The sequence below is a fragment of the Ziziphus jujuba genome, chromosome 2 (assembly GCF_031755915.1).
Source record: "Ziziphus jujuba cultivar Dongzao chromosome 2, ASM3175591v1".
Lineage (NCBI taxonomy): Eukaryota > Viridiplantae > Streptophyta > Magnoliopsida > Rosales > Rhamnaceae > Ziziphus > Ziziphus jujuba.
This window is the reverse complement of record NC_083380.1, coordinates 13,901,076-14,044,031: the sequence shown is the minus strand read 5'-3', so window position 1 is coordinate 14,044,031 and position 142,956 is coordinate 13,901,076. Positions and strand designations below refer to the sequence as shown.

Below are 142,956 nucleotides of genomic sequence, written 5' to 3'. Positions count from 1 at the left end.
TGATCCACAAATGCCATGGTGAGTCCCTACTACCTAGTTTGGGTATATTGTTGTATCCTGTAGATACACGATGTGCTTGAATGAAATGGTATTGTATGTGTTGGGGGATTGCACGTGGTTAGGTAAATCTCTACTACCTAGACTGAATTTATGGCCTGCAAAGTGCTAAGTTGAAATTGTATCATGTTTTGGGAGATTTACTGAGAGAATCTCTACTGCCTAGTCTAGTATATTGTTATGTCCTGTCGGTATGCTATATATATTTAGATGAAATGGCATTATGGTTTGGGAGATTCTGTAGTAAGTGAATTTGGATTATATATATGATGATCATTATGCAGTCCAAGTGGGAGAATGTTAGATAAATAAATAATTTGTGGACTTAGCATAATCAATTACTCACTTACAGGACCTATTTATGCCATTAATGGGACTGGCTTAATTTATTATTTTGTAGTAGGGCCCTTGGTCATACATTTTCTATAAGATTTCAGTTGGCCCATTAGACTGGAGGACCAACTTTCTTTAAAAGCCCAATGACTTATCCATATTTTTTCTAGTATTATTATATTATTAAATTATTAGTATTTTGTGTGTGTTAAAATTAATGGGTAAGTGTGACTTGCAGAGACTATAAAAAGTCTAGGTCAAGCAAATAAACATATGCCATACGGTATTTTGATATTAAGGTTTTCAGAGATCTGAGAGTGGTTTGAGAGTAGTGTATCCATAGGCACTACTTTACATTGTTTTCTGTTTTGCAGATAGTAGATTGATAGTTTATCAATGGCTGCCTTCCGAGGTTAGTATTTTACACTTGATTGGAATTTATTATGGGTATTAAGATCCTTAAAATTCTAACACTACACACTAACACTTCAATGTTAGCAATCTATTTATGTATGTGGAAAGGCCAACAAGTTACCATCTAAGATTCAAACAATAAGCACAAATGAAAAATTATAAGAACTGAGTCCTACTTCATCAAGCAGTGCAATAAATAGAAAAATAGAAAAGAAAACACTATAAATAATTCTAAACCAAAATGCTGTCGTTAATATTTATATATATATATATATATATATGGAAATTCTATGGTGAGGACGGTCTGCATGAGGACCGCAGTATTAGTGACGATTTTTCATAGTATTAACGACGGTTTCTTAGAAAATCATCACCAATACTATGAAAAACCGTCACCAATACTATGGTCCGCATAAGGACCATCCGCACCATAGACGAACTATATATATATATATTTGTATATATTTGTGTGTGTGTGTATATATATATATATATGATATGCAAAAATGTATTTAAAATTGGAGATTTGGATAAAATGGAGGAGGTTAAGAAAATATTGTTTTGGTAAAATAAAAAAAGTGGATCCAAGATAATACAATTGAAAAGAAGAAAAAATCTAAAAGAAAATACAGCTGATCATTTATTAAAACTCTCTCATTCTACAAAAAATAGGATCAAATTTTACAACAAACCTAGATATATATGTATATATATATATATGAGAAGAGGCAGTGTAATTTAAATTGAATATCTTTAATCATGTCCATGATAGGATGCTACCTCATCTAAAAAAACTGTAGCAAATAAATATATAAACTAATTAGGCACACTAGTGAGTGACAGTTTTTAAATAAAAGTGGTATTCTATCACTGGTCGCACATGAATAGGGATAGAAAAATGGAAATAAAAGATTGGATCCATGAATTAAATACATATCTAGTTCATGCTTTATGTTTAAGCATAACAAATAAGTGACCTATTTTGGCTGATGATTTAACTACGGAGGAGATTAATATCGCATCAAGTTTCTTAGCATACAAATTAAAGAGCTCATCCATTATATCCTCTCTAAATTGCTGCTTGATTATTCCCTCCATTACAGCTCTCATATTAATTGCCATTTCATATGCACTAAGACCAGTTCCATTTATCAAATGTGGTTGAAATAAGCTTTGGATTCTCTCTATGTTAAATAACCATTTCTTTCTACAACAGCTTCCAATTCTTTGGGAGACATTATGTATATTGGGAGGTTAAAGGAATCCACTTTCTCCTCATTAATCTTTCCCTGTATAAATACAAAGGATATTTATGTGAGAAAACTAATTAAATTCATGTGAGAAAAAACTACTAACTTAAAATGAGATTTATCATTTTGTTACCTTTTTTGCAAGGTCCATGAGGGAAGATCCTAAAAGGTTGAAACTCAAATTTACTGAGGATTGAGAAGGATGAATTCTAATGTAATTGAATTATTGAATACATGAGTGGGCCTATGTTGGGGGACCCGAATTAATTTTTGGCAAATGAGGGTTTGATAGAAGTCCATAACATCTTTCCATCATCTAGAATAACCTAAAGATGCGGAAATAAGCAGAGCCTAAAGAGTTTGCTTGTAAGCATGATCTTGGGTGATTAATAGAAATTGATTGTGTCATTCCTAAAAGGGGGAATGTGGCCCAATACCCACCAAAATAAAGGGTTAAGGATATTTACCCCTTCCTTCTTCTCCAGTATGTTTTTTTCTACTCACTGTTTCCTATTTTATCCTCAATAAAACTAAAAAATTACTTTATTTTTCCTTTTCTCCTTCCCGAAAAGCCTTCAATGCCTGCACTTTTGCTTTTTCTTTTTTCCTTTTTCTTCGAGAAGCATCGCAAATCCATGAAAAAGCATCACCAATCCTATCAGAATTCCACAGAATTGAATTTTTCTAGGAAAAATAAAAATATAGCCATAGTAATCTAACAAACAAAACAAAAAAAAAAAAAAGGAAGAAAGAAAGAGATGATGGGTACCTTAGGGGTGATAAGGTGGCAGCTTCGGCTTGGGGGGTTTGGGGGGAGGTTTATAGTCTTCTGAGCCCACTTGGGGCCTGCCGCTGCCATTGGTGAAGGTTCGTCGGATGTGGTGGTGATGGTGGCAGGAGATCTGAACAGTGATTTCGATAGGCTTTTTTCCAATTAATTTGGGAAATTTGGAACGGAGGGGATATTCAAAACATGGTGCCAAGAAACCAGACAATACCAACAGTTGAAAAAACCAAGTGGAAATCCGTAAATATTTATTTAGGTTGGGTGTGTTGTGTGATTATGCAGCTTGAATAGTTCATGAACATTCATTATTTTGTAAAAAACATCCATTCAAAAGCTCTAGATTATCAAAATGGCAGTCTAACAATACTAATCAATTTTGTTTGTGCGATCTTAGTGCTCTGTTCAGGTTAGGGGAAAAATAGCATACCGTCTCGTTAATTTTTTTTTTTTCCCTTTTCCTTTCCCTTTTCCTTTTCCTTTTCCTTTTCTTTTGATATTTTATAAGGGTAATCTGGAATATTGAAAATTAAAAGTGCAAAACAAAAAAATTTAGAGCAAGGGGTGAATATCCTTAGAGCCCTTCAAAAAAGGATATTGGACCAAATTTCCCTTCCTAAAGTTACAACTTTTGGGGAAAATTGTTGTATCATCCTACATAAGTTGGTATTAAAGCCAGACATCATGTAATTAAGTCCCTGTGTGTGCAGCCTAGGTTCCTCTAGGTGAAAGAGAATTTATATGCTCATTTTTCTAGTGAGGAAAATGATGATAATGCATTATTGAACAAATGGGTCGGCATATATTAGGGGACCCAAATTGGGCTTTACCTAAGAGGGCTCGATAGAAGTCCGTAAGAACTACCCATTATCTAATAGCATTTAACCTGAAAAGATGCAGGCCTCACTAAGGCAGAGCTTGAAAAGTTTGTACCCCTCCTAACAAGTGCAACTATTGAGAGAAATAGATGGGTAGCCCTTTATTAGGGGACCCGAATCGGACTTTGCCAAAGAGAACTCAATGGGAGCCCCTGAGGTCTCCCCATCATCTAATGGCATGTAAGCCGAAGATATGTATTTGACTAAGGCATACCTTGAAGAGTTTGCACACCTTCTAACAATTCAACAAACTTTTGAGAGAAATAGTTGTACCATCCTACATCAAATTCTATTAGGATTGAAAAGAAATATGAGTACCATTACCCCACCAAATACAATCTCATTTGCCTGGCTTGGGGCAATTGCTCCATGTCCTTTTCATATTTAGCTTTATAAGCCCGAATTACATGGTCTCTGTGTTGGATTTATGCTCTTGTATCAAGCTAATTTATGATCAGGAGCCTTGATTAATAATAGATCATGGGATTCCCAAACTAGCTCATCAACTGACAGAGCCCATTTAACTGATTATTAAGATACAAGAAAGAATCCATTAAGTGGACCCAAGGTGTTATGAAACCTTAGGAGGATTAGGGTTACCAATGTATAAATACACTGCTTATTAGCCTCTAGAAAATAGGTTTTATGTATTATTTTCTAGAGATTGAGAATCTCAGTAGAGAATTAAAAACGTCTTGAGAGAAAAAAAGAAACTGTGAGTTTAAGAGTTTTTTCAGATTAACCTTCTTGTTTCTTTTATGATTAGGTGCGTCCATCCACAGATTTGTCACTAGAGAATGGTTTGGAAGGTCCTGCGCATAAAGGTTAGTAAAATTAATGGATAATGACATAATTTATCACATGCTTTATTCAATCTCGATCAGGCTTCCGCTGTATATATAATTCCAACAATTGGTATCAGAGCCGTGATTGAATCAGTGTGTGATAAATCGAATCCAATTTTTTTACAAGTTTTATTTTCATGTATATGTGATGTATATTAGATATATGGCACCTAATATTCTATTATTCATGTTATTTATAATTTTTTGTATTATGAATGAATAATTTGGTTTTGGCCTTAATCCATGGTAGATTTTTGCTTGTATGTTTTTTTTTTTGAGATGTAACAAGGAGGCTAATCATAAGATTAAGGTTTCCTCTTTGATTGATTTATTTATTTATTTTTCCTGCAATTTTATTTGAATTTTTATATGTAAATTCGGATTTATTTGAAAAAAATATGTAAAAGTACCCGAAAAAAACTGCATACTCACTGCTGTTCAATATTTTTTGTGAGGATCGGAGTTGCGCCTTGACAAACCAACACCATAAGAAGTTGAAGGACACGAAGGAGGATCGGTGGGAGGAGAACGATCGCTGGAAACACTGTCACGCACCCATACGCGCCATCCAAAGTGGCTGAGAGTGGGATTCATGTGCCTGAATTCATCAGGTGCATGGGGGCACGTGCATGGTCGGATTTTGATGATTTTTTGTGGGATGGTTCTTTAGATGGTTGTCTACCTCCCTGTAAAATTTCGTAAGGATCCGAGTTTTTTGTGGTGGCCGGCAGTGATTTTGGTGCTTGAGATCAATAGGGGACATGTTAGCGTTTTGTGTTTTTGGGCCAAAAATCCTAGAAACCAATTCTAACTTGGCCCACATTTCATAGACTTGCAAGATCAGAAGAAAAGAAGAAAAATGGGCCAGATATCAAGTTGGGCTTGTAATTTTCTTTTCTAGGAAATCGTGGATTATGACCTATTAATTATTCTATGTTTATAATTGTTTAAATTATATGGATATAACATGTGATATATGCTTAACATGCCATTTAGAATAGGTGGTGCCATATAATTGCATTATTTGATATATAAATGTGCATAATAATATTTTTTTTATCTAGATAATATTATTATGAAAAACCCTAATTAATTAATAAAACATATTAAATGGGTGAAGGTTAAAAATTAATTCAATTAATTTGAAACATGCAGGCTCCATTAAAGGTCCAATAATAATGGTTATGTAATGCCCCAACGGATAAGCATGACCGGATTTTATTGGATTGGATCTAAAATAATTTCAAAATTTTAATAAGGTTGTACGGCCCAACGTCAACAATGCTTAGATATTAAAGATAATTTTGAAATTAAATTAATGGTTATTAGATTCAATTTTAGTGACATTAATAATCCTCCCAACGAGGCTCTGTCAGTGTTATTAAAAGCCCAAAGATTATTGAAATAATGGTTGATTTCTAAAATTAATTTTGAATGATGTGAGTTTGTGTTATTTGAAAAGGCTCTGTCTAAGGAGGTAGGTTTTTAAGGAGTCTTTGACCTACCTCATCTTTCATGGGAGCTGACTTGATAGGACACTATACATATCGGGTTCAAAAAGTTTTAATTTTTTAAATCCATTTTGAGTGGTGTGTGTTGGTGTTATCTAAGAGGGCTCTGTCTAAGGAAGTAGGTTTTTAAGGAGTCTGAGACCCACCTCACCTTTCCTGGGAGCTAACTTAGTAGGACATTAAAATATACCATGTTCAAAGTTTAATTTATTACAAATATCTTGCCCAACGTAAGTATTTATAATGGAAATTAAATTATTGTTACAATAAATATTAATAATAAGTAGTTTAAGGGAGCTACATATTTTGTACGTTTGTTGTGTTGATTACGTGTTAATATGTGTGCATTTTAATTTTCGGAAAATGGCATCCTTTAATCCTCTTGCTACAATTTTGAATCAAAAACCATTGGATGGAAATAATTACGAGCTATGGAAAACCAATCTCTACATTGTCCTTGATTTTGAGAGAATTAAATTATTACAACAACTCTGAAATCCTAGGAGCCCGCTGCTAATGCTTCAGAGGAAACTAAGAAGCAACTTGCAGATTAGCAATGGGCAAATACAACAGCTTGCTGTTATATTCTTGCCAGCGTTGCAGAGCATCTGCAGAAGCAACTTAATAATCTAGAGTGTGTATCAGAAATAATTCTTACTCTAGATGGGATGTTTGCTAAAAGTAGCAGTACTGCTAGATAAGCAGCTATAGGGGCATTGATGAACATTCGTATGAGTGGAGGAAGTGTGCGGGACCATTGTCTAAAGATGATGTCGCATATCAATACTGCAGAAGTGATGGGGGCTAAGCTGTAACAAAAGATGAAGATAGACATGATCTTGGAATCTCTACCAAATAGCTTAGTCAGTTCAAAATGAACTATAATATGAACAAACTGAAGCTTACTCCTGTTGAATTGATGCACGAGCTTAAGAGTGTTGAAAGGTCTCTCGGGAAGCAAGAAAGTGCTTATCATGCTGAAAGTTCTTCAAAACCTAAAGGGAAACCTCAAGGTGGAAAGAAGAACAAGAAGTAGAAGGGAACAGGTCCAGCTATCAAACCAACTGCAGTGAAGAAGCCGAAAGGCAAGTGCTTGAAGTGCGGACAAAAAGGTCACTGGAAGAAGGATTGTCCTAAATCAGGTATGGGTAGTCTAAATGTTGTTGAGGCTTGTCTAGTGGAGAATTACAATGATAAATGGATCATTGATTCAGGAGCCACTAACCATGTTTGTTACTCTTTGCAGTGGTTCAAACAAAGCAGTCTACTTAATAAAGGACAAAGAAGTTTGAAATTGGTAAAAGGGAATATGTTTCCATAATGGCAGTAGGACTGGTGGAGTTATGTTTTAATAATAAAACTTTATATTTATCAGACTGTTTATTTGTTCCAGATTTTAAGAGGAATTTGGTTTCTGTTAGTTGTTTAGTTGAACATGATTTAACGGTGCAGTTTAATTCCTCAGTTTCAATAAAGAGTAATAATACTTTTATTTGTTCCGGATTATTGATGAATGGTCTATATTTTTTAACTCCTTTGTCTTATAGTATAAATGCCATTGAAAATACTGATGAAGAGCAACTTCCCTTATCTAAGAAAAGGAAGGTTTCAAATGAAACCTATCTATGGCATTTGCGATTGGGTCATATTAATTCTAGCAGAATTCATGGTTTGATTAAAAGTGGAATTTTAAATTCCTTAATCTTTGAACCTATACCAATATGTGAATCATGTTTAGAAGGTAAAATGACAAAGAGGCCTTTCAAGGCCAAAGGAAATCGTGCCACCATACAATTAGAATTGGTACATACTGATGTATGTGGAACAATGAGCGTTCAAGTCAGAGGCGGGTATGAGTATTTCATTACATTTACCAATGACTACTCAAGATATGGTTATGTTTACCTAATGCGCCATAAGTCTGAAGCTTTTGATAAATTTCGAGAGTATAAGGCTGAGGCAGAAAAGCAATTGGGTGTCCATATCAAGCAGCTTCGGTTTGACTGAGGCGGTAAATACTTGTCTGAAGAGTTCAAGTCTTACCTGGCTAAAGAGGGGATAGTTTCTCAATTATCATCTCCTGGAACGCCTCAGCAAAATGAAGTCTCTGAAAGGAGAAATAGAACATTTTTAATATGGTGAGGTCAATGGTTAGTTATTCATCATTACCTGAATCGTTCTGGGGATATGCCTTAAAAATAGCTGCATACATACTAAACTTAGTTCCATCTAAATCTATTTCAAAGACACCCATAGAATTATAGAAAGGGTACAAACCTAGTTTAAACCATATTCGGATTTGGGGTGCCCGGGCACATGTCTTAGCATAGAAATCTCAAAAATGGGCATCTCCTATGGAATTATGTATGTCTATTAGCTACCCTAAGGGAACAAGAGGTGGAATATTTTATAATCCAAAAGAAAAGAAGATGATAGTAAGTACTCATGCCATTTTCTTAGAAGAGGATTATATGAAAAATTTTAATCCTAAGAGTAAAGTGGTTTTGGAAGAGCTTGACTCAGTTCGAGATCTAACAGAAACTCCTAGTCTTACACTCCTATTTCCTGTTGATGTTCAAAGAGGGAAAAATATACAAATTGTACCCGAAGGTGAACAAACACAGGAAACAGCTTAGGACCAAATTCAAGAAACTCAAGAACAAGATCATAATGAAGAGGTTAGTGATCCACATGAACCACAAAACTTGGATCCTCCTGTACATGTACAACAACCAGTGCAGCAAACTCGTAGTGGGAGAATGATACGTAAACCTGTAAGGTATGCCTTGTTAGGAGAGAGTTATCAAGTCGTTCTGGATAATCTTGATGACGACCCTACCACATACAAAGAGGCATTGGAGGATGTCAATATGCAAAAGTGGAGAAAGGCCATGGACCGTGAGATGAAATCTATGGATTCTAACTCAGTTTGGTCTCTTGTAGAAGCACGTAAAGGGGTAAAACAAATTGGATGTAAGTGGATTTACAAGAGAAAGACAGGACCAGATGGGAAGGTTGAAACCTTCAAAGCTAGATTGGTGGTAAAAGGTATACCCAGAAAGAGGGTATAGATTATGATGAAACCTTTTCACCAGTAGCCATGCTTAAATCTGTTCGGATTCTCTTAGCTGTAGATTATGAGATTTGGCAAATGGATGTCAAAACAACTTTTCTAAATGGGAAGCTGGAGGAGGACATCTATATGCAGCAACCGGAAGGATTCATAGAAAAAGGTCAAGAACACATGGTTTGCAAGTTGCATAGGTCAATATATGGACTTAAGCAAGCATCCAGGTCATGGAACATCAGGTTTGATCAAGTTATCAAATCATACAGTTTTGAAAAAAGCCTAGATGAACTATGTGTGTATAAAAAGATTCAAGATATAGTGGTAATCTTTCTTGTTCTTTACGTAGATGACATTCTGTTAATTGGAAACAGTGTGAAAATGTTGTCAGACGTAAAGAGTTACTTGAAAAAGCAGTTTGATATGAAGGATTTGGGTGAAGCTAACTATATTCTAGGAATCAAACTTTTACGAGACCGGAAGAATAAGGTGTTAGCTCTATCCCAAGCTTCCTACATTGATAAAATAGTGACCAGGTTCGGTATGGAAAATTCCAAAAGGGGACTTCTACCCTTTAGATATGGAATTCATCTTTCTAAGGAGCAATCACCAAGAACTCCCGAACAGAAAGAACTCATGAGTAAGAAACCTTATGCTTCAGTTGTTGGTAGTCTCATGTATGCCATACTATGTACCAAGCCAGGTATCTGCTATGCAGTAGGAGTAGTAAGTCGCTACCAATCAGATCCTGGAGTAGAACATTGGATTGCAGTGAAGCATATACTCAAGTATCTAAAGAGAATGAGGGATTATATGTTGGTGTATTCTAGTGGGAGTCTTGAAACCCTTGGTGATACAGACTCTGATTTTCAATAGGATATTGATTCTAGTAAGTGAACATCAGGATATGTGTTTACTCTAAATGGAGGAGCCATTTGTTAGAGGAGTGTTAAACAAACTTGTGTTGCTGACTCCACAACTGAAGCTGAATATGTGACTGCATCTGAAGCTGCAAAGGAAGCTGTATGACTTAAGAAATTCCTTTTGGATCTTCATGTAATACCATGTGCAGATCGGCCCATTACCCTTTAGTGTGATAATAGTGGGGCCGTAGCTCAATCCAGAGAACCCAAGTCTCACGAAAAGCAGAAATACATATTAAGAAAGTACCACTTGATCCGTGATTTCATTGAAAGAGGAGATACAGTAATTACTGATATAGCATCTAAGGAGAACCTAGCAGATCCTTTTACTAAGACTCTTCCTGAACGTGTACTTGAGAAGCATGTAAATTGTATGGGTCTTAAGAGGGTGCCAGACTTACTTTAAAGTAAGTGGAAGTTAATTACATTTGTGCTTTTGGAGCAAGACAAGTTGTAGTTTCATTTTCTGATTCAATAATTTTAAGTTATTTTTTGCACACAATATTTTACATATAAGGTCCAGATTAATTATGCAGTATGTGATCATATGGATAAGTCTATAGAAGACATGATCATAGGTTCTCATAATTAATGAATTGTCTCACAGTTGTTAAATAAAACTGGGCACTTTATTTAAACTGCAATATTTTATGAAATAATGTGTCTTGATTATTATAAAATATTGGAATGAATTATAGTCATTCTGAGAGGATCGAAAGAGATTTAATTAAGGATTAATTTCTGTAAAAGGACTTAAATTTCAGGCAATATTGGATATGTTATTTTTCTTAATCCTGAGTATATTATAAATAGGTAATTAAGTGACTATGATTCTTTGAATTATCAATAAGTGATGTCTATTTTGAATGGCCAATATCTTGATGATTTAGGAATCATGGTTTTTTTATTACTAAGTATTCATGAAATATACAGAATAGAATTTGTATGAAGTATCCTCTTGACATGTTTCGGTGTTCGGATAGTGAAAGTCACCGGCCAGTGTATTGGATCCGTTAGAGAAACTGATAAATCAGGAGAATAAATAATTAATTGATTAACAGAAATTATTATCAATTAATTATTGATATTTTACAAAGGAAAAATACATTTAATATAAACATTATTAATCTTGGAGTTTACATTTAGGTTTTTAGTGGAGTAGCACTAGATGAGATCAAAGTCCCAGGCTTGCTCAGAGTAAGTAGGAGATTGTTGGATAAGTAGGAGATTGTTGGATTTATGCTCTTGGAGCAAGCTAATCCATGATCAGGAGCCTTGATTAATAATTGGTCGTGGGATCCCCAAACTAGCTCATTAAATGATAGAACCCATTTAACTAATTATTAAGATACAAAAAAGAGCCCATTAAGTGGGTCCAAGATGTTATGAAACCCTAGGAGGATTAGGGTTACCAGTATATAAATACACTGCTTACTAGCCTCCAGAAAATAGGTTTTACGTATTATTTTCTAGAGATTGAGAATTTCAGTAGAGAATTAAAAACACCTTGAGAGAAAAACAGAAACTGTGAGTTTCAGAGTTTTTTCAGATTAACCTTCTTGTTTCTTTTATGATCAGATGCGTCCACCCGCAGATCTATCACTAGAGAATAGTTTGGAAGTCCTGCGCATAAAGGTTAGTAAAATTAATGGATAATGACATAATTTATCACAAGCTTTATTCAATCTCGATCAAGCTTCCGCTATATATATAATTCCAACACTCTGTAATTTGCATAATGAATATGTCCTTTGTTCCAAGCAGGAGAGTTCTTGTTCACTACCTTTTTTGGTACCCTAGAAAACCATTGAAGAGAAGTAGAAGAATGCACAAAATGAAGTGAAGCCTTGGGAAATACTCAATTGTAGAAAGAGCCAGGAACGCCTGCTGCATATTATTGTTTGGCCTAAGGGAGGGATGTGAAAAGCAAGTTGAAATCATTAGAGATATGGTGATTAAAGAAGATTTGAAATTATGGGATTTTGGAATTTAGGCCTTAGGCTTCCATATTTGGATTTCACAACTTCTATTATGTTTTCGACTGCTGTAAATGTGTTTGGCCCAACAGAGCCGCCTAATAGATCAGGAAGATAAAAGGTTTTTGAAGAAACAAGATTTCCTATCTCAAGTCACTCTGCGATTGACTAATCCCTAAGTTCTTTGGCATCATCTATAATTCCTCTAAGAGAAAACGTAAAATTGGAATGTAATTGCTTCAGCTGTAGCACTTTCAACTTTCAATATTTGAGCGCATCTGTTCTGTTCTTTTAGTTTTGTGCCACCAAATTGCTCATACTCTTGATCAAAAAATAATTTTAAAAAATTGCTCTGCATTTTTTTTTTCTTCCCCTATTTTGCTTTTGTTTAGAATTTTAGAATACTGATTTTCAAAATAATAAACAAAGAGTTAAATGCAATTTTAGTATTCTCTAGTTCGTATGAATAGCACTTTGGCTCATAAGTTGAAAAAGTTTAAAAAGTTGCAATTTAGACTTTCAAGTTTCAATTTGTTGCATTTTACTTCAACAATGTTTGGCAAACAACAATTAATGCAAGGCCTAAATTTGAAAGTATTAAAATGTAAATTATAAAATTAAAGGGCCTAAAATGCAAATTTATGAAACTAGAGAGCTTAAATTGCAATAAAGTAAAATTAAAAATCTAGATTGCAACAAATCCTATCAAATTGCATTTTAATATTTATGAAAAGGGACAGGATCATTAACCGTTACTAGTAAAAATAATAATAACAACAATAATAATAATAATAATAATAAAATTGGACTAAAATGCAGCAAAAATAAAACTTAACTACAACATTTAAATTCAAGAGTCCAACTGCAATTTCCCCGAACTAGAAGAGGTACAAAATTGCAATGAACCGACGAATTGAAAATGAACAGAATTAGCATAAGATAGAATGAAGAGAGCCCAACAAGTTATTGGCTGAAGTTTTGAGCTCAGACAGTTGCTTGAGTAATACATATTCATTCTATGCTGCTGGGTGGGTTTTTATATATAAATATAGACAGAAAAATCATTCAAACTTGTTGAATGGTAACTTTCTGTACTACCTAAAAGTAATTGTGAAAAAGGTTGCAAAGTGAAAAAGAACAGATTTTTTGGTTAACATTTTAAAGAGCAGTAAGTACCTGGATGGCGGGGTTCTTGGCATAGCTATGGAGACCATCTCCACCTTTCATTGGATATACTTCAGATATTTCTGTGCTTTTACTTCCTTTTGGCTCTTATCTTTCTCTATCACTTTAAGCGGTTTACTACAATGTTTCAATTATTCCTCACATAATGTTATATCTAGACACAACACTACATAGAAAATATTATGAATGAAGGAGGGTGAAATGGTAAATTCATATGTCATCGACCATAACATATACACTATATATTAATCAAGGCCCAAGAAAAATATTAAAAAATATTATCAATGGCTCTACAGGACAAGGGTACCCATCACACTTAATTATTCCTTGAAAAAGTAATGGTTTATTTTGCTTGACTTTACACGGCTTTGACAATTAAGTGAATAGTGGAATGGCAGCCTATAAGAGCATAATAAGTGTAAATGATAAAGGTCTTCCTAATCTGTTAGTCTTCAGAAAGTTGATAATTTATTTTTCTGAACAACTTTACACAACTTTGATAATTGAGTGAGTACAAAATAAGCGCGACGATATGACACGCAATTAATATTATATATTAACTTTCATGCTGAGAATTCATTGGGGTATTGGAACATAACAGTGCAAGTAGTTTTAGGGGGGGAAAAAGAGTACAAGATCTCCTTTTATCAGGCTTGGAAAACTCTTTATGCTGAGCAATGTTCATAGGTTGTGATATCGAACTCAAAGTCAAAACTGAACTGTGGAAAGAAAATCACATCGTTTACTTTCTATGAATATTAAACTAATACTTCAAGGGAAAAAATGGCGAAATTATTGGTTTGCGTTTAAGAAGAACAAATAAGTCCATTCTTTTCCCTGATTCAAATACAAAGGGTAGTGTTTCTTCTAGTTTCTTGTGGTACAAGTCAAAGAGCTTGTCTATGATATCATCTTTGAAATGCTGCTTGATTACTCCCCCCATACAAGCTCTAATGTGAGATGCAGCTTGGTGGGCATTCGGAAGAGTTCCCCACGCTTCCCTTAGGATTTCTGTCCTCTCTATGTTAAAACAACCATTTCGTTCAACAGCAGCTTCGAGTTCTTGTGGAGTTGTGAAATAAGCTGGTATGTTAATGGAGTCCACTTTCTCCTCTTGAATAATTTCCTGCACAAATCAAGCATTAAATGGTTTAGCTTTTATGGAAATACTAAAATGTATACAATTATCATGTTATACATCTACAACGAAGTTATCAAAGTCGGATATTAAGACCCATAGCAATGGCTGTAATTTATAGTACTAATGAATATCTAAGGTTTTATTGTTAAGCTACTTGTATGACAATTATCAAAACAAACTGGCTATAATCCTGTACCTTCTGAGCCATGTCCATGAGGCAAGATCCTAAAAGGTCATAAATCATATTTTCAAGGGATTGAGAATGAGAAGCTCCATTGGGGATGCCAGGAATGATTAGCACCATTAGTCCTCCATAGACTATCTCAAGTGCCCGAGCTTGCAGGAACCGCTCCATGTCTTCATCAAATTGTGCTTTATAAGCCTGAATCACTTCAACTCTGGAATTAGAGTAATGAATCCGTCCTTTATTCCAAGCAGGAGATGTTTTGTTCACTACCTCTTTTGGTACTCTAGAAAGCCATTGCAGGGAAGTAGAAGAGTGAAAAAAGTGAATAGAAGCCTCAGGAAATAAGCGACCATAGAAAGAGCCGGGCACCCCTGCTGCATAGTAGGGTTTGTCCTGAGGGAGGGACGTAAAGAGCAAATTGAAATCATTCGTGACATGATCGTTAAAGAAGACTTGAAATTCTGGGATTTCGGAAACGAGGCCTAGGCTTTCATACTTCAATTTCACACCCTCAATTATTTTTTCAACTGCTGCAAATGTATTAGGCCCAACAGAGCAACCCAAATCTGCAATGCAAAATGTGTTTGAACAAACAACAGTTTCTGTCTCTAGCTTCTCTGCAATTTCCTTCATCATAATCACTTTGGCAAGATCTAAAGCCTCTCTCTGCAAAAAATCCGGAATATTGAGACTTTGGCTGTTTCCAGTTTCACAGTTTTTTACTTTCTTTTATTTGGAACTACCATATTGTTTGTGAAATCATTTTTTTTCATTCAGTTGAAGTGTTGTAGAAAGATGTTTTATGATTTTCTTTTACACATAGTTGTAACAGTGTTAAACTCATGTCTTTCTGGGGTAGAAAAATGTTTTAACCAATTTTAGAGGATATGTACTAAAAAACCCAAAATTCTTTGAAAAGAACTGTGATGATTATCCTTAATGTTTTCCCAAATTGTTCATTTTCCTAAATTATCATTAAAAGAAACAAGATTGATCTTGAAAACAGGAGGACATTTGCGATCTGATATGTCCCTTGGGTCCAATAAGTAAATCTACTGACTTTTAGTAATCGACCACTTTTCAGAAAGTGGTACTAGTAACTGATTAAATAAAGTTCAGAAAGCAAAGGCTTATAACTTCACTGAAGATTATAAATATTTTAAGTTCCATGTTGTGTGGAATCTTTTTTAACTAATTAGTGGTAGGAAATTTGATAAAAAGTACCTGAAGAGAGGAATTGTTGGCATAGCTATGGAGACCGTCTCCACCTGCCATCGGATATGCTTCAGACAATTCCCTGCTTTCTTTTGCTGTTTCCTCACGCAATGTAGTTTTATTATACAACTCTCTCTATATATATATATAGTTAGTTTATCTAGCAAGCTACCTAACTTATCTTATAATTTGCTGATCTTATGCTTAGATAGCCAATAATAGATTATTATTATTATTATTATATAATGGAGTGGGGTAAATCTTCTATTTTAATAATGAAAATCAACAATAATTAAAAATAGAGTCAAATGCCCGGCATTAAAACCATTGGTCAACTAATTATTTTCTAAACCAATTATTTCCACTTCAACTAGGTTAATCCTCTTAAGACCAGTTATTTTCATATTCTTTGAATCCCATCACCAACCAATCTAAAAAAACTAATAGGTTTGCCGAAAACTAATTTGACTAGTATTACCTAATTGATAAAAGGTAGAAGGAAGAAGTGAAATGTCTTAATTTTCTCCAAAATTCAATGTATCAAATTATAATAATCATTTGTAGGCTATAGCTATTATATTTTTTAGTTGCAAGTTGCAACCAATCGTTAATGTCATAAATGCAATTTATATTATCCGTAGCTATAGGGGTGCTTAGCTGGTCATCCTCCAACATGATGAACAAAATCAATATACAAAACTCCCCTCAATATGCTAGGAATTCAAATCTCTGGTCTGCTTCTTACATACAAAAATCAGAAAATGTATTCTTCGAAATTGGTCACATATACACAGACACACATATATATATATAAATATATATTTATACGATTATCACAAAACTAGCATTTCAGTGAAACTGAAGGAGTTGTGTTAGAAATTGAGGGGGAAAAATATTTTAGAAATTGCTAGAAATTTTTTTTTTTTTTTCTAACGCATTGCATGGTGACACATAGCTACCTTAGGTGCCAACTAATCACATTTAAATTTCATGCAGGAAAACACCTATTAGATTAGGTGTAAACAGTTTGACAATGTGTTGGCTTGCATGTTAGCTTAAAAGGATGACTAACCTACAAGCTAGTTGTCACGAAACTTGCATCAACACATTAACAAGTTGCTTTGCGTTTAAGCGCAACAAATAACTCCAACCTATTCCCTGATTCATACATACACTGGAACATTTCTTCTAGTTCTTGTAGTACAAGTGAAAAATCTCTTCTATGATATCATCACCAAAATGGTGCTTGATTAGTCCCTCCATACCAGCTCTAATGTGAGAAGAAATTTGATGTGCATCAAGATGAGTTGTATATGCCAACATTCCCCCTTTGGTTTCCATTTTCTCCATGCTAAAACATCCATTTCTTCGATAGCTTCTTTCAGTTCTTGGGGAGATGTGAAATACACCGGTACGTTAAACAAGTCCAGTTTCTGGGTTACTCCTCACAAACAATTCCCAGCATAAAGAAAACAGAAGAAACATTCAAACTGATGCAACAACATTTCTGAAATACGAAACATGCAGTCCACATGAAGCCAGAGATTAAAATGACTAAAGCAGATGTCAATTACTGTATTTAAGATTACTAGAGAAGTTTTTAATTTGAAATACGATGTTCTCATCCCAAATTTTGAAGTTCACAGTCCAGGTGGATCGGGCAAATCTTTACATTGAGAGCATCCCACCATGCCAAACAGAAAAGTGGAAGATATTGAACTTGAATACCTCTGGTATATAGTTAGGTTAGATAATAGGACTATTATTTTTCACTTTTGTTCGATCATAGGTTATTTCACATGGTAACTACCAGAATAAAGTGGCCATATTTTGTAGTTTAATAGTGTACTTAAAACGGTCTATGATTTTATACCTTCTTAGCCATGTCCACAAGGCAAGATCCTAAAATGTCAAAATTCATGTTTTCCAAACATTGAAAATGAGGAATTCCATTGGGGATGCCTGGAAGAATGAGTACCATTAATGCTCCATGGACAACCTTATATGCCCTGACTTGTAAAACTTGCTCTATGTCATTTTCATGTTGAGTTTTATAATCTGGGATTACTTCAGCTGTGGAGTTAAAGTAATGAATCCGTCCCTTATTCTAAGCAGGAGAAGATTTGTTTACCACCTCATTCGGTACTATAGAAAGCCATTGAAGGTGATAGAAGAATGAACAAAGTGAATAGAAGCCTTGGCAAATTAGTGACCGTAGAAAGAGCGTGGCAAGCGCGCAACATAATATTTCTTCTCCCAAGGGAGGGACGTGAAAAGCAAGTTGAAATCATTAGAACCATGATCATCAAAGTAACACTTGAAATTTTGGGATTTGGGAAGTAAGGTCTTTGCTTTGATTTCACAGCTTTAATTATGTTATTCACTGCTGCAAATGTATAAGGTCCAGCTGAGCATCCCAAATCTACAATGCAATAGGTGTTTGAAGAAACAACAATTCCTATGTCAAGCTTTTCAGCAATTTCCTCATTCATAAGTTCTTTGGAAACATCTATAGCTCCTCTCTGCAATTAAACTAGAAAACTGGGTATGTACTAGCTAGAACTTTGATACTTACTAGTTTTGTACCTTTATTTGTTCTGTTTTTGGAACAAACATATTGCTTGTAAAATTCAGCTCTCTTCCCCCCTGTGTATTTGTAAGGAAGGATCTCTTATGACTAAGAAAATATTGTGGACGACTGCTTTTACAATAAGTGATATCATGTATTACGATAACACAAAATGGGAGTAATGTATTAGTTTAATGAAAAGGAAAAAGCAAATGTTTTCGTAGATCAGGCAAATTAAGAAGAAAACATTATAAAACAAAAATAATACATAAACAAGGGTGTCTTCATATATGCGACTTTAAACCATACAACAAGCTCATAAAGTTAAATGCATGTAGTCCATAAAACTAGTGGGTTTAGGGAATGAAAGGTAGGAAATTATAACATTGGTTCAGGGACAGAGTGTCAAAGCCCCCTGTTTCCGACGCAGAGAGCCTGAGCTCTAATAACCTCCCTCAAAAACATAAACTTATTGTAATATATATATATATAACCCTTTTATATATATTGACCTTCTATGGTGCAAACATATATAAGAGTTTCATGCTTTGCGTTTAAGCAAAACAAATATGCTGCCTCCATTGGTTAATGAGTTAATCATGGAGGGGGTTGGTATCTCTTCAAATTTCTCTGCATACAAATCAAAGAGGTCATCCAATATATCATCTCCAAAATTCCTTTTGATCATTTCCTTGAAGACAGCTCTCGATTGAAATTCCAGTTTTTGTGCATGAGGTAAGATTTCCATTCTCTCTATGCTAAAACATCCATTTCTTTGCATAGCAGCTTCGAATTTCATGGGAGTCATTATATATATTGGGAGGTTAAAGGAATCCACTTTCTCCTCATTAACCATTCCCTGAATATATAAAAGTCCTAATGGTTAAATTGATCACAATCAATTAATCCGATGAGACTGGCACGTTTAGGATGCTAGACTGTACTGTACTGAAATGGATTGGACTGAAATGGTCTGGTCTAATCAAGTGCAATCCAGCATCTCAAACAACATAAAGAGTTTGATCATTTTTATACCTTTTTTACAAGGTCCATGAGACAGGATCCTATGAGGTTCAAAATCAAATTTAACAAAGATTGAGAAGGATGAATCCCATTGGGATTGAAAGGAAAGATGAGTATCATCAACCCACCAAACACGATCTCATCTGCCTTGGCTTGCAGGAATCACTCCATATCCATTTGGTATTTAGCTTTAAAAGCTTGGATTACTTCCTCTCTGGAATTTGCATAATGAATCTGGCCTTTGTTCCAACAAGAGAGTTCTTATTATTTACCTCTTTTGGTACTCCAGAAAGCCAATGCAGACAACTAGAAGCATGAAAAATATGAAGAGAAGCCTTAGGAAACACGCGATCATAGAAAAAACTCGGCACAGCTACTGCATAGTATTTTTTGTCATGAGGAAGGGATGTGAAGAGGAAGTTGAAGTCATTTGAGACATTATCATTAAAAAAGGTTTGAAATTATGGGATCTTGGAAGTGATGCCTTGTCTTTGATATTTGGATTTCATAGCTTCAATTATGTTTTCGATCGTTGTAAATGTGTTTGGCCCAACAGAGCAGCCTAAATCTGCAATATAAAAGGCTTTTGAAGAAACAATATTTCTTATCTCAAGATTCTCTGTGACAGAGTTTAGAAATTTTGTTTAGGCTTTGAAGGTTAGTGTTTGGCAAGAAAGAAAGATGAAAGAAAAGCAAGGAAAGGCTGAGAAAAATGAACAAGAAAAACCAAAGAGAATTTCATAAAGAAAAAAAAAATCGATAAAATGATTGCATTAACTAAAAAGTAGTTTTAGAGCAGTTAATATAGCTCATTACAGTCTAACTAACCAAAACCACTTGCAAGAATTGCCACGAGTTTTTACACACGTGGAAAGATTAAAACCAGCTTAATAACAACTAACTAACTGTGTAAAAGAAAGCCACATGCAATTGTATAACAAGCATATGACTGTTAAAACAAACTCTAACATTCCCCCTCAGATGCAACCTCTTCTTCTTTTCTTAGAAACTTCAGTTATTTTGTTGCAAGGACAGAATGCTGTTCTTAATATCTTCCACATGCAATTTGCCCCACAGTAGCTGAAAAAGAAAAGTACTAAGAGGTTTAGTGAAGATATCTGCTACTTAATCAAGTGTTGAAATGTAACGCACTTCTAAGCTCTTCTAAAGGACTTTATCTCTCACAAAATAAAGATCAATCTCAATGTGCTTCACTCTTTGATGTAAAACTAGATTGACAGCAAGAGCAGCAGCTCCTGTATTGTCACTCCATACTATAGGACAATCAATATGATGATCATGTTCGTTTGTTAAATTTTGGAGCCAACAAATTTCTAAGGTTATATATGCTACAGCACGATACTCTGCTTCTGTACTTGACCTTGCAATCACTTGTTGTTTTCTTAAGTTCTAGGATACCAAATTTGTGCCAAAATAAATGCAATATCCATTTACAGATCTTTGATCATCTGTATTTCCTACCTAATCTGAGTCTGCAAAACCTTGAACTTGAAAAACAGGATTTGCAATGACCTTTAAACCATAAGATAAAGTTCCTTTGAGATATCAAATAACAAGTTTGCAAGCTTCCCAGTGCTGAGTTGTAGGAGCTGTTAGGAACTGACATAAAGAGCTTACTATGAAGGATATATTAGGCCAAGTAAGTGAGAGATATTGTAAAGCACCAACAAGGCCTCGATAAGCAGCAAGATCATGGAAATTATCACCAACATATTTAGAAAGCTTTTTACTTGAGCACATAGGAGTTGAGAATGGTTTTACACCATCTAAGTTTGACTTCTTTAAGAAATCAGTGATGTACTTAGCTTAACTTAAGAACATTGAAGAATCAGTTCTAGTCACTTCAATTCCCAAAAAATAATGCAAAGCTCCTAAATCTTTCAGAGAGAAGATATCATGTAATTAATTGATCAACTGAGTAAGAAAGACTGAATTATTTCTAGTAATGAGAATATCATCAACATAAACAAGAAGAAGAATATAAGCTTGAGGTGTCTTGAGAATGAACAATGAAGAATCTGAGACTGAATTCTTAAAACCAAAATGTAGGAGAACTGTTCTTAATTTTTCAAACCAAGCTCAAGGAGCCTGCTTTAGTCCATAAAGAGCTTTTGTAAGCTTGCGAACATAATTGGGTTTCTGCAAGTCTTCAAACCCTTGAGGTTGCTCCATAAAAACAGTTTCAGTTAAGTCACCATTAAGGAAGACATTGTTGAAATCAAATTGCTTTACTTCCCAATGATTTGACAATGCCAATGACAACACAATATGAATTGTAGCTGGTTTAATCACAGGACTAAAGGTTTCTGCATAATCTATCCCAGGTTTGATGAAAGCCCTTTGCTACGAGTCTGGCTTTGAGTCTCTCAACAATGCCATCAGCTTTATATTTAGTTCGAAAGACCCATTTATGTCCAACCAAATGCATGCTAGGATCATAAGGCACCAATGTCCAAGTATTATTTTGAAGAACAGCATTATACTCTTGAGTCATAGCTTGTTTCCAAGCAAGATCAGCTAAAGCCTGTTTAACATTTGAAGGTTCTTGTACGGAAGCAAAAGAAACTGAAGGCAGAGGATACTGTGAGATCCCACATCAGTTGGAAAGGGGAACAAAGCATGCCATATAAGTGGGTGTGGATACCTTTCCCGTATGACGCATTCCCATGAGAAAAAGTAAAACCGCAAAGGGTAGGATTAGGCTCACCATTATGACGCGTGATTAGACCTGAGAAGCCCGTGCCAGTGGAACTGGTAGGTAGGGTTTGTAAGAGCATTCTTCCTAACCATTACGATGCGTTCCTATGAAGGAAAGTAAAGCCGTGAGAGGTAGGATTTGGCTCACCATCTAGCTTCCAAAGCGGACAATATCGTGATTGGGCCTGGAAAGCTTGGGCCAATGGGACTGATAGGTGAAGGGGTGGGACCCCTAACCATTACGACGCTTTTTGACAAAACCATGCGGACTGCACCTAAAGCGGACAATATCGAACACGAGTTGGTCTGGCCTATTACAATTGGTATCAAAGCCAGTATCTGGATCGGTGTGCCAACAAGGATGCTGTAAAGCGGACAATATCGGACACGGGTTGGTCTGGGCTATTACAATTGGTATCAGAGCCAGTATCTGGATCGGTGTGCCAGCGAGGACGCTGGGGCCCAAGAGGGGTGGATTGTGAGATCCCACATCAGTTGGAAAGAGGAACAAAGCATGCCATATAAGTGGGTGTGGATACCTTTCCCGTACGATGCGTTCCCATGAGGGAAAGTAAAACCGTGAGAGATAGGATTGGGCTCACCACATGGCTTCCAAAGTAGACAATATCGTGATTGGGCCTGGAAAGCCCGTGCTAGTGGAACTGGTAGGTAAGGATTGTAAGAGGATTCCTCTTAACCATTACGACGCATTCCCATGAGGAAAAGTAAAACTATGAGAGGTAGGATGGGGCTCACCACCTAGCTTCCAAAGTGGATAATATCGTGATTGAACCTGGAAGGTCCAAGCCAGTGGGCCTGGCAGGTGAAGGGGTAGGACCCCTAACCATTACAATGCGTTTTGACAAAACCGTGCGGGCTGGACCCAAAGCGAACAATATCGGACGCAAGTTGGTCTTGGCTGCTACAGTTGGTATCAAAGCCAGTACCCGGATCGGTGTGCCAACGAGGACGCTGGAACCCAAGGGGGGTGGATTGTGAGATCCTACATCATTTGGAAAGGGGAACGAAGCATACCATATAAGTGGGTGTGGATACATTTCCCATACGATGCATTCCCATAAGAGAAAGTAAAATCATGAGGGGTAGGATTGGGCTTACCATCTAGATTCCAAAGAGGACAATATCGTGATTGGACCTGGGAAGCCCGTGCCAATGGGACTGGTAGGTAAGGGTTGTAAGAGGATTCCCCCTAACCATTACGACGCATTTCCATAAGGGAAAGTAAAACCCTAAGGGGTAGGATTGGGCTTACCATCTAGTTTCCAAAGCGAACAATATCGTGATTGGGCCTGGGAGGCCCGGACCAGTGGGATTGGTAAGTGAAGGGGTGGGACCCCTAACCATTATGACGTGCTTTAACAAAACTGTGCGAGCTGGGCCCAAAGTGGACAATATCGGACACGGGTTGGTCTAGGCTGTTACAATACTTAATAAAGAGAAAACTTTTAGGTTTGAGAGATCTGGTTTTAGATCTAGTAAACATTGGATGAACTGAAGAGGTTGGTAAAAAGAAGAATTATGAGGCAAAGGACGAGAAGAAGTAGAAGGTAGAACAACAGCTGATTGAACAAGTGAAGAATGAGTAGGAGGAGAAGGAGATGTTGGAATGGATTGAGAATCTAATATAAGTGGTAGACTAGGAGGTGTAGAAATAGAAGGTCGATGATAAATGAAAAGAGAAGCAGAAAGAGTATCAATAGTGTTTGAAAATGGTCTAGGCTATTACAATACTTAGTAAAAAGAACTTTTAGGTTTGAGAGATCCGGTTTTAGATCTAGTAATCATTGGATGAACTGAAGAGGTTGGTAAAAAGAAGAATTATGAGGCAAAGGACAAGAAGATGTAGAAGGTAGAACAACAGCTGATTGAACAAGTGAAGAATGAGTAGGAGGAGAAGGAGATGTTGGAATGGATTGAGAATCTGATATAAGTGGTAGACTAGGAGGTGTAGAAATAGAAGGTCGATGATAAATGAAAAGAGGAGCAGAAAGAGTATCAGTAGTGTTTGAAAATGGTCTAGGTTGTTACAATACTTAGTAAAGAGAAAACTTTTAGGTTTGAGAGATCTGGTTTTAGATCTAGTAAACATTGGATGAACTGAAGAGGTTGGTAAAAAGAAGAATTATGAGGCAAAGGACGAGAAGAAGTAGAAGGTAGAACAACAGCTGATTGAACAAGTGAAGAATGAGTAGGAGGAGAAGGAGATGTTGGAATGGATTGAGAATCTAATATAAGTGGTAGACTAGGAGGTGTAAAAATAGAAGGTCGATGATAAATGAAAAGAGGAGCAGAAAGAGTATCAGAGTGTTTGAAAATGGTCTAGGCTGCTACAGTACTTAGTAAAGAGAACTTTTAGGTTTGAGAGATCCGATTTTAGATCTAGTAATCATTGGATGAACTGAAGTGGTTGGTAAAAAGAAGAATTATGAGGCAAAGGACAAGAAGAAGTAGAAGGTAGAACAACAGCTGATTGAACAAGTGAAGAATGAGTAGGAGGAGAAGGAGATGTTGGAATGGATTGAGAATCTGATATAAGTGGTAGACTAGGAGGTGTAGAAATAGAAGGTCGATGATAAATGAAAAGAAGAGCAGAAAGAGTATCAGTAGTGCTTGAAAATGGTCTGGGCTGTTACAATACTTAGTAAAGAGAACTTTTAGGTTTGAGAGATCCGGTTTTAGATCTAGTAATCATTGGATGAACTGAAGAGGTTGGTAAAAAGAAGAATTATGAGGCAAAGGACAAGAAGAAGTAGAAGGTAGAACAACAGCTGATTGAACAAATGAAGAATGAGTAGGAGGAGAAGGAGATGTTGGAATGGATGAGAATCTGATATAAGTGGTAGACTAGGAGGTGTAGAAATAGAAGGTCGATGATAAATGAAAAGAGGAGCAGAAAGAATATCAGTAGTGTTTGAAAATGAAGAGGAAGAAGAAGAGTACATTGAAACAAAATTTAGATCAATAGCAAAAGGAAACTCAAATCATTAAACTTGACACCCTTGGTGATGTAAATTCTACCAGTATGATGAAGATAGCGATACCTTTTATGGTCAGGACTATAGCCAAGAAAAACACATTTTTGGGTATGATACTCAAATTTATGAGCATTATAAGGTCGAAGGAAAGGATAACAAGTGCAACCAAAAACTCTCAAGAAATTAAAATCAGGTGATTCCTTGAACAAAAGTTCGAAAGGGATTTGATTGTGCACAACTTGAGTAGGAAGCCTATTAATGAGATAAACTGAGTAGGAAGCCCATTAATGAGATAAATGGAGCACCTAAAAGCATCCCACCACAGTTTTAAAGGTATACATGCTTCAGCTAATAAACTCAGACCTACTTCAACAACGTGTCTGTGTTTGCGTTCAACTCTCCCATTTTGTGAATGTAAATAAAGACAAGGATGTCGAAAAAGTATGCCTTTGAACTGATTTAATTTTATGACCAAAAAGCAATTCAACCATTTTTTGAAACTTAAGAAAAGTGGGAAGAGCTTCAGATTTAAATTTCAAGGGATAAATCCAAACATATCTAGAAAAGTTATCAAGAAACTGAATATAGTATCTAAAACCCTCTAAGGAAACTACGGGTGAAGGTCCTCATAAGTCTATGTGTATCAATTCCAATGGAACAGTAGCTCGAGAAGAGGAACTGGTAAAGAAGATTAAGTGTTGTTTACTAAGTTGGTAGGCATCATAAAAATGAAAAGGAACTGAATTGGATTTAAAATTGCATAAAGTAAGAACCTTAGTAAGAACATTAGAGGAAGGATGACCAAGTCTTTTGTGAATATATTAACATCTATTGTATTGGTAGCAACAAGAGACAATGAGTTAGATGACAAAGAAGAAAAATTGCTAACTGGTGTGCCTTTATTATTATTAATGACAGAAAAAGTAGGTACAATAGCTGAAGTACAAGACCTAGGAGTACAAACATTGTTATCATGAGTCAAATAGGAATCTAAGCTAGAACATTTACCAGTGGAAACTGAAATACAAGGGGATACTAAAGTAGAAATACAAGAAGGAAATACAGGAGCACTAAAAGTCTGCTTCTGGCACTTAACAGTAGAACTAACTAAATGATCACGAGTTCTTGAAAAAGAATGATGCACCAAAGAATTATAGCTGGAAGAAAAACTTTGTGTATTGGCTGAGTTGAGACTAGTGGCTAAGATGACATTGTGTTTGGAAGCTAGAGAGGAAGGAAGCAACAGCTTATAAAACCCTCCTTCTTTTACTCCTTTGAAAATTGGCTTCCCTTGATGATCCTTTAGCATGCAATGAAAGGAATAAAATTCAACAGACATATTATTGTCATGAGTTAATTTCGAAATACTAAGTAAGTTTTTAGCAATGTAAGGCACAACTAACACATGTAACAATTTGATAGCAGAATGACAGGTGGGAATAAGACTATTACCAATATGTGTAATGCCCATGTGTGCTCCACTTCCAACCGTCAGTTTATTGGGCCCCTTATATTCCACTTGATTAATTAAAAAGGTACCATCAGCTACAACATGATCTGTTGCTCTACTGTCAAGATACTAGGAAGAATCAGCAAGAGTCATAGGAGTGGCCACTTGACAAGCCCCTGCAAACTTTTCAGAAATAGTGACAACAGGTGAAATTGTATTGTATCCTCCTAAATTTTGATAGGCATCATTAGTATAGACCAAGTGTCCTTGAATCTGAGAGTTTGAAGGTTGAGAGTAAGCAAGAAAATCCTTGTTATAACCAGAGGAAGCCACTGGAGAAGGATGGTTGCTACTGTTACTATAGGCCTGGGACCGAGGAGTTGGAATATGTGAAGCAGGTAAAGGAAGAATGGAATTCTGAGATTGAACTTCAAATGGCTGATTGATGGCCTGCTGTGATCTATGAAATTGAGAAGGAACAAACTGCTGAGTATTAAACTGAAAATTGGAGTTATAACCAGAATTAACATTGGGAGTGCCCACATACTGACTATCAAATCTTTTGTAACAGTGAGTAGCAGAATGACCATAAGTTTGACAAATCTGACAAGTTGGCTTGGAATTTCTACCACCACCTCTACCAAAATTCCTACCTCTACCTCTTCCTCGAGCATGTATTTGCTGGACAGCATGAAAAACTTGATTCTCAAATGTTGGTCCTTGAAAACCAAAAGTAAGATATTGATTTGGACTCTGAAAGGCTTAACACTGGTTATGTAAACCACCATTGTTAGGAAAACCACCATAAGATCTAAAGTCATTATCAGATCCACAATTAGCATCAGATGGTGTAACAACACAATTTGTAGAGACCAAACCAAAATCACAAGCAATACGAGCAGCCTTATGTAATACTTCATAGTTAAGAACAATATTTTCCTCCTCAAGTTGAGCTTCAAAAGATAAAAGATGATGTTGAACTTCATCCAAGGTGTACTATTCTGGTCTAACTTGTAAAACCATGGAGATTTTTGCTTAAAATCAAATCCTAATGCCCTAAGGATATATAACACTAGATCTCTCTCAGTGACAGTATCTCCAGCAGCTACTAGTTTATTGGCTAGATTTTTCATTTTCAGTATATAAGCATCTACGGTAAGACCATGTTTTTTGGTACTAGATCAATTGTCGATAATGAAAGATTCGAGTGAGAGATTGAGCAGCATACCTATTAGCAATAGCATTCCAGAGACTAAATGAGGTATCTTTTCCATTGAAATGCCCTAAAACTTCTTTCTCAATTGTGCTTCGTAGCCATCCAACAAGAAATTGGTCCTAAATTTCCCAATCTTCTTTATTCAGTTCAATGGAACTAATTGATGAGCTTGGTGAAACCGCTTATGGTTGAGTGGAATCAGATCTCTGATCTTTCAAATAATCTTCACAAGAAGAGAATTGCAGGAATTTAAGAAATCTATGACCTTTGATAATAGGTGAAATTTGCGATTTCCAAATGAAGAAATTAGAATCATCAAGCTTGATGATATTATTTTGAAAAGGAGAGATAGTTAGGATCGGATTGTGCAATTACACCATGGAATAAGGCTCTGATACCATGACAGAGTTCAAAAATTGTGTTTAGGCTTTGAAGGTTAGTGTTTGGCAAGCAAGAAAGATGAAAGAAAAGCAAGGAAAGGCTAAGAAAAATGAACAAGAAAAACCAGAGAGAATTTCAGAAAAAAAAAAATCGATAAAATGATTGCATTAACTGAAAAGTAGTTTTAGAGCAGTTAATATAGCTCATTACAGTCTAACTAACCAAAACCACTTGCAAGAATTGCTACGAGTTTTTACACACATGGAAAGATTAAAACCAGCTTAATAACAACTAACTAACTGTGTAAAAGAAAGCCATGTGTAATTGTATAACAAGCACGTGACTGTTAAAACAAAACTCTTGACACTCTGCAATTGCCTCAGCCACTTGTACTACGGCAAAATCAGTAGTTATTCTCTGCAAAAACAGAAAATTGGGGGTGTAGATTACTTGAATTTGGCACTTTCTAGCTTCACAATTTATCTGTTTTGTTCTTTTGGAACCACCAAATTTGCTGATAATTATTTTTTTTCTCTTATTTTGGAATTTTAGCATACAGCTTTATAGAATAATGAATTAAAAATGAACAGAAGTTTACAGAGAAGAAGAATGAAAAGCTACATATTAAGGTAGCCTAAAATAAAGCATGAAAAAAGGCCCAACAAGTTATTGGCTTAAATTTTGACTACTTGAATTGACACATAATTTGGATATTGGTAATCTCTACTTGTTACTGAGAACATCAACAAAGCAATTAGCTGAGTTTAATTACTCCAGAAAATAATAATAATAATCGATAAATAAACAAATAAATCACACACACAGAGAGAAGTTGCTTGAGTCATATATAGTCCTCTCACGCTGGATTGGATTTCCATATAAATAAATATACATAAAGCCATGTAAAGTGTAAACTTGTTGAATATTTACCATCTAATTAATTTCATCATGAAGTAATTGAGATAAAAATCGCAGCTTGCAAAGTAAATTAGAGTGGATTTTGGAAACATTTTAAGGAGTAGTAATAATGCAAAAACAAGAACCTGGAAGGTGGAGTTCTTGGCATAGCCATGGGGGCCATCTCCACCTTTCATTGGATATGCTTCAGACATTTCCATTTTTACTTCTTTTTTTTTTTTCCCCCCTTCTTCTTCTTCTTCTTTGGCTTTCTTATCTTTCTCTCTTACGTTGAGCTGTTTATTATCCAACTATATATAGCAATGTCAAATAACTTATGTTGCCTAATTATCTTCCAATTATATGTAATTCATCTAAAAAAAAAGGAGTATACTCATAGCTAATACGAACAAGTTTGGTGTATAGAATGAATATAAGAATGGAATAATTATTCCACAATATTAATTTTTTCTTTATTTAATACATTTTTAAATAAAAAAATAATTATTGTGATGGAATAGATAATCCTTCGTTTGAAAGAATAATTATTACTTCTTAAAAATTCAGAATTGTTATTCTCATATTTTTATCTAGATAAGCTTTAAATATATCAACTTTAAATATCTTTTTACCATATTTGTAACATATTTAAATTAGATGGTTTATCTTATTTTAAAAGTATGTAAATAAATATAAAACAATTTATTTTAAATAAATTTGGTATTTTTAAATGTTAATCTTTGAATCTAATCCTTTATTGTTACTAAACATATAAATAGAAATCACTATTATATCTCTTTTTTTTTTCTTTTTTTCTTTTTTTTTTTTTTTACCATTTTCATGAATAACTACTCCCAATTTTCTCAATTCTCCCGTATGCTCTTAATGAAATTCGAATGTCTTTTCTTTTTGCATATTTACATTTAAATTCATTTACAAACTTTTGAAAGTTATATTATTCATCCCTTTAGTATGTATTACTCTTTCCAAATCAGATTTTGTTTATGAACATAAAAAATAGATAAATAAATAAAAGAGAAAATTAAAAATTTGCGAAGGAAGAATTTTTTTGGCTTCTTAATTTGAAGTAGGAACATTACAGGAAATCAAAACTAAAATACATAATAAAAATACTGTTCATTTTTTTTTTTTTTTTTGGGGGGGACAAATGTGTTACGAAGAACAGGATGGAGCATTGGATATTGCTTCTTATATCTATAAAAAATCATTTCAATATTTAAAAACTAAATAAAAATATTAAAAATGAAAAGTTCACTTATAAAAATAATTATACAATGTCGAATTAGAACATCATATTTGTTGGATAAGGGACTGCAAACCTTTATCAAAGTAGATAATGCATACATATATGTTACCCCTTGAAACTTTTCCGACGAAAAAGTACCAATATTTCCGTAAATTTCAACAAGTTGAAAATATTAAAGAATCTAAACGGTTAATCCAAGATATTATAAGGAAAAAAAAAAATTAACTTATTTAATTTTACTTTTGCATAAGTTTGGAAATTCCAAAAATTAGTCGAGCGACTCGTGTCTAGGAGACTAGCAGAAACCTATCCTACCATGAAATATTTTTGCAGGAAAAGAAATTGATTTCCAAAGAATGTTAATTAATCATAAATACTGCATGTTATAGGGAAGAATAAAATTATAAATGTAAATTTATAATTAAAAGTTTATAAATAAATTAAAAGTAAATATGGGAAAAAAAAATAAAGAATAAGGTAAACTTCAATCTTTTGTACTGTGATGTGTAATTGTGATAGGAAATCCTGATATCCAGATATGATAATTTTTTTTATGTCGATAATGTTGGTAAATATATATATATATATATATTACTTCTGTTTTTTATAAAGAAAAATATATATTAGTTCTTGACACAGGCAAAGAAAATATTATAGACAGAGGCTGACGAAAAGGGTAATGTTTATGTTAAAAAAGACACATTTTCAAAGAGTTTTTTTTTTTTTTTCAATTGCATATATTCCGCTTAAAAATTGCGCGAGTCAAAATTTTAGGTTTATCAATTACTTACTTTAATGTTGACTTTTTTGGGGGACAGAAAAATTAAAATTTTAAGGTTTAAGACTTAATTATTTCAAATAATGTTGACTAAAAATTAAAATTTTAGGTTTATCAATTAATTACTTTAAATACTGTTGACCTTTTTTGGGAACCAAAAATGACCTTTGACTAAAAGAAACAAAATTGCATTCAACAAAAGTATTTTTCCGTAATAATATAATCTTCATCGACGTGTTAGCCATGGGCAAACCAAAATTCCATCTATCCCTTTTTACATTCTTCATATTTTTTTACCATCAAGACACGGAAACAGGTCCAGCATTAAAACAAAACTAACTGTTAATTTCCAATTACTTCTGGGCATAGATAGTATTATATATAAGACAAAGGGTATTGCATCGTACCTTCAATATTCAATTTTCAAGCTTTTACAATTTAAGTTCTTAATTTTCAATTTTCAATTTTCAAGCTTTTACAATTTAAGTTCTTAATTTTTTTTTTTTAGTTCAACGGCTTAAGCCTTTAAACTTTCAATTTATTACAAGTTGAGTCTTGTTTGATTTTATCTATAAGATTTAAGCATAATAATACATGATTGATATTAAATTGTATTAATTTTTAAATTAAAAAATATTAAAATGTAAAATACTAAAATTTTTCACTTTAATATCCTTTATAAAATATAAAATAAAATAAAAAAGAAAAGAAAAGAAGTAGTTAGTACAAGTAACCTGATTAGTATTAAACCGTATCAAACTTTAAATTAGAAGATAATTAAATTGAAATATTTTAAATTAATTTTAAGATTTTATGCTTTAGTATCTTGTAAATCGATATTTTCATACAATTTAACATTAGTTAAGTGAAAAAGTTGTTAAGCCTTATAAAGCAAAAGTCAAAAATTCCCAAATTATAACAAATTGAAAAATCAAAAAACTAATATGCTAAATCAAAATATTAAGAGTCTAATTTGTAAAGCATTAAAAGTTAAGGATATTAAAATGTAATTAACTCTTAGAAGAATAGAATAGTCCCTGCTAATTTTTTAATTCATACATGACATGACATAACATATATGTTTTGTTGCATTAGGCAATTCTTTTTATGATGTATTGGTATTAAACTGTATCAAATTTTAAATTATAAAATATTAAAATGAAAAATATTAAAATTATATTTAAAATTTTTCACTTTAATACCCTTTATTATTATAATAATAATAATAACTTGCATGTTACCATATGTAGTCCCAATTAGCTGCTTGGGTTAGTTCTTTCTATAAATGGATATTTCTATCCATAATATTCTGTGGGCAGATCATGAGTCTGCTTGTTACAAATTCAAATATCTGGTGTGATTTGGTTACTCGTTGTTTTATAGTTTTTGTTTTTTCTTTCCTTTATTATTATATATAATTTACTTATTTTCAAATTCGTGTGGGTATTATCTAATAATTAGAATTAATTTATCAATCATCCAAAATAACTATAAATTAACTAAAAAAAACCGTTTTGAACTGTTTTTTGTTTTATTAATAATAATAATAATAATAATAAAGAAGCTAATCCAGGTTACCTAAGTGATATAAAATTGTATTCTACTTTAAATTAGAAGATACTAAAAATGTAAATTTTTAAAATTAATTTTAAAATTTTGTACTTTAATATCTTTTATATTAATATTTTTATACAGTTTAAAAACAGTTAGACAACTGTTAAGCCTTATCAAACAAAGTTGAAAAAGTTCAAATTGCAACAAATTGAAAAATCAAAGACCTAAATTATTAAATCCAAATGTTAAGAGCCTAAATTTTAAAACACTAAAAATTAAAGGTATCTAAATGTAACTAATCCTAAAAAAATAGAGTAATCCCTTCTAATTTTTTAATTCATACATGATATGACATAACATAAAGGTTATGATGCATTGGCCAATTCTTGTCTTGTCGAAGGAAAATCATCCTTCAATCAATAAATCACGAGCAAATATATAAATACATACATACATATATGTATGTGTATATATATATATATATTATATTATATTAGTAATGTTATATGCACTAAAATGTTTACCAAAAATATTTATTAAATGCCAAGTGTTAATGTAGCATAGTTAGTATATTTATATAACTTAAATATGAAATTATAAATATAAGTAAATTAAAAAAATAAGCGAATAAAAATTATTGTATCATTCACCAAATTATTTAAAAAATAAATTTAGTAAATAGCTTGATTAACTCTAACATTTTTGATATTATATCTATATATATATGTATTGCTTGGTTGGTTCTACCGCCTTCAATATATTTTATTTAATCATTAATTGTTCTTGGCTAGCTTTGCCGCTTTTTCTATTTGCTTCCACTCATACTCTCTGCTCTTACTATCTGTAATTTATTTAACACTCTTCTCTCCCCCTGTTAGTATCAGAGTCATAAGTGTTTCGATCTATATCTTACTACTTTCTTTAGCGCACGTAGAATGTTATATCTGCTTAATTCATTCAGTTTCATATTTACTTTCTTTATCTTTATTTTCTTCGATTTACTTTTGATATATTGCTTCTTTCTAAACCGTTCTGAACTATAAATCCGAGTCTCAACAATAAATCCTAGGAGAGGTTTGAAAGGATGTCAGTCTGAGAGGTTTAGGAACAGGATAGAATGGTATATGTAAAAGTAGATTTAAGTTTATAAAGCTTTAGAAATTAAATTTTGAAAATGGATAGATTATTTAGATCTAATTCTTCTACTAGTTCTAGATTAAGTACTAGTTCTAAATCATCACTAAATGGAAATTAAATACCAGACTTAATCAACGAAGAACATTACAGTTTTTCTTCTAATGAATCAATAAATCACGACTGGAGTATTCCTCCAGTACCATATAGTGACATTTATCATCACAATACTTGGTCTTTATCTTCATTTAAAAGTGAATCACACATTAAAACAGTTGAACAAGTTTACACAATCAACAAAGATCACGAAACCTGCCAACTACTTAGTAAAAATAATATTAAAAAACATATCCAAGATGGTCACCATTTCTTACACATAGGTTTAGTTCAAATTGGAATCAAACCTCTTACAAAATTAGGAATTAATTCATCTATTCTATTATGTCTTAGAGACGTTAGTTTTCAAAACTTTAATGAAGGTGTCTTTGGAGTCATAGAAACAAGTTTATATAATGGTCCTGATCATTTTGACTGTCACCCAGATTTTCCAGTCAGTTTAACAGATCCATGCATATTAAAAGTCTTAACTTTAAATATAAAAACCTCAGATTATAGGTTTGACGAAGGTTGCCAACCATTAGCCCTAATTTACAGAATTCATTATAAAGTCTCAGGAACTAACATGAACTTTAAAGCTAAAAAACATAATGCTAAAGGTCATACCATGTTAATCCAGAATCAATACCAAGATTTAAATATAAAAATCCCTAAAATGATCAAATGGTCCAATGTCAATTTACCCTCTGATTGGGTATTAACTGATGTCCAAGCTCCAACTCCTATCCAAAATATTTTAACCAACACTGAATTCATTTCACAGTCTGAAGATGGATCAGTAAGATTGTGAGATGAATTCAGTGTTGGTTAAAATATTTTGGATAGGGGTTGGGGCTCGGACATCTGTTAATACCCAATCAGAGGGTAAATTGACATCGGACCATTTGATCATTTTAGGGATTTTTATATTTAATTCTTGGTATAGACTCTAGATTAATATGGTATGACCTCTAGCATTATGTTTTTAAGCTTTAAAATTCATGTTAGTTCCTAAGACTTTATAATGAATTCTGTAAATTAAAACTTTTAATATTCATGGATCTGTTAAACTGACTAGAAATCTGGGTAACAGTCAAAATGAACTGGACGATTACATAAACTTGTTTCTATGACTCCAAAACACCTTCATTAAAGTTTTGAAAACTAGCGTCTCTAAGACATAATAGAATAGATGAATTGATTCCTAATTTTGTAAGAGGTTTGAATCCAATTTGAACTAAACCTATGTGTAGGAAATGGTGACCATCATGAATATGTTTTTTAATATTATTTTTACTAAGTAGTTGGCAGGTTTCGTGATCTTTGTTGATTGTGTAAACTTGTTCAACTGTTTTAATGTGTGATTCACTTTTAAATGAAGATAAAGACCAAGTTTTGTAATGATAAATGTCACTATGTGATACTGGAGGAATACTCCAGTCGTGATTTATTGATTCATTAGAAAAAAAAAAAAAACTATCAAGTTCTTTGTTGATTATGTCTGGTATTTGATTTCCATTTAGTGATGATCTAGAATTAGTACTTAATTTAGAACTAGTAGAAGAATTAGATCTAAATAATCTATCCATTTTCAAAATTTAACTTCTAAAGCTTTATAAACTTAAATCTACTTTCACATATACCATTCCATCTTGTTCCTAAACCTCTCAGACTGACATCCTCTCAAACCTCTCCTGGGATTTATAATTCAGACTCGGATTTATAGTTCAGAAAGGTTCAAAAAGAAGCAATATATCAAAAGTAAATCAAAGAAAATAAAGATAAAGAAAGTAAATATGAAACTGAATGAATTAAGCAAATATAACACTCTACGTGCGCTAGCAAGATATAGATCGGAACACTTATGGCTCTGATACCAACAGGGGGAGAGAAGAGTGTTAAATAAATTACAGATAGTAAGAGCAGAAAGTATGAGCGGAAGTAAATAGAAGAGGTGGCAAAGCCAGCCAAAAACAATTAATGATTAAATAAAATAAATTGAAGGATTAAATAAAATATATTGAAGGCGGTAGAACCAGCCAAGCAATATAAAATAAATACTTAAAATAAATGCATAAATGCTTACTTGATTACAGTAGAGTACCAAAGATTAGTATCTCAATTGATTACAATATGCACTCAGTTCACTCAGTATACTAAGCACAAAATATTTTGATTACGAGGTAAATATGAGAAGGGAGAAGAGAAGGAAGAAGAGAAGGAAGAAAATCGAAATCTGCCAAGAAAGAAATTCTCCTTAAGCTCTTGCTAACTCCTCCTTGAATGAGATGGAGAGGCTCCTTTATATAGGCAAAGGAGGGCTAGTTGAATGAGTGTTGGTCCTGTTGATCTCGTAATTCTGAATGATTATGTCTATGAACAGTATCAGTAAACAGTATATACTTTTCGGTGCTTTTTACTGTTCATGAACAGTTATTGTAAACAATGATTCTCGTGATCTGTTTTTCTGAGTAGAACACCGAAAGTAACTCTGCACTGTCATCAATTCCAAATGTGATTATCATTTAGTCAGATTCTAAATCATAGGGATCTTGACTATCTTGATATCTTAAATAAATTAAAAAAGTACTAAAACTTTAGAAAGACAAAATAAACATTATCTAAGTTTATTCAAACCCAAAAAATATTTTTAATCAACCCTTGAAGCAACTGAAAAGCTGTAAACAAGGTCAAAATATTGTGATAAGAGAGTTCTTATATATCATCAATCATTTTAATATTGATGCGACTTAATTGTACATTTACAAAAACAAAACAATTTGATCTGGTGGTAAATCCCTCAAACCCATATTTTTGAATTCACCTATTCTGAGTCGCCTTTCCCTTTCATCTAAATTAGAATACATTGCAATCCTAATAGAAGAAATAATAAAGCTTTTATCAAAAAATAAAAATAAAAATAAAATAAATAATAAAGATTGAGTGGCCGAGATCGAGATCAAACTCATCCAATCTTCTCGTGTTTCACATTGCATACAATATTGGATAAGTTGAGATTTTTAGGGATTAATTCTGTCGGCTAGTAAAGTAACATCCAATTAAATATTTTTTGGTGTGGTGTTTTCTTAATTCTTTGATAAAATATAATAATTATTTTTTTTTTAGTGGATTATTTGTATAATTATATTTATTGCATTCCCTTCAATGCATATGAGATAATGTCATCTTTTATGAAATCTAACCGAAATGGCCAACAGCTGGACGGAGCTACTATAGGGCGTGGGAGGGCCATAACCCCGATAAATATAAAATTGAGTAGAATTTTACATATGGCCCCATTAATTTTTCAATTTCCTTTTTAATGTTCTTATTACTATTGTTATCTTGGTAAATATTCAATATTATCTATTCAATGCAAATTATATATCTTTTTTTTTTAAATGTTAATTATATATCAATTTTTACAATCAAGCTAAACTTAAATACTAAAACAAAAAGTTAAAGCTTTTTCCCTTCTGTTATTATAAGTATATATATATAGTACTATTCTACAAGGTGCAGTAACAAAACAAATATAAATTGAGAAGTTCTTTTCATAATCTTAAATAAACTTTTTAAAGTATCATTATTTATATACTACAATTTAAATATATAGATATAAAATAATTTTATACAATATTTTTAATTTTTAAAATATCCATAATTTATAGTCTTAATTAAATAAATAGAAAAAACATTTTTTTTTCCTACTACAAATCGCTTACAATTCAAATATCATTCTATAAAAATTCTTCACAATACTTTTAGACGAAACTAATAGTTATGGAAATTCCATGAAATTTTTTTCTAGTTAAAACATTTTTGGGTGATGGAAAGATGTATTCGTTGAAATATTCGATGTCAAAATTATAAACGTTTATAAAAATGTTCAATTGTATACTTTAAAGTACATTTAAAATATTCATTCACATATTTCTGAACATAATTGAGATGTTCGTCATTGAAAATATTCAGTCGAAATATTTCTGAATGTATTTGAAATGTTCAATTGCATACTTCTAAATACATCTGAGATATTCATATCTAAAAACATTTGATCGCATATTTTTAAATATACTTTAAGTTCTTCAATCACATATCTCTAAATATATTTAAAATATTCAATTGTATGCTTCTAAACATAAATATGTTTAATTAATAAACATTTTTAATAGTAATTTTGAATGAGATAAAAATATAATTTTTTAATGAAACTGTATAGAATCTGTTTGGTAGTGCAACTAAAACTTCTCATACAAACTAGAGTTGGTTCTCAAATCTCAAGGAGACTAGGTAGCTTTTTGGTTTTTTATCAATTTATAACTCATATATCTAATCATATATGTCTTTAGATGTGTATATATGAATTCTTTCTTTTTTTATTTTTTCTTTTTTTTTTTTTTTTGGTGGTTTCTCCAAGCATTTAGTAAGCATATAGAGATTGGTATGAGTGCTAAAAGGATGGGTAGAAAAGAAAAATATTTGATTTAGTATTGTAAGAGCATCTCCAATGGTTATTTTTATTAGAGTCTATGTGGCATGAGTTTTAGAAAGTGTCCATGCTTATGTGGCATCCTCATCACTTAATAAATAATGTTTCCTAATAATTTCTCTCCAATAGATTCTATATAAAGTATCATAAAATGTTGATGTGTAATTTTTTCATTTTAAAATTATATTTAATTAAAATTAAACCTAATTAAAATACAAAAAATTGAAAACAACGATTGATGAAAGGAAACAATACAAACAGAACCTGTGAACCTGATGAACAGAGAAATGGCAAAACCAAGGCAGATTCATAAAAGCAAAGAAAAAAAAAGGGCTTTTTTTATCCCTATGTTTCTAAAAGTGTGGAGTTTGTCTATGTTTTCTATTATTCTATGATTACTTGCTTCTTTTTGTTTCTTTGTAATGGCTCTGTTGCCATTTTTTTAATAAATTTAGAGAGCGAGAGAGGTGAAGGAGAAGTGGAGGTGGGAAAGATAAAAGAAGATCCAAAAACCAAGGAGTCTATTGAAGAACAATAATATATATAACCTTGAAATTTGACTTACCCCTTTGTGAAAATTTGATCCAAAACAACCATAAACACAAATTCAATCATGCTTTAATCACCCATGGAACAGTGAGAAGGATCCAAAGTTGATGATAATGTTCGAATCTCTTGGATCAATTGGGATTTTGTTGAACAAAATAAAAATAAATGAAAAAACGGAGGAATTAAGCAACAAAGAACAAGATTAAAAAATTAGCATGAAAGGAAAAATAAAAAAACCAAAAGCCTGTGCAAGAGTTATTTTTCTTTCAGCAAAAGTTAATAAAAATAAATAAAATGCCGAGTCAGCCTGTCTAACAGAACTTTCACAAGTAGACAGTGTCCTTCACAACTTCTATTTTTTTTGTTGCCACATCAGTTTGACAGAACTAATCCATAGAACCATTGAAGATTATTTTTTTAAAACCCCATCTATTTATCTGATATGGCAAAGAATTTTTAAATTGACATCGAACTATTGAAGATACTCTAATTTGTGTGTACTTTTTAATTCTAGCCGGTAGTTTATTCACTTAATAATTTAATTTTATATAATTTTTTTTAATTAGAAATTATATATAAATCTTGGCCCCTCCACCTTGACAATCCAGGTTCCATCCCCCGGCCAACAAGACCAGTTCCGGTACTTTCCAATGGATGAGGTAAATGGTTTCCATTCTCTCAATACTAAAAAACCTTTGAAAAAAAAAAATGCTTTTACTATATAACTTTTCTTGCAATCCTAAAAGGTCAAATGTCATATTTATTGAGGATTTGAGAAGGATGAATTCCATCAGGATTGAAAAGAAACATGAGCACTATCAATCCACCAAACACAACGATCTCTTGTGCTCTGGCTTCCAGGAATAGCTTGATGTCCTTTTCATATTGAGCTTTAATTATAAGCCTGAATTACTTCGTCTCCTGAATTTGCATGATGAATCTGTCCTTTGTTCAAAGCAGGAGATTTTTTTTTTTGTTTCGTTACCTCTTTTGGTACTACTCTAGAACGCCAATGAAGAGAAAAGTAGAAGAATGGACAAAGTGAAGTGAAGCCTCGGCAAATGCGCGACCTTAGAAGACCCCTGAACGCCTGCTGCATGGTAGTTTTTGTCATAAGGGAGGGATGAGAAGAGCAAGTTGAAATCATTAGAGACAGGATCATTGAAGAAGGGCTTGAAATTCTGGGGTTTTCTAAATTATATTTTGGCTTTGGCACTTGGACTTCACTGCTTCAATTATGTTGTCCACTGCTGCAATTGTATTTGGACCCAACAGAGCAATCCAAATCCGCAATACAAAAGGTTTTTGAAGAAACAACAGTTCCTATGTCAAGCTTCTCTGCAATTACATCATTCAAAAATTCTTTGGCAACATCTATCATTACTCTTTGCGTATAAAAAAAAAAATGAGCAAGTAATCACTGAACTTTGGCACTTGCAAGTTTCGCAATCTGATCTGTTTCTTTTTTTCTGTTTTTTTTTTTTTTTTTTTTGAACGGACATTCACTAAGGAGCAAAGTGAAAGCTAAATATGAATGATAACACAAATGGTCCAAAGATATAATTCAACAAGTGAATTAGCTTATAGTTTTGACAACTTGAATTTACACACCATTTTGGATTTTGGGAATGAATTCATATCGTACTTGTTTGGGTAATGTAAATATAAATAGGCAGGAAATTCATGCAAACCTGTTGAATAATAACCATGATCTAATTAATTTGTCTATGCTACATATATTCTGTACCACCTAAAGTAATTGAGATAAAGTTGCAATGCAAACCAGAATGGCTTTTTTTTTTTTTTTTTTTTTTTTTTTTGGGATAAACATTTTACAGAGAACTAGTGCAAAAACAAGTACATGGAAAGTGGAATTCTTAGCATAGCTATGGAGTCCATCTCTCTTCTATATCCTTCAGACATTTCCTTTGGCTCTAATCTTTCTCCTTCACACTAATTAAGGTTTATCATCCGCAACTCAGTGTTTCTTTTCTTTTCTTTTTTCTTTTTTTCCTGTTATTCGTAACATAATATTATAATGATAACACAAGATATTGGAAAAGCTCAAATATATTATTGAGACTTGTGAATAGGTATACACTCGCAGTTTCTGAATTTGGAGTATGGGGCGAAAACTATATATATATATATGGAAAAACTACACAAGGATAGGTACTGGCTATTATTTACCATACAAAAAGGATATGGACCACGAATATATAATCTTTGTACAATTTTATTCTCCAACAAATATTATAACTTTACACTAATATATACAAAACATCATACATAGAGGCTGGCAAAACGGAAATAAATTTATATATCATAGACATTTACCAAAAAAACCTACCAAAAAAAATTCATGTGTAATGGACCATAACATATACAAAATATAATGTTGCATGACTATGCATATGATTATAAACCATTGAATTTACGCAGTACATGATTAACAAGAATGGTAAAGGATAATATAGTGCCACCGACTAATGCTTCAGACAATTCCATCCTTACTTTCCTTTGTTGCTATCTCTCTGTGATTTGTGATGTAACTATATAAATATCATTTGTTCTATATGGATAGAAAATAGGATAAATTACACAAAATTCCCATGAACTATTTGATGTTTATAGATAACCCCTTAATATCATATAAAATCCCCTAAAACTACTAAAAACTTACAAAACAAATTAATTACCATTTGTTATATAAACTATATAAATACCATTTGTGCTTGTTTGATCAGTTCAAGCACAACAAATTAATAATCCCATAACACAGATCATGCTTTGCGTTTAAGCATGACAAATAAATTGCCTCCTTTAATTGATGAGTTAAGCGCGCAGGGGATAAATATCTTATCAACTTTCTTAGCATACAAATCAAAGAGCTCGTCGACGATATCATCTCCAAATTGCTGCTTGATCATGTCCTCCATGCCAGCTCTCATGTGAGCTGCGATTTTATGGGCAACAGGACTAGTATTTCCGGTTAGAAACAGAAGAGGTATGTTTTCCATTCTCTCAATGCTAAAACATCCATTTCTTTCCACAGCAGCTTCCAATTCTTTTGGAGACATAAAGTACATTGGCACGTTAAAGGAATCCACTTTCTCCTCGTCAACTTTTCCCTGCATATGAAAAATCCACCACGAATTTAAATGATATTGTATCTCAAATAGAAAATCGTTGAACTTAAAAACTTGAAAGGAGCTTTAAAATTTTATACCTCTTTAACGAGGTCTATGAGGGAAGATCCTATAAGGTCCAACATCATATTTGCTGAAGATTGAGAAGGATGAATTCCATCAGGATTGAAAAGAAACATGAGTACCATCAATCCACCAACCACAATCTCGTGTGCTCTGGCTTCCAGGAATTGATCCATGTCCTTTTCGTATTGAGCTTTATAAGCTCGAATTACTTCGTCTCCAGAATTTGCGTAATGGATCTGTCCCTTGTTCCAAGCAGGAGAGCTTTTGTTCTTTACCTCTTTTGGTACTCCAGAAAGCCATTGCACAGAAAAAGAAGAATGGACAAAGTGAAGAGAAGCCTCAGGAAATATGCGACCATAGAAAGAGCCCGGCACACCTGATGCATAGTATTTTTTGTCCTGAGGGAGGGATGTGAACAGCAAGTTGAAATCATTAGAGACATGATCATTGAAGAAGACTTGAAATTCCGGGATTTTGGAATTTAGGCCTTGGCTTTGGTACTTGGACTTCACAGCTTCAATTATGTTTTCCACTGCGGCAAATGTATTTGGACCAACAGAGCAACCCAAATCTGCAATGCAAAATGCTTTTGAAGAAACAACGGTTCCTATATCAAGCTTTTCTGCAATTACCTCGTTCAAAAATTGTTTGGCAACATCTATTATTCCTCTCTGCAAAAACAGAAAATTTAGCAGTAAACACCAAACTTTGGCACTTTCCAGTTTCAAAATTCGATATATTCTGCTTTTCGGAACCATCAAATTCCTGATAATCAATTTTTTCGCTTTTCTTTGGAAAAGAGGGAAGGATCTCACGGGAGCAGGAAAATATGTACAGGAACAAGGCATATCATGCATAGGCATGAAAATGAAGTACACTGCTTTGAACAAATATTTACTCAAGAGGAGAGCAGTGAAAGCTAAATATGAAAGATAACACAAATGGTAGGAAGATAACCGGAGAAGTTATTGGCTGAAATTTTGACAACTTGAAGAGTCTGTGTATATGGAGAGACACCAACAAAGTTATCACCTCAGGTTTTGCTTCTCCACTAAGAAACAAAGTAATAATAATAATAATAATAATAAAAATAATAAAAATAAAAAAGAGAGACATACACAGTGACAGAGTACTTATTTGAGTAATGCAAATATAAATATAAATAGGCAGGAAAATCATGCAAACTTATTGAATAATTACCATCTGATTAATTTCTCCATGCTATTTCTATACTACCTAAAGTAATTGAGATAAAGTTGCAAAGTCAAAAAGTTGCAAAGTAAAAAAAAAAAAAAATGGCACCTTTTTTTTTTTTTTTTTTTGGAGGGGGGGGTGGGGGAGGGGGGGGGTAAACATTTTAAAGGGCAGTAGCACCAACTTGTAAGGATAGTGAATAAGAAATTACATGGAAATAAGAGTTCTTGGCATAGCTGTGGAGGCCATCTCCACCTTTCATTGGATATGCTTCAGGCATTTCCATGCTTGATCTCTTTTGGCTATTATCTTTCTCTCTCACAAACACACACTAAGCAGTTTAGTATCTGCAAAGTCAATGTTTCTATCACTCATAACATAATCTTACATCTGAACATATCAATATATAGAAAATAATTTATATAAAGGGAGGCAAAATTGTAAATTCACGTTATAGACCTTAACATATACAATATATTATTAATCAAGGTCCCCCATATATATATATATATATATTTAATAAAAATTTATTACTGCCTTTAAAGAAGCACCCCAAACTTAAAATTTATCTTCAAAAAAAAAAAAAAAAATCTATATTTATCTCGTCAATTCTTTATAATTTTTTAGTTACAATCTTCTACTGCGACATTTCTTCTTGAACAAGATTGATTTAATATGAATGAAAGAATTTATTAAATAAAGAAATTCAGGTAAGTCATATTCAGTATATTATACTTTATAAAATAGCCTCGTGGATATATATATATATATATATATATATATATATTTATGCCATATATATATAGATACATCCAGAACTTGTCAAACGCAATGAAAGATACCCGCAAAAGCAGACAAGCGACATCAATATATATATATATATATTTGTATATATAAGAGAGGAAAACAAAGTTGTTACGAGTCTACATCTACCTTTTACTTTGTTAAAATGAAGTTGTTACAAGTCTAATCTACCTTTTACTTTGTTATGATAAAAAATATATATATTTAATAACCTTTTACTATTTGGTCTTCGAATCTTATCCCTTTTTTTTTTTTTTTTTTTAAACTTTTGATACTGTAATCTTATACCAATTTGTCTTATTAATAATGAATAAGACTGTCATTACAAATTAATTATGAGGGTTGTGTTCCTTGACTTTGTAGCACAATAACATATAAAAAATAATAAAAATAAAAATAATATATTTCTTCACGTTTCTCTTTGATTATTTTATTAATATTTTGCTAACAAACCTGTTTCAAGTTCAGCTAAGCATTTTATGTATAATATATATATATATATATAAATAAATAAAAAGAAGTTCAGCTAAGCATTTTCTTCCTTCCGACCATATTATATAAAATATGATAGCCAGTCACGTATCAATTTACTAGAGTGGTTTACCAAAAAAATATATCGTTGGATTAATTATTGTTTGCAACATTTCACAGATACACATTCGCAGAAGCAATACTCTTTTTGTCATTTGAATTGAAACTTTGGTGCATATAATCAAAGAATTATTATTATTTTTTTTTAAATTTAATTACACAAAGTTCGACAAAGAAAAAATATCACAAGTCAAAGCTTTGAAGCGTATCAGCTAACTTTAATTTTGTTAGTTATAAATGATAATGTTGTCAAAATGATTTGTATTTAACTTTCTAAACAAATTAATTCTTTTTAGATGTTAATTTTTCTATAATTAGATAAGGATACTAGTTTTAAAATAATGTTGATTTTATTTTCTTAACAGCATAATAACTAAATACTATAATTATATAATAAGAATAATCCTTTTAACATAACTAATTTTCATATATTTTTATATATATGTAGAATACATGTTTAACCATCAATTTCCTTTAAGCTGATAAAATATAAAATAAAAATAAGATTTCTTCACCAGACCAGCTTTCTTTCAAACCAAACAAAAAGTAAGCAGCAGAACAAAGAAAACTAACCTGATTATCTTTGCACTGATATTGCTTTCCTGAATCCTGATCAGGATTAGGCATTAACCATTATCAAATATAGAAATGTAAAAAATCCCCAAACTTGAGAACCCACTTCTGAAACAATGAGAAATCGAAGAACCCAACTTTTGTTTTCAGTGATTACAGCATGAAAACATGAAATTGAAGAGAACCAAGGTTTGCAAATTCACATGGAAATGGAGGGGAAGAGAAAGAGAAAGAGAAATTGATGAAGAATTGGACCAACCTCTAAAGAAATGAGGCAGAGATAAGAGAGAGAGAGAGAGAGAGAGAGAGAGAGCAAGAGGAAGAGAGTAGGTGTGGGTTCAGTGAGTAATAGCTGTCGGTGGCGCCAGAATAAGCGGAACACAGAAGAGAGAAGGGAGGAAAAGTGTGGGTTTTCAGAGGGTTGTTAGAAAAATAGGATTTTTGTGCGGGTAATTTGGGAAACAAAGTTTCCAAAAGCTATGGTCTTGATGTCATTCCCTCTCTAAGCCAAAACCCCAAAAAAAAAAAATTCCAAAAAATTTGGCTTTCTACACTAAAGGCAAATATGCAGAATTAAAACGTGTTGTTGACTCAAAGTGTGTCTTTTCAAAAATATAAAAGTTGAAATAAATTAAATTTAAATTTAAAAAAGAAAAAGACAAATTACACAATGTTTACCCTTTAATGTGTCATTTCTTTAGTGGTTCTTTTTTTTTTTTTTTGCTTTGACATTTCTTTAGTGGTTCATGACTGTGTTTGTTATACCTAATTTTTTATAGACTATAGATTATTATCAGTGAATCAAAATTAATGTCATAACCCATAACAACCAAAATTTTACTTTAATGAAGATCCATAAGAAGTTTTATCCTTACCACAGTTTTACTAGAAAACCAAACAAACTTCTTCCCATCATGACTTCCTTATACTCAATTCCCTTTTTGCATTTTTTATAATACTCTGTTCTCTTCCATCCATATTGCAAGTCTGAAATTAATGTTTAGAAATATGTTTGTGCTCTTTCAATGTACACTAACCCAATATCTTGTTTTAATATTTATTTTGAAATTAAAGGGTAAAATAGAGTGTTTTCCTTTATTTTGAAATTAATAGGTAAAACAACAAATTGAGTTTTTTTTTTAATTATTATTATTATTATTATTTTCCCTTGAGAGTCCTATGTTAGGAATCTATTTCTCTTCTTCATCAAGAAAGTCGATTAGCTGCTTTTTTACCTTAAAGAAGTAGAGAATTTGTTCGATACACTACCTTAGAGAAATTGAGAGAATTTATTCGGTACACAAAAGGTGCATTTGATTTGGTAGTGTTAGCTCATAACAACTTTCCATGGCATCAAATAACAAATTCTTTTACCATTTGGTAAACAATTACTTCTTCTTTTTCTTTTTTGTCATATTGTAAACAATTACTTTTCGTCAAATATATCTATCTGATAGCTATGCAAAGTTCTAAAATTCGTAATCTTATCTTCAAGCTTATTTTTGGTTTCCTTATTCAACTTTTTTATTTTCTTTTTTGCTTTCCCCTCCATGTTAGATTGGTGGGCCCCGAGATCTTTGGGCTGAAGCTTAATTGTGGACTTCATAGCATAGCCCAAACATAGTCTTCCCTTAGTCGCAACAGCCATAGCATAAATAAGTCTAAAATTTTATTTTATTTTAATTTATGTTTTTAAGATTAGGTTTTCCTTTTCTTTTCTTTTTTGTAATATTTTGCAAGCCATATTATATTTTTCAAAAATATATATCAGGGAACGATCTGGCATAACTGACTAGTTATAGCCCAAAAAAAAAAAAAAAAGAGAAACAAGTAAAATCATTTATTTAATCCTTCTTTTTTTATTTATTAAGTATTGAAATTTTATTTTAAAATTTTAACTTGAAAAAATAATTTTTTTAAATTGGTATTTAAATTGTCAAATAACATATAAATTTTATTGATAATAATAAATAACATTTTTTCATTAATTAGTTTATACATTAATGTTCTCTTCAAATTCAATTATTTTAAACACCCAAATCTTGAACCTTATTCAAGATTGGTCTTACTCTTAGGCTGTTCCTTCGCAACATGCACATAACATACATATATAGATATATATATATATATATATAAAATAACATAATTATAGATTAAAATAATTATTAATATATTATAGGCAATTCACTAAAAGTTCTGCAAGTGGCTGCAGGTTTCCTTCCATTTGGATTCACACTTTTCGCCGCTAGAGTTTGGCCCGAATACTGAGAGTTAACGTGATCGAAAATGTCGGTTATAGTAAAAAGACAAAAAAGAAAAAAGTGAATTATTATTGTTACTATTATTAGTATTATTGTAAACTTGATTGACGATGTCGGTTCCAATTGTGAACCAGCATCCAGTTTCCACGTTGAAAAGACAAACAAAAAGTGAATTATAATTATTTTTTTATTTCTCAATATAAAATTGTGTAATATTGACCAAGTAAGCACAGCTAAGTCAATCTTTAAAATATTTATAGATGTATAAATAATTTGTTTCTTTACATGGGTTTATTATAAAATAAAGTTTTAATATTTATTTTAAAATTTAACAAGGAAATAAAGTTTTCATAAATAGATTCACAGTTAATAGTTAAACACTCCTATTTAAGTTTGAATCATAAAAAATAAATAACTTTTAGATAGTTGTAAAATATATGTAAAATAAATAATTTGTTAAAAAAATAAATAAATAAATTTATCATCAAGCCTAAATGAAGGTGGACCCACGTAAGCCAAAGGGGCACGTGCCCCTCCTCAAATTATTTGCCTTTTTAATATTTTTATTTCTTGATTTATCAGATTACCATTTTATTCTTATACAAACGAAGAGTCCTGTCCTTTTTATCACTTCTACAATTTGATTTTTTTTCTTTTTTCTTTTTCTTTTACATTTGTTTGTATTTTTTTTCCTTCTTTTTTTTTTTTTGTTTTTGTCGTATCCCTTTTTCTTTATCACATCTATATATATATTTTTATTTATCTCTCTTATATATAACCATAATTATGATATTTATCTATAATATATTTAAGAATATAACACTTATTTAACCAATATTTTTATACAAGCATATTGTTGAATAATATTATTAAATTACAAAAAACTATTTATAAAATACTTCTCATTTAATTTTGTTTCAATTTTAAGCCCTTTTTTTTTCTCTCTAATCCAACATATTTTTGGTTTTTTTTTTCCTACTTTTTAATTACTTTAGTTGTTTAAATCCTAACAAAATCAAAATTTTGTTTTTATTTTGCAGTGTGTAATCTACTTATTGTATCAATGTGCACTAAATTCATTATATACTGCCAAAGTACTTGTTTTTTTTTTTCCGGAATTTACAGCCAGAGTACTTAATACCATATTTTTTCCTATATAGAGAAAAATTAAAAACGATTTAACCCTTAGTTTTCTTTAATTAATTGGACTACAAAGTACAAACCAAAATGTTGCATTTTTTAATATATATTTATATTTCTCAACATATAAATTAAAATATAATAATAAAAAAGCATCTAAGTGTTATTTATATAACAGTGATTGGAAATTTTTGTCGAATCTACCACTAACGTGCCTCTCCCCCAAACAATTTCATAGGTCAGTTAAATGATGATTTTTCCAAATCGAAGATTTTCAAACCCTTTTTTTTTTTCAACCTTAAAAAGTAAGTGATAATTCTTTTTTTTTTTTTTTTTTTCCTTTTGGTAAATGTCATTTTTCTAGTGATTCATGTGTCTGTCGTGCCTAATTTTGTATAGGCTATGGATTATTACCAGTGAAGTCATAACCCCATAACAACCCAAAATTTTGCATTTATGAAGATCCATGAGAAGTTCTATTCTTACCACAGTTTTACTAGAAAACCATATAAAGTTCGTCTATCTCATAATAACTTCCTTATACTCGATCCCCTTTATTCATTTTTTTAGTTACTCTGTTCTCTCTTCCATCCGGTTTGCAAGTTTGATTTAATATTTAGATGTTTGGGCTGTTTCAATGGAGACTAACCCTAGGGCTTGTTTGAATATATAACTGCAGAAAGTTTTAAGATCATTAGCTGAATCACTAAGCATTCATGACATCATATTTCATACAAGACATGAAGGTTAATATGCATTGTGCATGGTTTTGTGCTTAAAAACCATCCTCTCATAGATATATCAAACACAAATACACAAACATACATAAATACATATATATAGGAAAAGTTGCGTTTCCAATACCCTTATGCTTTTTTAAGATCCTAAAATTTAGCCAATTTGGAATTTATGTTTGCAAGCTTTAACAAATATACACAATGATGCCAAAAACAGAAAGAGACTTTATGGTTTGCGATTAAGAACGACAAATGAGTTGGTTCCTTTCTTGGATATATTTCGGTTATGGTGGGAAAGAATACTTCTAGTTTCTCGCGGTACAAATCAAAGAGCTCTTACATGGTATCATCTCCACAGTGCTGCTTCAGAATTCCCTCCATGCCAGCCCACGTATGAGATGCTAATTGATACGTACTAATATGAGCTCCTTTTACGGAAGATAATGGAGGTAAGATTTCAATTTTCTCTATGCTAAAATATCCATTTCGTTTCACAGCAGCTTACAATTCTATGGGATACATACAATAAATTGATATGTTAAAGAGGAATCCACTTTCTCTAAGCAAACTTTTTCCTGCATTTAAGGGAAGGAGAATATTTCAAAGTACACATACATTAGTTAACGCAATAATAATTTTTAATTTCAAAAACATATGATGATTTAAAGGTTAAATATTTTTTATATATATTGTCAGCTTAAATTATTATTCAGTTTGTATTCAACTTTCCAAACTATAGAAAGTTTCATATTACCTTTTAAATTATTGTTTTTTGTTACTTTACTTCAATTATGCATTTTCAGTGGGTAAACTAGATAAAATTAACCACATGCATAACTCATATAACTCTTTTGGTAAATTACTTTATTATGTACTATTTCATTTTTTACATGTGTATACAGCTAACTTTGCCGCCGCCGCCGCCGCCCCCCGCCCCGCGGCGGCGGGGCAAAAAAAATAAATAAAAAAACCTTTGATTATAAATTGAAAAGGGAAAATATAAAAGATTTAAGGGTGTTTTAGTAAATTAACTTCAAGTGGCATTACATAAAGTCCTTTTGGAATTGCATAAAGAACTATTAGTTTTTTTTCTTGTCATTAAGTGCAAGCTATTTGGCAGTATATTGGCTCTTTGTTTGGTATTGATTTTGTTAGGAAATCGAAGTATAGAATGGACAATTGCAACTAAAGTTGAGATTATAAAATAAGAAATTTGTGTGTAAAATATTCAAATAAAATACACACAAAATAATTGACAATTGTAGAAGGATTTTATTATAGCAAAAGAATAAAATAATTTCTCTCTAAAATAAGAAGAACACAATTGACAATACCATCTCTCTTATAATAGGAGAAAAACACACACTCTCTCTAACAAAGGAAAGACACAAATATTAAGGAGAAAATCCCGTTATAATTCTCTCTGTAATACTCTCCTCTTTCTCTTTGTTTTCTATGTTTCTCTCACACCTCAAAATGGAACTAATTTTACAAGGAAGGGAAATACATATATATAGATGAACAATGGCGGTAGAAAGAGACGGTAGAGGTTGTAAAATTCAAATTGAGCTCCTTTGCTAGCTGTAGTCGTGCCACCTATATGTGCAAGCTTTGCATTCATTATTTGCCACCTATATGTGCAAGTTGTCAACACAGCTAGAAAACTCTACATCCTTCCATCTCCTTTAACTTAGTCAACATCTTAATTAAGAAGCAATACCCAAAAGTGGCTTTACTTGCCACCACATATTTCCCACTTAAAGTCACTTTTGCTATAACCCTTCTATCCTTTCTACTTGCCATTTCATTTCCATGCTTGCTTATGTTTTTGCTAGGCCAATAGAGGATCTACACCATATAAACTAGTTAGTGCTAATTGGCTTTATCAAAATATCTGATAGATTGTCTCTAGTATGGATTTTCTATAGATCCACACTTCCTTCTTCCACCTTCTCACGAACAAAATGAAATGGAACTCGTAAAACTTTCTGCCTTGCTTGGCTTTTTTATTAGAAGAGCTATAATTTAAAAGTTGATTGATTGCAAATGGGCACTAAGAAGAACTAAATTCATGATCTTATATTGCTTCGCAATCATGGAGCAACTCCCAAGTTTCCTCAAAACTTCAAGTATAATTCCTTTTCACACGAATCTTCCAAATTTTGGATGGATTAAAGTTAATAAAGATGGAATAGATCTTGGTGCTCCTACTGCTGTGGGTAATAGAGGATTGTTTCGATGTTGTAGGGGCCTTGTTCAAGGGTGCTTTATGGTAAGGATTTCATCAGCTTGTGCATTTGAAGCAGAGCTTATTGGTATTATTTATGCTCTAGAGCTGGCAAAGCTCTTTAATGGGACTCTTTGTGACTTGAATATGTTTCAATGTATGTCACTAAATTATTTAGTTCTAATTTTCTTGTGGTTCCTTCGTATTTGAAAGTGAGGTGGTTTAACTGTTTCAGTATTTAATTCGGTGGAAGATATTATTTCAAAGGGAGCTCTTGGTGTCATGAACAATGGATGGCATCCTCATTTGCCTACTAGATATTTAGTAGCTCATCAGAAGGATATTTTGGGTGGAAGAGCTTTTCGTTTATGCAATTAAGACATAGTCCAGTTTGCCCTTTTGCAAGTTCTTGCTCTTTTTATTATATTAATTTCTATGTATGATTGGAGTTTTGTTTATGGTTTTGGTATTTTTAGTGGATGGTTCCTTTGATACTCGTTTTCCTTTTTAAGGTTTTTCCATTGGGATTTTCTTCTTGCAAGTTTTAACGAGGCCAAGGAAGGTTGTAAGCTGGAACTGCCTAGTCCATGATAAACTTATTTCTGTATTTTTTTTTTTTTTTTGTAATTCAATTTAATTTTTTTTATCTGAGTTTTGGATTTTGGAGATACCAATCTAGTTGGGATGTCCTTGTATTTTTTATTTATTTTTATTATTATTATTTTTTTTATCTCTTTCTCTTTTAAGGTAATCCATTCCTATTGACTAATTTAGGCATATATAACCAATTTCAATATTATTCAGTCAATTTTGCAAAAAAGCAAAAAAAACAAAAAAACAAAAAACAAAAAACAAAAAACAAAAACAAAATCAAAAACAAAAACACTTTAAAGTTATTACTTAGTTCAATATAAAATATGGTTTTGCAAAAGTTTAGAGCGGGCAAATGAAACTCAAAGGGATATCTTATAATTTTTTTCTCTTTTCTTTTTCTTTTTTTTTTTTTCCTTTCTCAAAACCTTACACTAAAAATTAGAGAAGTTCAACTCAAGTATACTATAACATTTATTCATGGATTTATACATTCAAGTACAACACGTATTATAAATCCCCATACGAAAGATTAATAAGCTTTACGTTTAAGGACAACAAATAAGTAAACTCCTTGTTCAGCTGATTTAACCATGGCGGGGATTAATATCTCATCGGCTTTCTTAGCATACAAATCAAAGAGCTCGTCTACGATATCCTCTCCAAAATGCCTCTTTATCATCCCCTCCAACCCCGCTCTCATGTGAGTTGTTATTTGATGGCCGTTTGGGCAGTTTCCATTTACAAATTCTGATCTAGGTAATATTTCCATTCTCTCTATGCTGAAACCTCCATTTCTTTCCACAGTAGCTTCAAATTCTTGGAGAGTCGTGGCATATAATAGAAGGCTAAAGGAATCCACTTTTTCCTCAGTAACTATTCCCTGCAAATATTAAACCCGTGATTATTTTTAAAATGATATTGAAAATGTATAAAAGAATAAAAAAAAATTAAAAAAAAAAAACTCATTTCATTTATATTTTTCTCTAAAAAAAAAAAGAATTATTGAATTTTGAATATTTTTTAATTTCTAATTTTAATACTATGTTAAATTATACTAATTTCAAAAACTTTAACTGATAAATAATATACCTTCATTCTATTTATACTTTTCTCTAGCAAAACTTACTTTCCATAAGCTTATATGCGCTCGATGCTGAGGCTCCCACATGAAAGGAGAATGTCAAAGTACAGAAAAAGTTAATTTTCAACGAGTTTTAACATTTAGAAAAAATTATAATATTAGTTCATGAGCCTAATTACAATTTGTTGCAGTGTGGAAGCATAGCTGGCCCATTAACCCACATGTTACTGAATGCAATATGCCCCCAAACCGTTGCCATTACCACTATCATGTTAAAATTACTATTTTTTTAAAAGCTCAAGCTTACATAATAAGCTTTTATATACTTTAATATCTCTTCTCTATATGTAGATCTGAACATGTGAGGCATACAAGTTTAAGCTTATAAGAATTGAGCTTTTATATACTTATAATAAATGACAATTTTTTCTCGAGAAAGACTATTGAAATCAAAGGAATAATGATGTTATGACTATTGAAATCAAAGGAATAATGATCTTATATATCACTTTTTTTGTACCTTTTCTGCAAGGTCCAGGAGGGAATATCCAACGAGGTCCATACTCAAATGTGATGCAGACTGACAAGGAAAAATGAGTAGCATAAGCCCACCAGACACAACCTCATGTTCCCTGGCTTGAAGGAATTTGTCCATATCCTTCTCATATTGAGCTTTATAAGCCTGAATCACTTGGTCACCAGAACTTGCATGGTGAACTTTCCCTTTATTCCAAGTAGGAGAGTCCTTGGTCACTGTCTCTTTCGGTACTCCAGAAAGCCATTGCAGGGCATAAGAATGAACAATGTGAAGAGAAGCCTCGGGAAATACACGATCATAGAAAGAGCCTGGCAAGCCTGCAGCATAGTATTGTTTGTCTTGAGAGAGGGATGTGAAAAGCAAATTGAAATCATTAGAGACATGGTCATTGAAAAAGACTTGGAATTCTGGGATTTTGGAATTTAGGCCTTTGCTTTGGTATTTGGATTTCACAACTTCAATTATGTTTTCCACTGCTGTAAATGTATTTGGACCAACAGAGCAACCCAAATGTTTTTGAAGAATTAAGAACGCCCATGCCAAGCTTTTCTACAATTGCCTCTTTTGCTACTTCTTTGGCAACATCCATGATTCCTCTCTGCAAAAAACACAAAAAAACAAAAAAAAATTAAAATAAAAAAGGGGGGGGCATGTAATTGCTTGAACTTTGGCAGTTTTCTAATTTCACAATTTGATTGGTTCTGTTTTTTTGGAACCATCAAATTTTATTATTATTTCTTTTTTCATGTTTTTGGAAACTTGATTTCATTTGGCTGGAAACTAAACAGGCAAGGGAATATACCAAAAAAAGGACAAAAAAAAATGGTTATGCCTATTTTAGGCTACACTTTAGGCTCAAATCAAAATGGGCAATACAGTGAAACACCCAAGTATATGAGGAGCCCATTCTAGCCCAAAATTGTGAAGTCCCACATCAGTTGGAAAGGATAACGAAGCATGACTTATAAGCGTGTAGATATCTTTCCTTTGCGAGGCATTTTAAAACCTTGAGGGCTGGGTTATCACATACGTGTGGTCTGGGCTGTCACAGATGGTATCAGAGTCGGACCCGGATCAGTGTGCTAGCGAGGAGGCTGGGTCCCAAAGGGGGTGCTAGTGAGGACGCTGGGTCCCAAAGGGGGTGGATTGTTAAGTCCCACATCGGTTGGAAAGGGGAACAAAGCATAGCTTATGAGCGTGTAGATACCTGTCCCTTGCGAGGCCTTTTAAAACCTTGAGGGCTGGGTTGTAAGAGGATTCTCCAGATCCAAAGAGGACAATATCGCATGCGGGGGTCTGGGTTGTCACAAAAATAGCTATCCAGATTAACAAATATCTCAAAAAAAATTTGCAAAAATAAATAAAAGGACAAAAGTACCACCTTGCATGGAGAGCCATATCACTTTGGCGAAAATAAGGCTAAAACAGGATCTTTCATGAGACAGAGAATATTGTTGAAGAACATGATAAAACATTGTTTATGGATACCATATAAACCAAAAAATAATAATAAATTATGTTTGTGAATATTGGGAATCTATTTTACCTTATACAGAGTCATCAAACTTATAATTGCCTCTGTTTTGGGTTTATTTTGGATACAAAGAGTTTATCATCAATAACATGCAGCTAAGTATCAATTTGCTCCACAGAAATAACATATTTCCTTTTGGGTTTTGTTTGGTTTTCAGTCTACTATAGCAATTTGATGGGATAATTATGATATGATTAATTTTTTCTTAATACATTCAACTCAAACCTCATTCTTCTGCAGTTGATGTTACGGATCAACCTCACTCTTCAAGCTAGCATCTTCTGCCGATTGTCAGCCTGTTTAGGTGACCAAAGGATTCCAGTCACCCCTACACACGAATTCCACTCTCCTCTGTCTCACTCAAGTGAATTGGTTTCGAGAGCATTCCACCAGTTTTTGGCGACTTTCACTTTCAACCCGATTCACAGCCTACGTGTCCTTTACACCCAGTCATCCTACTACTTCTGGCATATTGTAGAAGAATTACCTAGAAAGCGGAATTCTTGGCATAGCTATGGAGGCCATCTCCAGTATTCATTGTATATGCTTCAGATATTTCCATGCTTTTATTTTCTTCACTGATCTCTCTGTCTCTCCTTCCCCCTTTTAGGGATGGAAAAATCCAATCCAACCTCTCCAAACTGACCAATCCAACCCATTTTAGCAATTTGAGTTGGATTTTTACATAAATTGGATTGGATTGGATTCAAAATATCATAAATTATTTGGATTTGATCAGTTATTAGGTTGGAAATATAAACATAATCCAACCCATAATTCAATCTAAATAATATATTACATGATTAAAAAATTATATAAATATATATATATATATATTTTCATTTTTATACACTAATTTGTAATAATTTTTTTTAATATATCCCCAGTTCCTAAATGAAATTGGTGAACATGTCAAAATTGATTAACTTATAATTTGCCAAAGTTTTAATGTTAAAAAAAAATTAAGCATTGACTCTTAAGTATTTAAATTTTGATGAATGTATTATTTTACATTATTTGTTCTAACAATTTTGATTTGATTTTGTAGGAGTGAGATAATAACTATTAATGTTTGCTACTTGATAAAGTGTATAATGTGTACCAGTTGCTACTTTTTCTTCTTTATTTTGCATTGAAGAGTTTTTTTTTTTTTTTTTAACATTAATGAGTGTTACTGAATATTATAGATTGCAATCTTATATTTTATTTTATGTTGGATTACTATAATTGTATATTATGTTTGGATAATTACAATTTATTATTTATATTCTATGTTTAGAAGACTTTTGATTTGTATTATGTATTTATAAACTAATAAGTTTCAAACTAATTAATCAATCAAAACCAAAGCGATCATAAACTGTTTGGTTTGGTTTATGTTTAAAGCTTTAATAGTTTGTATTGGATTCTCTATTAGGTAAACTAAAAAATATAGATTGAATTATATTTTGGTCTAAAACTGAACCACCTATTTCATGCCAACCCCTACTCTCTCCAAATGCTTTACTTTGCAATTATGGTTTTTGCAACACCTATACAGCGTGTGTGTATATATATATATATATATTATAATATAAAAATGATATTTGTTATTATTAATGATTATTATATATTAAATAATAATTTAAATATTTATCATTAAAGGATTATTTTTAAAAGTTTAAAATAAAAATAATAGAATTAAATATTTTAATTAAAATTTACTAATAATAAATAGCATGCCCCTTGTGAATGGAAAAAAACTAAAATGTTTAAAATGAGATTTTTTTTTTTTTATACGGTAGCTATACTACTTATTATATATATATATATAAAGTCCTTTTACGGTGCGAACAGTTCACATGCGGATAAACTTAAAGCCAACACTTTTCGGATAAAATCGTTGATTTTACTGTACACTGTTTACATCAAAGCTGACGTTTTCATCGAAAAAGCGTCAGTTTTGAATGCGGTCTGCATACGGACTATTTGCACCATAGAATTTTCTTTTATATATATATATATATATATATCTTAGATGCATGAATATTTTCTTTTGCAATATTTCAGGCTCTTTTTGTCATCTGGCAAAGTTGATAGTTTGATTATACTTGTAGTAAAAAGGAGTTGCAATCAAAGTGTTGATTTAACGAAGCATTTTTAATAGTCTTTTATGCTGATCTTTCATAGTGTTGTACATGAAAGATAATATTTAAGTATTAAAAAAAAATTAGCTATGGCCATAATCCATAAGTGCCAAATATTACTGAGAGACAAAAGATTTCTTAAAACAACAAAGTGCAAATCATTTAATTGTGAATAGCTTATTGAGGGAGGAGTCCAAACAAAAATGACAAATCAATTGCACGACAAAACATAAATCACCAAATAGGCTGTTGAACATGCCTAATTATATAAACATCAACATTAATTCTCACAACACCACCACAACTATTACCAGTGTACCATCATTATATATTGTAGCGCGCACACACATACATATATATATATATATATATACCCAGAAGTGCTATAGCATTGACCAAGTCCTCTCCGTATGGTGCAAACTGGTCCATGCTATAACACTTCTGTATATATATATATATATATATATAAGGACTCATATAAGGACTCATATATGATAAGATACATGAAAATGTAATAGATATCATTATAAATTGAAAAATAGTTCCCAAAAAAACAGTTCAAATATAAAAATATGGATTGTGATTTAGTAAAATGAAAAGTTCAGGACCAATGCCATCTGTATTAGTACTCAACGAAGACAAACTTCAACTTTCTTGGCATAGCGATCAAAAAAAGCGTTCAATGATTTCACTTCCAAAATGATTGCTGGTTAGGATTTCCAAGCCAGCTCTGCACCCTTCAGCACTAGGCAAAGGATCACTACAACCAGGAATTGCTCATCCAATTTAACAACTTAAAAACACCCATTTTTATGTACATGAGCAAGTTGAAGGTGGCAATTTTGTCATGGCTCCTAATCCGTTAAAAGTTTTAATCAATAACATTGCTAATTTAGTTACCAAGTAATTTGATATATAAAATACCAAACAAAAACTAAAGCAAACTATGTATGCATATTTTCATTGGAACTAATATATGTGCATCGCCAAGTTAGTATGCATTAGGCATGCTAGTTTGCTTGGCAGGAAACCATCTTCAAATGAATATATCAAATATAAACACACCCATACTATCTATATAAAAAGGAAAGGTTGTGTTTCCAATACGGTTATATTTTCAGGATCCTCAAATTTAGCCATCATATTATAAATCCATCATATGAAACACTAATTAGCTTTGCGTTTAAGCACAGCAAATAAGGAAACTTGTTGTTCAGCTGATTTAACGATAGCAGGGATTAATATCTCATCGGCTTTCTTAGCATACAAATCAAAGAGTTCATCTATGATATCCTCTCCAAAATGCTTCTTTATTAACCCCTCCATCCCAGCTCTCCAGTGAGTTGCTATTTGATGCCCATCGATTCCATTTATAAATTCTGATCTAGTTAATATTTCCATTCTCTCTATGCTGAAACCTCCATTGCTTTCCACAACAGCTTCAAATTCTTGGGGAGTCGTGAGATATAATGGAATGTTAAAAGAATCCACTTTCTCCTCATTAACTCTTCCCTGCATGTATATAAAACCCATGATTATATTTAAACGATATTAAAAGTGATAATTATATTTAAATGATATCAAAAGTGAACAAAAGAAAACAAAAAACCACTTTCCATAAATTTGTATACGCTTCACGTTGAAGGATCACAATGAATAGAGAGTATTAAAATAAAAATTTGATTTTCTACAAATTTTTAGCTTTAAGAAAAAGTGTAATATCATATTATTAGCCTAATTACAATCTGTTGCACCGAGAAAACACAGCAGGCCAATAACTCTCAATAAACAAAATAGTAGTAAGCTCCAATGCCCATACCATTTCAATTACCATATTAAATCACCACTTTTTGAAGAGCTCAAGCTTATAGGATAGGCTTTTTATATACTTTGATATCCTTTTTTCAATGTTGATCTTAACATGCGAGGCGTATAAGTTTCATAAGAAAGACTATTGAAATTAAAGCAATAATGATGTCATGTATCACTTTTTTCTTTTTTCTTTTTTCTTTTTTTTTCTTTTTTTACCTTTTTTGCAAGGTCCATGAGAGAATATCCAATAAGGTCTAGACTCAAATTTGTTGCAGATTGAGAAGGATGAATTCCACTGGGGTGGAAAGGTAAAATGAGTAGCATTAGCCCGCCATACACAATCTCATGTGCCCTGGCTTGAAGGAATTTCTCCATGTCGCTTTCATATTGAGCTTTATAAGCCTGAATCACCTGGTCACCAGAACTTGCATAGTGAACTTTTCCTTTATTCCAAGCAGGAGAGTCCTTGTCCACTATCTCTTTTGGTACTCCAGAAAGCCAATGCAGAGAGGTGGAAGAATGAACAATATGAAGAGAAGCCTCGGGAAATACACGACCGTAGAAAGAGCCAGGCGAGCCTGCAGCATAGTATTGTTTGTCCTGAGGGAGGGATGCGAAGAGCAAGTTGAAATCATTAGAGACATGGTCATTGAAAAAGACTTGGAATTCCGGGATTTTGGAATTTAGGCCTTGGCTTTGGTATTTGGATTTCACAGCTTCGATTATGTTTTCCACCGCTGCAAATGTATTTGGACCAACAGAGCAACCCAAATCTGCAATCCGAAATGTTTTTGGAGAATTAAGAACACCCACGTCAAGCTTTTCTATAATTGCCTCTTTTGCTACTTCTTTGGCAACATCTATGATTTCTCTCTGCCAAAAAAAAGAAAAAAGGGCATGTAATTGCTTGAACTTTTTGGCACTTTCTAGTTTCACAATTTGAGTTGTTCTGTTTTATTGGAACCATCAAATTGTTACTATTTTTTTTTTTTTTCACGTTTTTGGAAAATGGATTTCATTTTGTTGGAAAGTTATCTAGGCAAGGGGACATATTAAAAAAAAATTTAAAAAAAAATGGTTATACCTATTTTATGCTACACTTTATGCCCAAATTAAAATGGGTAATACAGTGGAACACCCTGGGAAATGAGGACCTCATTCTATCCCAAAATAGACATCCAATATCTCAAAGAAAATCGAAAAAGTAAATATGAATAAATAAAAGGACAAAAGCACCACGTGGCATGGGGAGCGATGTCACTTTGACCAGGTGGGATATCTATCATCTATGAAGGAATAGAAGAAGAAAGGGAAAAAAAAGGTTTGTGTGATACATTTCGCTGTACATATACAAAGCCTTAAAGGGATTGCACTGTAGAAGGTTGTTGTAGCGCCGCACAGTGGGAAGAAAAATAGAGAAAAAAGTTGCTGCAATGTTATACGGTAGAAAGAAAAATAGAGAAAGGAGCTTTAATGGTAGCTGCTGCCGCACGATAGAAAAAAAAAAAATAATTAAAAAAATATAAAAGTTATGGGTTGAAGGAGAGAAGAACGGCAAGGGAATTGAACAAGAAATAAAAATAAAAATAAAAAGGAAGAAGAATGATACAAACTTTTTTTAAACTTTTAATAAGGTGGAATCCAGTTGCTGTTTTGTATCTACATGGAAAACTTATCCGTTAGTGTAAATTAACGGAAAAGAAAATGAACGGATGAAAAAATATGTTGGCAGTCTAAATGAAATATTTATTTTTTATTGATGGGGTAGGATTGGAAACAGGATTTTAGGGACAGAAGATCCTCATCCTTACAGCTAAGCCAAAAAAAAATAATAACAATAATAATAAAAAATCTTGAAAGCTTGGCAAAAATAAGGCTAAATCAGGATCTACCAGGAGACATAGAATATTCTTGAAGAACATGGTAAACCATTGTTTATGGATACTATATAAACCAAAATAAAAAATAAAAAAATAAAACAAAACAAAACAAAAAATCACTGTTTGTGAATATTGGGAATCTATTTTACCTTATACGGAGTCATCAAGCTTATAATTGCCTCTGGTTTGGGTTTATTTTGGATACAAAGAATCTATCATTTATAACATGCTTCTTATCGATTTGGTCCATAGAAATAACATGATTAATTTTTCCTTTATCCTTCCATCTAAGTTATTTGGCATATTGTATAAGAATTACCTGTAACGTGGAGTTCTTGGCATAGCTATGGATGCCATCTCCACCATTCATTGGATATGCTTCAGACATTTCCATGCTTTTATTTTCTTCACTGCTCTCTCTCCAAATGTCTTACCATGGAACTATGGTTTTTGAAATACCTATATTATATAATATATATATATATATATATTTTATAACATTGGGTATGGAAGAAACATGTCCAGAATGAGAATTTTCTTCGAATTGACCATATCAATATGGTAGCTATACCTTAGATGCATGAATATTTTCTTTTGGATTATTCACCAAGCTCCTTTTTCCATCTAGGTTCAAAGCTTAATTAGTCAAAAAGGAGTTGCACAAATCTAACTTTTAGATCTATCAATTGACTTTTATTCGTTTTGTCTGGAAAAAACAAAAAAAGGAAATGGAAAAAAAGGCACATTCAAGAAGGCATTTTTAATAGTCTTCAGTGCTGATCTTTGACAATTTTGAACATGAAAGATAATATTTAACTGAAAAAAAAAAATTAGCTATGACCATAATCCGTAAGTGACAAGCACTACTGAGAGACAACGAACTTATAAGATTTCTTAGAAAGCCAAAGTGCAAATCATTTAGTTGTCAATTACTTATTGACCGACAAATCCAAACAAAATGACAAATCAATTGCACAACAAAACATAAATCACAAAATAAGCTGTTGAATCTGTCTAATTATCTGAACACCACACATTTATATAAAGACTCACATATCATCTTAAGTGAAATTGACCAATATATAGGATCATTATATAAGGAAAAACCATTTTTCCATATAACATCGTCATATTGGGGAAAACCATTTTTCATTTTATATTGAAATACATGACAATGCGATAGGTATCATTATAGATTGAAAAATAGTTTCCAAAAGAACAATTCAAATATAATATCAGGGATTACGTTCTGATAAGATGAAAAATCCATGACCAACACCATTTGTAGCAGTACTTAATGGAGGATGACCATACTTTCTTGACATAGTGATCAAAAAAATTGTTCAATGATTTCACTTCCAAAATGATTGCTGATTAGGATTTCTAACCCAGCTTTGCACCCTTCAGCAATAGGCAAAGGATCACCGCCACCAGGAATTGCTTATCGAATATAACAATTTCAAAACACCCATTTTTCTGTATTAATTTTCTCAGCTCCTCTGATGATGAACTGTACATGAGCAAGTTGAAGGTGTTAATTTTGTCTTGGCTTACTAATCCCTTAAAAGATTTAATCAACAACATTTCTAATTTAGTTACCAAGGAATTTGATATATAAAATTCCAAACAAAAACTAATGCAAAGCTATATACGCATATTTTCATTGAAGCTAATATATGTACATAGGCCAGTAAATATGCATTAGACATGCTTGTTTACTTGGCAGGAAACCATCCTTAAATGAATATATCAAGCATAAACAAACATGTACATACTATCTATATATGAAGGAAAGGTTACGTTTCCAATACAGTTTTTTAGCGTCCTCAAATTTAGCCAACACATTATTAATCCTCCATATATATGAAAGAATAAGAAGCTTTGCGTCTAAGCACAGCAAATAAGGTAACTCCTTGTTCAGCTGATTTAACTATGGCAAGGATTAATATTTCATCAGCTTTCTTAACATACAAATCAAAGAGTTCATATATGATATCCTCTCCAAAATGCTTCTTAATTAGCCCCTCCATCCCAGTCTCAGGTGAGTTGATACTTGACACCCATTTGGGCCAATTCCATTTACAAATTCTAATCAAGGTAATATTTCCATTCTCTCTATGCTAAAACCTCCATTTCTTTCCACAACAGCTTCAAATTCTTGGGAAGTCGTGAAACATAATGGAAGGTTAAAGGAATCCACTTTCTCCTCACTAACTCATATATATATATATATATATATAACCCATGATTGTATTTAAATGATATTAAAAGTTCATACATGAAAGGAGAACATTAAAGTAAGTAAAATGTCTATTTTCTACAAATTTTAGCTTTTAGCAAAAGTGGTAATATCATATCATGAGCCTAATTACAGTTTGTTGCACTGAGAAAACACAGGGGCACATAACTCACATGTTCCTAAATGGTAATAAGCTCCAATGCCATTACCATTTCAATTACCATATTAAATCTCCATTTTTTAAAAGTCCAAATTTGTAGGATAGGCATTTATATACTTTAATATCCCTTTTTTTCCAATAGGAATAATATGCCTTTTTTCCATACGAATCTCAACATATGAGGCATACAAGTTTAAGTTCATAGGAAGTGGACTTTTATGTGCTCTTAATAAATAACAATAATTTCATGAGAAAGACTATAGAAATTAAAGCAATGATGATGTTTTATACATCTCTTCTTTTTTCTTTTTTCTTTTTTCCTTTTTTTCTTTTTTTCTTTTTTTTTTTTTTTTTTTTTTTTTGGGGTACCTTTTCTGCAAGGTCCATGAGAGAATATCCAATAAGGTCTATGCACAAATTTGATGCAGATTGAGAAGGATTCCATTTGGATTGAAAGGAAAAATGAGTAGCATTAACCTGCCATACACAATCTCATGTTCCCTAGCTTGAAGGAATTTCTCCATATCCTTTTCATATTAAGCTTTATAAGCCTAAATCGCTTTGTCACCAAAACTTGCATAGTGAACTTTTCCTTTATTCCAAGCAGGAGAGTTTTTGTTCACTATCTTTTTTAGTACTCAAAAAGCCACTGCAGGGCAGTGGAAAAATGAACAATGTGAAGAGAAGCCTAGGGAAATACACAACCTTAGAAAGGGCCTAGCAAGCCTGCAGCATAGTATTGTTTATAGTTTCCTATTGACCTTTAAATATATGCACAAGTAAGAGGTCTCTTTCTACGTTCTCGATGGTATTGGTGATAAACTCTTTAGTAATCTGTGTCCTAAGAATGAGAGGGTGATAATAGGGACAAATGATAATAGTCAACTATTCTTTTGCATTTAGCAGTTTGTTGTTCACTCAAGATTGCATATCATCTGATATTGTTTAAGTTGTGGATGTATTCTAGTAAATGCTTACGTAGTCCTGATTATGTGTACTATGAATTAGCCATTTTTGTTTTAAGGTTAGCACACCATTACTTTGATGCAGTAGGGTTTAGTGAGATAATTATAATGGTTATACAGATGTTTAAATGTTTAACTCCGAAAATGTTATTTATCATGGCAGTAGAAGCTATTTTATGAATTAGTGTTGGACAAACAATTATAGCTTCGTTAATTGTAGAGGCAGGGTATATGGCGTGTTTTGATACTGTGATATATGCACTACTATTATATGGCGATAATGTTGTTTTGTGGTAATTATGCAGCCATATTATTTTAATGAGAGTCTCATTTTGTTAAGTACAAGCCTGTTACAACATGGTGGCAGACCCACTAACAAAGGCTAACCTATAGATTTGTTTGAGGAACATATATCTCTGTATGAGCGTCTAGCAGTTGAGATTGCCATAGCTCAGTGGGAGTTTTGTAATCTGCAATAATATCCATGTACATAGTATATGATTGAGGAATGCCTTATCAGTAATATATGTATATAAGTGAACCATTATAATGTGATATTTGTTACACATATTATTGCTCCTTATGCTAGCAATTCTGTTTGAGATTTTAGTCTATATATATATGTGTATGTTGATTCATAGGTACCATGGTGAGTCCCTATATTGTCGTACCCTGTCGATATGCAATGCGCTTGAATGAAATGGTATCATATATTAGGGGATTGCACATGGTGAGGTAAATCTCTATTAAATAGACAGAGTTTATGATATGCAATGTGCTCAGTTGAAATTGTGTCTAATTTTTTGTGAGATTTGCTAAGAGAATCTCTACTACCTAGTCTGATATATTATTGTGCCTGTTGATATGCTATATGCTTAGATAAAATGGTATTTTGTTTTAGGAGATTCTATAGTAAGTAAGTTCGTTGTTAATAATTTAATTCAAATATAGTTTTATAATGTGTGAAGATCTTGGGGTTATAGTTTTATAGTTGATGCATATTAAATTGTTTATATTATGGTAGCACTATCACTTCCTTTATTGCAAGCTGGCAAGTTTGAATCCCTTAGCTCCTGGGGTGCCTTTGAAAGCCATTGAAGAGCATAAGAAGAGTAAACAAAACTAAGAGAAGCTTTTGGAAACAATCTTCCATGGAAAGAACCTGGAACTCCAGCTGCAAAATATTTGCCATCTTTTAGAAGATTTGCAGTGAGAATATTGAAATCGTTTGAGACATGGTCACTGAAATAGACTTGGAAATCAGGGATTTGAGATTGGTTTTCGGTTTGGAATTTTTGTGATACTGCTTCAATTATGTTTTGGACTGCAATGAATGTGTTTGGTCCGGTAGAACAGCCTAAATCAGCAGTTGTGAAAATATTTGAAAGGGGACATAGTTCTCTTTCAATGTCAAGGTTTTCAACTATGGCAGAGACCAGCATTTCCCTGGCATTTTCGGCTGCTTCTCTCTGAAGCATTAATCAAAGAAAATATAATTACTACAATTATATATAGCACATTATCAAACTCTCTTTTTTTTTTTTTTTCTTTTTTTCTTTTTTTTTCTTTTTTGGCGATGAAATTTTCATACGCTCCTGGTCAAAATTTGCGTCTATAATTTCCTATTAGGGACAAAACTTTGAAATTTGGTCTCTAAAAAGATGAACGAAAATCTCCCACTAAATTTTCAAGAACAAGTACCACCATCAAAAAAATGTTATGGCTAAAAACGTACATAATATTTAGCCACAATAAGTGGCATTAAAGTGTTAAAAATATTTAGCCACATCCATATCATGTATTTTTTGAAGTTCAAAGCACTTTTAACTACACTAATTTTCGCAGTAAAAATTAATCATTGCTGTTGAAAACTACAACACATTATAAATCCCTATATGAAAGATCAAGCTTTGCGTTTAAGCACAACAAATAAGTTGACTCCTTGTTCAGCTGATTTAACCATGGCGGGGATTAATATCTCATCAGCTTTCTTAGCATACAAATCAAAGAGCTCATCTATGATATCCTCTCCAAAATGCCTCTTTATCATCCCCTCGAACCCCGCTCTCATGTGAGTTGCTATTTGATGGCCATTTGGGCAGTTTCCATTTACAAATTCTGATCTAGGCAATATTTCCATTCGCTCTATGCTGAAACCTCCATTTCTTTCCACAACAGCTTCAAATTCTTGGGGAGTCGTGGCATATAATGGAAGGTTAAAGGAATCCACTTTTTCCTCACTAACTATTCCCTGCATATATAAAACCTGTGATTATATTTAAAATGATATTGTAAATGTATAAAATAATACAAAAAAGCCTACTTTCCATAGCTTCTATGCGCTTCCGTTGAAGCTTGCACATGAAAGGAGAATGTTGAAGTACAGAAAAAGTTAATTTTCTACAAGTTTTAGCTTTTGGTAAAAATGATTATATTAGATTTAGATCACGAGCCTAGTTACAATTTGTTGCACTGTGGAAGCATAGCTGGCTCATTAACCCACATGTTCCTAAATGCAATAAGCTCCAAAACCGTTGCCATTACCATTACCATGTTAAAGTAGTACTTTTCTAAAAGCTCAAGCTTATATGATAGGCTTTTTCTATACTTTAATATCCCCTCTTCATGTGTAGATCTTAACATGTGTGAGGCATACAAGTTTAAGCTTATAAGAATTGAGCTTTCATATACTTCTAATAAATGACAATTTTTTCATGAGAAAGACTATTGAAATTAAAGGAATAATGATGTTATATATCACTTTTTTTGTACCTTTTCTGCAAGGTCCAAGAGGGAATATCCAACAAGGTCCATACTCAAATGTGATGCAGATTGAGAAGGATGAATTCCATTGGGAATGAAAGGAAAAATGAGTAGCATCAGCCCACCACACACAACCTCTTGTGCCCTGGCTTGAAGGAATTTGTTCATATCCGTCTCATATTGAGCTTTATAAGCCTGAATCACTTGGTCACCAGAATTTCCATAGTGAACTTTTCCTTTATTCCAAGCAGGACAGTTTTTGTTCACTATCTCTTTCGGTAATTCAGAAAGCCATTGCAGGGCATAAGAAGAATGAACAATGTGAAGAGAAGCCTTGGGAAATACGCGACCATGGAAAGAACCTGGCGAGCCTGCAGCATAGTATCGTTGGTCCTGAGGGAGGGATGAGAAGAGCAAGTTGAAATCATTAGAGACATGGTCATTGAAAAAGACTTGGAATTCTGGGATTTTGGAATTTAGGCCTTTGCTTTGGTATTTGGATTTCACAGCTTCAATTATGTTTTCCACTGCTGTAAATGTATTTGGACCAACGGAGCAACCCAAATCTGCAATAATAAATGTTTCTGAAGAATCAAGAACACCCATGTCAAGCTTTTCCACAATTGCCTCTTTTGCTACTGCTTTGCAAACATCTATGATTCTTCCCTGCAAAAACAAAACAAAATAAAAGGCATGCAATTGCTTGAACTTTGGCAGTATCTAATTTCACAATTTGATTTGTTCTTTTTTTTTTTTTTTTTTTTCATGTTTTTGGAAACTGCATTTCATATTGCTGGAAACTTAACAGGCAAGGGAATATACCAAAAGGCTATACCTATTTTAGGCCCAAATTAAAATGGGCAATACAGTGGAACACCCAAGTAAATGAGGAGCCCATCTAGCCCAAAACAGCTATCCAAATTAACAAATATCTCAAAGAAAATTGCAAAAATAAATAAACAAAAGGACAAAAGCACCACGTGGCATGGAGACCCATATCACTTTGACCAGCTGGGCCTAGGAGATCTTATCATCTATGAAGGAAAAGAAAGAAGAAAGGCGAAGTCTGGTTTTCACCCACGTATATTTATAACAATAATAATAATAAAAAACTTGAAAGCTTGGCGAAAATAAGGCTAAAACAGGTATCTGCCAGGAGACATAGAATATTGTTGAAGAACATGGTAAACCATTGTTTATGGATACCATATAAACCAAAAAAAAAAAATTGAAAATTCACTGTTTGTGAATATTTGGAATCTATTTTACCTTATACAGAGTCATCAAACTTATAATTGCCTCTGTTTTGGGTTTATTTTGGATAGAAAGAATCTATCATTTATAACATGCATCTAAATATCATTTGCTCCATAGAAATAACATATATATTTCCTTATTGGGTTTTGTTCGGTACTCAAATCTATTATGGGAATTTGGTTGGATACTTCCGATAAGATTAATTATTTCTTTTTCCATTCTGCTAAACCATCCCACTACTTCTATCTAGGTTTTCTGGCATATTGTATAAGAATTACCTGTAAAGTGGAGTTCTTGGCATACCCATGGAGGCCATCTCCACCGTTCATTGGATATGCTTCAGATGTTTCCATGCTTTTAATTTCTTCACTCTTCGCTCTAACTTTCTCTCTCTCTCTCTCTCTCTCTCTATCTATCTCCCTCTCCAAATGCTTTACTTTGCAGTAATGGCTTTTGTAACACCTATATATATTATATATGTTTTTCTTATAGGATGAAAAATACTATTAGTCATTTGTAATTGTTGATGACCACCGATGAAAGTTATTGATCAAATGATAAATTAAACAGTTGTTATTAAACAGATCATTTTTAAAATAAAAAATAATAAAATTAAATATTTTAATTAAAATTTACCGATTATCATTGGTAATAACAAATATCATAATTCTTATAACATTTGAGGTTGGAAGAAACATGTCTGGAATGGGAATTTTCTTTTTTTTTTTTTTTATACGGTAGCTATACTACTTATTATATATATATATATATAATATTTTCTTTTGCAATTTTCCAAGCTCCTTTTGTCATCTAGCTAGAGTCATAGTTTGATTATGCTTTCAGTCAAAAAGGAGTTGCACGAATCAAACTTTTTTGATTTATCAATTGACTTTTATTCGCATGGTCTGGGAAAAAATATTAAAAAAAAAAGGCCCATTCAACGAAGCATTTTAATAGTCTTTAATGCTCATCTTTGATAATTTTGAACATGAGACAATATTTAAGTATTAAAAAAAATTAGACCAGAATCCATAATTGACAAGTACTACTACTGAGAGGCAAAACTTAGAGGATTTCTTAAAAAAGCAAAGTGCAAAAGTCAAAAAGGACTGGCCAATTATTCAATACTGACAAATCAGGATGCTTCTTTTTTTTCCATAGAGTAATGATTCGGAGATGCTTAAGAATGAAGGGACTACAAAAGGCAGCAAAATACTTGGGACTCCCTCTGTTTTTAAGGAAAAAATAAGAACATGGATTTTGAAGATTTAAAAAACAAGCTGGAAATGAGGTTTCAAGGCTGACTCAAACAGGAGAAAATCTTGGATGTATCCGTGATACCAGCTTACTTGATACTATTTCGAATGATTTGCTGACATGTGTTAAAAATAACTACAACATAAATTAAATCATCATTTAAAGCATTAAAAATGGAGAGAGAAATTGTAAATATTGAAATATTAAAAATGGAGAGAGAGAGGATATAAATATTGAAGCATTATAATATTATATTTTAACACATGTCAACAAATCATTCAAAATGGTACCGATGCACCCAAAATTTTCTTATGAAATAGGGAAAGCCACACTAATAAAGCATGCAGCATCTTCAATGTCTGTGTATTCAATGTCTATCTTTCTTATGCTAAAAGGCCGGTGAGAGAATATTGAGAAACTGGCTAGAGCTTTTATGTGGAGGAATGATCCTAATATTTCGACAGGCTTCAGGCTTCATTCCAATGTCTTGGAAAATTATCTGCTAAAATTATCTGCCAATCGAAATTAAATGGTTGTCTTGGCTTTAAGAACCTGTGGAGTTTCAACAAAACCTTAGTTGCAAAGTTAGGGTGGAGCTTGACTACGGAAGAAAACAAAATATAGGTCCAAGCATTGAAGTCCAAATACTTTTCGTTTTCTGCCTTCATGAGATGCAAATAGAAAAATGGATGTCCCTGGCAGTGGAATGGCATTCTTAAAACAAGATTTTTGTTAGCTAAAGGTCTTTGCTATAGAGTTGTGAAGGGAGATTCCATAAACATTTAGGAAGACCCATAGATTCCCAACAATCCAAGGAACCAGCCCCCCTCCATTATGGGCATGCTTAGTTCATTGAAGGAGAGCAATGGCGAATGGAACTGGAATTACATTAACAGCCTCTTTGATTAACAAACGGTGGAAAATATCAATGGAATGTTCTGGACAAAACTTTTTCACAAAGATAAATTATTGTGGATGGGTTCTAAATCAGAGCATTTTTCTGTGAAGTCGGCTTATAAGCTACAAGAAGGAGGAAGCTTGAGAGGTGAAAAGTGGTGGAAGACTTTATGGAGTAGTAAAGTATATGAGAGATCAAAGTTCTTCCTTTGGAAACTTGCCAATCACGCTTTATCGGTGTTATCAAACCTAGAAGCCAAAGGAATTAATGTTGAAAACAATCAGTGTGCTCACGGATGTCAGTGCTGCAAAGATGAAACACATGTTTTTTCCCAATGTGAAATAGCCAAAAGAGTCTGGTTTGCATGCCCGTGGAGTGTGAGGTGGGAAAACACTAGGTGTAATAACCTCAATTCCTATCTCAAATGCCTGGTGGAGCCAGAAGGAATTTTACCAGTTCACTATGAAGATAAGGATAATTTTTTCCACCTTAAGTGCTTTAATTCTAGAGTAGCTGTGGTGGGAGCATAACCAAACTCTTCATAAGGATTTCGTTGCTACTCCAATTTATGGTGAATGCGGTAACTACCAGATACAAAGAACTCCTAGAAGCCTCCAAGACAGATGATGAGACAAGCCCCTTGGATGGGCCAGAGCCAAACATGCACTCTTGGAAGCATCCTCCGACCGAAGTGATTAAAGTTAATACTGATGCAGCAATGACAGAAGGTGGTTGCTTCCTGGTGATGGTAGCGTGAAATGAAAAGGGGGGAACCATACATATCCAAACTTTCAGGTCAGAGATATCTATGCCTGAAGTGGCAGAAGCTGAAGCTATTAGGAGAGCTATCCAAGTCGGCTCGTCCTTCGGGTGAAGAAATATTTGCGTGGAAACAGATGCTTTAATAGTTTGCCATGCCATCAGTAAGAGAGACACAACATGTTTGCACTGGGAAAGTATCGTTGTGAACATTTTATCTTTCACTCCTAATTTTGAATTAATTTCTTTTGTTTGGGCCCCCAGAAAGGCAAACAAATTAGCCCATATTGTGGGAAAATAGGCAGCTAAACAATCTTTTAGTGGCCCAGTTGACCCTTACTGATTACCATCCTCTTGTAGTGTACGTGAGACTCGGGATAGTATACCTTTGGATACTACGAATTTCTTGTATCTTGCTTTTGGTTTCAATGAAATCCCAATATTAGAAAAAATAAAAAATAAAAAATAAAAATGGGATTAGGATACATAGAAGTGCAATAAGTGCCGTTATAGATTGAAAGATAGAAGCGCAATAGTGTCGTTATAAATTGAAAGATAGTTCTTCAAAAAAGGGTTTAAATATAAAATTAGGGATTGTGATTTAGTCAGATGAAAAGTTCAGGACCAGCACCATCTGTAGTAGAACTCAACAGAGGACAACCTGCAACTTTCTGGGATAGCGAACAAAAAAAGTGTTCAATGATTTCACTTCCAAAATGATTGCTGGTTAGGATTTCTAACCCAGCTCTGCACCCTTTATCACTAGAAGGATCACTACCACCAGGAATTGCTCTTCCAATTTAACAGTTTCAAAACACCCTTTTTTTCTGTATTAATTTCCTCAGCTCCTTTGGTGATGGACTGTACATGGGCAAGTTGAAGGTGTCAATTTTGTCTTGGCTTACTAATCCCTTAAAAGTTCTAATCAATAACATTACTAATTTAGTTACCAAGGAATTTGATATATAAAATTTCAAACAGAAACTAAAGCAAAGCTATAATATGCATATTCTGATTGAAACTAATATATATGTACATCGGCAAGTTAATATGCATCAGGCATGCTTTGCTTGGCAGGAAACCATCTTCAAATGAATATAGCAAACATAAACACACATTCTATCTATATATAAAGGAAAGGTTGTGTTTCCAATACGGTTATGTTTACAGGATCCTCAAATTTAGCCAACACATTATAAATCCTTCATATGAAAGACTAATAAGCTTTGCGTTTAAGCACAGCAAATAAGGTAACTCCCTGTTCAGCTGATTTAACCATGGCGGGGATTAATATCTCATCGGCTTTCTTAGCATACAACTCAAAGAGTTCATCTATGATATCACCTCCAAAATGCTTCTTAATTAACCCCTCCATCCCAGCTCTCAGGTAAGTTGCTATTTGATGCCCATTTGGGCCAATTCCATTTACAAAATCTGTTCTAGGCAATATTTCCGTTCTTTCTATGCTGAAACCTTCATTTCTTTCCACAACAGCTTTAAATTCTTGGGGAGTCGTGATATATAATGGAAGGTTAAAGGAATCCACTTTCTCCTCACTAACTCTTCCCTGCATATATATATATATATATATATATAAGCCATGATTATATTTAAATGATATTACAAGTGTATTAAAAAAAAAAAAAAAAAAACAAACAAACAAACAAAACAACAAAAAACCCACTTCCATAGGTTTGTATGCGCTTCACATTGAAGGTCCACACATGAAAGGAGAATATTAAATTAAGTAAAAAGTTTATTTTCTACAAATTCTAGCTTTCAGCAAAAGTGGTAATATCGTATCATGAGCCTAATTACAGTTTGTTGCACTGAGAAATTAAAACACAGTGGCACATAACTCACATGCTCCTAAATAGTACTAAGCTCCAAATTCCGTTACCATTTCAATGACCATATTAAACCTCCATTTTTTAAAAATCCAAGCTTGTAGGATAGGCTTTTTATATACTTTAGTAGCCCTTTTTTTGACATGGATATCAAGTAAGGCATACAAGTTTAAACTTAAAGGAAGTGAATTTTTATATGCTTTTAATAAATGACAATAATTTCATAAAAAAGACTATTGAAATTAAAGCAATAACGATGTCATATATCATTTTTTTTCTTTTTTACCTTTTTTGCAAGGTCCATGAGAGAATATCCAAAAAGGTCTAAACACAAATTTGATGCAGATTGAGAAGGATGAATTCCATTGGGGTTGAAAGGTAAAATGAGTAGCATTAGCCCGTCATGCACAATCTCATGTGCCCTGGCTTGAAGGAATTTCTCCATGTCCTTTTCATATTGAGCTTTATAAGCCTGAATCACTTGGTCACCAGAACTTGCATAGTGAACTTTTCCTTTATTCCAAGCAGGAGAGTCCTTGTCCACTATCTCTTTCGGCACTCTAGAAAGCCATTGCAGGGCAGTGGAAGAATGAACAATGTGAAGAGAAGCCTCGGGAAATAGGCGACCGTAGAAAGAGCCCGGCGAGCCTGCAGCATAGTATTGTTTGTCCTGAGGGAGGGATGCGAAGAGCAAGTTGAAATCATTAGAGACATGGTCATTGAAAAAGACTTGGAATTCTGGGATTTTGGAATTTAGGCCTCGGCTTTGGTATTTGTTTTTCACAGCTTCGATTATGTTTTCCACTGCTGCAAATGTATTTGGACCAACAGAGCAACCCAAATCTGCAATCCCAAATGTTTTTGAAGAATTAAGAACACCAATGTCAAGCTTTTCTAAAATTGCCTCTTTTGCTACTTCTTTGGAAACATCTATGATTCTTCTCTGCCAAATACAAATAAAAAAAAAAATTAAAAAAAAAAAAAAAAAAAAAAAAAAAAAAAAACACATGTGATTGCTCGAACAATAGCACTTTCTGGTTTTACAATTTGATTTGTTCTGTCTTTTGGAACCATCAAATTGTTAGTAATTTTCTTTATCTATTTTTTTTATTTTGTCCATGTTGTTGGAAACTTTGATTTCATTTTGTTGGAAACTTGAAGAGGGAAGGAAATACTGAGAATATTGGGAATATATTTACCTTATACAGAGTCATCAAATTTATAATTGCCTCTGGTTTTTCGTTTATTTTGGATACAAAGAATCTATCATTCAAAACATGCATCTAAATATCAATTTTCTGCATAGAAATAACTATCATTCAAAACATGCATCTAAATATCAATTTTCTGCATAGAAATAACATATTTCCTTTTGGGTTATGTTTGGTTTTCAATCTATTAAGGATTTGGCGTATTCTATAAGAATTACCTGGGGAGTGGAGTTCTTGGCGTAGCTATGGAGGCCATCTCCGCCATTCATTGGATATGCTTCAGAGATTTCCATGCTTTTATTTCCTTCACTATTCTCTCTCTCTCTCTCTCTCTACCCCCAAAATGATCGACTATGCAACTATAGTTACTAGTAAATACTTCTTGATTCACCTATATATATTTATATATTTTATAACAAGGGGTTTGGAAGAAATATGTCCAGATTGAGAATCTTATTTTAATTGACCATATTACAATATGGTAGCTATAGTACTTATCATATCAATATCTTAGATATTTACTTTTTTTTTAATAAATATCTTAGATATTTACTTTTGCAATATTCCAAGCTCCTTTTGACATGAAGGTTCATAGTTAGGTGGTACTTAGTCAAAAAGGGGCTGCACCAATCAAAGTTAGATCTATCAACTTATAATTTTATTGGAAAAAGAAACATTCAACAAAGCATTTTTCTTAATTTTTAATGCTGATCGTTGATAATTTTGAACATGAAAGATAATGTTGAGGTATTAAAAAATTTTAGCTATGACCACAATCCATAAGTGACAACAAGAACTATTGAGATACAGAAAACCTATTTAGATTTCTTAGAAAACCAGAGTGCAAATTATTTATCTGTGAATTACTTACTGATGGAGGAGTCCAAACAAAATGACAAATCAATGGCACAACGAAACATAAAATCACAAAATAAGCAATTTTTTTTTTTTTTTTTTTTTGGGTAAACCACAAAATAAGCAGTTGAATCTGCCCATCGAAACATCAATATCACTTCTCACAACTCCACAACAACTATTACCAATATGTAACATCATTGTTTATTACAGGACACATATATATAGATAACGACTCACATAACATCATAACTGAAATTGACCAATATATCATCATCATATAAGGAAACCATCATTCTTTTTAAAATATGAGACATGGCAATATAATAGGTGTCAAACCATCATTCTTTTGTGCACATTATTAAACCGAAAGATGAACTATAATATCAGAGATTGCGTTTTAATAAGATGAAAAGTCCGGGACCAACACCATCGATAGCAGAATTCAATGGAGGACGACCTTCAACTTTCTTTGCGTAGCGATCAAAAAATTGTTCAATGATTTCACTTCCAAAATGATTGCTGATTAGGGTTTCTAACCCAGCTCTGCACCCTTCAGCACTAGGCAAAGGAACACTGCCTCCAGGTTGCTCATCCAATTTAACGATTTCAAAACATCCATTTTTCTGTATTAATTTCCTCAGCTCCTCTGGTGATGGACTGTACATGGGCAAGTTGAAGGTGTCGATTTTGTCTTTGCTTATTAATCCCTTCAAAGATATAAGCAATAACATTTCTAGTTTTTAAGTTACCAAGGAATTTGATACATAAAATTCCAAAACAATAAACTAATGCAAAGCTATATATATATATATATATATGCATATTTTCATTGAAACTAACACAAAATATATTGGTTTTATTTCATATTTCAAACAAAAATGCCAAGGTGATTTTAGTTGTAATGAGTTCAAAAGTGTTAATTTTCATCTAAAGTTTTACACTGCATGAAATAAAATACAAAGTGCTTAATTTACTAACCTCATTAGCCATATCTACAAGACAAGATTCGAATGGTTCGAAAATCGGGCCAAGTGATGAATTTGCAGGTAATGTAGCATCAGGACGTCCTGGTATGAGAAGCGCCATTAACCCACCTGGAGTTAGCTCTTGTGCTCGAGCATCAAGAAAGCAGAGTAAATCCTCAGAGTACTGACCAAAATAAGCCTGACCAACTTCATCAGCAGCATTAGTATAAAATATCTTTCCTTTATTGAAAGCCGGCAAGTTTGAATCCCTTAGCTCTTGGGGTGCCTTTGAAAGCCACTGAAGAGCATAAGAGGAGTAAACAAAACTAAGAGAAGCTTTTGGAAACAATCTTCCATGGAAAGAACCCGGAACTCCGGCTGCAAAATATTTGCCATCTTTTGGAAGATTTGCAAAGAGAATATTGAAATCGTTTGAGACATGGTCACTGAAATAGACTTGGAAATCAGGGATTTGAGATTGGTTTTTGGTTTGGAATGCTTGTGATACAGCTTCAATTATGTTTTGGACTGCAATGAATGTGTTTGGTCCGGTAGAACAGCCTAAATCGGCAATTGTGAAAGTATTTGAAATGGGACACAGTTCTTTTTCAATGTCAAGGTTTTCAACTATGGCAGAGACCAGCATTTCCCTGGCATTTTCGGCTGCTTCTCTCTGAAGCATTAATCAAAGAAAATATAATTACTGCAAGTATATATAGCATATTATCAAACTCTCTTTTTTCTTTTTTCTTTTTTGGTGGCGACGAAATTTTCATACCCTCCTGGTAAAAATTTGTGTCTATAATCCTATTAGGGACAAAACTTTGAAATTTGGTCTCTAAAAAGATGAACGAAAATTTCCCATCAAATTTTCAAGAATAGGCACAACCAAAAAAATGTTGTGGCTAAAAACGTACATAATATTTAGCCACAATAAGTCTCATTAAAGTATCAAAAATATTTAGCCACATCCATATCATGTATTTTTTTAAGTTAAAAGCATTTTTAACTATAATAATTTTTGCAGTAAAAATTAATCATTGCGGTTGAATACTAATAGCCAAAAGTAATTTTAGCCACAAGAATTCATCGTGCCAAAAACCATGGTTTTTTTTTTTTTTTTTTTTTAACTTTTGTAGCGTGGAGTGGTAAATTAAAGTCAGTTTTTTTTTTTATAGAAAAACCTATTATATTGAAGAAGGTTGTGATTCTTGATTAATTCTTTGCAAGAAATTTTTTTCAAAAACATTACGCAGAAAAGTAACAATTAATTAATAAGCCAATGCATGCACTGAAAAGTAAAAAACTAATTTACAGAAAATATATAAGAGGTGAGAAGCAAACTGCGAATTATAGTTCTGAATAATGTACCTGTAGATTTGAATTTTTAGAATAACTATAAGGGCCATCTCCTCCAATCATGGGAAATGATTCTGCAGCCATTTTTTTTTTTTTTTCTTTTGTTTCTGTTTTTCTCTCTTTTTTTTTTTTTTTTTTTTTTTTGTTTTTTTGTCCTCTTTTTTCAAACCCAGGAAAAGGTTTGTTTTAATCCCAATTTTATATAGTGGTGGAAAAACAAGAAATGTGTAGTAGATTTCCTTTACGTTTATTTCATAGCTGCCTGCTAATTTTCTTTGTATAGTAGCCTCATGAATGTGATCATGATCAACAACAAGAGCTCTGTAACCATTTCCTTAATAACAATTTTTAGTTGATTGATTTTCCTTAATGTATTTTCAACAATATTCCTATAATTTCGTCCAAAAACAAGACATTATTCTAATAAGGCATTGACATAAATTGTGGCCAACCATGTTCTTAGCAAACATGGAAAAACAAAAACGTTTAAAATTCACCTTCTATAATTTGTGAAATTACGTACCCTAATTCTGTTGAAACATAAAGGTGCATAAATAGTATAGCTTTTAACCCTTTTAACTAGGTCCGGTAAATTAGGGTCCGTTTGATAATGATTTCTAAAACAATTTTTTTGAATTAAAAAAAACATAAAAATGGTAAATTGGTTTTGTAAAATGAAAATGGTAAAATCGTGTTTAAAATGAAGAATATTATATATCCATATATATATATATATATATATGAAAAGGTTTAAATCAAAATAATCCAACTTTTTAAAATTCGCATATTAAATTTAATTTTTTTTGAATGTGTCACATATATTAAACATGGTATATATTTGTATAAGATAAACGCTTTTTAATTTAAAATGATAAATATTATCTATAACCTCATAATATGTCTATTTTCAAAATTTTTTACATATATGGTAAATTTGTCTATATCTTAAATCTTATATTTAGATCTAATAAAATCTCACATAACACGATAACAATACACAAACATGTATGATAATTTACATATTTGAGTTGACAATACCATATCAAATCCATAATAATGTCATGCAATAGGATCCAATAAACTAACGAATTTTAACAGATGAAATCCAATAAACTTATTAGAGTTTAATTATGCAAGTTTTATAATATTATAATTACGCCAACAATTGTCAACTCACGTTGGCCGCATTTGTTATTTTGCAGAACCAAAGAAAATGCTTTATTTGTTCGCATAATTAATTTTTTGTGGAAAATGTAAGTTAAATAATTAAATTGTTAGAACTAATCCTTGAACCAAGAACATGACTAACTTTAAATAATTAAATTGTTACAAGTAATATAATCCCTTAAATTAAGAACATGATAATTTTCTTTCTTCTTTTTCTCCTTTTTTTTCTTTTTTCTTTTTTTCTCTAAAAAAAACATAACGATCAAACAAATTCTAAAATTATTATAAATTGTGATATAAGACCCACATAATCTAACTATCATTAAGAAATTTCTAAGCAAAAAAATCTATCTTTAACAAAAGTTTGTCTAATATTTTCCTCACATAAAGTCCCCTATTTGGTCCAAATGAAAGTGATGAATCATCGAACATAAAAAATAATAAAAACATAATTTGAATTTAATATGAAACTAGGATTGATAATGTTATTGAGAAGGAAAACAAGTCCTACAAAACTCTTTAGTAGAAAAACAAAATGCAGTGTCATAAAGAGAAGTCATACATATATAGGAAATTTTAACATATAATTTCACCATTTTGCTATTCACAAAAAAGAGAAAATTGAAAATGCATAAATTTTTTCAGTTCTACTTCTAAAGAATATATTTATAATTAGTATATTTACTTTTTCTTGGCTTTGCCGACGAGCCCTTTCTGCAACAACATTATTTACCGTTTGATCCTAATAAAACTCTTAATTGTCCCAAAAAATAAAAGAAAAAAGTGATATACGTTAGATTGTGAACATTGAGCACCGGAACATGCATCTCCACTTGCTTCTGGGTTAGCCATGGTAGATTCACCCGAATTCCTAGTGTTTCTAAAATAACACTAATATCTGAAAATTGATGTCTCATAAATCTCTATATTTTTCATTTTCTTTTTCTCCAAATACAACTGTGGCTAGGACAAAATAAAAATGAGCTATCACTCTACTTCAAAAATAGAGTGATGGAAAACCATAAAGAGCATAATACAGTGTAGTATGTAAGAATGATAATGGGTGATAAGGCCAAACCCACACCTAAATTGCCAATAAAAGCAATCTTTGCCCATCAAAAGCCCCATAATATACCGTAACCAGCAACACTTAATGACCTCATCACTCTACAAGCTATGTAAAGAAACTACCAGAATCGGTACATCTCTAAAGAGTTGCAGACTACGTTGTATAATTTGGACACCTTTTGACGCCGCCACTAGGAATCTGTGTCTTGCTAACTCTTTGCCTGCCAAAATATTATCATCCTAATCAAGACACCATAAAGAAATTGACACAAATTTCATATTGAAATTACAAACTACTTATTACAAGTACTACCACACAGAAATTTGCTAGTGGCCCAATTTAAATCAATATCATATCCACAAAAAGAACTTAAGTCAAATGCCGCATCTCAAGAAGAGGTATATGCTGCCCTGCCCAAAAAGAGTCAGCCTGCTTGCATTGGACTTGGCATTTTGTAATCAAGCTGCCTTCAAGCCTTGCTTATCGCAGACCAGCTCATTTTTTGAAATTTAATATATATATATATATATATATGTATGTATTTATATATATATATTTTTCATGTTTTTGATGGAATTCAAAAAGGTTTAACAACGTTATACATATATTTATATATATATATATGCTTGAATAGATCTTGTATGAAAGCTAAGATCATATTGTAGAAAAGCATTTGCAATATACCTTTGTCTACAAAGCCAAGCCCATATACAATTTTATATTGTACTTTAGACAAGGAGATGCAGGTTTAAACGAAAATATGAGACAAGGAAAAAGTGGTATCCTCCTGCTTTCTTTCTTTTTCTTTTTTCTTTTTTTTTTTTCTTTTTTTTCTCTTTTTTTAAGATTCAATCTTTTAATATGAAGATATGTGGCTTGGTTGACTAGACTAAATTGGTTAAACAGAAAATCATAAGCAGGAAAAAATCCAAATCGGAATAACCAGTTTAGATGTTTCGATGGCAATATAAAATCTAATTTAAAGAACTGTGGCAAGTTCTTTTAAACAAAGTATAGATGGTGCCAGGGTTAAAAAAGCCGAAGATAGAAAACTAAATAAAAAAGCTAGAACTCAAAAATAATTTGAAAAGTAGAGAAAAGAGTAGCTTCCTCTAATTTTGCCTGAAGAAAGATGATACAAAAAGTTATTACCTCTCATGTCAAAATTGTTTAAGAATCTCAAGCAAGATCAGTGACTTTCCCAACTGCAACTGTTTTTCCTGTAACATATAGGAGTCTACTTGAGAAGGATTATACCACAAAAATCAACAAAATAATCAAGGAAGAGCTTTTTACCTTCAGTACGAAGCGTAAACCTTCCAAGCTGCGCAAACTCTGAGAACTTCTCAATACATATCATATTATTCACCTGTGAAATACATTATGTAATGTAAGTATGAACAATAATTGGGAAAAACAACTGTTTTACTTCATGAATTATTTCCTGTTTTCCTGATCAAAGAGCTTCGCTATGTGAGTAATTCTTACAGTTTTTTATTCTTAGCTGCCACAAATGCCAGGAGAGAAAATTCCAGTTTGGGATATAATTCAAAATGCCTACAAAATATCTTACTCTTCAAAATAACTTGCAACACTCTCATTATTTTAAAATGGATTCTTTTTTTATACAATTTGTGTACCCATGACACTAAAAAGTTAAAAAAGAAAAAAAAAAATCTATGAACACACATGATAAGATGGCAAATAGGAAATAAAGTTTAACCTGAATCCGGCATACAACAACAGCACCATTCTTCACAAAGAGAATTTTCTTTTTCATTGGTCTCCTTGTCCTTGGATCAATCTGCTGTAACAGCTCAACAATCTCACACTCTTCAACAACAGCATGAATGTGCAAGACAGCCTTATAGCCAGCTGTAAAGATTGCCTAAATAACAAAGGGGAAAAAAAAAAAATCAGTCTTCAGTAACTTAAGATAAACTGCCAACCCAACTGAGAACAAACATTGTTCATTTGCTTACATTATCCAGCAATTCAAGGATCTGCAGCTGGGCAAGAAACTCAGTAACAGCAGGTATTGGTTTTGCTACATGAAGAGAAGCAAGGTTAACACCACAAAGATAATTAAAAAATAAAAATAAAAAAAAAATAAAGAAAAAACACATAAATATAGTAATAAACACAGAGATCATGGTACATCAAGACCAGGTCAGCAATATAAAATTAGCAGTAATTGACCAATGAACTTATTCATTTGTGTTCCAAATTCAAGGACAATTAAAGGGTATGGATGGGTGAAGTGAGAGAAATGGATAGAGAGATGGTTTCTAACACCTAATGATACTCTTTTACATGGATAAAAAAGACTTTAGATGTCTTTCACTTTAAATCTAATTTTGATGAGTTACAAGAGGTATATTAGAAATTAAGAAATGAGACCACAAAAATAAAATCTTACCAACACTTGATAAAACAAAACCCGAGATTATATCCTCTTCCTCAATTCCTGATAACCTAACTCGTAGATTTTCTCCAGGTCCTGCACGTCTGACCTTATCTTCATCACAGTATACAGCAACAACTTTCACTTGAGCCTGCAGATTGATAAGGTCCATTATATATACATATATATCATAAAGGAAAGGAAGAAAAAGAAAATGAAAGTAAAGAAAGAACACCTTATTTGGCATCACCAACAGTGAATCACCTTCACAAATGCTACCGGACTCTACTTTGCCCATAACAACAGTTCCCATGTCTTTAAATTTGTCTATAATAGGCATCCTGTAGGTCAATTCAACGACAATAGGTCAATAAGGCAAAGCAAGATATTCTTGTGTAAAAGAAAAAAGAATTATATCATCCATAATGGCTAAACTATAATGAATTTTCAAAAGGTTACCATCCAAGGATTCATATACCCAGTCAAGTCCCTTAACAGTAAACACATGTATAGATTTATATCTAGAAGTGACTAAGAGAGAATAATCACAACTACTATTTAGGGAAAATAAACAATCTCAAGCATAAATCAAAAAACTACAGAAATATTTTGAAACAAAAAAACTCAGCCAAAAACTCAGGTTCACCACCCAAACCACTTCAGTCAATTGTATGAAATGCCAAATTCATAAAAATAAAAAAAATAAAAAATAAAAATGATACACACACACACACATATATGTGTGTGTATATATATATATATATATATATACCTGAATGGACCGTTTGGATCTCGTGGAGTAATTTCAATGGAGTCAAGGGCTTCAAAGAGGCAGGGACCAGTCCACCATGGACATGATTTATTATCAACTCTAGTTTTCATGTTTGTACCCAGCAGGCCAGATATTGGCAGGAACTGGACATCTATTACAAAAGAATAATTAACCAAACAGCATGTTACCCAATAATTATAATGCTCAGAATCTAAAATAACAGCAATCACAAACACAAAAATAACAGCAATCTACCTTAATGTCAATTATATACCTCAAAATAGATCAAACTGAATTGGACACAGAGAATTTAAGCTACCATCCAAACAAACCAATTAAATTGACCTTATATGGGAAACAGCACCAAAATACTATTATATTCTATGGTCATATGCCCAGCACCACTTCATCATAAAGTTTACCATTCTGAAGGCACATAAACACCATGTAAGATGTCATAAAAAACTTCTTATCTAACCATTGAAACTGTTAACCTCAACAGTTACCAGAAAGGCAAAAAGCTTGCAATTACCATATATACTTCAAGAATCTAATGAAATTAACTAGTTGATCTCTATTGATTTGTACCCACCACATAAATATCATAGCTTTTGGCATTCAACAAGTTTGTTAAGTAGACAGGATCAATCAACAACCCATCAAGAGCAATAAAAATGATGAAAAGGATATAACATGCGTCATGCCTCAGTAACCAAAATGCCCAACACCAAAAATTGAATTTCTTTAAAACCATCACAAACAATCCACTCTTTACCTTTTTTCACATTGTAGCCGGATGACTTCAGAAATGGTATCATCTTTGACTCAATTTCATCGTACCTGCAAAGTCATACCAGTGTCAGAAAGGCACAAGGCAACACATAAACATAAGACACATAAAGGGAAATGAGAGAGGGAAAGCACCTTTCTTTAGACCAATTCACTGTAGGATCATCCATTTTATTCACGACAACAAGCAGCTTAGAGACACCCAAAGTTTTTGCAAGCTGGACATGTTCACGGGTCTGTCCACCTCTCTCATACCCAGTTTCAAATTCTCCTTTTCGAGCAGAAATAACCTATTTGGTAAGAGGGAAAGCATATCGAGAAAGCAATAAGTTTCAAAAATGAGGGATTTTGCAGGAATGTAGAGACAGCTTTAATTTCATTCAAGTAAACTTAATACAACAATAACAACAGAAAAATAACTAAATGAAAAATAGAACTTACAAGTACTCCAATATCAGCTTGAGATGCACCACTAATCATATTTGGGACATAACTCTTGTGACCCTATAAACACAATTCAAAAGAATTAGGTACATGCATCCAAATACAAAGAGGATACAAACAACTATTCCTAACAGCTCGATGGTATTATTAGGTATACTCTCAAAGCAAAATAAAAACTTAACAAACATTAAAGCCCTTTGGTATTTTCACAACAAGAATTAAGCATCCAATATGAATGATTAAAACTACCAATTTGGACTACAAATCATCAACCTAGAATGAATAGCTCTAAGCCACTGACAAAAACCATTCCTATGTTACAAAATTGCAGCAAAAACATATTAACTATTTAACCACTCCAGGCTACTAACCAAATTCATATAAAGCACATAATATTATCTACAGTCTAATTGTATAACTATAACTGACTGTCAGAAATTATAGATTTCATAATGAACAGTCAAAGATTATTGAAATACACTCACTGGTGCATCCAAAATTGTAAATCTAGTTGTCTCTGTTTCAAAATGTGCTCGTCCAACTTCAACTGTTTTTCCCTGCATTTACATTACAGGTTTAATTTATTCAATCTTCAGCATTAAAAATCATTTAAAAGTAGTTCACAAATTTAATTGAAACTAAAAATGATGTCCCATTATTTTCCCATTATTCTTAGCATATTATTTGAATTATACCTTAACCCTCTCCTCTTCATTGGTGTCCATAATATATGCCATATACCTGTCACATACAAATTATGTGATACCAGAAAAGTAGAGATATGAAACAAAACAACAACCATATATGATGGTCAATTACATTCATATTACAAACTTTTGGACAAAAACAATCATATCATATGGCAAGCATTGCACGAAAAACTTGTCATCAACAAAGAAATGATCATAAAATAATTAAATGCGTGAATGTTCATTTACAAGTCAGACCATTTTAAATGATTCTGCATGAGACTCTTTTGAAGACAACCTAATTATCGATGCCAATAAGATTAAAACACTAAAAAAATCACCATTTAAAAAAATGAAATGGAAAAGAAACCAAAAAAAAAAACAAAAAACAAAAAAAAGGGTCAAAAATCCTCTAGAAATAATATGTTCGCTGCGCATGTTCTGAAAAAAATAATTAAAAAAAAAGTTACTTCAGAAAATACTCACCAGCTTTCCCTACTTTTATCCTTTGCTTCTTTTTCATATTTTTGGATTGTTCGGTCATCAACCTGTCCACTAAGGAAAAGTATCTGGCCTCCAGTGGTGGACTTACCAGCATCTGCAAGAAACCAATACATTTTATTATTTAAACATCGATGGAGAAAACAAATGACAGGTAAATATTGATCAGGCAAAGCTCCTAACAAAACAAAATAAGAAAAGAAAAGACTGTAACCAAAAAAACAAATGAAATATGAGTAAAAAGGAACATTCATTCCTAAGGAAAAAACAGCCTAAGATATGAAACCAAAGAAAACCTTAAACAGTGCAACACTTACCCACATGACCAATGAATACAACATTCAAGTGTCTCTTCCTATCTAATTCCATCTCCTCTAGATCATCCTCTAGGGGAGGAATATCTTTCTCTTTCACTGAAAAAAGAAAAGCCAACAAGTAAATAAGGATTTTACATGGCGACCTGTTAAAAGCAGCAGAATGTAGAACACAAATTATAACAAGAAAACAGACAAAAAGATGCATTCACACTACCTTTTTGATCAACTTGGGCTGACCCAGTGGAATGTGTTTCAACCTTCTCCTTTGAATCTGAAACTGTCAAAAAAAAAGAGGCTCAATTTGATGTTATTTGTTAAAACCACACATCAATAAGGAGCAGATGTCACAGACATCCAAATTTGTTTATAGAACTCAGGAAAATTTGTAAATTGTGCATATAATAAATAAAGTATATAGCAATCTACCATCAAAATACATTTTTCTTTATCCTTCTCTCTTTTTATCTTAAATAAAAGAATATTTTTTTTGCCCAAAGCATTAAAAACATGGGAAAAGTCCAATAGCAAAATTCGCACATTGTGCATTTCAGTGATAAAGTTATAATATAAGGCAATCTACTATCAAGAGACATTTTTCTTTATCCTTCTCTTTTTTTATTTTATATAAAAGAAGACTTTGTTTTTTTTTTTAACCTAAAGTATTAAAAATATAGGAAAAGTCCAATAGCAAAATCTCATATAAATTATCAGAGTATGTAAGTATCTGCACTATTGATCTATCTGTATTTCTACTAGACATGCAGTTTCTCCTACAGTGATAAAGTTTGACAAGCTAATTCCACAAAATAGAGGTATGAGAGTGTTAAACACAAAAAAAACATACAAAGATACATAAAATATCTATATCCCCAAAAAAGGGACAAGGAGATGACGAAACTTAATTGAGCAACACCAAGTGAGGTATAAAAAAGGGGCAAGGAGGTGACGAAACTTAATTGAGCAACACCAAGTGAGGTACAAAGTGAATGCTAAACAAAAATAAATGTTTTGGCTATTCGGTAGACACAGGAGAGCTCTGTGGTATACTTTTAAGCATGGTTTGAGCATGACTTCTTAAAAGCAGAAGAAGCAAAAAGTTCTACGACATTTATACTTGTTTGCCACAATTCTGACTAGCACCTTTATGATGGTGAAGAAGCTGAAAAGAGCTTTTTGCAAAAATAATAAATTTCTAGCTTATACAAAAAGGCAAAATAAACTACTTATGAAGGAAGAGAAAATTAGGTTTAAACAGTTACACCAAATTGTCAATGTTACTTCTTTAATTTAAAATCCTTTAACTAATTCCGACAAGGCTAACTCCCCCTATATCAAACTCCTAAATGCCCCAATTAGAATGAGGCAAGCCAGGAAAAACGAAATAGGTATTGAAGGAGCATCTCCTGAGGATCAATACCTACTTGCCCAATAAAGTGATATGAGCTATACAAAACAAACAACACTGAAACTTGTATAATTCATCACACACCATTACCAAATGTACTATCCTATAATAGTTAAAAGACTTGTCCAATAAGAAAAAGTACAAAACCAATATCATTATCGAGTTCAATGTCAGAATTGTTGGCATTATTACATAAACAAAGCAATCTAAATCCCAAATAAGAAGCATATTTGCAGTTTCACCATTCTTACAATTTTCATACTCCATGGAATTTAAAAACTTAAGTTTATAGATTAAGCATGTAAGAAATTAGTAAAGCACAAGACATCATGCAATCCCAATGCAGCAGACAAATACAAGAATTAAGGGAACTCAAATTTCATGGTACCACCAAGTACCAACCTTCCTCCATTTCATCAGATCTCTCAACTTCTTCATGCTTAGCCTCTTCTGGATTAACAACACCATTGTCTTCTGCTAAAATTCCAAAGAACACCAGCACAGACATAAAATTAAGCAAACATCACACCGTATTTCAAAACAAAAAGAAAAGGAATTAAGAAGCAAGAAATGTATATTCACACAAAAAACAAAAAAAAAAGTTTATATGTTTTTCTTGTCAGAACACTTCTTTTGCAAGTACCTGCCGGCTCAAGCTGTAATGATCGAATCTCCTCTTCAATATCTACCATTTAAGAAACTTAAATAAGTTATTTCTATCAACTCCAAAAATTCACCAACAACTTCAACACTGACTTTTAAGTAATTTGGTTACCAAGAAGAGGCAAGTAAGAGTTTTAGATTGTAGGTTATTCAATTTACATCATCCATAAAAGCGGAAAACTTATGAAAAGAAAGCACCACGCACGATTGGTATCACAAGCATACAAAAACGCAAATACAAAAGTATGCACTGAATTCATTTATTTCCTCTGCTTAACCACAATTCAAACTTAAACCGAATAATGCTTCCATTGCTCATGAAAAACTTCATATAAGAAAAACCTCCACCAACCCAAGCTAACAAAAACTCTTTCTGTAACACTAGCGATACAACTTCATATGTATTTCCCACCGTAAATTATCTCTCTGATTAGAAACAGAACTCTAAAGAAGGTAATTAAAAGTATACCTTTCAAATTTATTAAAATGAAGGAAATGAAACATAATGCCCATAAAGAAGACAAGTATCTACAAAGAAACATCCCCTAAAGACCAAAAGGTATTATTAAAAAAATAAAAAAAATTTAAAAAAAAAACTTAAGAAAAAAATAAAATAAAAAAAATGATCTACTGCTCTACATCATAAGCCCATAAAGAAGACAAGCGTCAAACTCTATCCTACAAAGAAACAATCCCTTTAAAGACAAGAAAATGGCCTCCTCCTCCATGAGCAAACAATTAAAAAAAAAAAAAGAGACACAAAATAACTTTTAAGGGCAATTGCACAGCACAGGTTCAGAATATGAGGATTACAGAGCATGAATTAGATATCAAAAATAAAATACAAGATATAGAAACAGAATTGATAGCAACTCCAACATAGTTTTTTTACTTGCATTCATTAATTATGTCAAATTCGGTCACAAACCAAACGAAAGAAAAAACAAACAGATAAACCCCAATAATTAAAATTAACCCCAAAAAAATAATCAAATTCGGTAACAAATATCTCAAAAACCAAAAAAAAAAAAAAAAGAACAAAATTCATATCAGAAATGAAATGATCATCGATTGGACTAAATCAAAACGAGCAGATCTATAGCAAAGCTGTAACACAAAATCAATGCAAGCAAAAACACAGAAAACAAAATGGAAGTTAAAATAAAAAAATATAAATATACTAAGTTTCCATCGGAATAAAAGTGAAAAAGAAACGGGGGAAAAAAAAAAAAAAAAAAGAAAGGGCGAAATAGAAAATCGGTTAGACTTACCCATGTACAGGGTTTTTCCTCTTGTGGATTACGAGCAAAAAGCTAGGGTTTCTGTGAGACTAGTAGATAGAAGAGAGAGAGAGAGAGAGAGAGAGAGAGAGAGAGAGAGAGAAGCAACAAGACAGAATGAGAAAATAGACGAGAAAGAAAGAGGGAGAAGAGCTTCTTTGGCTTTACGTGGAGAGCACAAAACTGTAAGCGTACCGCGTGCAAATCACTAGTTCTTTTTGCTAATTTGCTCTCCACGACTTCTAGTCCACCTGCTAAACCGCCTTTACCGTTTGGGCCTTTTTGGGCCTCCATTTTTTTCAGATTTAATCCTATGGCCCAAGTTTTATTTTGTTTGCCCCCAAATAGAAAACATCATACACACTTGGGAATTATTTGGTCTTTTTTTTTAATTATTCTTTATATATATATATATATATTGTTTCGTATTTTCAAAAAATGCGTTCAAACAAAATAATGGTCTTTCACTGTTTTATGAAAATAAAAAGTTGTTTAGTAAAGAGAAATATTTTATTACTAAAGCCTAGCCTCCCAGTGAATCTCCAACTCCTTTTATATTGTTTGCTAATTATTTAAGTAGGAAGGTATGATAACAACTACATATAAATATATGATTTATTAGAATTTAATGTGAATCATTTTATATTTGAGAATTTAATCTGGAATCTAATTAAAATATAAAATATTAAAATACAATTAATCTTTATAGTAATTTGAACAACTTGATTTTTGCGGTTACTACAATTTGAAAGCATATATGGCTTGGATTGAGAGGGGGAAAACTCATGTTTTCCAGCAACATGGTAGGTGATATTGCCACAAATTTACAGCAGCTAATTAGACACTAGAAATGCAATAATTTTGCTGGGAAATTATGTTCAATCTTAGAAACATGTTGCAATTGCCTTTAAATAGTTACAAATTACCCGGCAAATATATATATATATATATAAAGAAAACAAAAGGTTCCGAATCATACACATTGTCATAGCATTTTAGATTATCGGTAGTATAAATTGCTCCAATTATACATACACAAAATTTATTGTAATCAAATTTATATGAATGTATATATATATATATATGTATGAGATTTTCCTTGTTGAAATCGGATTTTTTTTTTTTCTTTTTCATGTGAAGGAATGTGACCAATTGATAACTTGTCTCTATGTTTGATAAATAAAATTTTGTATCTATATTTTTAAAAAGGGATAGAAGTTTGTATTAAATCTATGAATTTCATTGAAGTCCAGATAAAAACATCAATTTTGTTGTATTTTCTTCCAAAAAGTAGTTCTTTTTTTTTTATTTTTCCCCTTAAGCTTAAATTAAATATTGGACAGTTTTGAAGCCCAACCTTGGCTAGGCCCGGTCCAAACTAATAACATCAAAGAAACTTTTCAGCCACGATACGTTGTGCAACTGCCCATTGCGTACCACCTAGGGGTGTGCATCGATCGATTTCGATCGGTTTTTTGCATTGGATGAAAAGTGATCGGTCAGTCAGTTATTGACCAACATTTATTTTTCAACTTCAAAAACTGATCGGTCGGTTAAGGTCAGTTGACGGTTGGTTTTCGGTTTAGATTAGATAATAAATTAGGCTTTAAATTTGGGCTTTTCCTACAACTTGATAACAAAGAAAAAAAAAAAAAGTTTTGAGCCTTACTTACAACTTATTATAGACTATTATTACAATTTATATTGGACATAATTGATAAGTTTTTTTGGTACTTATTTTGGATAAAATTACACTAAAAATAATAACTAATAATTAATGCAATAAATTAAAAATAATGACTTTTTTTAAAATAATAAAAAATACATTATAATGATATATAGGCTGAAACCATGGTCTATTCTCTAACTAAGAACAACAAGAATCCAAATTGATAACATATGTTAATACCAAAAACAATGACTAATAACTATTGAAAATAATAACTAATAACTATTGAAATCATAATTCATAAAGTTGCCTAAGAAGCAACACAAAATGCACAAAAATATGATAGTCATGTTTACAATTGCATTTCCAAGCTTCAAAGTTCAAGCCAAATTAGATTGCATGTACAAAATCAAAATAAAATAGATTAGCTAACATTTTATGCTAATCTATACCAAAGCTCCATAAAGTTAGTAACTATATATCCATACCAAATTTACATGACAACTAAGTCATTTGTTGTCCAAAAATAAAATCTAAATCATTTAGTTAGGCTTGACTTTTGAAGCTTTATTCTTTTTGGCCATCCAAAATCCAATTGCAAACTTTTCACCTCCACCTTTCTAAGCAAGCTAATAAATGATAAATATAAGTATTGTGCATTAAAAATAGCTTCCAAATCAATTACTAAACAATAGTTTTCTTACCTTTAAATAGCTTAATCAAACTTCAATATTGCTCTCCAAAATAATGCAAGAGTCACTTGAATCTAAAATATGAACAAAATTAAAAAACATAAATTCCAAAATATTAAAATCACACTACAATTTTTAAAAGGAAATGTAACTAGGTATTTGATACAAAAAATTATAAAGCAATTATAAAAGTACCTTTTTCAACATCTTGGCACAATTTAAAGCAGTCATCATAAACGCGGATGTCTAATAGGAAAGGGATTGATCTAATCTAATTTTGAGAACATATTAATGCCTTCACCATTTTTGGGGTTAATGAGCTTCTATAAGGATCCAAAATACGCCCTCTGGTACTAAAAGTGGATTCCGAAGTAACAGTAAACAATGGAATAGCAAATACATCTCAAGAAAGTAAGGATAAAACCTTATATTTAGTGAAATTCACCTTCCACCACTCTAATACATCAAACATCTCATCGTCCCCATCTTCATCCGGCATATTTAAATGCCCATCGAGCTTATGTTTCATATGAAGACCACTAGCCATCTTTCTCCTCTTAAATTCTCCCATTATACCTTTTCCTTCATCATGGCCACTAGAAGTAAAAGTAGAAATATTTACCACATTTGTTAATTGGACATCCTTTGAAGATTGAGTGCAAGGAAGATTTGTCAAAATGACATAAAATTCTAATAACCTATTTAAAGTATCCCTTACACCTTGCAAAATTTCATTACAAACTTCTTGAAGATATAGCCTATCAATAGCAATTTCAATGAAACTAAGTTTAAATCGTAGATCTAGAACATGGGCAACAAATAACAATTTATTAAATTTTCCAATAAACCCCCAATACTTATCAAGTTTCATCTTCATGCTAGTAGCCATATTACTTACAAAAACATCTTTGTCTACTATCCATTCCAACAACAACTCCTCAATCTTTGACAATTCACTAAAGAACAAATTAGAATTTACTTTTAAAGAGGCACTAAATGTGAATGTAACATTATAAAAGGTCTTCAAAAATCTAACACATACACGAACTTTCTCCCAATCTAAAGCTTAAGGTGTACTACCTTCAAAATAGGAGACATATTGCCCATCCTCGTCCTCCATTCTATCAAAGCCCTTCTCAAACTTACAAGCGACTTCCAACATCAAATAAGTGGAATTCCACCTAGTTGGTACATCCAAAGCCAAAAGCCCTTTAGATTCAATATTTGCCTTCTCAACACAAGCTTTGAACTTTTGTAATCTAGAGGGAGAGGACCTCACATATTTCACGACATTTCGAATGAGGTCAATTGAGGAGTTGTGCTTATTCAATCCATCATTCACTATCAAATTAATAATATGAGCACAACAACTCATCTGAATAAACTCACCTTCCAAGACACAACCATGGTTCCAACTCTTCAACCTCAATTTCAAATATGAAACGGCAACATCATTTGTTTTAACATTATCTATGGTGATGGTAAAAACCCTCTCAATCTTCCATTTAATCAAGCAATTCTCAATTAACTTTCCAATCGTTTCACCTTTATGGTTAGCAACTTGACCAAAATTTAATATCCTTCATTGTAATTTCCAATCATTATCAACAAATAAGCAGTGACCACCATATAATTAATATTTTGAATTGAGGTCCAAGTATCCATGGTAAGGCTACCATGACTTTATTGGTTATAAAGTAACTTCTAAGTTTCTTCTTGTCCTCCAAATAAAGTTGATACACATCTTTAGCAGTGGTTGTTCGAGATGGTGGATCAAATTTTGGACAAGCCTCGGCACAAAAATCTCTAAATTCCTCTCCCTCCACAAAAGTAAATAGCAACTCATCTTTAATTACCATCCTAGTACAAGTGGCTCTACAAGCTTCTCTATTGAATGCCTTGACTTAAAGACCAATACATTCACCCTCTTTTTTACTTCTAAAAGCAATTATCTTTTGGTTAGGATCTTCCAAATTGTAAGGGTATTTTTTATATGAATGCAAGTGGCCTTTCATTGTACTAGTTCCATTTCTTTTGGTATCACACGCATAATCCCTCCCACAATAATTGCAAGAAGCTTTAGGCTCTTTAGGATCACATCCTTCAATCCTAGTAAAGTGATCCCAAACCTCCGAAACGATCCTAGGTTTTTCCTCTTTTGTTTTCCTTATGGTGGTACTAAAAGGTTATGGCATTTCGGATTCATTTTTAGGCATTGATGTTGTTGGTGGCACATTAGGTGGAGGATTTGATGGTGCCTTACATGGAGGACGTGGTGGTAAACCTAAATGAGATGAGGTGGTTGGAGTAGAAGAAGCATTGGCGGATTGAAGTAGAGTCTTAGAAGTTGAACGTGTATCACTATACATCTAAAACATATACAAACACATCCAACAGAAATTATAATTAAATTTGGTTTTAGTTCCCTAACACATTCAACTAAAGCAACAATTAGATTCCAAATATATATAGATTCCAAACACATCCAACATTTTCTATTATAGGAAAACAATTAGATTCCAAATCATAATTCAAGGTTGAACAAAGATTTAAAGCCAAAAAAAAAAAAGAAAAGAAAAGAAAAGAAAGAATGATCAAAAAAAGAAAAGTAACTTAGTCTATATTTTATCAGTTTTTAATACATTTAAATTAAGGCTCTAAATTTTAATCAATTTAATTTTTTTTATTTTTTTATTTTTGGAAGAACATACCTATAGCTTGTCTATGTACATCATGTATTAAAGGAGGTGGAGCAAAATTTGTGAGTAAGGACAGAGAAATCGCATATAATAAATTGACCTTTTTCACAAGACTTTGTAAATTATAGGTGTCTTCCAAGCGTGTGGATTCCAATAGTATTCTCATATGCGCATAAAAAATTGAATGCAATAGGAGATTGTGAGATTCAATCATATGGTCCTACTGCCATGACCCTACAAGTTATCCTCATAGTTCTTCAATTTTATATTTTTGTTTCTTATCTTCGAATTTTTCTTTTAAAATTTATATTTTCATGATAGACTTGCTTATTTGCACATGTACATGTTTTTGTATGATAAACCTTTTTATTATTTCTACAGTTATTACAGTTGGTCTTTGGCTTCCCTTTCTACACAATAGAAGACTTTTCATGGATGTTTAAATAAGAAAATGTGAAGGGTGTATAATGTCAATGTCACAATTTATATGATCTTGTAATGCAAAATAAACAAAACAAAGCTTCAAATTACATAAAACATACAATTAAAAAGCCAAACAAAGCATACAATTCTTCTAAAACTTCAATTTCTATTATCCACAATTCAATCTCCAATCTCCACACTTCCACCATACAAAAAAACACACAACTTACAATTTTTCTAGCATACAAAATTCACATTCTTCCATGCTTCATCAAAAATAAAGACAAAACTAGAGATAAAAATTTAGTCTATGTACCTTTGAGAATTTATGCCCACTGTCCAAATTTAATCAATCATTCAATTAACTGGCTCTTCTTTTCCTCATATGTGAACTTCTTTTAAATTTAACCTGTTAAACAAAGAAAGAGAGCAACTATCTTCAGATTCTTTATTTGTAGAAGGAAAAACAAATGAACAAAGTCAATCATATAACCAAGTAGCTATCTTTTTTTCCAACGTTATATGATCAAACCTAGTTATAAAGAGAAAACAAAGGTAGTTTAATCTCAAATTATAATAAAACAGAACAGTTAAAACAAGAAACTTCATAATTGGACATTCACATATATTTATCATTTAAGCCTAGTACAACCGTGGCATATCAAACAAATTCAACTAGATAAAGATTTCGAAATCTGTTTCAATTTAGTCCAACTTACTTCTTTCCTTCAACTATGTTGCTTAGATGATGTTCATGGCCAATGAGAAAGTCAATATTTAATCTTCAAACAACAAATTAATTTAAGAATTCAAATGTCTCCCCCCTTAAGATAAACAATAAAATAATTTCGTACTTGACGTAAATAATAATAATTCCATACTTGAATATCCAACCAGGCTAGCCTATTCATATATGTTCATAATAATTTGAATCCATGAAATGATGATATTATTTCGTGGGGTGGTTGGTAGGTTTTGGGAATATTAGCTTTTTGTCAAAATATCAAAGGATCATGTCATATGTGGAACCTAATTATTATCTAATTAACAACAAATTAATTAGTTAAAGAATTCATGAATACACACTAAAATACATATCAAAATGAAAAGCCTTGAGAAAATGCTCCACCAGTAAGTGGTGGGCATTGAATTTTTAATCAACAAAGTGATAGAGAAGTGTACCGTCTACAGCTTCTACTCCTTAGATGATTCTTTATCAGATTTCTTCAATATAGGATTAGCACGGACAGCAACATGCACTTTCTTGTAGCCTTAGTTTCTCTTTCAATGTACTCACTAAAGGATTTTACTGAAAAAAAACACCAATGAGAACTTCAACTAATTTAATATATGATTTTAACAGAGGCATATAAACAAACAATAGGTGGGTTTGAAAAGAGAAATAGAAGAGTCAAAAATAGAGAAGTAGCCTCAGTTTGTCTTTTAATGTACTCACGAAAGGATTTTATTAAAAAAAAAAAAAACAGTAAGAATTTCAACTAGTTTGATATATGATTTTGATAGAGACATACAAACAAACAATAGGTGGAATCGAAAATAAAGAAGGATTACTAGAAGAAAAATCAAAATTTGTGATAAATGTAAAATGAGGAACACAAAGAAACCCAACAAATAAACTCAAATAAACCTAATGTTTAAACTAAAACCCAAAAATTCTTAGTAAAACACAAAAATTTCAACAAGACAAACTTACCAATGATCTAGAGGGAGAGACGAAATCGCACCCATAGAGAGAGAAGAGATCTTAGAGCTATGTTGTCTGAGAAAGAGAGTAGAGATTGATTGGAGTTGTGATTTGGGAAATTTTGGGGGTGAGGGTGATATACATCGAGATCTAAGCAAAGGATGAGAAATACTAAAAGGCCTTTTATCTTTCGGTCAGTCACGGTCGTCGTCGATTTTTTAGCATTGATAACTATTACCGACCGAAACACCTTGATTGGTGCCAGTTAACTGGCCGATCGGACAACGGTCACCGCCAATCACCAGCCAATGCGGTTTAGTCGGTCGGTCACCGTGGTTTACCGGTTAATCTGCACACCCCTAGTGTAATATTGTAAAACCATAAAATTATAGATTAATTGCAATTTGAATTCCTAAATTTTTATATTTTGCAATATACATACTTAACTTTTTTTATTCAAAAATTTAGATTATTGATTTTTCAATTTATTGAAACTTAAATCCTTTTTTATTTTTAACTATAGGATTTAATTGTCATCTTATATAACTGGTATTAACTACATTAATTTTCAAATTAAAATATACTAAAATATCAAATAGTAAATATATTTATAAAAATTTTACACACGGGTACCTTTTAATTTGTTTAAAAAAGTTGATAAAGATCATTTTGTTAGTCAAGTAAAGTTTGCTTAATTGGTAAATTATTCATACCTACAACTAAAAGATCGTACGCTCAAAATCTCGAGGTGAATGGGGAATAATAAATGATTAAAAATAAAAAAAAGAGATCACTTGAGTGGTACTAAACTTATCAAATTTAAAATGAGAAAATACTAAAAATCTTGATTTCAAGAATTAGTTTTAAAATTTTGCACTTTAATATTTCATAGTTAAAAAATTTATAAGTTATTTGAAGCAACTATTAAGCCCCGATAAAAGTTTAAAAGGCTCAAATTTCATTAAATTAATAAATTAGATATCTAAATTGTTGGATCAAAAAATTAAAAAACTAAATTCTAAAATTCTAAAAATTAAAGTGTCAAAATGCAATTAACTCTAAAATTATTGTGTACAAAACCTGTACCAAGTTTTATTTACCAAAAAAGCACTTGCACCAAATGCATTTTTTATTTATGTGATTAAACACTTACACCAAGTTAAAAAATAATATTTCCACCTCAAAAACAAAGAGGTTAAAGGTATAATAGGTCTTTTTCTTAAATCTAGCAAATCATTAATCATGCAATGTGGATGGATCATTATGTGTTATATGTTTATTAATAGTCTAAATTATTTTAATTCCTCCATGCCCAACGTGTCTAACAAACTGTATCAAAATTATGGTTTACGGAAGTTTCTAAAAAATGCTATGCTTTTATTATTTATATGATCATTATTTTTTCTTATATCTTACATATATTATATTTAATATTAAATTAACACGAAAAATATACACATTTTAAAACACTGCATACAATGGAAAATAAACAAGTACATCGTAACGAATTAAGAAACTTGTAATTCATTATTTCAATTTTAAGTTCAAATTGTTAATATATATATATATATACACATATATATGTATACGTTGATGCATAAATCTAACTTAGGGATCTCAACATGAATTAGAGGACAAACCTAAAAAGATTGCCTGCAAAATAATAAAAAACATGAAGAATTTTGGGGTACCAATATGGTACCGGCTAAAGACACTCTGATAATCAAATTAGTATGATGTTCACACAATTGGCGTTCTTTGTAAACTAGGGTATGCCTACCTTAATCTGGTTATGTAATGAGCCTTTTATAAAGTGCCTTTGAACTAGATCTCTTAACCTTAATGAGCTAGACCACAAAAATATTCTTTCCTTCAATTAAGTATCGTTAATGCCATGTATTTCTTTTCTTCTTTACTATTCTTCCTTGGTCTGCAAGATTTATTGTTATTAGGAAATAAGAACTTTACTTAATTCAACTACTAGATACCCAAGGTTTATATCCTACTTTAGGATACTTGGGATATGGTAATGTTTCCTTATATCAATAACTTAATGTGCGAGGTAACAGTACATCTATCCTACGTACCTTTATGGAGCTTAAGGTTTGATCAAACTCGTACATAAGATTTGGAATAAGTTGGATAAGATACATTGTAACACTTTACCCAATAAGGTTCACTCAACATAAAACTATTCATTTCTCTATACATCTCTCCATAAGACTTATATAACATAGGTTGGGATAGAACATAGTTGGAACAAGATAAAGGTTGGACTAGAACATGGATTTAGAATAGAATAAGGGTTAAAATAGAATAAAAGTTTGAATAGGATGAGGATTAGAATAGGATTAAGGTTGCAATGCCCTAATGCTCAAACCTCTTCGAAGATTCCCTTAACATGGCTAATAAACATCTTTGTCCAACCACAACACATCTTTGGGTCGAATAGCCTCACTTGATCGAAAAAATAGCCAGTCCGAATAGGAGTCCCTAACAAAGAGTAGTTTCATTCATTCTTTCTTTTGTGTTTATTTTATCCCATATAGTATATATGTTTTTGATATAAAGATATACAATCCAGTCATGTAAAGATATCCTCAACTTTTTAAATTGAAAATAAAATAATACTATAGATATCAAAATATTTATCAAATCTATATATTATATAATAGATGTTAAAATATAATTATTTGATATATTCACATATTATAAATATAAAATATTGAACCTTTAAATGAATAAATAAATTAAAAAAATAAATAAATTAAATATTGTTATCATTTGATATTTGGTAAACATTTACTACTCTAGCATCATTGTTGAAAATAAATGAACTTGATTATTTAAAACCGTTGAATTGCATGTCACATCGAATACAAATAATTTAATTTTTCTAAATAATTAAATTCATTTATTCTCAATTTTAAAAAATTAAAAATATATTTAACTAAGTACCATCATAATATACTTAAGGGTATATATATATATATATATATGGTTGCTACAGTGAGGGAAGTCGCTTACCATTCGGTGGCCGACAACTAACATTTCAAAATTTAGTTTGTGGCTAATTTGTATAATATATATAATATGGCAATTTCGGAAATGCAATGTCATATATCTTTTCAAGGATCTTTCAGTGATTAAATCATTGTTTATAAACTCATTGGTCTTTAATATACATATGCATAGGATTGTTATTATGAAGGAAGTCGTTTACCAGTTAGTGGATGATAATCATTACAGACCATCTGATTCATACAATCATACTAATTAGACGACAATTATCGATTATTATTATCTATTAAACAGTGGGTGATTTTTCCAACAGTAACGGTTTTGTGTGTGTGTATATATATATATATACATATTTTACAAAGTTTAGGTTTAACAAAACTCATATCTACCTTTCAATCAAAATCCATGAATCATTTATATTCATATTATAGGCGACCAAACCAAAAAAAGGAAAGCAGCAACGAAAAAGCCGAGGACAACATATTTTGAATTTTCAATGCCGTCAAGGAAAAGCTTGGACAAAACTTCTTCTCGTTGTTTGTTTATTTATTTTTTACTGCGGCTAATAAGGATTAGGACAAAACATGATAATATTTCTGTGGTTGGATTTCACTCAGGCATGCAGCGAGGTTATAATGAAAGAGAGATAAGGAGAAAAAAACAAACACTTTCAAATGACTTTTTTATCGGTGAATAACAGCGTAAAATGACCATATTACCAAAAAACAGTCTAAAATGACCAATGCACCAAACATACAGAAACATAATCACATGCATACTATGGAAGATTAAAAACCAGGCACAAAATTTATATTTCCAAAATAAACCTAACACAGATTCTAAAAAAGCTCTTCTGAAAGGTGGCCCCCCAAAACATATATTAAAGTTTCAAAACATCTGCAAAAAAATCACATGCAAAGCACTATTTGATATTCAGGCTCTTTCTTGAATAAAGTGAAAAAGAAATCATTACAACGAGTAATATGCATTGGACAAAGGAATGCTCGTGGGTACAAAGGGAAGGAAAAACACTTTCTTTTTTTTTTTTTTATGGGCCGATAGACCCAACTTGGCTCCCATGCTTTTTTGATAATTCGAGTGTGTGCTCCTGAGGAAGTCTCTCCCGCTGTTGTGTGTAAGGCTGCTTTTTTTTTTTTTTGGTTCAATGCATCCCGAATTTAGCCAAAAAAAAAAAAAAAAGAAACAAAAAAACTTTTTTTTTAATGATATTATTTTTAATTTTGTATATTCATTTTAGATCATTTGATTTTCATGGTATTTGGATGTTGTATATACGCTATGCCATGTGACGCAGAACTTCTAATCTGATGTTTATGATACCGTTTAAAAGGTTTTTTTTTTTTTTTTTTTTTTGGGCAACAAAAAAAAAAAATAATATAGATGTTATATTTGCGGAATCATATTGTAGTCATATATCTATGTAAAATACCTTGTGTATTCCTCCAGAACGGAGGCCTTTATGTGCGTATAGATTTTACAAATATGTATATATGTATACACATGTATATATATATATATATATATATATAAGTTTCTACGTAACACAGTATTGAAACAAAGCATATAGATCCTACTCTAGGTGAGTAGATCCACATTATCACATTGTATATGATAATTAAAAATTATACGGAATACATACAGCATACTGTTGCATGAATTATAAAATATAAATATATATATATATATATTCTGTTACATGTGAAAGGGCTATTAATTGTCCAATATGAAAACTTTAATAGGTACTTTACTTTGAAAAACCTTTGGATCACCGTAATACCTTCTAATACACAGCATCAAAATAAAAAGCATATAAATCATATCTTAGCTGAATAGATCGGCCTTTATCATTTTAGATTGTACATGGTAATTTTAAATTACAATATACACGCGTATATCATACTGTTACACGTAATACAAGGCCCTTTAAAATTTCCAATATAAAGAATGTAATAGGTATTTTTATTTTAAAAACTTTTGAAACACTGTAATATCTTCTCATTCACAGCATCAATCTAAAGCTTACAGATCTTTTGTTTTCTTTTTTTTTGGGCTGAAAATTAAAGCATACAGATCTTGCCTTATGTAGATAGATTCACTTTATTATTTTACATTGTACATAGTAATTGAAAATTACAAATTAAGTTAGAATAAACATTACACTGTAACATAATAATTGAAAAGAAAAATACTATTAATTGTTAATGAACAATGTTCAATAAAATTTATATATCATATTAATTTAAATAGTTAATATTAAAAATTTTATTTTTAATATTTTAATATAAAAATAATAAAATTTAATGATCAAATTAAAATTTATTAATAAAATCATAATTATTTTTAAGGATGATAAATGGTTAGATCCAATTGAAAACTACAAGGGCTATAAAATTTTCAATATAAAAAATTGAATAGGTATTTTTCTTTGAAAAACTTTTGGAATACTGTAGCCAGTCAAAACTTGAAAAACAAAAAATTTGATTTTTTTAAAAAAAAAAATTGCGTTCAGATTGTCATGGGGAAGTTAAGGCACGTGATTATCAGGGAATCTTTATGATACACAGTTTCCGAGAAAACTTAATTATTTTTATCTATTTATTTCTTGAACAGGTGGCTAGAAAAAACAGGCCATTGCCGACCACCACACACCATTATTAATATTTTGTCAAAATGCGCATCCAATCAATATCAGCTTTTTTTTTATTTTTGATTTTAATATTTTTATTAAACGACAGGTCAGGTCTCTTTAGTGGGGTCTGAAAGGGCATAAATAATGGTTGGTTGTGGTTAAGCAACTTAGGTGCGGCATTTTTCCAAACTAAAGGAGGGTTTTTTGCTCTTTGAGTAGGGTTGGTTCAGATAGCGTTTTCGAGATTATTAATGCTTTTTTCTGTAGACTTTTTCAGAGGAAAAGATGGTGATGGAGTTAGAACTCCATGGTTTTGCTTTTTTTGAGTTTCATCTGCAGATCATCTCCATGATCATATATATATGGGTCAAAACGAACTTAGAAAATTTTACTCATGGTTGAGCTTCTTAAGCTCTAGCTAGTTTTTAGAGATGTAAAATACTGGTTCAATTACTTTTTTCTGAGTTTCTAGAAGGTGGTTTCTTAATTTTTTTTTTTTCTCTTCCGTTCTGAAAGATTTTTGTCCTGGAAAACAAAATCTTGAGTGGTAAAGTCATAGATTTTGTAATTATATTTTGTCAGAACAGCTAGATCTGTATGTAGATTTTTTTCAGCTAGATGTACTACGAACCTAGTGATTTTATTTGATATATATATGTATATGTATAAATATATTCTAAAAGTAGTTCAAAATCAGTGGGTAGGTTTTTTTTTCCCCCTGCCGGTGTGAAAAACATATATATCTGTATATATATATATAGAGAGAGAGAGAGAGAGAGAAAGATCTAAAAATTAGGGTTAGAAGTGGAGCTCCTTGAAGTCCAATAGAAGATCGTGCTGGGTAGATTGAGCTGCTGAGCTATGGATCCCACAAGCCCTATCTCTCAAACAATAAAATAAGAGAGAGGTTAGGTTTTGTTTATAATGAGATAGATTTGTGGCTTGCATATCTCGGGAGCTTCATTTACCTATAGAGTTAGATCTTTGTTTGGATTGAAGGGAGCTCTACACCTTTCTGTGATATTTGATTCAAGCTCGTTTATATGTATAAATATGTATATGTTCATTCTTTATTGTTTCCTTTACCATGCATATCTGATATATTTACTTGCAGGATCAGGGGAGGCCTAGTTTAGATATATATATATATATATATTTGTATATGTAAATATGTAAATAAAAGCTGCCATATGTAGGTAAGTAGAACGTTTTATTTTCTTGTTCCAAAACTAATACTGGGTGTGAACTCTTTTTTTTTTTTTTTTTTTTTTAATTTTAACCATATCTTAGTTAGCAGATAGATATTTTTTTTAATTATCTGATGTTCAATCTGATATTTAAGGTGTGTTTGTGTGAGTATATCTATATATAGTTGTGAAAAATGGCGGAGCCATGGATCTTGCATTAATATTACAGATCTGATATGATTTTTTGTTCTGCTGAGTCTGTTCATTGTGAAAACCCTCTACAGTACTTTCTTTAAACATCTTCAACTACAGCATATTCATCCTGGCTAAACTCCGTTCATCAATTTTTTTAATTTTATTTTTATTTCTGTATTGTAGATAATCTTTTCAATTTGTTTAATTTTTGCTCTTTTATATGTTGTATATTATCTTATAGTTTATACTCTTTATTTCCCCTCCAACTAAAGAAAGGATGATAAAAACCTGTCTTTTTATGTTATATTGTATACGCAGGGAAATATCAATGTTATATGTATATATGTGAGTTTTGAATTTAATAAAACTACTTTGTAGTTTCCTCCTCCTCCTCCTCCTCCTCCTCCTCCCTTCCCCCCCCTCTCTTCGGTTTTCTATTTTTTGATCGCAATGACACTAGTTGGTGGTTGTACAATTAATTTGAAAAATTTGTAACTCTCCCATGCATTTCACAGGGTTGGTGTTAGATATAATTTCAATCTAGTGCACTTCTCCTTTCCTTTTGTTTTTTTTTTTTTTTTTTGGGGGTGAAAATATCTATCTAGTACACTTGATTATAAATGTAAAAGTCCAAAAAAGATAAAAATGAAACTTTTGGATTATAACTGGAATGTAGAGATGTAGAACAATTGCAAACGTGACTGATACTGCCAAAGTATAGTCGGTCTTTATCATTTATCGATTAATTATTGTGAAGAAAATGTTAACAAGAATACAGCAGAGCATAAAATACATGGAAGACCGAGATTTTAATTTGGTTTTGGGACCATCAATTTGGCCTCTGGAACATACAGCTTTTTTCGTTTTGATGAAAGCGTTTGCAACTTATATATATATATATATACCATCCATCTTTTTCTGTTTTGGGTGAAGTTTATTACATATTATTTATGAAATTTGCGTGTTACTCAGTTGCAAGCTAGTGATTTTGGATGTATATTTTATTAAGTGATGAATCTGCAACTGTGAGCAACCCAAAGGAAACGAAATAAGAGACGATATGGCTTGATTAGGGTTGAGTGAACACGAGAATTGAAAGAGCAAATTTGGGTCGTCTTGTTGACTTGTGGCAGTGATTTTGGAAATCATATTCCAAATTTGAATTCTTCCTTGTAAAAAAAAAGAAAAAAGAAATAAAATTGTTTATATGCATTTTTATATAGCAAAGTGTATATATTTGAATTCCGACTCGGTTATTGTTTCTTTTTTTTGAAAAAAAAGTTAATTATATGCGTTAATTTCATGTTCAAAGTATATTCCAATGTTGGATGGAAAATTATGTTTACGCGTACGTTTATATGATTTATTCTGCATGTCAAGAGGCTGAAAACAAATTCATTTTTTCTGGTTGTTGTTTGCTCTGCATGCTTTTGCCTAGGCATGACGAATAGGCATGTGTTGGGAAAAAGGTGGGGACTTCTCGCTTTTAGGGTAACCTTACGTTTTCGTCTCTCTTTGCTATAGTATAATACAATTCGTTATTTTATCAATTTAATTACATAAATTGCTACACTTTCTTTTCTTGTATTGTTTTTCTTACAAGTTATTGCATTTTTTAAGTATTATTAAATAAATAATTAAGAAATGAATGTTGAAAATTAAAATAGAAAGTGAGATTAATTGAACCGGGTATAAATTTAAACTAATGGTGATTAATGTATGTATTTGAATTCTCTTCTAATTTAAGCTTTATTCAAATTGGATATGATAGCTTAATCTTTTTTTTTTTTTTTTTGGGGGATAAACAGCAGTATCATTCCAAAGAAAGAAAAACACAAAAGTCTCAAAAAAGAGGAAAATTTACAAACCTAAACTGGAACCAAGACAGTCAGCAGCAAGGACATCTAAACTATCCTTTGGCAGGGATTCAAAACAAAAACTATCAAGATCAAAACATAACTCTTCATATATAGTTTTCTTGGCCACTTCATCTGCCAAACCATTGGTCTCCTAGAGTTCTAGCAAATCTTCCAATTGTAAAAAAGAAAACAGAGAACATAAAGAAATATAGTCATAGCTGATGTGCCACTCCGAAGGGTTCTCTAGATTTGTGATGTTTTTGACAACTAAAGATGAATTCAAAGATCATTTCAAATTGATTCAGTTCCTTTCAGCTGCTTCATTAGCTGCCTACAGAACAGTTTTAGCCTCTGTGGGACTTGCATTATGGGGCCATTTTATTTTAAGAATCGCTTCCGCCGACTCTTCATCACAAATAAGTCTTATTTCTTCAGCTTTCCAAGATTGATTTCTTTCATCCTAACATTCGAACACCCTTCTCCACATGGGAGATGCCGACTCTTCTCTTGCAATAGGACTTTTATTGGGAAGACCCGGCAGCCAAGGGTCATTCCACATATCAATAGCAGAACCATCTCCAATTCTGAAACAAGCCCCTGTCCGAATAAGCTTTCTAGTCTTGACAATTCCTTTCCAAACCCATGAGGTCCCTTTCTTCAATTAGTAACAAAAAAAAGGTTTCGTTTTGAAGATATTTTTCTCTCATCATCTTTGTCCATAAGCATTCTTCTCCACTAGTCAGTTTCCACCCGAGTTTAGCAATCATGGCTAAGTTCATGTCCCTGAACTTCCTGAAACCAAGACCCCTTAGCTCATTGGGTTTGCAAATATCCTTCTAAGCCTTCAAAGCAAGATAACCTGAAGCATTTAGCTTTAATTCCCACCAGAAATTTCGGACCAAACCATCTAGCTCTTCGCAAACACCAGAAGGTAAAAGGAAGGTAGACATCGAGTAGGTGGGAATGGCTTGAATAATAAATTTGATAAGAGTAGCTTTCCCCAGTTTGAATAAAAAATGTTTATTTCAGCCTTCCAGTCTGTTTTGAATCCTTTCCTTTAGCTTAAAGAATTCTTTCGATTTGTTCCTTCCGAAAATGAAAGAATTTCCTAGATATACAGCTTTTGAACCCATTTCTTTGAAACCCCGAATGTCTCTAATGGCCTTCCTATCACGTCGGGATGTGGACTTAGAGAAAAGAATATTTGATTTTTCACTGTTTGCTGCTTGTCCTGACCAGCTACAATAGTTGTTGAAGCATTCGTTGACCACAGTAGCTTCTTGAGGATCTGCCCGACACATGATGAGGAGATCGTTTGCATACATAAGGTGAGAAACTGCTGGTGCATTTCGAGTTATCTTGATCCCATGAAGTTTTTCTTGTACCTCTTCTTTCAAAAGGAGTCTAGACATAAATTCAGAATAGAGAATAAAAAGCAAAGGGGAGAGGGGATCCCTCTATCTTAGACTTCTCTCAGGCAGGAAGGAATTGCACATACTTCCATTTAGAAGAAGAGAGAAATTAACCGATCCAACACAGTTTTGTAGCATCCATCTGACATCCAGAGAAAACCCAAGCCTCCAGCGCTTTGTCTATGAAACTCCATTCTAGACTATCATAAACTTTCTTCAAATCCATTTTTATGATCATGAGATCTTTTTTTCCTTTGTGAGTTCTGACCTTGTGAACGATCTCTTGGGCCACAACAAAATTTTCAGCGATCCATCTGCCCTTGATGAAAGCTCCTTGATTAGGAGAGATGAGTTTATCCAGCACCTTACTCAATCTTCCAGCAAGAATTTTTGCAACAATTTTGTAAACAAAATTGTATAAGCTGATAGATCTAAATTGATTGAAGTTCTGGGGTTAAGGCACTTTTGGAATGAGAACTATGAATGTCTCATTGACCTTCCGAGGAATCTTCTTTGATCGGAAGCAACCCTGAGTAAAATTTATGACCTTATCTTAAACCGTTCTCGAATAGCTTCGGAAGAAAATGCTTGAGAAGCCATCTGGTCCAGGACTCTTCAAAGGATGCAGACTCCAAACAGCTTCTTTAACCTCCTCCGCAGAAGGGACTCTCATCAACTCTAGGTCTTCTTCTTGAGAAATGCATCTATCTCCTAAATCAATAAGAGACTCAGGGATGATCGGATGGTCTGAATTGTAAAGATCTTAAAAATGCCTTGTGAAATAATAGCTGATTTGGTCAACTCCGTAAATCCACTTTTGGTCTTCCTTAATGGCTTTTATGGTATTTTTCCCTTCTTGAAAGCAAACTAGAATGAAAAAACTTTGAGTTCCTATCACCCTCTTTCAACTAAACCTCTCTTAACTTTTGTCTGAGAATAGATTCCTATCTGGCTCGAGAAATTCTCAAATTGTCCAGGATAGCGTTTTCCTTTGCTCGATCTATATCATCTTTCTGCTAGATAGCTTTCAGTTCTTGTTCTAAATCTTGTATTTGCTTATTAGCAAATCCAAAAATATTTTTATTCCAGATTTTCAGAGCTTTTGAAGTATTAATAAGGCTTTTTCTTAATATGTAGCTGTCTGTTCTAGGCTGTCAATCAGCATTCCAAGCTTTCTCTACAACATAGGAGCTCGATTTGTCCGAGGTCCAAGCTTTCAAAAATCTGAAAAGTCTTCTTGTCTTCCTTTGATCCTCTTCCAAACGAATAATAATAGGACAACGATCAAATTCTTCAAACTGTAAATGCTCAACGGCTGCTTGTGGATTATTCTCCAACCAGTCTTTGTCCGCCATTGCTCTGTCTAATCTTTCTCTTATTAGAGCTTGTCCGCCCTGTCTATTATCCCAGGTCAATTCCAGTGGCATCATGCATAAATTGTTTCAAATAGAGCTTCCATTTCTAAATTTGTCGGCCTTCAAATTTCTCTGACTTGTCAATAACTTCATTAAAGTCTCCAAAAAGCAGCCACGGTCTATTTAGAGTGGAGACTATTTTGGTGATATTGTTCCAGAAGTCTTTTTTGTCATTGTGATAAAAAGTGCCATGACAGGCAAGGAAACTCCAAATTTATTCATTCTTTATTTCATTTTTCATTCAACATTTTTTTCTAATCTAATATCATTTGATGATTAGTAGATAAAAGGTCAATATGTAAAATTGACATTTTTCATATATACTGTAGTCGGTTCTAAAGTGTCAAAACCGGGTACATCCATTTCTTTATATTTGGCATAATTTCTTCTTCTTTTTGTCCGTAGCTATTTTTTGACGTCAGTATCCTTTTTTTTTTTTTTTTTTTTAATGATGCAACTGCATTTTTTAAATGGGTGTTTTTAATTATTCGATATCACACTTTTTTATTTGTAAAATTTATATTTCCACCTATTAATTTTCATTTGAAGATTTGTATTTTCATCTGATAAATCTTTTAACATAAAACAATGAAACGGAAAATGAAGCATGGACTATAAAAAAATAAAATAGAAAATTATAGTATAAAATTAGAAAAAGAAAATAATAAATAAAACAATGAAACGGAGAATGAAGCATGGACTATAAAAAAATAACATAGAAGATTATAATATAAAATCAGAAAAAAATAAATAATAAATACAGCAGAAGGAATATTGATTTAAAAAACTTTATAGGTGTGAAAAACAAAAGAAGAAGAAAATAGAACTGAAAACTCTTATGATAATGCCACTTGTAACCAGTTAAAAAAATTTGGCAAACTGGCCCCTTTTTAGGCAGAAAATAAAATAAAAAAATAAAGATTTTATTCAATTTAAAATTAAAAATATTTAAAATATTTTTAGAAGTTTAAAGTTATTCAGTTTAGATTTTTAAAAAATTTATATAAATTCAATAACATTCAATTTAGATTTTACTGTATTTTATTAAAATCAATTAAAATTCCAATACATTTAATTAGATTTTTGTAAAATTTTTTAAAAATCTATAAGTATATAAAATTATTAATTTTAAAAGATTTTGAAAAATAATAAATTTTAATAGATTTAAAAAAATTTTAAAAAATAAAATTATGAAAAAAAATTATCAATGTAAAATTTAATATTAAATTCAAACCTTAAAATTTTGTAAGATTTTTATAACTATTTTATACCATTTATAAGATTTTATATCAATCTATCAAATTTTTTAAGCTCATAATTCATTTTAAACCCATTAAATTTTAAATTGAATACAACTCTTGAATCCCAATATAAAAAATAAATAAATAAAAAAATTTAAGCAGTCCTCCATGGAATATCTTAAGCATTATACGAGGAATTCCTCTTAATTTATTGTTGTTGTTTTTTTATTCTACTTTATTTTCATTTTTTTGGGGGATAAAATTTGATATCACTGGCATCCCAATAATGGTTTTTTGAAGCAACATAATTATTTTATTCACAAATTCTTAAATGATAAATTTTTAACTAAATAATAATAATAATAATAATAATAATAATAATTTGAGGCAATACTCATTTCTTGCTCATATTTCCACGCTCCTCTAACAAGCGCAATAACATGTTCTTTTCAACTCCTATAAAGGCTAACCAGTAGACATAAGAAAAGCAGAGCAGTTAAATTGAACCAATCTTTCTCACCATTACAGGCGAATCAGAGCAATACCCAAGAAATTTTACATCAATAACATTCATACAAGAAAAGGGCACTCTGGGGAATGGAATTTACTCATATTCCCCAAACAACAAGCACCTGCATGCTGGTTTCGTTTGTCAGCCGGATTGTTTCCACTAATTATAATACCCATTAATCAACTTAGCCGGATCTTCTTGAACCTGTTACAATAAAAAGGTTGAATTAGGCAGCCAGAGCATTTTATTTTGTCCTCAGATATTTTACAAATTATCAATCTTAAGTTTTCAATCAAGACACAACATATTTGTTCTACTAGCTCAATGAAAGTATCATCTAAATAAATTGCACAATGGCATTTAATCAATAAAATGTTGGATCCAAGCAATGACAAATCACGTATAATACACCCCCCCAATTCTCTCCCTCTCCCTCCCTCTCTCTCTCTCTCTCTCTCTCTCTCTCTCTCTCTCTCCCAACACACACACACACACACACACACACTCTCTTCCATGTAATGGTACAAACTAACCCTCATTTTCACCATTGCTAATGAAGAATTTATAAGAATTCATTAAATGTACACATGTTAACTGTTTTATATGAATTCATTGAATGTACACAAGTTAACTGTTTTATACTAATTTTAACTAATATGTTTGTGATGCAATGATAAGATGTTGAACCTACAAATCTGCAACCTCGCCATGCACACTATACCAATGGAGAGGAGATGTTATCGGCCATTGACCCATCACATTTGCCAAACTACTTAATACTACAAATAGTCTCTCAAAATGCATGATGGTCTATCAGTAGAGTTCTTTTTATGCTGACGAAAAAATTGTTTAGCTACATAAATGTTAAACATTGTTATAGTGCTTCTGGTTACATATAGAGCATTGGATTTTTACTACAACAAAACTCATTTTACTACTTTTTTTTAGAAACAATAAGTCTTCTCCCAAAACCTCCACTGTATTTTTATGTAAAACCTCATAAATGCATCAGCAGACAAAAAGGTAATTTCAACTTGAAGTGCATATAGTCTGAAGCATAAAAGAATTATCTTTGCTAGACAATTGTTTTTTAATGATTTTGACCAAACAGCACACAGGATAGAACAGACCTTGCAACGATCTTTACATATGAGTATATTGTATTCTTCATATGATAACGGAGGTATACGTTTTACAAAGCATATAAATTATTGGATTCCTTCATTGGGATACCAAATGTTCCTTATCAATTTATAAATTCATAAATCAGAAAAGAAATAAAGGAATATAATATTATTAAACATCTTTAATCTTAGAACAAAAATATCCGAGTACAGAAATCAAAACTTAAGCCAAAATCCGTGAAAGCCAAAGATGCATACCTTCTCATTCAACATGTGGCTGAGAACCATTCTCTGCACCTGTTTCCAAGTTCCAGCCTCTACATTGGTAAAAAACAATTAGCTCCTATGTAATATAGTGCATAAAATATAAAAGAGATCAAATACACAGACGCAGATTACCTTTCTGCTGCTTCTTTCTTTAATTCCGATATATGATTTTCAAGTTGAGCACATGCAGCTTGAATTTCTATATTCTTCTGACAAAGTTCTTTCCATTGTGCAGACAGAGCATTAAGCTCGAAAGCAGTATTTTGCTAATAATTCAATTGGGGAAAAAAAAAAAAAACACTTATAGAACAGTATACAGCATGCACTTAGATTACGAAATCATTAAAGAGCTAAATAGTTAAACACCTGATGAAATTTCCTATCACGGTTCACTGCTTCAATCTTCTCAAAATGTTCCTGAGCTAACTTTTGCATTCTGGAATATAACGAACAAGATGAAGAATAAGGGAAACTATTAAAAATCTCAACAACTCGTGAAAATGTATAATAAGAATATGAAAACACGAAAAACTTGGTTTACAGCAAAAAATTACCGAAAACAAAGGTTCCATTTTAAACGAAAGCAAGCAATATCTCCTTTCTAAATACTCACATGGTTTAGCAAAGGAAACAGATTATATTGAAAACAAGAATGCATTTATTTTGGAACAATGCTTTCTAAATATGGGTTTAAATGCTTGCAGACACTTTAGCCCTAGAAAGCCTTTTTTTTTTTTTTTTTTTTTAAAAGCATTCTAAAGCAATGCAATTTCAGTTATAGGGAGCTTCGAAACCTATTTAGAGTGAAGTAAAATGATATGAACACAGAGCTTTAAACAATTTCTAAAAATCACTAAACCTGGACAAAAGCACTTCCAATCGTCGGTTGTGCTGCTTCCATGCCTCAGAACCATACTTAAAAGTCACGTCCAAATTCTCCAACCTAGCCAATCCATTCATCAATAACCCATACATAAACACATCTATGAATGTTTACAATTCCATAAACATATACATGGATACATAAATTTACTAAAGAAAGCACCACTTTGTACGCGCCTGCACACACCTTACATCCCGCAACATGTTACGAGATGTGTAATTGACTGAAATTGAAATTTCAACATCCCACAAGGTGCGCACAGGCGCTTTCTATACGGTACTCTCTATAGCAAGACTGCATACATACATATATATATATATATATATAACAAAGGCATTACCTAAAGACTTGATGTTGGAAGGAGCACTGAGCTTTCTGAAGTGCTTGCTTCCAAGCAGTTTCATCATTCCTTTTATTCACAGGCGGTGTCTCCAACTTATCTCTGGAAAAATCCAGAATGATCGGAGGCTTTGCAGCTCTAACACGCTCGTACTCTCTAGCAAGCATTGGGTTATCCTAAAAATCCAATTTTTAACAGCATAATCATGCTACACACAGTCATCTTCTCAGCAACCAAACAGTCACCCAAAAAAAAAAAAAAAGGGCCCTAGAAAAGAAAAATGAAGCAACCAACCTGGAAATTCGATTTGGGGAGTGGAGGCAAGTCCTTGAGGAAGTCATTGGGCTTCTTGAAGCTTCGTCGCATCTCTTCCTCCACTAAACGGTCGACCTCTTTCTTGACGACGGGGTTGCCATAGTCGTCATCGATGTACGGCAAGGCGTCAATTATCTCGGCGTTAGCGGAGGGTCTCCATGAAGGACCGGTGGGCTGTTGTGGCGGTGCTTCGAGCATAAGTATCTCCCCGTTGTTGTTGTTCGCCATTGTTGGTGGTTGCGGTGCGAATCGAGCTCTGCGAGAGCAGAGGCTATAGAGAGAGAGAGAGAGAGAGAGAGAGAGAGAGAGAGGGAAGTGTGGGCTTTTTGAAGGTATAAGCCCAAATCGGCTTCATAAACATATATATTTTTGTCTGAATTTAAAATAAAAATAGTTTACCATAATTTTCATGAAATTAATTACATAAACATAATTCTTTTAACAAAGTTTTCTTAAAGAATTAAAAATTAAAAATTGAAGCTTTAATCAGTTTTATAAATATAATCAGTTCACTTGATTTACATTCTTAAAATTATCATAAGAAAAAAAAAATTCAAAATTTTTTTTCTAGTGATCTATAATAGTAAATGTATTTTAAAATAATTGTTTTAAACGAAAAAATATATAAACTCTTGTTAAATAAGCAATTTGATTTGGTTACGTTGGACATTGAAGTCTTGCTTTAAGAATTTTGTATTACTTAAATTTCAGTGCAAGGTTTCTTTCATAACTATTTTTTAAAATTAGTTATGAAATGTAAAAATTACAAATGGAAACATGATTCATTATTCATAACTTATTTTTTTTTTTTAGGTGTCATCCTTTCTGTCAGACCAGTGAATTAAAAATAAAAAAATAAAAAAAGGGAAAAAATATTCTGATCTTAAAAAGACTGGCATTTTAGGGACTTGAAGGTTGTAAATGCTTTCCAGACCAAAGAAAAAAACGAGAACAGGAAACATGAAGATGTGATACATCCATAAGAATAATAAAAACCATATGGAAAACTGAAACAAATCATATTTTTCAACTCTAGATATGTGATGTTCAATTACAAAATGGGTAAAATCTTCCAAAGATGTGGAGTTATATAATTATTACTTCATACAGAGAGAGTTACAGCCATAAAAACAATCAAGAAAAAGATTGAGAAGATGAAGTAATACAAAGGGCAAGCTTCTACACTGCTGTAATCCTAAAAACTGTCCTTTTTGGTTGAATTTTTTCAGAATGCCAAATCTTACAGCATCTTCACGTTCTCTACATTGATGCCTCCTTTTGTAAAGTAATAAATCTTTAAAATGAAAATGTAACTTAAAAAAAGCTCACTTGCCATGTCTATGTGAGTGGCATGTTTGAATAGAGGAGAGTGAAGAAGAGTTCAACTTCTGGTACATGTCGAATAACTTGAATGAATTGGTTTTTGCTTGGCTCTTCAACGAGTATGGGACCCATCTGGGTAACCCGTGGCAATAACCTGGCAAGTGGTAGCCCTGAAGTCAGATTGTCTCCTCCGAACTGCATCTCCATATCTTTCACTACCACGTCCACCACGGCTTTCAGTGCCATCTCAGCAACGCTTCCAAATTCAGCACTGCATAAGAAACACAGATTTACTCTTTTGAAGAAATTCCATATTCATAGTGCGTTCATAAAACTTTTTGAAGATGGTAACAAATGGCCTTACAATAGCAACTAAAGAAACAAAATTTCATTTACTTCGTTGACCTTTTTCTTGCAAGAAAAAGATAGATCAAACAAGTGAGTATAGAGAATAGGAAGATAGCATAAATTTAATCTACTTTAGAAAATTACAGAGTGCAGCTAGCAACCAGAAACGCTTGAGAAAATGTGATTAGTCATTTGGAGCTGGAAGATATTGAATAAAAAAAATCCTCTACATTTATCTGCAACTGTTTTCTTTTTAAAGAATTCATATATTCTCTCAAAGCAAATAGAAATTCAATGAGAAAGAGCAAGAGGTCAACATAAAACCCTTTTCCTAAACTTCGAGAAACATGATTAAGAGTTCCTCAGCTGCTTATAAAGTGAACATGCATTTAGCACAGATAATTGTGTGAACAGATCACAGCATTACACAACAGCTTGACCATTTCCAAAAATTCCACACCACAGAGTTGCATATTAACCATCGTCCTTTTTGTAAGCTACTTGATATTTGTGGTAAAATGTTTATGCAACTTCATCAACATACCTTGTTAAAACTGCTCTTGTCTCCGCCATGAGTTCGTCAAATTCAGTAGTATCTGAGAGAATTTCATCACTGTTAGAGACTGTGGCTGGTTTGGGCAAACGAGCATCTTCAGGCATCAAGTAGTCCAACCAATGATGAGGACTCTTTGCACTCATAAAGGCATCAAGTATTTGTGTGATAGTTTCATGTAGAACTATAGTGTTAAAGGAATCTTTCAACTGCTTTCTGCATGTAAAAAATGCCCAAACCATTTAAGAAAATCTAGAAATTTTTTTAAAATTTTTTTTGAAAGATGCCTTCACAATTAATAAACACACCAGTTTTATTTCATGTAACTTGGCCTTGACAAGGTTAAGAAAGGCAATATATTTTCCAAGAGCAGATTAAATTTATCTGTAGCTAGCTATATGGGTAACAAGATTAGGCTATATCTTCTTATTTCAGTTCAAAAAGAAGATGGTTATGCTATATCTTAAATGGGAGTTGCTTGGCAGCTCTATTGATGTATTTCAGCCGTTGAGATCCTTGTGGTCTCCATGCTTGCAATGCAAGGATGAAAAGCCGATTTACACCAATACATTCAAGAATTGAGGTTATCAGTATAGAAAGAATGGCAGTGAAAATTTGAATAAAATGTTGACAATTTGCTATATTTAAATATGTCACTAGAAATTTGTTTCGAATAAATAGCCATTGAAATTTCATGTTATGCTCCTTGGCATTTACTGATATTGATGTTGATGTTGAACCTTCGTATTAATATATACCCATTGATACACAATAATTCTGAACCATTAACTTTTCAACTTTGGTGCTAAGGGGCATTAAAAATTTCAAGTTTAAGAATGAAAAGATTGAAAGACTGAACATTATTTACAAGAATGACCCATTGCATTTACTTATCATATTGTGTCAATCTAAAACATCTCTGTTTTAGTTAGGTGGGAAACAAATAAAAACAAATGATGCGTTGACAGTCAAGCTTATTTAGTAAGATCCAAACACACATAAAACTAACAGTTTCCAGAAAGTAAGAACAACCTTACCCTTTGAGAACTTCTGTGGTTGCTGCCTGCATATTTGATATCAAGGAAGGCAAGCCATATGCAGGGAGAAAATCACTACTTGCCAAAAACTTCTGCTGGTCATCCTTATCTATGATTTCAGGATCCTCCTAAAATCATGGAACATAACCAACTAAAATTAGAGAAGTAATGGGACCAACACATTATTTAAGAGTGAATACATAGTATCTGATGCGAGCAGCACTAAACATATGCAACATGAACCCAATAAATAACTAACAAGGGGCTAACGAGATTTAAAGGTGATGAAGATTACATATAAGAAAGCAAAATTCTGGAGCGTCATCAGGATGGGGAGGGGGCAGCAAGGGGAAATACACAGAAGAAGCGTGGTATGGAAGGAACCGACTATATTTTTATGACATGCATGAACTCAAAAAGTGTCACCAAAAGCAGCATAAATGATGTTAACATTACACATTAACTAAAATTTAAAGTCCACCAAGTAGGAAAAATCCAACAAAGTTTTGCATATGATGATTATTTCACCAAAATACAATTAGTCCTCTGCAAAAGAGAAACTCAAGTTAACAATCAGCTATATATATAATTGTTTTTATTGGCATACCATGGGCCAAATAGTTTTCCATACAGGACACTAGGAGCCAACAGTACAAAAAACCTAGGTCCAGAAGTGCTAGACAAGTACACAAACCTGATTAGGATGCACAACAAACATACAAAAAAAAAGATAATAATAATAAATAAAAATAAAAATAAAAAAAATAAAAAAACCTCACAATATTGATTTCTAATACAGAACTACCCTAATAATCCATCATTTTCTTTTCTTCTTAATTGTACACCAACCAATTTTCATGTTTCTAAGGTTTAAACTATCAATAGTAGAAACCAGATTATGATATTAAGTTTGTATTAAACTCCAAGCTATACATGAGCAAACGTGGGTATCTAGGTCTCAAGAATAGGCACTAAATCAAGTTATCCTCCAGAAGAGTCCAAACATTCCTTTTTCAATATATATCAATTAAAGGTCTTTGTTATGGCACTCAATCAATATCCTAGCTTTAACATTAAGGTTATGTTTGGCAGGAGGTAAAAGAGGGAAGAGTGGAAGTAAACAAAGCAGAGGAGGGAAAATTGGAATGATCGAAAGTCAAATAGTTGTTAGGTAGAAAGGAGGGAGAGGGATGGTAAATCCAGCCAAAACACTCAACCCCTCCATAATTGGAGGAATTAGAGGGTGAAAACATTTGTGGTTAACAGAATGACTGTAACTACCATCAAACCCCTACTAAAATTTTAATTATGTTTATTTATAACTAATACTAAGGCCTAAAATAGTAATTTAACAACTATATATATATATATATATATATTTTACCCCCTTCCTTTCACTTTTTCAGCCATACAGAACAAGAGGGATTAATAAATTTCATACATCCTTCCATTTTTCTATCCCTCATACCATGTCCTTCTTCACTACCAAACAAAGGTTAACTGTTTACAATACATCTTAACCTTCAAAAAACACTAACATGTAACCGCAAACTTATATTAAGGCATAACATAGCAGATAAAGAAGTTCTAACTAATTTTTTGTACATGCCAAATGACTATGCATGCCCTAAAGCATATAACAGACGGACAAGAGGAAATAGCCTACTGTTTTTTCACCTTTATACCCGGAAATGACCTACTTAACAACAAACAAGAAGTGACATTAATAGAGTTGCTAACAACCAATAACAGCAAAGCAGGTGTTGCACCTCCATCAGCAATACTATTTCAAGCAACCATATTTGCAAGTTAAAGTCCAAATCTTTGTACTGTAATTGGCTACTCAATTGCCATTAAAGCACAAGTTTCATCTCATCTAACAGAGTAGCATCATTGATAATTACATTGCACTTCGAAGAAATCTCAACTATTAATAAATAAGAAGTCAGTTTCACTAGCTACACTATATAATTACAAAAATTGATTCATATAATCAGGTAAATGACTCTTACAAGTGATTGAGAGCTTCCAAGATCACGTGCAGTGTTGATATATAAATGTCTCCCTAATATGTTGACTTGAATTCTTATATATAAATTAAGGATTGCCATTGTCCATATTGACAAAACCATCCTTGTGAAACCTGGAGAAACACAAAACCCATACAGGATAAGCTATTTTCCAAGATCTCCACTTAGGCAGGCATTAAAGTACAAATTGCAAAAATACATACTAAGCCAAATCCATACTTAGAATTTTGAGTCTCTCCCATAACTCATGTTTTTCCGAAGACGTCAAAGAATTTGGCTGATCCTTCCCTTTCACTAGCCTCTCCATTAGGGGAGAAAGGTCTAACTCTTCATTGATCCGACTATCTAAATAGCCCATTGCATGAGGCAATGTAGTTGTATCAGCTATTCTCTGAATATTGTCAAAATGGGCTTGCATTCTAATAAAAAACAACATTACATTAGAACCAAATAAATAAGTTCATAGCTTTAAAATTCAGAACATGCACGAAATAAATATATGAAATTGGTATATTGCTCTTAACTGAGCCTTGATGAGTTCTTCATTGTGCCTCTCACTCTCTAGTGCTCTCTCCAAGTCAGCCAACCTTTGCCTGTGAGCATTATATAGCTTATACAAAAGATAACCACTTCCTAAAACGCCAGCAGTAACAAAGACCTTCCTCCTATGTCTCCTCCAAAAATCCCTATTTCACAATGGTCAACCAAAAATCAACAACAAGCAATTCACAGACAAATAACAGTTATTTCTGACAGAATTCAGCCAGTAAACAATCATATAAACAACACCCAGATGAAGAAAACCGCTATTAAACCATAAAAATCAGTTTTTTCTTACAAAATCAACCATAAAGTAGGCAAACGAAAATAACCCAGATAAAGTTGACTACCAAAATTACAATATAACCATTGAAGAAAGACCCAGGTGGACAAAAAGAAAAAGCAAAAGAAGATAACCTTAAAGAAAGCATTTTGCAGCTATGAAACCCAATAACCCGTTATCGCAGCTTGGTAATCCATTGGGATTTCGCAGTACATTTGAGAATTAGCAGAACCATTAAGTCTGGAACCCTCTGTTTGGAAACCGAGAAAAGTAAAATAGTTCTTCCAAGTTTGAAAATAAAAATAATGATAAAAGTGGAAAAGTGGTTTTCCGAGGAGGGTTAGAAGCAGCTTGGGGAAACACGCCCGAAGTGGAATACAACAGTTTCTCTTTACGGGCAGTTTTAGAGAGAGAGAGAGAGAGAGAGAGAGAGAAATAAAGAAGTTTATTTTTATCTGAGGATTTTTGAGGGTTTAGAACTAGAAAATACGAGTTGAGAAGAAAGGACGGTGTACTGAACTGACAGATTATTATTTTTTTATTTTTAGGAGACAATATTAATTGTTATTGTTATTTATTTATTTTTCTTAAGGAAAGGTTAAATAATAAATGTTCCCATATTGACATAATTTTAATTTTTTTATCATAAACAAAAGATAAATATTTTCCTGATTTAAAAAAAAAAAGATATATATATATATATATATATTTTAAGCTTGAAACTAAATATTTTTTTTTTACTAGAATAACGTGATAAAGAGTTTAGATTTAAAAAAAAATAAAATTACATTTCTTAATACAATAAATAACTAATATTGTTGTATCTCTAAAAGTTTCCTTTTTATGTAACATATATATGTATATATATATATATATTTAACATTAAAGTCTCCGTCAAAATAATGATATCTTTCAACTAATTGTATATCTATTATGACCAATTAAAAAAAAAATTACTAATTTGTATATCATTATAAGTTGCGATGATAGTAATAGCTGTCTTAAAAGAGAAGTTTAATTTTCCAGAATTACCCCAAAAAAAAAAAAGTTAAATTTTCCAATATAGATTTTTTAATTTTATGTGGAGTACTTTATTTTAATCATATTTAAATTTATTTTTAATAAACTGTCAGCGTCATCAAAATTTTTATTTTGATATTATTGGATTCACTTTTTATTTTAATTTTTTTTCAACAATGAACCTCTTACAATATCATTTGAGAAAAAATTTGTTTTCTTTTTATGAATATTTGACAAGCAAAATTAATACATCATTCAGTAAAAAAATTTGTGGCCGTACCAGTATGTTCTTTTTAATATAAATTATGTTTCTCTACAATAAATTTTTTTTGGTTAATTTTAAAAACAAATTACTAATTTTTTTAAAAAAAGAAAAAAAATTCTATTTAAATAAGTTTTCAAAAAATTTAAGGTATTAAAAATTAGAATAAAATACACAAACTCTCCATTTTGTCAATAATTTATTTTATAATCAGATTCAACCAAAAAAAAAAAGAAAAAAAAAAAAAAGCAATTTTGTTCATAATAGACTCTCATATCTCATACCACCCCCTAAAAAAAAAAAGATCATAAAACGAAGCAGGATTGGAAGGCCCAAGACAACCAATAACGAATTGGCCCATTTGATCAGATTGGAGAGTCCATTGTTACCTGGATTGGGCCTACTAACTAGCATGCAGACTTTCCATGCTTCCAAACAACCCGAATAAATCTAGGGTTACTTTGCAATATCCAAAAACCCTAGTAGTCGCTCAAAAGCTTATACATTCCCTATCCATATATATACAACTACTGAGCTCCATTTTCATCTTCACAAACCCTAGCAGCGTAGTTTCACAACACAGACAGAAGAAAAACTCTCACAACACACGCAAAAATGGCGGCAGAGGGTTTGGTTCTTCGCGGCACCATGAGAGCACACACGGACATGGTGACGGCCATAGCCACACCAATCGACAACTCCGACATGATCGTTACCGCTTCCCGAGACAAATCCATCATCCTCTGGCACCTCACCAAGGAAGAGAAGACCTACGGTGTCCCCCGCCGTAGGCTCACCGGCCACTCTCACTTCGTTCAGGATGTCGTCCTCTCCTCCGACGGTCAGTTCGCTCTCTCCGGTTCCTGGGATGGCGAGCTCCGTCTCTGGGATTTGGCCGCCGGTACCTCCGCTCGCCGATTCGTCGGTCACACTAAGGACGTTCTCTCTGTTGCTTTCTCAATTGACAACCGTCAGATCGTCTCGGCTTCTCGTGACCGCACGATCAAGCTCTGGAACACCCTCGGTGAGTGTAAGTACACCATAACCGAAGGTGAGGCCCATACAGATTGGGTCAGCTGTGTCAGATTCAGCCCTAATAATGTTCAGCCCACGATTGTTTCGGCTTCTTGGGATCGGACCGTGAAGGTTTGGAACCTGACCAATTGCAAGCTCAGGTGCACTCTCAGCGGCCATGGTGGGTATGTGAACACTGTTGCGGTTTCGCCCGACGGTTCGCTCTGTGCTAGCGGTGGCAAAGACGGTGTGATTCTGCTGTGGGATTTGGCGGAGGGGAAGAGATTGTACTCCCTTGATGCTGGTGCTATCATTCATGCTTTGTGCTTTAGCCCCAACAGGTACTGGCTCTGTGCTGCCACTGAGCATAGCATCAAGATCTGGGATTTGGAAAGCAAGAGCATTGTTGAGGACTTGAAGGTTGATCTGAAGACTGAGGCCGAGAAAACCGAGGATACTCACGCTGCTACAGCCAACAAGAAGAAGGTACATCAATTTCGTTTCATTAGTCATATTGGGCAATTTTATTTTTTATTTTTTTTTTCATTCTGGTTTTTGTAATTAAAAAGTTTTAGTTTTTATTAATTGGTTCGCTTTTCTTGTGGTTATAGGACATAGATAATTCATAGCGTTTAAATTCATTGAACAGAAATACCCATTTGAAATTATTTAGTTTTATAAATGCACTTGCTGATGTGAGTTTGTGTTAAGCTGAACGTCGAGACGTCTCTACTTCACATATTTGGTAAATTTCATATTTTGTAACATTTTTCGGTCTTAGAATGCTCCAATTGTCATTTGCAAAGTATTTTGGATGTTAAAACCTTCATTGGTGTTGATATATACATATATATATATATATATACTGTCTTTCACTTTTTTTTTTTCCCCTGAAGCTCCAATCATTAAGATTATGTTAAGTGATGAGTGATGAAATTGAAAGTACGTTCTCCCCCCTCCCCCCTCTCTTTCTTCTCTCTCCCCCCTCTCTATATGGTGTTTAATACGCTAGATTTGCACATTTGATCGCACACTTTTTCATTGCGATTTTGAAGATTTTTGTTATCTTGTTCCTTATTGCTTAATTTCAGGATATGATGATTGGTGTGATTTCATTGTAGAGCATAACGTTTCTTAAATACAATAGCTTCAGCAGTTTTGCTTTGTAGCTTAGCTTAAGATTAAGATTTTAAGTACAAATTGTTTTAGAAGTATTTAGTTTAGATAATTTGAAGCATCATTTAGAATTTCAGATTTTGAGAAAAGTCGGTTTGAACTTAATTGTCCTGTTATTGATGGTTTGAACCTTGTGTTACAGGTTATTTACTGTACAAGCTTGAGCTGGAGTGCTGATGGAAGCACTTTGTTTAGTGGGTATACCGATGGTGTAATCAGAGTTTGGGGAATTGGTCGCTATTAGTAAAATGTTTCCAGTCGAATTTATGTTTTTAATTTTTGAGAACAAATCATTTACTCTTCTTGTTTTGTAGCGCCTTGAAAAAGTTCTAGGGTTTTGTTGGAAATGTTGGATGATTTTGGAAGCTCTGTGTTGACTTATGGCTTTGAGGCCGAAATTTATTTTGGTTTTGCTTTTATTATTTTAGATACCATATTGGTTTCACTTTTTCAACTTTAAAATTAGTTCACTTGAGCCAACTTTCAGAATGGTTACAATGCTATATACCAAATTGATGAGGAGGAATCTTTTCTGTATTTGATTCAACTACTTGTGAGATGTTTACCTTGTGGTTAATTAATGCTTTGAAAAAAAATCCTACGAAAAAAATAATTTTAATGTTTTAAAATATAGTGATATTCGTTGTTTTCAATTCATTAAGTTCGTGATTTCGATGTCAATGATCCTGTTTGTAAGTCTTTGTTGATACACATTTTAATTTAGTGGAATGTTTCACTTGACTATTGTCAATGATCTTTTTTTTTTTTTTTTTTTTTTTTTTTTTTATTTGAACCCTTAGATGCTAATCTGGGCTGTTTCAAAGTAGGGATGTCAACGGAGCGGGGCGGGTCGGTTTTTAAAATTCTGTTTCCGTTCCTGCGGGGAATTTTACATCCTATCTCTGTGATTTTTTCCGTTTTTTTAGGTGTGGGGATTTTACGGGGCGGGATGATTTTTTTCATTTTGTTTTTTAATTGATATTTTTTTAAAAAATTTATATAAAAAAATTATTTTATGATTAAAATATAAAAAATGACTACAATGCAATAAAAATATAATAAAATATATCAAGGAACAAATTTACAAATATAATAAAATACATATTTAGAAAAATAAATAAATAAAAAAAAAATAATTTTATATAAATAAAATTTTATAAAAAAAATAATAAATAAATATATATATATATATATCGGGGCGGGTTCGGGACGGGGTTATTATTTCCCGTTTTCGACTCGGTTTTTAGGTATTTGCCCCGAGCCCGCCCTGCATCCCGGAATTTTTGGGAAAAAATCGCCCCGTTAAGGGCGGTGCACCGCGGTTTCGGGGATGGGCGGGGCAAATTGACATCCCTATTTCAAAGTCCGTAGTATTGGGTATATTCTTTGCAATTGTTTGTGTATAGATTAAAATTGTCATCAATTCAATACTTTAAGTGTTTTTTTTTTTTTTCTTAATTGAAAAAAAAAAAAAAAAAAAAAAAAAAAAAAAAAAACCTATCACATCCCTCCAAACCAACTCAAAAATATAAACAGAAATAACCAATAAACATAGAAGGCATACGTTGGTTGGATTTGGAAATAGATAAACAAGAAGATTTTTGTCTAAAGCTCTCGGATGAGCAATGTGCAGCTGCCCTGAATTATAAGATGCATAAGCAGAAGTTTCCCTTTATTAAAGGCTTCTATTTTATGGTTTGAGCTTTGAAGACAACTTAGAATATGGACTTCGGAAAATTAACGAGGAAATTGATTTAAGGATTATTTTATCTTTTGTCTAGGCTAATTGGCGGATTTGAAGGTAAAGTTGGGTTGTCAGCTGATTGTTTAGGATAAATCTCCTATCCTAGCGTTTCGAGGCCAAAATTTAGCCAAAAATAAAACCAAAAAAAAAAAAAAAAGAGGAAGAAGAAGTACATTGCGATGTGAACGATCTAATCCCGACTAACATTTTGAGTGGAAAAGCATGAAAAAAAACAGCAAATTAAAGACACAAAAAAATATGCACATTTTTGTGTTTCATTCAAATCAAATAGAATAATTTTCAGTAAAAAGTCGCTATACAGCTGTAACTCATCAAAATTGCTCCACTCAAGGGAATGCAGATTCAGATCTCCAATTTTAAGTATAAAATGAATTTTAAACATAAAAAGGCAGCTGGAACTGCCACCCCCTCTTTTTGTTGCTGTGACATAAGAAACTCCCAGGTTTATCAAAACAGCCTGATCCTTTGAAGGACATGACTTCTTAGAGTAAGCAACTCTTAGACATTCTCTCCAGTTTGCAGAACTACAAGCATTGAATAGTCAGAAAGTTCATCCATAGCTCTACTCAGACCCGTTCATCGTGTTGGGGAAAAAAACAAGTCTGAAAACCATTTAGTCAGATTGAAGCCTTCTCTTTCTTGATTTACGCTGCTGCAGAAAGGAAGCAAGAGTTATATCATTGGTGTCCTCATCACCTTCGACACCATTGCTCACCTGTTCCCTCTCTTGTTCGTGAACCTTCAGCCTTTCACCTAGATCAAGTTCACCAGGCTCATTGTCACTAGCCATGATGGCCATATGATTTACATCATGAAACCGATCTACTGTTCCAGGAGGCAATTTGGATCCTTTTAACATATTGGAGGGAACCCTAGCATGAGCAACACCTTTGGCATTTTGAAGCTTCCTTTTCGATTTCCTTTTCATAAATGAAGCAAGAGAAACACACTCTCTCCCATGATCATCTTCCATGTTAATGCTTGCCAGTTCCCTCACAGGCTCATGGAAGCCATCATTCTGCTCTCTAACTAGATTTACTCCACAGGGCTTGTTTTCAGTAGCCACAATAGTTGGGTTGTTCCTCAAATCACTGGCGCTTGTTTTGCAAGAGGAAAAGATATCAGCAACCCCATTGTCACAGCATGTCAATCTATCATCTTGCACGTTTGTTACAGCTAAATTTCCGACATGAGGTTGATCTACTCCATCACAGAAGGATTCCAATTCCTTTGGATTATTGCAAGCCGAATCAGCACAATCAGAAACATGAAGTTTCCTCTTCTCCGATTTTCTGTGTAGAAAACAAGCAAGCGTAATACCATCTCCATCTGTTGTTCCTAAATGTTGATCAGAACAGGATACATCTTGGCGTTTTGACTTTTTCAGGCCATTTTGTTTGAACGAAACATAAACTTCTTGATCCGCTGAAGTTGCTTCAGTACCTATGTTATTTCCGTGTTGCTGTTTAAGAGCTGAACTTCTCTTCTTTGAGGCCCTTGTATTGAAAGATCTGTTTTCAATAATGTCACCATTATCCATTCTCACTTCCACACTCCTAATAGGTGGCGCCAAACTGCAGCTTTCGTCCATATCCATACCTTTTCTCCTTTTTGAGCGTGTATTAGGAGCCATCTTTTTATCCTCATCATTTCTACCAACCATATCATTCTCATTAATCAGTGTTAACTGTGTTGAAACTGGACAAGATGAACAATCTTGCTGATGATTGGCATCCTTTTCAGTTCCTGATGACAATGCCTTCACAGAATTTTGGTCTTCTGTGGATTTTGTGGTGCATATGTTCCTCTTACATTGCTTCTTACTAGCTCTTCTCCTTTGACTTTGCGCTGCATTGTTAAAGCCAGAAGAAGTCTCAGTACAATCATTATTACTAGCTAAATTCAAGTTTTCAGGTTGTAACTGAAGACCGTCCCTGTTCTCATCAGGTTCAATAGTTTCCTTCTTTCTAGAATGTGGTTTAACATGTCTTTTCTTCCTCTTAGTATCCGGATCAGCCATCCTTTTCCCATTTGTTATCATCAATGGAATTGTATCAGGCAGAGATGGTGGATGGCCATTCATTGGTACAAGGAAATTGTTCTTTTGAGAATGTTGCCTAGTTTTCTTCTTCGAAGGGGGTTCGTGCCCATCATATGCTTCAACTCCATCACTGTTATTTATTTCCAGGGCTTCCTCTGGACAAATTCGAGGTTTTTTTCTCAACTTTTTAGATCTCTTCTTCGGAACTTTGCTGCATTTAAATGAAAAACCATAAGCATAAGTGAAGGTTTGGCTACAGATTGAAATAAAATACTTGTAAAAAAAAAAAAAAAAAACAAAAAAATTAATCAAGATTCTCAAGAAATATAATATATATAACGGAATATCCCAAGAAATCTCATACAGAACAAGGCGGTGAAAGTTACTTACCCAGAAGGTAAATTATTTTTCTTAGTGGAATTTGAACACCCTCTGCACATGATGGTAGCATCACATGAGAATAAGTAAAATAAATGCAAACCAACAACGAGAATCAAATGTTAGACCATATACCTTAGTTTTCCAGTCTGTTTGCTAGTATGATTAACATCCTTTTCAGAAGTTATCATTGGTAATGGAAGAAAATCTTTGGGACCAAGGGCAGGACGCTCATCCTCTCGATCTACGAAGTTGCGTATAAGAGCAGCCTTTTGTATCCTTCTAGCTTCTTGAAGCAAAGGGACTTCCTGTGGAAGCAACACCTTCCATCTCCTGGTTAAGAAGAAATTGGGCAAAGGCAAAACAGAAATGTTCAGAAGAAGGGGGGAAAAAAACTAATAAACTGAGCCATTTGTTCAGCTATAGATATGCGAAACTTCATACCTACGACACATATTATCAGTACGTCGAGGTACACATTCAGCAACCTTAGCCCAGCAATATCCATGTTCTGCAATTGCTGCTCTCAAATTTGAATCTTCTTCTGCTGTCCATTTACCCCATTTCAGAGAAGGATCTAAAGAATTGACCCATCTGTCATCAAATTAGAAAATTAATAATTTCTCAAACTGAAAGAACTTAAGCTGAGCATAAAATAATTTTGAAGTACCTTTCTCTACATTGCACCTCGGTACGACCAGGCACAAATTGAGCTGTTTTCTTCCAATTTTTGGGCCCAAAGAGCATCTGTGCCACTGTCAGGCGTTTGTCCTCATCTGGAGTCCACCTGCCTATTCTCTCCCTCGTTGGATGAAGAGATTTTTTCCACCTGACAATATGATAATTGCAAATGGTCTTAGTTGTTCAACAAAGTGAGAAGCCATCTCTATAGCGCTCTTGAAAGAGAAGGAAAAAGAAAATGCAATTTATATGACTAACACTTGAAGTCAGAAAAAGAGACTAGCACATAGTGAGATAATAAACCCTATGAAGACTAAGACTGTAAATCCTTAAAAGACTAATTCTCTTAAAAGAAACATTCTTTATTCTCAACAAAATGATATTCACAATAGAACAACTGGAGATCCAAAGTCTATAGATGTATGCATCTAAACTAGTTTTTGAACAGAATAAATTTTCTCTATTAAACTATATAGAGATGTGCCACTAAAGGAAACATCTACGATGTACAACAACCACATATACTGAGTCATAAGACAGAACTATTACATAGATGAGGCTTGTGTATTTACATTATCCCATAACATGAAATCTTTATTGCTTTCTTAAGAAAAAAACTATATGCTCCAGCAACAGATAAAGTGATTTTTTGAATAGAACTAACCTATTGGAGCATTGGGTTCCAGTTCGTCCTTCCAAAACAGAAGCTACAGACTGCCAATCCCCCTCACCAAAATATTCTACAGCAGACCGGAGTTTAGCATCCTCATCCTTGGTCCACTCACTTTTCAGTATGGAAACATTCAGACTCCTTTGATAACGTGCCAAGCACTGAAATGGGGTCCTGTTTGTTCCCAACGATAAAGCAATATCAAACCAGTTGCTGATCCCCCTCTCCTGGACAAGAAACAAAAGAGTTTTATCCTCTTCAGCTGTCCATGGATTGCAATTGATCAAAGGATCTTCAAAGTTCAACCACCTGCAAAACCATATACATTAGGCTAAACAAACTCAAATAAAGTGATCCAGGTATACAAGAAGACTGTGGTTCATAGACACAAATAAGAGCGTCACAAACGTCTGTGATGACATCATCACAGATGCACTCAGCACCGCTGTCTTGAGTAAAGCATGCCATGTATCGGTCCCACCTGTATGACCTATGGTGACGTTGCATTTTTAATCAAATCCAGCAATGCTAAATGTGTCTGTGGTGATTGTCATAGAAGTCTGCAAAGTTTGCTTCATGGAAGGACACACATGCTTCAAGGGAATCAATAACACAAAACACTAGTCAAGAATTTTACAGATTGAGATCAGGTGACAAATAGAACATGACCCTACCTTCAAGTAAAATTTGATACTGAGCAAAGCAAGCAAACAAGCATGAAAAATAATTGGGAATCTCCACTAACATTTTGACAAAATAGGTGAGTGGAACAAAATGAAGATAAATGTAGGTTTGCAGCATCATTACCAATGAGAACAAAATATACATGAACAGTGTCACGATAAACTTAAATCTATAGAGCTAGGAATTGGGTGACCCCTTACATTTGGTTGCTTGTTAAATTAAGAAACCTAGTATTAATCAGCAGTTGGTGTTTCTTATAAGCATTATGTATGTATCTATGTATTGAAACACCTACTATGCAATGATACACCTTCCCTAGTTTCATTTGTAACAATACAAAATATGCAACATCAAATAGACCTAGTTACGCTTTTCCTTGTTGCTAAATATAATTAAACAGAGAAAGCATAGTTAAAAGCCTTGTTAAAGAAGGAAATAAAAAGCAAAACTTAACACCCCACAACTAAGTTATTAATAAGGGGATTCCTAAAATTATTGGACTCCAATGATGTTGGATATATATGCAGTTTCAGAAAGTCCACAAACCACTATTTTAGCATTATGTATGTATCTATGTATTGAAACACCTATCTATGCAATGATACACCTTCCCTGGTTTCATTTGTAACAATTCAAAATATGCAACATCAAATAGACCTAGTTATGCTTTTCCTCGTTGCTAAATATAATAAAACACAGAGAGCATAGTTAAAAGCCTCATTAAAGATGGAAATAAAACACAAAAATAACACCCTACAACTAAGTTATTAATAAGGGGATTCCCAATATTTTTGGACTCCAATGATGTTGGATGTATGTGCAGTCTCAGAAAGTCCACAAACCACTATTTAAGTATAATGTATCTATGTATTGAAACACCTATCAATGCAATGATACACCTTCCCTCGCTTCATTTGTAACAATACAAAATATGCAACACCAAATAGACCTAGTTATGCTTTTCTTCGTTGCTAAAGACGGAAATAAAATGCAAAAATAACACCCCACAGCAAAGTTATTAATAAGGGGATTCCTAATATTATTGGACTCCAATGATGTTGGATATAAGTGCGGTCTCAGAAAGTCCACAAACCACTATTTTAGCTAATGTATTCTGATATAAATGAGTTTCTTCAAATTATTTGAATCTTTTTAACTTGATAAGCAATAGGATGTTCTAAGGTCATATACAAACCAGAAAGAGAAGGCTGATATTGATTTGTCCAATTTGCTATGCCCAACCATTTTCTCATAAAGCAGACAAAAAAGTCAAAATATGCATATGACAATTGCAACTAATAAACGACATCCTAAAACGCAAACTCTTATGCTTCAGGACTTTCTACCGAACATTTTTAAAGAGTAAAACAGAGATTCGACAGAACAATTTTGAAATTGAATTCCATAATCTTGTAACAAGTAAACTAAAAAATCAGAATGCAGAATACCAATAAAAATTACATCAATGATAGAACTGCAATGATAAAAGAGTGCATACCTCACTTCACATTCTGCACCTGAACGTCCCACAACATACATAGAAGCTAATTGCTCCCAATTAACCTTTGGCAAAAATTTTCTAATATTTTCTGCAGTGATGTCAAAATCTTTGATCGACACTAGAAGGTTATCGAGATCATTCAAGTCTCCATAAGACCCTCCTGAATCACTGTGAAAAAGAAAGATAGTTAAATCACAGAACAGAAATACATAACTTATAATTAAGGGAAAAAAATGAAAATAATAATGCACTTTTTCTGTTTCCGAAGAGGGATCCAAGGCAGTCTTATTCAAATGGTTATTTACCTACGTTTATCTTCTTTAGTTCTGTCTTCTAAATGCTTTGCATACTTCTACCTCAATAATTTTTTAGCTCATGTAATTTCCAACAAATCCTTTGCATGTCTTCTATCTCAATAATTTTTCTTAGCTCTTGTAATTTGCAACAATATCACTCAATTCCTATCTTAAGATATACATGTGCAGTACTTTGGTCAAGTATGTGCCTGACAGACAAATGTTATACGTTAGTCCATTTTCTTTTAAACAGTTAGAAACCATATGGTTGGAGTTATAGATGACAGCATCTAGAGGCTTTTGCATTTTGATCAGGATTCAGGATTAATCATATGTTATTGGTTTCTCTTTATGGTGGACCCTTCCTGAACTCTCTCCACTTCCATGGATTGTATAATTTAACACTCACTACAAGTTGATTTCCCATAAATTAGCTTGATGGTTTATTTTATTGGTAGAACCATCAAAACTGTCCATTGATAATTTAAACATTACCATAAAACCTCTTTTAACTAACAGTCATAAAGTGTATGCGCATGCACATGCATATATGTAAGAAAATTTACACACACACACACACATAAAAAGATGTATTGTTTGATGATATCTCCAGATATACAGGATGCACACTTAAGTTGTAGGATCAGGTCCAGGGTTTGATGACTGCCTCACAATTTGAGGCATGTCATCAAGACCTCATCATTAAGAAAAAATTACAAACATACCTCAACCGGTCCACCGAGATCTGCAGCACCATTTCTTGAAATTGTTGCCGTATTCCCTTTTCAAGATTCTTCTTCTCTGCCTCTGACCATTTTTTACGATCTAGTGCAAGTGGAAACCTTTCCAAAGCCATTCTATAATTTGCTACCTGACAGTTCTCAACTGGGCCATAATACATAGCAGAAATCTTTTTATCAGGGAGCTGCAAAAACAAGTGTCATCAACATTAGAACAAGTCATTGAATATCAAATAAAAGGGAAGTTTCACATTGCTAACCATTAACTTCAGGTAACACTAGGATTTACTGACTAATGATCATCATGGTTCTCATCTTTTCTATTATTCTCTGTTGCAGTTCCAAAATAACCAAAGGAGAAAAAGGGCCAGTGAATTTGTTCCACTTTACCTTCTTGTGCAAAGGCAAAATATGCTGCTAACTGCCATAACCTTACAGAAATCATATTATATTAGACTATTTTATTGGGCTGCTCAATACATTTACTCCTTTTCTACTCATCCTGAAGTAGAACATCAACTAGGTTCAAAATGGGATACCATATTTAACATAAAAGAATCACCTTTCTTAGTTCAATTAACAGAGGATGATATTAACACCTTTGAAATGAACAAAATTTCAAGTTATAGAAATCCTAAAAACAGCTTACTATTTCTTCAGTTACAATGTTTTGCACTTGAAGTATCCCTTGATTTTGGTTGCAATATAATTTCATATTCAATTTCATTCCATGTTACTACTACAATTATAATGGCTAGTCATTCAAAAAAAATAATTTGTTTACAGAAATTGCTCTGATAATTGGTGTGAAAAAACTTAAAAAGAGATATTTCGATAATGATTGAGAAACTAACCGCTGAATCCTTAGAAGCTGATGACTTCTTCATTGAAATTAACAGGACGCGAGGATCCTTCTTCTGGGATAATGCTCTCCCGGTTCTTTTTTTGCAAGAAACCTGAAAATCTTTAAGAATTTTAACACGGTCCTTCAATTTTTTGTTCTGCTCAATTTTTGCTTCAATCTGAACCAACTTACTTCGCAGAAACCTCTGACAAGATCTATTCTTCTTAATAGCATCCATAAACATTTTTGCAGACTTTGGGAAACTTGAACAATTGGGAGGCAACGCCGATGGGTTGCAGGGATCTGACTGATGCCATTCAGTGGAAGCAGAAGGTTGCATTGCCAAATTTTCACCCAACCGGTGGGATGTAGGACAATCATACTCAGAATCTGGAAACCTTTTACAACCATCAAAATATAAGTTATTGGAAGTCTCCTTCTCTAAGGATACACCAGAAGCATGAACACGCTCCTCTTTCTTTGAAGAATTCTCTTTTCCATTGTCTAACGTATCTGGAATTATAAGTTATAAAATTTTAGAAAGAGCATAAAAGAGAGATGGACAAGAAAAAAAAAAATCAATGAAAGCCAGACAAAGAAAAAATGAAAGAAAAACGGGCAGAAGAAAGTGTATCCTTTGTGCATTATATTCATCTAGAAAAAGATTGAATTTCTTCATTTGATTAGTCAAGTAAAAAAGCATTCTTGCATATAAACATGGACTGAAGTATAAATTTTCAAAGCAAACAGTTAAAGTTATAATTTAAGAACTTCAAATTTGCAAATCGGGAACACATATTTGAGCAAGCATAAACTATTGGAACGCATTAGAACCACAAGGTAAATGCCTAAATTAGTATATTGATTTGATTATGACAGCAACAAAATGGGAAAAAATATTGAATGCATCGATCTGCAAGGAACATGTTTATGCAAAAAGAAGAGGTGATTTATGATATGTTCATGCTTGTGTGTACCTGTGTGTGTGCTAGTTCTGTAAACGAATGCATGCAGAACTATATCATAACGAATATGCTGTCAGAAACTGTCGTTGAAACAGGCAATACCTAGCAAAGAAAGTCTGGCATTTGAGAATCATAACCACAAATTGAAAAACAGTGTTAAAGATTACGAAATTGTCAGTTTTAATAAAAAGACTTCTTTTAGCACGAGAAGAGATTTCCTGAGGAAACAATTTGAAGCATTAAACCCATATGCTACCTAAAATGTCTGTCTTTTTGCAAAATTCAATATCCAGTATCTACCATATCATACAACTGAAGCAGTTTAAAATTGAAAAACAACAGCTCTTAAATTCAAACAACGAAACGCAAACGGTCCAAAATCCCTACATCCATGTAATTACATGGAATAAAGCAAACAAAAATTCAAGATATTACTAGCATACATGCGTTCAAAGTTTTGTTTGTGAGTACATTAGTATATAACTACATACTCTTACATACATATAAATTCACATATAAACAGATATACAAAGACCATACCATTATTGTAAGCCCCAAAACGCTTCTGAATTGCACGCAGCGTTTCGAAATCATCCTCTTCACCGTCGGACAAAACAGGCGGCAGCATAGACAGAGGCTTCATTGACAAAGGCTGGAAGGAATCGGTAATCGAGAAGCGACACCTTATCTTGCGAAGCACCTGGAGTTCATCTTCATCGGAGCTGGATTCTTCGGCATCGGGAACCGATGAGTCGGCGGTGGCGGTGGCGGTGGAGGAAGGATCGACAAGGTCGTCGGGGTTTCTACCGGTGAGCATACAGGCACGCCGGAGGGCTTCCATGTCCTCATCAAAACTGCCATTGTCGGAAAGCTCTTCTTCTTCGTCTTCTTGGTTTTCCGGTGAAGGAGACATTGCTGTTTAGTTTGGCGCGTTAGCAAAAAAAATAAATTAATAGCGAGAGAGCGAAAAATGTATTTGAGACCAAGACATAGAGAGGGAAAGAGAGCGGTGAGAGAGAGAGAGAGAGAGAGAGAGAGATTGCTTTCGGTGCTATTTAAACGAATGGAAATCTAGCGCAGAGGGGTTAAAAAAAACTGAAAACCCGACTATTTGTTTGCTTGCTTTTATGTTGGATCTATGAAAATAGGCCCACTTACACAAACATCTGTCGGAGCCATTTGGTCTTCTTTAACGGGTCTCCTTTATGCTTATGAGTTTTTCTTTCTAAACTCCAAAATGTTTATACTTTTTTATATAAAATCAAAAATTAAAAAAAAAAAAAAAAAAAAAACGTTTTGACATTTGATTAAACATTTATATTTTATCTTAAACATTTTTCTTTTCTTCCTACACGACCAAAGCAGATGAAAGCTGGTGGCTACCCACAAACGAACTCTGAAAATTTATAAAAAAAGAAAAAAGAAAAAAAATTTGAAAGAGAAATAAAAGAGTCAAAAGAGGCTTTTGGATTTTTTGGTAAATTGGGTTTTTTGGGTAAAGTTACATGAATTGGAAGTGGAGGGAAATATTTGGGTGGCCTAAAAAGAACTTCCCTAGGCTTTTATGCTTTCATGTTGGATCTCAGAAAGAAGGCCCACTAAGACCATAACATAATCAGCAGCCCTTTAAAGGAAAATTTTAGTTTGGGGTTAATGTTGGGCCTTTTGTATCCTTTTTTGGAATTTTAAGCATAATACATTATAGTTTCTAACATTTTTTACATTTTATCTGTCGCATGGAATTCAATTAGTATTTCATCGTTATTTAACAAAAGAAAATGAAAATGGAATTCACTTATTATCAGCACAACCTTGAAGTTCGTAAATAGTGCAATATCAGTTTAAACCTTTACTCCATGTTAAACAGAATTTTAAATTTTCATTTTGATTATATCTCAAAATAGAAAGAGAATCTCCTCACATGCAATGCATATGTACTTTAATAATTAAAAGTTTATTATCTAAAAGTTTTCAACTGATGTTACATTATTTACAAACTTTACAAAACATGCTAATTCAACACTATAAAAAGTAGAGTGCAAATATGCTTAAACTATATAAGACATCGATGCCAACATTATTACTATTATTATTATTGTTATTATTATTTTTTTGGGATTCATGATAAGAGGAAAGAAAAAATTGGTATGCCTTTTGTCCAAAGAGATAATGTTACTCGTGACAATGCAACTAACAGTATCAAATTACTAACAAAAGAAAAGGCATGCATCAGTATTCTTGCTGGGACAAACCGTGGCAAAGTTTTGCTTAGACAATGACTCAAAATTTGGATTATTTTTGGATTCATGGGTTTAGCTAAAGCAAATATGACATTGTGATATGTTGTCTCAGTTTTAAAGCTTTTACTCCATAATTGACTTTTACTTCAAATGATGACTATGTTTTTCACCTATCTATAAACTTTAAAGATAATACATGTATATATATATATATATATATATATATAAACAATACCAAATTAAAAATCATTTTACTATCGTTTGGATAATTTTTTCTCATTTCAATAAATTTCAATTTTTAAACAGTACAAATAGCTGACTAATTAGTATTATCATTCATTAATGCTGAGTTAATCTCTCAAACTAAAAAAATAAAAAGTAGAAAACCATAAACATAAATGTAAACATTTCAAAATTGTTTACTAAATAGCTTGTGTAAATATTGATTGACCAAACCCGATAGACAAAATCAATGAATAAATAAAAGAGAGAGAAAAATTAATCATAATCTATAAACTGACAACACATTTATAAGTCTGTTGATGTAGTCCACAAACTGATATCACCTTTCTTAATCTCTGCTGACTTTTGCAGGAATATCAGAAATTAAATATTCATTGATTAATTGTTCCGAATTGACATTCAAGTCTTGTTGATTTTTTGGCAAAATGAAAGGTAAGACGATACTATAGATGTAATTGACTTGAAACCAAAAAAACAAAATAATAATAATAAAAAAAATCCAATATAGTAGATGCATTACTAATAATAATTTGATCATTTTATTTATAATAAGCTTATTCCTTATTACCATGCCATGTAATGATACTTATATATATAATAAATTAAATCAATTTACTGTTTTGCAAGCAATAATCTAGAATTTGAGTAACCGAATATGAATATGTATATGTATATGTATATATAGATAAATAAACGAGTAACATTTAGAAAGAAAAAATGATGATATGTTAAAAATATGTTTTTATCTAAAGTTTAAAAATTTAATATTTATGAAAATATCAAAAGTTCAAATAATGAAAATTATCGAATATCAATAAAACTTATATAAAAATGATAAAAATTGATATAAATTTATTGAAAAAATATAAATTTTTATTGAAACTTTAAAATTATATTATTTAATTAATTAATAATAAAATTAACTAGAAAATTTACAAAAATATTGAATGGATATTGTATTTTTCTTAATTAATTGATTTATAATAAACATTAGTGATGATAAATATACTATTATTAATAAAAAATACATAAAATACATATTTGATAAAATAATTTATTAAGTAATATATATAAAATAATTATTACAGTTATATTATATTTCATAAATGTCATTTTAATGCCATAAAAAATTTCCGGATGGTTAGAAATTATTAGTCTCTTTATTATTTTAATTTATGTGAAATGGAAAAAATAATTATTAAAATATGTATTTCTTTAATAATTTTGTATATAATTACTAATATGTCAACAATATGAATATTTAACAATTAAGTTTGTAGATAATATATTTTCCGTATATCATTTAATTTTTATCTACATTATAATTTTAATCTATTTTATAATATTTATACAAATATTAAATTTATTAATGTAAAAAATATAATAATAGATAGGTAAATTTGTAATTTAGGATACTAATTTTTTTAAAAAAATATGATAGGTAGGCTTATTTAATATAATTTTGAACATTGTTTGTTAAATATTAATTTTTTTATTTTTATTTGTTTAATTGTTGAAAGGCAATTAATAGGTAAAAAGAACCTATCAATAATGTTAATTTGGTAAAAAGCATAATAAACTTCAATAATATTTATAAAATGTTATGATAAAAATTTAAAAAAATATATCATAGATTTTTTTAAAATTTCTATAAAAAATTTTAAAATTTTAATGAAAAATATGAATTTGTTAACTAAATTATAAAAGATTTAATGTGGATATTATGACAGAAATTTTTATAAAAATTATAAAAAAATTAAATATTTTAATGAATATTATAGAAATTATATTTGTTTTTATTTCTTTTTCATATATTAAAAAAATAAAAATTTCACAGAAATTTAATAGAAAATTTCAATTTTTTACACTATATTTTTAACATAACACGATAAAATATTTACATAGTAAATGGATGATATATACCATTTCAATTAATTATTTAAATCTAAAGATCTAACCAACAAGCAGCAACTATCAGCATTTGCAACCTTTGCCCAACAGAGCAAAATCCAATAAGCATCTATATATACTTGGAACTTGGAAGATATACATATATATTAAATAAAATAATTTTTCTAGGGAAGCCAAAATCTTATATAATAAAATAAATACTAGTGGTCCTCATTAATATCCGTGGAGAAAAAAGTAAAACAGATTAAAATTCATGACCTATACCTATAACTCGAATTTATGATAATATTTCGACACTTAAAAAAACATACAGTAGATGACAAATTGGACAGTTCCAAATTAGGAGACTTTTATCGACGAACCATTTTATGGGGGGACTGAATGTAACATCAAACTACTCGTATTTAATAATAAGAGGATCTGCCAACCAACAATGACCCCTTATAAAAATATATGCATATAAATACACAACGGAAATGAGAATTAACTACAAAGTTTTTTTTTTTTTTCCTTTTCTTTTTTTTTTTAAAGGATAAAAAGAAAATATGAATGCTAAATTGAATACAATTTCAAATTTTATTTGTTTATTTTTTTAAATTTATATTTATTTAAAAAATTTCTAACAAACTGTAATTTTTACTAATTAACATTTGATATACGCAAATTACAGATAATTAGGCAAAACAAATTAAAAAAAAAATCAAATGAGACCTAATTTTGGTAAATTATTGGAGAAAAATGCCCTGTTAGGAATAACAATTTAAAAAGACAAAATTTATAAATACAAAACCGTTGAAAGGATGATGTATAGTGTAACAAACAATCGGATATTCAATAATTATTTTATAAGATGTGTATTAATTTTAGCTTCTTCTTTTTCTTTTTTTTTTTTTTTGTATTGTACAATACAATATATATATATATATATATATATATATATATATATATATAATGTAGCTCAATATACATGTCAGGACCCGTCCAACATTTCGTACCGGAACCCTAGACAAGCTTTGATCCCAGGAAAATCCTACCAGATCCTCCAACGGAAAATCCGACAGAACCTCCCATAAGGGTTGGACTTACCACAAATTACCTGCACTGAAAACACACTTCTATATTCATCCCCTTATTCCTCCCACAATACTACAAATTGATTCCACAATTTTACAGCACTTCACAGGAATAACAGCAATCCAATGCATAAATAATACATAGGTGTCCAGAACAGTATACAGAGCTTCATGAAGTACTATTTAATAGAAAATACAACAAAGATGAAGGAAATATTACAACTGAATTGAACGAGTACAAAGGTACTTTTCGAACTACGATAGCGACGGAGATTTGGTTCGCTCCGGAAGAACGCCTACCACCCCTTGCACTTAAAGGAACAGAATTTAAAAACGTGAGATGCTAATCATCTCAGTGAGTGACCCTATCTACTGAACACTTTTAATATTAATTATATAACAAATAAGGAAATTTAATTTAATACCGACAATTAAATAGGTAAATAAATAATAACAGTTGAAAGTAATAATTTCTCTCAAAACTCTCACTAATCACTCCGTTGGAAATGTTCCTTTTTTAAAACATTTTCACAAAATTCGATATTCGTATTTCTCGAAAACCAAGAGATCAATAATTTAATAACAATAAATAAATAAATACCCCAAATATAGTTAAAATGTAAATAAATATAATAAATAATTTTTGAACACTTTGGGGTTTGAAATTTTATCTGAAAATTTATACTTGATGCACCACACCATATACCAGTGATGCCCTCCGATACCCAGCGTCCCGAGCACCGACTGGCCGGGGGGGGGGGGGGGGGTTAAAGAGAGAAACTTGCAAACGGCATTTCGGCATCCCGACAGTACCGCTGCTGAAACCGTTATCCCGGCCAAGGAGGGGGGCGCCTGTGACCAATATCAAACTTGCCTGCCCACGGTCCAATGACAACTCACGGGAGACATAATACTTGCGCGCTAACCACATATATACCGGAACACCAATATTGTATGAGTGCGTCTAAAATAATTACTAAATTAATTATAACCGTACCGTTTTTCCAAAATTACCGTGTGAAATATACCAATTTTCAAATTTACCATTCCACATGTTTTCCTTGAACAAACCCGGTACGATAACATCGATAACAATAAAATAATAATTTTTCTTATAACACGAGGTTCAACGAATAATATACCACGGGCATAATTATAAAGATTAAACCACCAATTTAAACAAATATTTTCACAAAATATTTAAACCAATTATGCCCGAAAACAATATTAAAACCACATACGATTTATTATTGAAAATACCTTACTCATGCATAATAAATAAAATTAAATCACAATAAAATAATAATTAAATTGCACCACATAAGCATAATTCCAAATATCAATTAAGCACCAATTAAATATAATTAATTGTCCAAAAATATTTTTTTAAGGTGGGTCACTCACCTTAAGTGCGTATATCAGCTAAGATCCTCCACATGATCAACTCCACTACCCACACGCGCACCTAAAACATCCACAGTACACCAACCAAATATATTAATATTTTAATCAAGTAACTCCCAAATGGGTACCCGGGGAGCGAACACAAATGACAACTAAAAATTACGAGTAATATACCGAATCAAAGCTTGAGTGATGAGGATCACGGATTCGGTCTTACTTCTCGGAGATAGGACCCGAGGTGGCCGAAATCTCATCGAAAAGCTTTCGGGATTCAACTCCTCAATTCTCCCAAACCGTGGGAAATTGGAGGAAAAGGACGCCGGATTTGGATTCAAGAGGTCGAAATTAGTGGACAGGGACCGGCGGTGCAACTGAATACTCGCTGGAACAGTGACTTCCGTCGAGCCGCCGCGGTCACCGGCAACCGTCGCCGGCGGTGGCGCGTGCGGTGGCCGATGGCTGAGATTTTTGGAGGTTTTGTAAATTCTCGGAGATCGGACCCGAGGTGGCCGAAATCTCATCGGAAAGCTTTCAGGATTCAACTCCTCAATTCTCCCAAACCGTGGGAAATTGGAGGAAAAGGACGCCAGATTTGGATTCAGGAGGTCGAAATTAGTGGACAGGGACCGGCGGTGCAACTGGATACTCGCCGGAACAGTGACTTCCGGCGAGCCACCGCGGTCACCCGCAACCGTCACCGGCGGTGGCGCGTGCGGTGGCCGATGGCTGAGATTTTTGGGAGTTTTGTAGATCGAAGGGAGAGGATTCCAACGGGACCGGCGGTGAGGCAAACGCAGGCCGGACAGCGAAGAGATCAGGGTTTGAAGGTTTTCGACGCCTCGCCGGAAAATACTTCGATCCCGGCGCATCGGAGGTCCGGTGGCCTTGAAATTTGGTGGGTAGGCCAGAATTGCCACGGGTGAGAGACTGGTCAGGCGCCTGTGGCTTGAAAGTGGCCGGAAACGGGTCAACGGCGGTGGCCGGAGGTGGAGGGGAAAAATCGCTGCCGAGCTTCACCGGCTCGGTCTGGGCACGTCCGGTGACCGGCGATCGTGAAATTTCGGGGTTCGGCCGGAAATAGGAAGGCGCTCCCGTCTGGGCGGCGCGTGTAGCAAGGATCGGCCGAAACATTTGTCGAGTCCGGCGGCCGGTCGTTTCTCTCTCTCCCTCTCTCTCTCTTTCTCTCTCCTCCCCGACGTTTTTGGCAAATAAAAGCCACTGTGGGTGACACTGTTCACCCACGTGGACCAATCAGGTGACGACACGTGGTGTTACTGTGCACTTAAGCCAGATATAATAAAATATTACGGTATCCGACGAACTTCACACATCCATAACTTTTTTACCAGACGTCCAATTTAAGCGTGCCGCTAATCTATGAACTCGTATCGACAAGTACTTTACAACCATACAAAAGTCAAAACAAAATTACACAACAATGAAAAGTCAACTCCCGGCATCTTTTGGACAGTTTGCACCTCGACTTGTTTTGGCCATAACTTTCAAACCGTAGCTTCGTTTTTTACGTGCTACTAGTCTACAAACTCAGAGCATCATGCACTTTGCCACGGTACCATGGTCAACTAGAAATTTCAACTGGAACAAAAAATCAATTTTTGACTCACTCGATCAACGATCAACATCGATCAACGTGTATGAATTTCGATATGATTTGGGTCGGGGTGTTACAATACATATCCTATAGAGTGATCAATTAATATTTACCAAAATAGAATATAGAATATTTTTGTATGTTTCCATTGGTCATGAAATATCATATTATATTCTATATTTCGGAGAGCGTGAGAACAAGCTAAAAGTCTCTTCTAAAAAAAATAATAATAATAAATAAAATAAAATAAAACAAAAAAAACACCAACGTTTATACTTCTTTACTTATGATTAGACTTGATAATAATAATGAAGCATTGAAGTGTTAATTCTTTTTTTCTTTTTTTCTTTTTTTGTTCCTTTGAAGCATTAATTGATAATGAAGTCGATATGTACTTTAGGAGACTCTCTCAATTCTCATCACGAAAGGAATTTAGATTGGATAAAGTTATATGAGTTTTATGTATGATTAATTTTATATATTTATACTAAACTTACAATAAAAGGTTCCATCATAAATAATGTGAGAACTTTTGTAGTTTAAAAAGGCAAGATGTCATAGTTTAGAAAGTAAAGTAATATTAATCAAAAAGGCAGCCGCTGCTTATCCATGTATTTTCAATCTTGCAGTTCTCCTTAATGTTGAATCCACGACAATTCGTGATGTTTTGTGTCCAATCAGGTTTTTAATGAGAATTATTTTCAGATTCATAAGTGGCTATTCAGTTAATTAATGGTTGTGAGCTTTATTTGGGTATTGATTGTTTTCTGGTTTGTGAACTTAAGTATATGTTAAAGCAGTATGGTAGTTTTAAGATTTATTTTACTAATAGGCAGAATAATTTTGTTGCTCATATAATTGCACAACATGCAGTAACTTAATTAAGTAAGTTTCATTCCTAGATGGAAGAGGGGCCTGAATAGTTAAATGAGATCATTCTAACTGATATTTGTAATTTTGAATCTTCTTAATAAATTATCTCTTCTTGCAAAAATAAATAATAATAATAATAATAATAATAAAAATAAAAATGACCGAAAGAAAAATGTTATCAAGAGGAATGATAATATTAATGTACACCTGCAATTAGGACCATAAATTTATTTTTACTTTTTTGTTTTTGCAAGAGGACCATAATTGTTTAAAAGGTTTATATTATTTTACATTCCAAACTATGATACAAAATTTTCTCACATTGATTTGCCACCAAAAATATTGCTTGTGTGCCACTTTAGTTTAATAAGCACTTAAATTTGATAATTTTTAAATAGAATTTAATTAAAATTTAATTACATGCTACCCTTCAAATTTTGTATGGAAGCAGTATTTTTATCGAAGCAGTATTTTTATGTTTTATTTAATTTTAATAGGGTTGGATTAATTTGACCAAATTTATTTATTCATTTATTTTTTAAAAAACATTGCACGATTAGACTAAAATGATAAAAAAAAAAAATAGTACATAAGACAAATCGCAACATAT

The 142,956-nt window shown here is 32.4% G+C and overlaps 12 protein-coding genes and 2 long non-coding RNA genes across 33 annotated transcripts; 2 read left to right on the top strand and 12 right to left on the bottom strand.

The window, feature by feature from the left end:
- Window positions 1–13,945: 13,945 nt before the first annotated feature.
- Window positions 13,946–18,258, bottom strand: LOC107418685 (loganic acid O-methyltransferase-like). Its single transcript, XM_060814979.1, has 4 exons — window positions 18,064–18,258; window positions 15,776–15,901; window positions 14,561–15,217; window positions 13,946–14,349 (listed from the first exon to the last, which is right to left on the bottom strand). Exons 1-4 carry the CDS (start codon window positions 18,256–18,258, stop codon window positions 13,987–13,989), a joined length of 1,341 nt encoding a protein of 446 aa, XP_060670962.1. The 3' UTR covers window positions 13,946–13,986.
- Window positions 18,259–41,268: 23,010 nt separating this feature from the next.
- Window positions 41,269–45,769, bottom strand: LOC107418686 (loganic acid O-methyltransferase-like). Of its 2 annotated transcripts, none has more exons than XM_060813980.1 (4): window positions 45,264–45,769; window positions 43,507–43,642; window positions 42,116–42,842; window positions 41,269–42,017 (listed from the first exon to the last, which is right to left on the bottom strand). In XM_060813980.1, exons 2-4 carry the CDS (start codon window positions 43,542–43,544, stop codon window positions 41,670–41,672), a joined length of 1,113 nt encoding a protein of 370 aa, XP_060669963.1. In that variant the 5' UTR covers window positions 43,545–43,642; window positions 45,264–45,769; the 3' UTR covers window positions 41,269–41,669. The 2 variants fall into 2 exon arrangements, with proteins under 2 accessions (XP_060669963.1, XP_048328858.2); XM_048472901.2 differs by having other exon boundaries at window positions 42,116–42,772; window positions 45,264–45,764.
- Window positions 45,770–49,564: 3,795 nt separating this feature from the next.
- Window positions 49,565–52,302, top strand: LOC125422435 (uncharacterized). Its single transcript, XR_007241078.2, has 2 exons — window positions 49,565–51,673; window positions 51,864–52,302. It is a non-coding gene; the product is annotated as an uncharacterized LOC125422435 (long non-coding RNA).
- Window positions 52,303–52,751: 449 nt separating this feature from the next.
- Window positions 52,752–56,034, bottom strand: LOC125422614 (probable S-adenosylmethionine-dependent methyltransferase At5g37990). The gene is made up of 4 exons (XM_048474693.2): window positions 56,008–56,034; window positions 54,340–54,439; window positions 53,824–54,158; window positions 52,752–53,102 (listed from the first exon to the last, which is right to left on the bottom strand). Exons 1-4 carry the CDS (start codon window positions 56,032–56,034, stop codon window positions 52,752–52,754), a joined length of 813 nt encoding a protein of 270 aa, XP_048330650.2.
- Window positions 56,035–58,548: 2,514 nt separating this feature from the next.
- Window positions 58,549–69,144, bottom strand: LOC112491748 (loganic acid O-methyltransferase-like). Of its 5 annotated transcripts, XM_048473811.2 has the most exons (4): window positions 61,513–61,621; window positions 60,927–60,972; window positions 59,530–60,186; window positions 58,549–59,013 (listed from the first exon to the last, which is right to left on the bottom strand). In XM_048473811.2, exons 1-4 carry the CDS (start codon window positions 61,557–61,559, stop codon window positions 58,669–58,671), a joined length of 1,095 nt encoding a protein of 364 aa, XP_048329768.2. In that variant the 5' UTR covers window positions 61,560–61,621; the 3' UTR covers window positions 58,549–58,668. The 5 variants fall into 5 exon arrangements, with proteins under 5 accessions (XP_048329768.2, XP_060671109.1, XP_048329769.1 ...); XM_060815126.1 differs by lacking the exons at window positions 60,927–60,972; window positions 61,513–61,621 and adding an exon at window positions 68,856–69,089; XM_048473812.2 differs by lacking the exon at window positions 60,927–60,972 and having other exon boundaries at window positions 61,513–61,672.
- Window positions 69,145–72,589: 3,445 nt separating this feature from the next.
- Window positions 72,590–74,986, bottom strand: LOC107418698 (loganic acid O-methyltransferase-like). Of its 3 annotated transcripts, none has more exons than XM_048473807.2 (4): window positions 74,768–74,901; window positions 74,538–74,601; window positions 73,625–74,281; window positions 72,590–73,058 (listed from the first exon to the last, which is right to left on the bottom strand). In XM_048473807.2, exons 1-4 carry the CDS (start codon window positions 74,812–74,814, stop codon window positions 72,708–72,710), a joined length of 1,119 nt encoding a protein of 372 aa, XP_048329764.1. In that variant the 5' UTR covers window positions 74,815–74,901; the 3' UTR covers window positions 72,590–72,707. The 3 variants fall into 3 exon arrangements, with proteins under 3 accessions (XP_048329764.1, XP_048329765.1, XP_015882884.2); XM_048473808.2 differs by having other exon boundaries at window positions 74,538–74,636; window positions 74,768–74,884; XM_016027398.4 differs by lacking the exon at window positions 74,538–74,601 and having other exon boundaries at window positions 74,768–74,986.
- LOC107418708 (loganic acid O-methyltransferase) lies at window positions 74,768–78,306 on the bottom strand. The gene is made up of 3 exons (XM_048473813.2): window positions 77,744–78,306; window positions 76,386–77,045; window positions 74,768–76,114 (listed from the first exon to the last, which is right to left on the bottom strand). Exons 1-3 carry the CDS (start codon window positions 77,813–77,815, stop codon window positions 75,791–75,793), a joined length of 1,056 nt encoding a protein of 351 aa, XP_048329770.1. The 5' UTR covers window positions 77,816–78,306; the 3' UTR covers window positions 74,768–75,790.
- Window positions 78,307–79,809: 1,503 nt separating this feature from the next.
- LOC107418688 (uncharacterized) lies at window positions 79,810–89,426 on the bottom strand. Of its 9 annotated transcripts, none has more exons than XM_048473580.2 (19): window positions 89,223–89,426; window positions 87,932–87,973; window positions 87,691–87,765; window positions 86,098–86,154; window positions 85,884–85,979; window positions 85,552–85,663; window positions 85,072–85,117; window positions 84,862–84,933; window positions 84,374–84,436; window positions 84,068–84,222; window positions 83,919–83,983; window positions 83,144–83,294; window positions 82,607–82,712; window positions 82,387–82,522; window positions 81,950–82,014; window positions 81,691–81,855; window positions 81,264–81,336; window positions 81,120–81,187; window positions 79,810–80,187 (listed from the first exon to the last, which is right to left on the bottom strand). In XM_048473580.2, the coding sequence occupies exons 1-18, from the start codon at window positions 89,224–89,226 to the stop codon at window positions 81,147–81,149; spliced, it is 1,524 nt and encodes a 507-aa protein (XP_048329537.1). In that variant the 5' UTR covers window positions 89,227–89,426; the 3' UTR covers window positions 79,810–80,187; window positions 81,120–81,146. The 9 variants fall into 9 exon arrangements, with proteins under 9 accessions (XP_048329537.1, XP_048329535.1, XP_048329538.1 ...); XM_048473578.2 differs by having other exon boundaries at window positions 86,098–86,160; window positions 89,223–89,425; XM_048473581.2 differs by having other exon boundaries at window positions 87,691–87,762; window positions 89,223–89,425.
- A 1,736-nt stretch (window positions 89,427–91,162) lies between these two features.
- LOC107418710 (uncharacterized) lies at window positions 91,163–96,827 on the bottom strand. 2 transcript variants are annotated; one of them, XR_007240718.2, is made up of 5 exons: window positions 96,429–96,827; window positions 95,897–96,010; window positions 95,031–95,123; window positions 91,605–91,666; window positions 91,163–91,529 (listed from the first exon to the last, which is right to left on the bottom strand). It is a non-coding gene; the product is annotated as an uncharacterized LOC107418710 (long non-coding RNA). The 2 variants fall into 2 exon arrangements; XR_007240719.2 differs by having other exon boundaries at window positions 95,897–96,023; window positions 96,429–96,826.
- A 9,529-nt stretch (window positions 96,828–106,356) lies between these two features.
- LOC132800728 (uncharacterized) lies at window positions 106,357–108,098 on the bottom strand. The gene is made up of 4 exons (XM_060814978.1): window positions 108,008–108,098; window positions 107,303–107,490; window positions 106,869–107,191; window positions 106,357–106,735 (listed from the first exon to the last, which is right to left on the bottom strand). Exons 1-4 carry the CDS (start codon window positions 108,096–108,098, stop codon window positions 106,357–106,359), a joined length of 981 nt encoding a protein of 326 aa, XP_060670961.1.
- Window positions 108,099–109,771: 1,673 nt separating this feature from the next.
- On the bottom strand, window positions 109,772–113,170 carry LOC107418703 (pre-mRNA-splicing factor SPF27 homolog). The gene is made up of 7 exons (XM_016027404.4): window positions 112,819–113,170; window positions 112,525–112,700; window positions 112,161–112,244; window positions 111,668–111,737; window positions 111,434–111,567; window positions 111,293–111,351; window positions 109,772–110,114 (listed from the first exon to the last, which is right to left on the bottom strand). Exons 1-6 carry the CDS (start codon window positions 113,065–113,067, stop codon window positions 111,297–111,299), a joined length of 768 nt encoding a protein of 255 aa, XP_015882890.1. The 5' UTR covers window positions 113,068–113,170; the 3' UTR covers window positions 109,772–110,114; window positions 111,293–111,296.
- A 669-nt stretch (window positions 113,171–113,839) lies between these two features.
- Window positions 113,840–119,467, bottom strand: LOC107418689 (peroxisome biogenesis protein 3-2). Its single transcript, XM_048474316.2, has 7 exons — window positions 119,088–119,467; window positions 118,655–118,816; window positions 118,350–118,549; window positions 118,113–118,243; window positions 116,101–116,228; window positions 115,055–115,279; window positions 113,840–114,433 (listed from the first exon to the last, which is right to left on the bottom strand). The coding sequence occupies exons 1-7, from the start codon at window positions 119,099–119,101 to the stop codon at window positions 114,178–114,180; spliced, it is 1,116 nt and encodes a 371-aa protein (XP_048330273.1). The 5' UTR covers window positions 119,102–119,467; the 3' UTR covers window positions 113,840–114,177.
- A 1,281-nt stretch (window positions 119,468–120,748) lies between these two features.
- LOC107418716 (small ribosomal subunit protein RACK1) lies at window positions 120,749–122,854 on the top strand. The gene is made up of 2 exons (XM_016027422.4): window positions 120,749–121,735; window positions 122,568–122,854. Exons 1-2 carry the CDS (start codon window positions 120,851–120,853, stop codon window positions 122,667–122,669), a joined length of 987 nt encoding a protein of 328 aa, XP_015882908.1. The 5' UTR covers window positions 120,749–120,850; the 3' UTR covers window positions 122,670–122,854.
- Window positions 122,855–124,409: 1,555 nt separating this feature from the next.
- LOC107418690 (uncharacterized) lies at window positions 124,410–134,056 on the bottom strand. 4 transcript variants are annotated; one of them, XM_060814505.1, is made up of 12 exons: window positions 133,531–133,658; window positions 133,003–133,092; window positions 132,218–132,538; window positions 132,036–132,137; window positions 131,167–131,366; window positions 130,143–130,313; window positions 127,955–128,269; window positions 127,280–127,438; window positions 127,054–127,203; window positions 126,745–126,942; window positions 126,622–126,663; window positions 124,410–126,442 (listed from the first exon to the last, which is right to left on the bottom strand). In XM_060814505.1, the coding sequence occupies exons 3-12, from the start codon at window positions 132,434–132,436 to the stop codon at window positions 124,804–124,806; spliced, it is 3,195 nt and encodes a 1,064-aa protein (XP_060670488.1). In that variant the 5' UTR covers window positions 132,437–132,538; window positions 133,003–133,092; window positions 133,531–133,658; the 3' UTR covers window positions 124,410–124,803. The 4 variants fall into 4 exon arrangements, with proteins under 4 accessions (XP_060670488.1, XP_048329657.2, XP_048329658.2 ...); XM_048473700.2 differs by lacking the exon at window positions 133,003–133,092 and having other exon boundaries at window positions 132,036–132,145; window positions 133,531–134,056; XM_048473701.2 differs by lacking the exon at window positions 133,003–133,092 and having other exon boundaries at window positions 133,531–133,672.
- Between the last annotated feature and the right edge of the window lie 8,900 nt (window positions 134,057–142,956).

What these genes read in the sequence shown, in the direction of transcription:
- LOC107418685 (XM_060814979.1), bottom strand. Translation starts at nt 18,258, where the DNA reads ATGAATGAGGAAATTGCTGAAAAGCTTGACATAGGAATTGTTGTTTCT. An exon ending in CCAACAATTCCTCTCTTCAG is followed by an intron (nt 15,218 to 15,775) that starts GTACTTTTTATC and finishes GATTTTTTGCAG; the next exon opens with AGAGAGGCTTTAGATCTTGC. An exon ending in TCATGGACATGGCTCAGAAG is followed by an intron (nt 14,350 to 14,560) that starts GTACAGGATTAT and finishes TGATTTGTGCAG; the next exon opens with GAAATTATTCAAGAGGAGAA.
- LOC107418686 (XM_060813980.1), bottom strand. Translation starts at nt 43,544, where the DNA reads ATGGCCTCCACAGCTATGCCAAGAACTCTTATTTCCAT. An exon ending in CCAAGAACTCTTATTTCCAT is followed by an intron (nt 42,843 to 43,506) that starts GTAATTTCTTAT and finishes TCCGAAAAGCAG; the next exon opens with AATATATCGAATTTTGAAAC. An exon ending in TCATAGACCTCGTTAAAGAG is followed by an intron (nt 42,018 to 42,115) that starts GTATAAAATTTT and finishes TTTCATATGCAG; the next exon opens with GGAAAAGTTGACGAGGAGAA.
- LOC125422614 (XM_048474693.2), bottom strand. Translation starts at nt 56,034, where the DNA reads ATGGGTTGGATTGGTCAGTTTGGAGAG. An exon ending in AAAAACATTTGGGTTGCTCT is followed by an intron (nt 54,159 to 54,339) that starts GTTGGTCCAAAT and finishes ACTATGCTGCAG; the next exon opens with GCTTGCCAGGCTCTTTCTAT. An exon ending in TCCTGGACCTTGCAGAAAAG is followed by an intron (nt 53,103 to 53,823) that starts GTACAAAAAAAG and finishes TAATATTTGCAG; the next exon opens with GGAATAGTTACTGAGGAAAA.
- LOC112491748 (XM_048473809.2), bottom strand. Translation starts at nt 68,930, where the DNA reads ATGGAAACATCTGAAGCATATCCAATGAACGGTGGAGATGGCCTCCAT. An exon ending in CCAAGAACTCCACTTTACAG is followed by an intron (nt 67,987 to 68,855) that starts GTAATTCTTATA and finishes TTGTTTTTGCAG; the next exon opens with GGAAGAATCATAGATGTTTG. An exon ending in TCTTGGACCTTGCAGAAAAG is followed by an intron (nt 66,824 to 67,329) that starts GTACAAAAAAAG and finishes ATATAATCACAG; the next exon opens with GTTTTATATATGCAGGGAAT.
- LOC107418698 (XM_048473807.2), bottom strand. Translation starts at nt 74,814, where the DNA reads ATGGCGGAGATGGCCTCCATAGCTACGCCAAGAACTCCACTCCCCAG. An exon ending in CCAAGAACTCCACTCCCCAG is followed by an intron (nt 74,602 to 74,767) that starts GTAATTCTTATA and finishes TTTGAATGATAG; the next exon opens with ATTCTTTGTATCCAAAATAA. An exon ending in TCATGGACCTTGCAAAAAAG is followed by an intron (nt 73,059 to 73,624) that starts GTAAAAAAGAAA and finishes ATATATATGCAG; the next exon opens with GGAAGAGTTAGTGAGGAGAA.
- LOC107418708 (XM_048473813.2), bottom strand. Translation starts at nt 77,815, where the DNA reads ATGGCTGCAGAATCATTTCCCATGATTGGAGGAGATGGCCCTTATAGT. An exon ending in CTAAAAATTCAAATCTACAG is followed by an intron (nt 77,046 to 77,743) that starts GTACATTATTCA and finishes TTAATGCTTCAG; the next exon opens with AGAGAAGCAGCCGAAAATGC. An exon ending in TTGTAGATATGGCTAATGAG is followed by an intron (nt 76,115 to 76,385) that starts GTTAGTAAATTA and finishes ATATCTTTGAAG; the next exon opens with GGATTAATAAGCAAAGACAA.
- LOC107418688 (XM_048473578.2), bottom strand. An exon ending in TGTTGGTGATGCCAAATAAG is followed by an intron (nt 82,523 to 82,606) that starts GTGTTCTTTCTT and finishes ATCAATCTGCAG; the next exon opens with GCTCAAGTGAAAGTTGTTGC. An exon ending in TTGTTGTATGCCGGATTCAG is followed by an intron (nt 81,337 to 81,690) that starts GTTAAACTTTAT and finishes TGTATTTCACAG; the next exon opens with GTGAATAATATGATATGTAT.
- LOC132800728 (XM_060814978.1), bottom strand. Translation starts at nt 108,098, where the DNA reads ATGGCGGACAAAGACTGGTTGGAGAATAATCCACAAGCAGCCGTTGAG. An exon ending in TCCGAAGCTATTCGAGAACG is followed by an intron (nt 107,192 to 107,302) that starts GTTTAAGATAAG and finishes CCTTAACCCCAG; the next exon opens with AACTTCAATCAATTTAGATC. An exon ending in CAGATGGATGCTACAAAACT is followed by an intron (nt 106,736 to 106,868) that starts GTGTTGGATCGG and finishes ATTTATGTCTAG; the next exon opens with ACTCCTTTTGAAAGAAGAGG.
- LOC107418703 (XM_016027404.4), bottom strand. Translation starts at nt 113,067, where the DNA reads ATGGCGAACAACAACAACGGGGAGATACTTATGCTCGAAGCACCGCCA. An exon ending in TTCCAACATCAAGTCTTTAG is followed by an intron (nt 112,245 to 112,524) that starts GTAATGCCTTTG and finishes TGGATTGGCTAG; the next exon opens with GTTGGAGAATTTGGACGTGA. An exon ending in GTGATAGGAAATTTCATCAG is followed by an intron (nt 111,568 to 111,667) that starts GTGTTTAACTAT and finishes TTGAATTATTAG; the next exon opens with CAAAATACTGCTTTCGAGCT.
- LOC107418689 (XM_048474316.2), bottom strand. An exon ending in GAAGAACTCATCAAGGCTCA is followed by an intron (nt 118,550 to 118,654) that starts GTTAAGAGCAAT and finishes GTTTTTTATTAG; the next exon opens with AATGCAAGCCCATTTTGACA. An exon ending in ACAAGAGCAGTTTTAACAAG is followed by an intron (nt 114,434 to 115,054) that starts GTATGTTGATGA and finishes TTTCTTATGCAG; the next exon opens with TGCTGAATTTGGAAGCGTTG.
- LOC107418716 (XM_016027422.4), top strand. Translation starts at nt 120,851, where the DNA reads ATGGCGGCAGAGGGTTTGGTTCTTCGCGGCACCATGAGAGCACACACG. An exon ending in CTACAGCCAACAAGAAGAAG is followed by an intron (nt 121,736 to 122,567) that starts GTACATCAATTT and finishes CTTGTGTTACAG; the next exon opens with GTTATTTACTGTACAAGCTT.
- LOC107418690 (XM_048473699.2), bottom strand. Translation starts at nt 133,903, where the DNA reads ATGTCTCCTTCACCGGAAAACCAAGAAGACGAAGAAGAAGAGCTTTCC. An exon ending in TTTTGGGGCTTACAATAATG is followed by an intron (nt 132,539 to 133,530) that starts GTATGGTCTTTG and finishes TTATAATTCCAG; the next exon opens with ATACGTTAGACAATGGAAAA. An exon ending in CAGCTTCTAAGGATTCAGCG is followed by an intron (nt 131,367 to 132,035) that starts GTTAGTTTCTCA and finishes TTGTTTTTGCAG; the next exon opens with CTCCCTGATAAAAAGATTTC.